We start from the raw sequence: 144,179 nt of genomic DNA on the forward strand, positions 1-144,179 counted from the left end.
TTACTCTGCAATATCCTGCAACGCTCTGCAACACCCGCCAATACCCTGCAACACCCGCCAATACCCTGCAACACCCGCCAACACTCTGCAACACCGGCCAATACCCTGCAACACTCTGCAACACTGGCCAATACCCTGCAACACTCTGCAACACCCGCCAATACCCTGCAACACTCTGCAATGCTCTGCAACACCTGCCAATACCCTGCAACACCCGCCAATACCCTGCAACACCCGCCAATACCCTGCAACACTCTGCAACACCGCCAATACTCTGCAATGCTCTGCAACACCCGCCAATACCCTGCAACACTCTGCAACACCCGCCAACACTCTGCAACACCTGCCAATACCCTGCAACACTCTGCAATGCTCTGCAACACCCACCAATACCCTGCAACACTCTGCAATGCTCTGCAACACCCGCCAATATCCTGCAATGCTCTGCAATGCAATACTCTGCAACGCCATACTCTGAGATACCCAGCCATACTAGGAGATACCCAGCCATAGTGGGTGATACCCTGCAATACCCAGCCATAGACATCCCCCCCCTCCCGCCGCCCTCCGGTGCTTCTACCGACTCGCCAATACGATCAAAGCCAGAATCTTTTTTTTTTTTTTTTTTTTTTCAGGCTTCCCAGCTTAGAGGTGAGATGTGGGGTCTTATTGACCCCATATCTCTCTGTAAAGAGGACCTGTCATGCCATATTCCTATTACAAGGGATGTTTACATTCCTTGTAATAGGAATAAAAGTGATCAAAAAAATTATTTTTGGGGAAAAAAAATGTCAAACTAAAATAAATAAAGTAAAATGAACAATAATTTTTTTTTTTTTTTTTAAAGCGCCCCTGTCCCCATGTGCCCGCATGCAGAAGCGAACGCATACGTAAGTCCTGCCCACATATGAAAACGGTGTTCAAACCACACATGTGAGGTATCGCTGCGAACGTTAGAGCGAGAGCAATAATTCTAGCCCTAGACCTCCTCTGTAACTCAAAACATATAACCAGTAAAAAAAAATTCAATCGTCGCCTATGGGGATTTTTAAGTAGCGACGTTTGGCGCCATTCCACGAGCGTGTGCAATTTTGAAGAGTGACATCTTAGTTATCTATTTACTCAGCATAACTTCATCTTTCACATTATGCAAAAATTGGGCTAACTTTACTGTGTTTTTTTTTTTTTTTAACCACAAAACTGTTTTTTTTCCAAAAAAAAGCATTCGAAAAATTGCTGTGCAAATACCGCGTGAGATAAAAAGTTGCAACGACCACCATTGTATTCTCCAGGGTGTTTGCTAAAAAAACATATATAATGTTTTGGGATTCTATGTAATTTTCTAGCAAATAAATGATGATTTTTACATGTAGGAGAGAAATGTCAGAATTGTCCTGGGTGCTCCAGAACGCCTGATGGCGCTCCCTGAATGTTGGGCCTCTGTATGTGGCCACACTGTGTAAAAGCCTCACACATGTGGTATCGCCGTACTCGGGAGTAATAGCAGAATGTGTTTTGGGGTGTAATTTGTGGTATGCATATGCTGTGTGTGAGAAATAAACTGATAATATGACAATTTTGTGAAGAAAAAAAAAGTAAAAAATAAATCTTGATTTTGCAAAGAATTTTGGGAAAAAAATGACAACTTCAAAAAACTCATCATGCCTCTTACTAAATACCTTGGAATGTCTTCTTTGCAAAAAGGGGTCATTTGGGGGGTATTTGTACTTTTCTGGCATGTTAGGGTCTCAAGAATTGAAATAGGCCGTCAGTACTTCAGGTGTGATCAATTTTCAGATATTGGCACCATAGCTTGTGGACTCTATAACTTTCACAAAGACCAAATAATATCCACCAATTTGTACTTATTTTTACCAAAGATATGTAGTAGTATAAATTTTCAGGAACTGGGATATAAGATGCTCTGAGATGGGTGAGATTCTGTTCGGCCTATAGTATTATCAGGGTTACCTCACTGGACAATGACCTACTGTGCATCCCTCCTTGGTTCTGGACATAGGCTACTGCCGATTTGTTGTCCATCTGTAGCAAGATGGATTTGCCTCTCAGAAAGGACGCCAGATCAGACATTGCCATCCAGGCTGCTCTTAACTCCAAAATGTTGGACACTATGCCCTCTGTGTCTAACTACCATTTCCCTCGATCAACTGATTTTCGAAGTGGGCACCCCAACCCACACAACTTAAATCTTATGTAAGAGTGATCCAAGAGATGGGGTCAAGATGACAATAATGTAACAGGTAGTGGGGTCTTGTCCACCACCATAGGCTGGATTTAATCGAACATGTAATCAGAATCTTCTGGGATAAGAATCCCCTCTTCCACTGAGAGAGAAACCCTTGCTGAAAAATGCGGAGGTGCCATCGGGCCCACTTCACCTTTGGAATGCATGAGGAAAATGATCCCAGGAGACTCGGACACTTTGTTGCTGGCATTGTTCTGCTTGCCATAGCTCTCCCTACTTTGACTATGATTAAAGCGATCTTCTCCAGAGGGAGTAAAACTGCTGTCTTTGGGGTATTGAACAATGCCCCAAGGTATATAATTTTTTGTGTTGGGAAAAACTGACTTTGAGTAGTTTATCAGCCAACCATTTTTTGTTAATGTGTTCACGACCTCTTGTAGGTGAGTTTTTGGAGCGTTTCTTTGTGTTGAGTCAAGATTAGTATAACGTCCAGATAGTGTAGGATGCATATCCCCTTCTCCCAAAGAGGAGCTAGAATTGCCACTAATACCTTCGTAAAGGTTCTGGGGGCTGTCAATATGCCGAAAGGCAGACATTGAATATGTAGATGGAGTTCCCCTACTTTGAATTGTAGAAAAGACTGGAAATCGTGGTGAATTGGAATATGTAGAGAAGCGTCTTTGGGTCTACAGAGACCATTCAATCCTCCGGTTGTACTGCTAGGATTATCATATTGAGAGATTTCATTTTGATAGGTTCTAGCTTTTTGATGTATCAACCTCTGAACATACCGGATGAGAATTTCCTGTTTTTTCTCTGGCCCTCAGGTCTTGGTGGGTAGAAACGAAGAAGGATGGTGCCTGAATCTCCAGAAGTGCCCATGGAGTATTGTGGAAGTGACCCACTGATCTGTGCAAGATTTCACCCAAACTTGAGTAGAAGCCCTGAGACGAGCCCCCACTGGACTGATTTGAGTGGCCAGGTAGTCAAAAAGTCTTTTGGTTTTCAGATGTAATAGATGTAGTCTTCTGCTTTCCCATCTTTAAGAAGGTAGCCTAGGAACCTCTCTAGCCTCTTCTATATTCTTTTCCTGGCCTATATGACCTGGTGTCCTTGCTCCTCTGTTGAAGGGAAGGGCGAGCTGCAGACCTTCTCCTGTTCCTATCCTGAGGTATCAAGCCAATCTTCCCCCATTACTCGGTCGATGGCCGTATCAAGCTTTTCGCCAAAGAGGGCTTTACTGTCGTAGGGTATGCAGCACCATGTTTGTTTGGTTAAAACCATGGTCAGCAGACCCCTCCTCCAAAGTGCTCTTCTGGCGGTCACGGAGTATAGCATGGCTCGTGCAGAATTTCTTAATGTATCGATGGCAGCTTCAACCATAAAATCTGAAGCCAAATTCATCCAGGGCTTTAAAAATCTCATCTGACTCAATACCCTGCTTCAAAGCTAATTCGATATTATCCGTCCAAGCCTTTGTCACTCTGGAAGTTGAAGTCAGGGCTACCGCTGGTTTACAAGCCCCTTCAGCTGCTTGATAAGCTTTTTTGAGGTCTGCGTCAATATTGTGATAGAGCACATCTTTTAAAGGAAGCTTATCTTCTAAGGGTAGTGTCGTATTTCTTGCCGACCTTATGATAGGGGCATCTACCGATGGTAAGGAATCAAATAGCTATGCATCTAGGTCAGTTAGGGTAAATAACATGTGAAAACGGTTATAGGCAACTGGCCTTTTTTCCACCTTCCGTCATTCCTCCATAACTACTTCCCTTATTTCTTCGATAAGCGGGAAGGTCTGTACTTTTTTCTTTAAATGAGGAAAGTATTTCCTGGACTTGGCAGGAGGTTCTGGAACTTCTTCCCATTGAATTGCATCTTTCACTGCGACTACAAAAGATTCAACTAACCCACAATCGAAAGAGGAACAGTGTTCTTCTGTCACCTCTTTGTCGTCATCTGAACTGAAATATGTTTGCTGAGCCGGGGGCTCCACGGAAAACTCACTTGAGGGAGTTTCTAAATCCTGGGATGAAGCTAACTACTGAATTTAGTCCTTTTATCAGTTTTTTCATAGTGCCTATGGATTCTTGTTTTTCTTTTTCCCTTATCCCCAGCTTGCCTTGCAGCTTAATTTCTTTGGAAGTGCTTCCCTTTCGTAGACCCAGCAAGTCTTGTCTCTGGGTCGGGTGAAACAATGTGGAGAGGGAGCTCTTCTAGCTGTATGTAGTGGGTCCTGTGGGTTGGTTGGGGGCAAAGTAACCACCTATGTGTATGCTGCCATGAAGGCACCAGGAAAAGTAATTTGTGACTGGGGAAAGGGGGGGGGGGGGTCAAAAATGTAAGAGAGTTGTGAGCTGTCTAAAGCCATGCAAAGGTTGTTTTTTTTTTTTTTTTTTTTTTTTTTTTTTTACATAATCCCATTGACAGAGACCCTGTGTTAATGGATGACTTAGTTTCTAATTATGACTTACACCATTGGTATTGCACCACATTCTTATAATCTAGACCAGGGGACTCCATTCTAAGCAAAGGGCCAGTTAACTGTCTTTCAGACTTTAGGGGGGCTGGACTATGGCCAGTGGGAGTAGAAAATGTCCCACCATCAGTGGGAATAGACAAGGTCTTAGGTTTTGTTGTCAGTGGGATTAAAAAAAAAAAAATACATGTCTTGCCCAGCAGGTGGAGAAATAATGCCCTATCATTGGTATTAGTGGGATGAGTAGGGCCCCAATGTAGATTTCAGAGGGAGGAATACTCCCTATCATGTCTGTAGAAGGAATGGTGACCCATTGTTGGTGTCAGTGGGAGGAATAGTGCCCCATCATTAATGTCAGTGGGCAGAATAGCGTTTCATATCTGTGAGAAGAACAGTGCCCCAAGGGCCAGATAAAGGCATGCAAATGGCCACATTCAGTCCACGGCCACAGTTTGAAGATCTACACAGAAGAAAAAAAGGGCACTGGGAAATTTCAGGTTCTACTAATTAATATACATGCACAACTCCATCTTTTCATAAAAATATATTTTTATTTTGGTAAGTACAGAAAAAGAAAACTGACCATTGATAAAAATGTAATTTCAAATGAATACTTGTTATAAAATTCTCACAGGACAAAATGTCCTCAAGTGCCCCACCACTCATAAAAGTCTATTTTCTTTTGAGGTAAGTGCCGATTCTACCAATGGATTAAGGGTACTGCTGCCACGTTTCTCAGATCAAATGATCTTTCTCTGTGAACTATGAAAAACATCTAGATATCTATCCTTATGAGGGTACCCATCATGATGGCGCAGTTACTAATGGCATCCCATTCTGTGGGAAGGGGGAGATACTGGATAACATGGAGCTGGGTCTCTCCCTTGCCACAAAAGGGATGCCATTAGGAACTTCTGGAGGGGATTGGATCTCAAGCTGGTGTTAATCTGGCATAAATGCCCACTACTTTTAAAAATATGAGTCTATATAGACTGTACAACACTTATGTAGTTACTGGCAGCTGGTTTAAGCCTCGTCTTCAGTTTAGATAATTTTGAAGCTAACTATTTGAAGCAGACTGTACAATATATGGTGGAAGACTGGAGCTTTGTTTCTTCTAGTCTTCCCTGTATAGTAAAGGTGCGATTCCGCTCTGCAAGAAGTGGTTTGAATTCACTCTTTGAATAAGCCTAGGATTGGGTAATAACACCTTTAGATATCTAGATGTTTTCCAAAGTGTCCTGACAAAGCAGATCCTTTGATATGAGAAACATGTTAAACAACACCCTTATCCCAATCAGCACTTACCTCAAAGAAGTGTTGGGGTGTTGGAGGTCATTTGTCCTGTGGGAATTTCCTAATCGGTAAGTATATTCTCATGCTGTACTTCTACACAGATTTTTTGGTGTCTAAAATACTTTAATTTCCATCTTCTGGATTGCATGGACGTTGGTAAGGGCTGTTTTAAGCTCCTTCTGGGGAGATTTTTTACTCTCTTCTGTCTCTTGTTACAGTGGTCACCAATAACAGGAATCTCCCCCAATGGGGCCATAGAGAGCCATAAAAGAATGCAAAATGTTATCACAGAAACAAAGAAAAATGCATTTCTTTTCAAAATTTTCGGTCTTTTCTCATTTATAGTGCAAAAAAATAAAAAACCCAGAGGTGATCAAATACCACCAAAAGAAAGCTCTATTTGTGGGGAAAAAAAAGACAAAACATTCATTTGGGTACAGTGTTACATGACTGAGTAATTGTCATTCAAAGTGTGAGAGCGCCGAAAGCTGAAAATTGGTCTGGGCAGGAGGGGAGTTTAAGTGCCCAGTAGGCAAGTGGTTAAGGGGGGTGTGTCTTATGCCTACATACATTTTCTAGTAGGTGCCCCTCATTCCCATCTCAAAATGTTGGGCGGTATGCTCCATGCATGCCCCATACACTCTCCTATACCCTATAGCACACTCCATACATGCAACATACACTCTCCTATACCCCATAGCACACACCATGCATGCAACATACACTCTCCTATACCCCATAGCACACTCCATGCATGCAACATACACTCTCCTATACCTCATAGCACCCTCCACATGTCCCCATACACTCTAGACATGGGCGGTTAGTTTTTTTTTACAAATTAATATTCAAATGAATTTTTGTTATTCAGAGATTCGGATATATTTGAATACCCAACTTACAATATAAACAAATTTAACCGAATCTCGTTAAATTCGTCTGAATTTTGGAGATTCAAATCTAATTTTACATCGAACTCCAGTCAAATTCTGTTCACATATTGCTGAAATCAAAGACTATGGGGTTAATTTACTAAAGGCAAATCCACTTTACACTACAAGTGCACTTGTAAGTGCAGTCGCTGTAGATCTGAGGGGAAGCTCTGCCGATTTTATCATCCAATCATGTGCAAGCTAAAATGCATTTTTTTTTATTTTCCTTGCATGTCCCCCTCAGATCTACAGCAACTGCACTTCCAAGTGCACTTGTAGTGTAAAGTGGATTTGCCTTAAGTAAATAACCGCCTGTGTGTGTTAGAGCACCATTTCAAAATAATGCTGTTTTAGTTAAAGTGGAGGGCCACCCTGAAAAAAAAAATATTAAAAATTACAAAAAAATCAAAAAAAATCTAAAAAAAAAAAAATTAAAAATTATTATTTTTTTTACTTACCAGAAGTGCCTGTTGCTAGGCACATAATCCTAATCTTCCTCCTCCGCGTAGATCTTCTGTCTTCTCTCCTCCGTGCGGCATCTTCTGGGTAATGGGTCGCGCTGTGTTCTGGGAACTGTGTGTTCCAGAACACAGCGCGTCCCATTCACAAAGCGCTGCGTGACTCGCGCATGCGCAGTAGGAAACGGGCAGTGAAGCCGTAAGGCTCCACTGCCTGTTTCCCTTACAAGGAATGGCGACGTCGGGACCCGAGAGCCGAGGGACGGGTCGGCCTCGGGCGGCCAACATCGCAGGTGCCCTGGACAGGTAAGTGGGCTGATTAAGTCAGCAGCTGCAGTGTTTGCAGCTGCTGACTTTTTTTTTTTTAAACCGGCCCTCCTCTTTAAGCCAAAGGTGATTTAAAGAGTCATTGTAATCATTTGATGAAGATTTTGCTTTTGTTTGTTCACTTTGCCAAATTCAAATCAGAAAAAAAAATAAAAAAATCAGAAGTTTTAAATTTTTCGACCGCTTTGGATCGAGAAAAAAAATCGAATCAACCGAAGTTAACTAAACTAAATAACTAGATTAACAAATTGAAACTATACAAACATTTCATCATGCACATGTCTAATACACTCTCCTATAACCCATAGCACACTCCATGCGTCTCCCATATAATCTCCCATACACACTCCACGCATGCCACATACACTCTCCTTAAACCCCATAGCACACTCCATGCACCTCCCATACACACTCCTATACACCACAGCACATTCCATAGGTCTCCAATATCCCATAGCACACTCCATGCCCCGTACACGCTCCATTAGTGCCCCATAACTCTGCTATACCCATTAGCACACTCCATGTATGCCCCATACACTCTCCTATACCCCATAGCACACTCCATGCATCCCTCATACACTGTCCTATAACACACTCCATGTGTCTCCCACGTACTTTTCTATACCAGATAGCACACTCAATGCATGCCCCATAAACTCTCCTATACCATATAGCACACTCCATGCATCCCTCATACATTCTCCTATACCCCATAGCACACTCCATGCGTCTCCCATACACTGTACTATAACCTATACCACACACCATATGTCTTACATGTATTTTCATGTACCCCATAGCATACTCCATGCATGCCCCATACACTCTCCTATACCCCATAGCACACTGCATGCATCCCTCATACACTTTCCAATACCACATCGTGCACTCCATGCATGCCCCATAAACTCTCCTGTATCCCATGTGCTACTTCCAATGCGCAGGTGCCTTACGTTGGCGATTCCAGTGCACAGGCATCCTGTGATACAACGAGCCCCTCAGAGTGATCTCGTTGCCACTGCCAGCCAGGACTCCTATGTGTGCACTAGATCTAGGCAACAGGTACATGTAGGTTTGGTGTTTGTAATGTATGTGGGTGGGTGAGATACGCTCTATGTTAGAGATGTCTTCTCAGTAGAATTTTGCTGACATTTAATACATTTAGCGTACAATTGCTATCGATCCTATCTGCTTCTGGCCATACTAATAACCTTCTATTACATTGTTTTTTTTTACTATGCAATGCAACAATAATATGTATTACTATGCTTATCATTATGCCCAACATACCTCACTAGATAAATAGAGCTTTACGCTTTAGTATGGAACCTTAACCACTTGATTTATCCACCCTTCATGACCAGGCCATTTTTTGCGATCCATTACTTTAACCGCTTCTGGACCGCCCACCGCATATATACTGTGATTGGACACAGCAGGAGCCAATCAGCGGGTCCGGTGGCCGCAGATTGTTCTGAGGATAGACCGAGCAGCGGTCTGCCCATGTAAACAAGGCAAACCTCTGATCTGTCAGGGAGCAAAAGAGAGATCTTGTGTTTCAGCTAAGCTGAAACGCAGATCTCTCTTTTGCTCCAGTGTTTCCATCCCCCATACAGTTAAAAAGCACCTCCTAGGACAGTGATAGTGAACATTGACACCCCAGATGTTTTGGAACTACATTTCCCATGATACTCTTGTACTCTGCACTGTAGTTGAGCATCATGGGATATGTAGTTCCAAAATATCTGGGGTGCCAAGGTTCACCATCACTGTCCTAGGAGCACACTTAGCCCCTTGATCGCCCCTGGTGTTAACCCCTTCCCTGTCATTTATACAGTGATCAGTGCATTTTTATTAGCATGGATCACTGTATTGGTGTCACTGGTCCCCAAAAAGTGTCACTTATTGTCCAATTTGTGCGCGGCAATGGTGCAGTCGTGCTAAAAATCGCAGATCATCGCCATTACTAGTAAAAAAATAAAAATAAACAAATGCCATAAATCTATCCCATAGTTTGTAGACGTGATAACTTTTGCGCAAACCAATCAATATACGCTTATTGGGATTTTTGTTTACCAAAAATATCTAGCAGAATACATATTGGCCTAAAGAAATTTGACTTTTTAATTTTTTTATTGGGAATGTTTTATAGCATAAAGAAAAAAATATTGTTTTTTTTCCACACAAAAAAAAAATGTTTATAGTGGAAAAAATAAAAACCGCAGAGGATCAAATGCTGCCAAAAGAAAGCTCTATTTGTAAGAAAAAAAAAAAAGAAGAACCTACATTTTATTTGGGTTCAGTGTCGCACAACCGCACAATTGTCACTGCACTGCGTTGCTTTAAATATCACAAAAAATGGCCTGGTCAGGAAGTGGGTAAAACCTTTCGGAGCTGAAGTGGTTAACTGACAATTGCGCGGTCATGCAACGCTACATAAATAAAATTTATGTATTTGTTTTCCCACAAATAGAGCTTTCTTTTAGTGGTATTTGATCACCACTGCGGTTTTTATTCTTTGCACACAAAAAAACCCAACAATTTTGAATAAAAAAATAAATAATTTTAAATTCTGCTATAAAACATACCCAATACATTTAAAAAAAAACAAATCTAATGTCTTCATAAACTTGGGCCAATATGTATTTTTGGTAAAAACAAAAATCCCAATAAGCGTATATTGGTTGGTTTGCACAAAGCGTCTACAAACTATAGGAAACTACAAACTATGGAATTTTTATTTATTTTTTGTACTAGTAATGGCAGCGATTAGCAACTTATAGCAGGACTGCGATCTTGCGGCGGACAATCAGTGTCACTGGTTGCCACAAAGTGTCAAATACAGTGACAGTGCTAAAAGTATGCACTGTCACTGTACTAATGACACTGGCTGGGAAGGCATTAAACAGCTAGGGCGATCAAAGGGATAAATGTGTGCCTAGCCAGTGTTTGTGTGTGCTGTGTTTGGTACTTTCACAAAGGGAACTGATGGATTTTATTCCTTGCCTTGCAGAGAAAGAAAATCCACCCTTTCCCCAATCAGTGCTCCGGGGACATTGTAGGGGAGTCGTGCATCCTCTGGAGTTCAGCGATCTTGAGCTGAACTCATCCAGGACTCCTCCCCAGCCGAATTGGCTGCCATCTGTCACGAATACTGTCTAACAGAAGGGGAAAAGACATCCTTGTTTTGTATTGATGGATACCAGGCCACCAGAAAGGAGAGGTGTTTGTTCCCTTGTCCAGATATATTGGCTTGTCCATGGAACCAGATCTGTCCCATTAAGACAGAATTTCCTTCTGCAGAGATCTCATACTGAACTGCGCTTACAGGACCTCCTTGAAAGTGGACACCATCAAACCCAAAGCCTGGATAAAGGACCGCAGGGAGGGTCACTTACAGGAAAAGCGCTGTGTGACCTTAGTCTGAATCTTCTGGAGTATATCCGGTGGGAGAAACATCGTAGCCTGCTCTGAATTGGCCCAGATGTCTGGTTGGGGCCATGGTGGACTTCTTGAGATTCAAGACCCATCCAAGTCCTGCTAGAAGTGCATGGTGATCTGGAAGCTGTCTATCAAGTGAGTCTCTGCTTGCAAGAGCAAGTCATACAAGTACTTGATCACGGCAAACCACTGATGTCTCAGTAAGGCAAAGATCAAGGCCAAAACTTTGGTAGGCACCCGAGGAGAGGAAGCCAGATCTTCTAACTAGGTGGATTGGATGTCAGTTGGGTGTAAACTGACAGGGGGAGGGGGGTCATATAGTTAGTACATCAGCTCCTATTGAGCTCTGCAGTTGTTGTTTTTTTCATTCAGCCCACTGTACTAGGCTTAGGCCAAGAAGTCACAGATTCTTGGGCCCAACCAATATGCCTGCACTGCAGCTGGGAAATCACATAAATGACTTGTCATATTAACATCATTAATAAACTGCGTGACAGTACCTCACCTATTGACATCATCCCCACAAAACTACTGAAAGAATGCTCCGACATCGTGGCTCCAACCATAACCCACCTCATAAACCGATCATTCCACGAAGGGATTGTTCCCAGCATCCTCAAACAAGGCATCGTCAAACCTCTACTCAAGAAACCAAACCTGGACCCTCAGGATCCAAACAACCGTAGGCCAATTACAAGCCTCAACACCATTTCTAAGATCATGGAGAAAGCTGTAGTACATCAGCTACAACTTCACCTGGATACTCACAAACTCCTGGACCCGCTGCAATCAGGCTTCCGCCCGGGTCATGGAACAGAAACAGCTCTCCTCAAGATTTGGGATGACGCCCTCGAAGCGGCAGATGACGGAGAGCCGTGTCTCCTCGTACTGCTAGACCTAAGTGCAGCGTTTGATACAGTAGATCACAATACTCTACTCGTCCGCCTCACAGAAGTAGCCGGAGTCCAAGACATAGATCTCCATTGGTTCGCGTCCTTCCTAGGAAATCGGTCACAGACAGTGAAACTAGGAAAATTCCTCTCCGAAACTCGGGCAGTCACCTGCGGAGTCCCTCAAGGCTCTCCGTTGTCACCCGTTCTCTTCAACATTTACATTCGCCCACTCCTTCAAATCATCAGATGCTCAGATCTCTGCTTCCACTCTTACGCTGACGACACGCAACTTTATTTCCGGATCAATGGGAAAAAAGATCACCAACAACAACTTGAAAACTGCCTCAAATCAATAGAGGACTGGATGACCACCAACTCCCTCCAGCTGAACCAATCAAAGACAGAGCTTCTTATCTTACACCCAAATCATAAGCCCGCAACCAAAACCTCCTGGTCTCCACCAACCGTCTTTGGGCAGACTATCTCCCCAAAGACCAAAGCGAAGAGTCTCGGGGTTATTTTAGACGCACAAATGTCAATGGATGCGCAAATAGGAGCAGTAGTCAGTCGATCTCACCATCTGCTGCGCATGCTTCGCAGACTCATCCCTTTTATCCCAAAGAATGACAAAGCAGTGGTAGTTGGAACAATCATTAATTCACGACTGGACTACGCAAACTCGCTTTACATAGGATTACCACAATATCAAATTGCGCGATTACAACTGATCCAAAACACGGCGGCAAGGCTGATAACAGGAAAAAAACCCTGGGAATCCATTTCTCCTTCACTGAGGAGCTTACATTGGCTAACCGTAAAAAATCGGATCACGTTCAAGACCCTTTGCCTCACCCACAAATGCGTGCATAGAGAAGCTCCGCAATACCTAATGGAGAAAATAAATCATTACACACCAAACCGCAGTCTTCGATCAGCCAACAAAAACCTCCTCCTCGTGCCCAAAGCCCGGTATAAATCCAAGGGGGATCGGAAATTCGCTGTCCAAGGGCCTCGGCTATGGAATGCTCTACCAATAAACATCCGCCTGGAAGAAAATCACCTGGCTTTTAGGAAAAAACTCAAGACCTTCCTCTTTTAGCAGATGATCAAAGCTCGCCACAGCGCCTAGAGGCGATTCAGTTCGCATTGTGCGCTATACAAGTATTTCATTCATTCATTCATTCATTCATAGTTGAATTAATTTCATCTTCTCCTTTAAATCTTATAATCAAAATCACATTCCACCTCTACACATTTTGTACATTGAGCACACTATGTCACTTATATGCAGCAACTTGTTCCTAGATAAGAACATTGTGAGTCCTGTGTGTACAATGTCAGGAATGATTGGTATGTGTGCACTTCCTCTGTTATCTTTACTGCAAATTATGTAAAGGTGAAATCCAGACAAACAGCTATAAGCACACAGCTGAAATACATACATACAGCTACCTGTAATGGAAGTGTCATTATTTCCCTCAATTATAGTGATGCTGACAGACAGAAAAGCCAGGCCGCTAATCTCACTTTTCTCTACTGCAGTTAACCACTTCAGCCCCAGAAGGATTTACCCACTTCCTGACCAGGCCATTTTCTGCGATACGGCACTGTGTCGCTTTAACGGACAATTGCGCAGTCGTGCGACACTGTACCCAAACAAAATTTACGACCTTTTTTCCCCACAAATAGAGCTTTCCGTTGGTGGAATTTGATCACCTCTGCAGTTTTTATTTTTTGCGCTATACACAATTTTTTTGCTTTTTTTTAAAAAAGCAATATTTTTTACTATAATAAATATCCCCCCCCCCCCAAAAAAAAAAACGAATTTCTTCCTCAGTTTAGGCCGATATGTATTCTCCTACATATTTTTGGTATAAAAAAAAAAAAAAATCGCAATAAGCGCATATTGAATGATTTGCGCAAAAGTTATAGCATCTACAAAATAGGGGATAGACTATTTCATTTCTTTTTTTTTTTACTAGTAATAGCGGTGATCTGCGATTTTTATTGGGACTGCGACATTACGGTGGACAGAACTGGAATCTGGAGATAAAGAGAAACTGTATGTTAAGCCATTTTATTCAGTAAAATAAGTTGCTGGTTAAATGATCTGACATGGTCTGATTTACTGCGAACAGAGTCACAGTGACAGTGCATTTTTTTTGCATTAGTGCCACTGGCCCCCAAAAAGTGTCAGTTAGTGTCCTGACTGCCCGCCGCAATATCGCAGTCCCACTATAAGTCGCCGATTGCCACGATTACTATCAAAATAAAATAAAAATAAAAAATACCCCATAGTTTGTAGACAAACCAATCTTTAGCGCAAACCAATCAACATACTTTTTTTTAAACAAAAATATGTAGCAGAATCCATACTGGCCTACATTTATGAAGAAATTCGATTTTTTTTTCTAATTTTTTTTATTGGATCTTTTAGTTTTTTTCAAAATTGTCAGTCTTTTTGTTTATAGCACAAAAAATAAAAACTGCAGAGGTGATCAAATACCACTAAAGGAAAGCTCTATTTGTGGGGTAAAAAGGATATACATTTTATTTGGGTACAGCGTCACATGACCGCGCAATTGTCAGTTAAAATAACGCAGTGCCGCACAGCAAAAAAATGGCCTGGTTACGAATGGGGGTAAATCTTCAAGAGGGCAAGTGGTTAATGTGCATCAATGCCTCTGGGGCTCCCACTCCTACTTTACTACTTACTGAACCAATGACCCATAAAACTTAAAGGGTAACTCCACTTTCGTGTGAAAAAATTACCAAATGAAAAAATAAATAATATAGCATATACAATTGTAACACAAGTCATATTATAATTGAATGTTATTAAAAATTACCTTTCCTTTTCAGTTTGCAGCTCTGTCATTTTCTGTAAAATTCAATGCAATATGGCTACCTGGAGGTGTTCTATACACAATTGGTGTACAGAACACCTCCCAGAAATATTATTTCCTGCTTGCATGATTGGCATACTGATTTTTACCAAAGTCTGCACTAAGACAGAAGACAGATTTTGCCCATCCCCTGCAACAAAAAAAATGCATTTTTGGTGAGAAACTGCCAAGGGAAATCCCATCTAAAAGGAATGCAGACCCTGCAACTTGTCTAGAACTTTGCAAGTGCAGCAGCTGATTGATAATTAGAAAGTCACTCCCATTCACATTCTTTTTGCACATCAACGCAAACAGCTATTTCCTCAAAGTAACAAAAGGTAAGAACCTAAACAAGGCTTGTTAAAATCCCTGCAATATACATAGATCACCCAGAGGGGAATTTTTTTTTTTCTCAACAATAGTGGATTTACTCTTTAAAAACCAAACAAAAGTTTGGAAATGGGCAATCCATATATGGAACGCAGTAGTATGACTACAAGTGTTACAGTGGTAGAGAGAACCAACCAATAACTGCACAGCTTTTGATAGAAATGTTCTCACCTGGTCCTCTTACTGCACATGTGCACCATGGCTTCATTCCATTGGGTGAGCTGTCCTCCACTAGAAGCCACTAGAAGTACATCTCACCTGTAAGAATGGATGTGGCCCAACACCTACTGCGACTTAATTGGTGGGTGTCATGATATTGCTGAGGTTGATCTGCTAAAGCCTGCTTACACTCCTCTTAATACTGTCCAGGGGATTGAATGACTAGAGCGCCTTTACTGCTGACGCCCACCCCTGTGTGAAAGTGCCCCAAGACTTCCTTTCACTGAAACTAAGGGGAAAAGCCACACCCCGGAAAAACAACCCCATGCCATAATCCCCCCTCCACCAAATGATTTGGATCAGTGCACAAAGCAAGGTCCATAAATACAAATTTGGGGTGGAGGAAATTGACTGGCCTGCATAGAGTCCTGACCTCAACCCAACAGAACAACTTTGGGATGAATTAGAGCGGAGACTGCGAATCAGGCCTTCTCGTTCAACATCGGGGCTTGACCTCAGAAATGCTCTGGAAGAATGGTCAAACATTCCCATAGACACATTCCTAAACCTTGTGGACAGCCTTCCCAGAAAAGCTGAAGCTGTTATATCTGCAAAGGGTGGACCAACTCAATATCAAACCCTAGGGACTAAGATGCCATTAAAGTTCATATGCGTATAAAGGCAGGCACCCCAATACTTTTGATAATATAGTATATATATATATATATATATATAGGGTTGGATACCGTCTGTGACCACTCCATGTGATATTGGAGCAATCCCCCCCATCCTTTTTGCCCACACCATTCCGCCAATGGATGGGGCCATTGCATTTAATGGGGACGTTTTCCCAGCAAAGGCAGTGTTGCACTGGGCTGCACAGGGAATATGACTGGAACAGAGAGGAAGGCATTTCATGTTATACTTGGGAAAAGAAGAGCAGGGAAGTTAGAATTAAGTAAATGACAAATGACCTTTAAACCTCAAATCAACAATGACAGCTTCCACATTTCTATTCTGAAAGGTTCCCTCTAAGGAAAGAAAGATGGACACAGTATTTGAGTATCCGGAAGATATTTTGGTGCATCCAGTACTGTGCGCTGTAACTGGGCTACATATAAAGCGCTGTGCACAAAACAACACCCTTCACACCCTCAACAGTTCCACAAAATCAACTCACATTCAGTTTTATTCAATTTTCTTTTATTTATTGTATGGAAAAAAAAAAAAAAACCTACAGCTGACTGACAGGCAGTCAAATAACAGTTAAAAAAAAACTGGACTCACACTTTAAACCATTTTATCTTTTCAAAAATTCCCCCGGGTCCTCAGCAGTGCAGTACAGTCAACACTAGAACAATACAAAGAAGATGTGGAAATGAACAATGGGTTTCACAAATTTGGAGGAGTCCAAGTGGTACAGAACAAAGTGTTTTATCATAGTGATATCTCCTTTCTATCTTACAGTGTTGTTTTAAAATAGCAGCTGTTTCATTCGATTAAAACCCAACCAAGGCAAAAGGCTGTGGCGCCCTCTAGTGCGCGGGAATGTAATACAGTCCGAGCTGCAAATTTAAAAAAAGAAAAAAAACTGTTGTTACTCTGCCACAAATAAAACACGTTGAGGCCGTTTGGGGAATCGCGCTGATGTTTTGAGTTTAAAAAAAAAAAAAAAAGAAAAAACATTTGCTGTTTAAGCCATCCAGTTTTTGAAAATAAAATGCTGTGGCTCATTGAGTCTTCTCTGTACATCAAAACAAGCATGAAGGATTTACAACTGAAGACTTTGTCCTTCCTGCAGGAATTACTTTTTACTCTTCACAGGCACCGATGTCCACTCATTTCCAGGGTGCTGTTAACGAAATGTTTAAAGCAGAAGGTTTGAGGCAGAGAAAACCATTGGTTTACAAGTCTGTCTCTTTCAGGCATCTGAACTTTGCACGGCTTCACCGAATCCTCTTCTGCTGCCGAGCTCTGTAGATGTCATGAACTGGAGGCACTACAGCACCCTTTTCTTCATCATCATCAGAATCTTCGTTGGGTCTTTTGAGTGATTTACTGATCAGGGTGTTCACTTCAACTGGTCCGTTGGTCTCCTGCAGCAGTTCCGCCTGGCCCCCAGTAATAACTCGAATGGCTTCTTCAACAGCTAGAAAGACAGAGTTCCTTGAATCATATCAGGATTACAGATCACTGCATAACCCATTAAAAGGAAATAAAGGGGCTGCATTTCAGGCTTCCTTCAGAAAATGCTAGACACCTGGCTGTCTCTAGCTTTGGCACTTTTAAAGACACTGTCCCAGAACAACAATGCAGAAAATTAGACTAATTTTAGAAGTCATCTACATGATTGTTTGTGGCCAGGGACTCAAAGTACTGATATTGATTAGAATGACAGCCAGGGAGAAGTCAGCCTCAATACTTCCCTACAAGAATGATAAGGAATTATTTATGACAGCTGAGCACTGGTTCTCATTCAAATTACTTGTCAGGAGAAGGAAGAAATAAACAGAAAGGCAAAAAATAATAGATTACATTGCAAACGGGGGGGGGGGGGAGGGGGCCTCTTTTTTTCAGCTCTATCTGTATGCAGTCTGGTGGGTGGCACCCCTACAACCCATCCCCCTTCCCTCCCCCGTTTATTTTCCTCTCTCACCATTCCCTAAGTTTTATGGTAATGGTTGCTCCAACCATTGCACGGGCCCAATGGGGTCTCCCAGGACATCATCACGCAAGATGTGATGGATGTATATTGACACCCTCTATTGGTAAGTGGATCTAGAATGCCAATCATCTCCTTTATCACGGCAATATGTAAATCCAGTAACGTATGGTGCCTTGCCAACTGCTCTTGTTGTAAGTTCATGATCAACTCCTTTGCGCCATCCCCCCGGTTTCAGATGCCAGGAGCAAGGTTTATAGTAGAGAGCTGGTGACTGACACGGAGCTGTGAGAACCGAGTGATCGGCAGGGTTTGCTCGCTCGGTTCTTCATGTTGGAGCCAGCGGGGGACAGCTGTAGCATCAGACCATCAGACCGATGCAACATCCAGATAGGCAAGTATGAATAGCTAAAAAAAAAAAAAAAAAGAGAATCCCATACTTCTATTTTAAGCACTGGTCTGTTTTACATATTTTCTTTGGCTTCTTTTCTATATTGTATTGTCTAAAAAAATTAAAAAAAATCAAGAATACTAAAACAAAATTTATCTTAAAACAAAAAAAAAAAAAGAGGCTGAGAAAGCCTTCAACATCTACCATTTACTCTATGAAAAATAAACGCACTACCTCGACTGATTGCAGTGACATCAGCGGAGAGTGGACTTCAGACCGCTCTCTACTGAAAACAGGTCACAGGAGTGCAAAATGAATTGCCCATAGGAGAAGCCCAGCCTAAACCTCTACTATAATAAACTCAATTAAACAGGGAACAGAAACATCCCCTCTAAATATATGTATAATAGGGATACAATCATATACCAACCAACCCAATGTTTATTCCTCGTGGTTTCCCAAATCCAGATTTGAAGTATGGCCCCTGACATCACCAAATGGCTGCACATAATGTTATGCTTCTGAAAGCTGTCAGATACTGCAATATCAGATCTGCAGACATGCTATACTAATTGTTAGAGAATGGGGACATGCGTCATGAATCAGTCATGCAGATTGCAGCATTACATTAGACTGATAGATATCACATTTGTGCTCCCTAAAGCCCTCTTTAAAGTTACTTTTGATATTTCTCTCAGAGCGATCCATTTTAAAAGTTCAGAGTAAAAAAAAAAAAAATTTCAGCTGCACTGTATTTGCTTTCCTGGGAATTCAGGTTTAAAAGAACAGGAGAGACATATATGTTAAATATGCAGTATTTGCTTCAGATCTTATTTTTTTTTACACTCCAAACTGATTTTACTTTAACAATCCAGCTAGGGGTGCCCTGATCAGACAGATCGGATGTGGGTATCAGATGTGCTGCTGTCAGTGCAGCTCGGGTCCTGCGTAAACCGGTGTAATTAAATACATTTTTTAATTAGTTTCAGCAGGCCAAGCCAATACTTACTCTCTGGAAGCTTAGACCGGCGAAAGATCTCCATAACTTCATCCACCTGTACAAAAGGACCCTATTGTGATAAAAATAAAAGTAGTTATTTTTTGTGCCTACATTTTCTTTCTTAGAATAATGAATAGTAGAATTGCCTAAGTTAGGATAGAAATAAAGGAGCTGTCACTGATAACTTCTCTTTATAAAAGCAACTACAGACCTGGTATCCCAATCCAGGCTTTGTTAGTCAGCCAGTGTCCTGGATAAAGTCCACTGAATTGGAGTAGTGGAGCCTGGATCAGGATAACAGCTCCCAAACCCTCCTCATAAAACAACTCATCAATGGTAGTAGCCATCATATTTCTGTCCTCACAGGCAACTTTTTAAAGTTATACTCTCTGCTCTGCGGTCTCCCCAAAGCACCGGAATCAGCACTGCTCTCTGCACCAGTACAGTGTGAAGAATGATGTGGTGATGGTGCTCTGGGGGTGGGGCCATGAAAGAAGACTGATGTCATGTTGTGGTATAGAAGAGGTACTGTTAGGACTTAAAAAAAAAAAAAAAAAAAATATATATATATATATATATATATATATATATATATATATATATATATATATATATATATATATCCTAGCCTTGGGCTTTAAAGTACGCTTGTCATAAGTAAATGACTGACTGGAGCTGCTGCTTTCCCTTTACAAAATGCTAAGTTTATAGTTCTGTCTGGCTTTAATAATTTTGAGGCACAGACCAAAGACCTGTAATGCTGTAAAAGGGGTCACTCTACATGTTATAGGTTAGTGACTCAGAAAACGGAACTGTTAGTATCAGCCTAACATCCAGGGAATGAGGAGAACAAATAAGAGAAATTCATTGTTCGGGTTTACCATCAGGGGTGCCCAACCAGTGGCCCACAGACCCACTGATGTGGCCCGCAACCTCCTGCTGTAGGATGACTGGTTGGCAAGCCAAGATCATGGGTTGCTGATCTGCCATCTCAAAGCATTGGTGTTGTGAATGTAGCCGGCGGTAGAGGAAGCAAGCGGCCGTGGAGCAGAGCCTCATAAACAGATGCTTCCTGTATAGCGTCGCCACCTGCCACAGACAGAGTGATACCAAATGCACTCTGCCTGGGACAGCAACAGCCGGCGATACCAGAATAGAAGACAGTTATTAAAAGGTACATTTATTACTAAACTCACAGCGTATATATGGGCAAATATGTTCTGCAGGGGTTACTGGGCTGCCTACAAACTGATCCACAGGTGCAGCGCACCTGCAGAATACCTGCACTGAGCCCTAGACTTATGTTATTACCTTCAGATTTGGGGCGCGCTTTCAGAAAGTGCACTACATATGCAAGATATAATATAATTCTACGGCACAGTGCTGCTAACTCACAGGAAATCCACAGGTGTACTGTACTGCACTGCACCCGCGATGTGGGTAAACAGCAGCGCATCAGTGTGAAAGCAGCCTTAGGCCCCTTTCACACAATCTGTCCAACCCAATCAGACCCTCCATTCACCTCTAAGGAGCAGCAGATGTAAAGGGACATGTGTCACACCTGCCTATCTCCAATCCGATCTGAAAAAAAAACAAAAACAGAAGGGGATCTGTCCCCTTTCCGTCTGGGTGGATCGGAGGGCCCATAGAGTAGAGTGGGCTGTGTCCATGGTTTACATGTTAGATGACAGTTAAGATACAGTATAGGTATAAATTGTAACAAGGTACAGTTAAAAAGATATTCCTTCAGACTTAAGGAAACAACAAATGCACTCCCAACATTGTTAGGTGCCTGGCCAAGGTGAATGACATTCAGTGAATGTAGGATTTCATTTACTCAGATAACAATATCTACTTGAGATAGATCTTACAAGACCAATATGAAACCCTCTGATGGTTTGCAAGATTTATTGGGCAGCTTGGGATTGAGGGATGTAGACTACCCCTTCTACAAACTTTTATGCACTTTCCCCTCCTTGCTCTCCAATACTTTGGTTTCACCTCACCTCTCCCTAACCGCCTGCCCCACTCTGCACCTAGCCCTTCCCATACCCCCTCCTACTCTTTAGCTTTCTAACAAACCTTTCTTTACACATTTAAAAAAAAAATAAAGCTCATGCTCTGAAAGTGAATAGGTCTTGATATGCATTAAAAATGTCTCTATACAACATGAAACTCAATGTAATCATGTTATAGCCGAGTGACTATCAAAGGATCTATATCAAAGTTTAAAGGATAAGTTCACTTTTTGTAACGTTACATGTTACACCCTACATATGGGTGTAACATGTAACTGCGCTCCAGCCCACGCTCTGTCCACCCAGCTGTTACATTTATTCACACAGCTTTGTGAATGAATAAACTACAAGTCCTGTCTTCCTGCAGCAGCAGATGGCTTAAAGCTCTAAATTAACTGTTAGGCCCCTTTCACACTAACGTCCCGTTCAGGCCCGCCTGTCAGTTTTTCAGGCGGACCTGAACGGGTGCTCCATAGACCTCTATGGAGCGTCGGATGTCAGCGGTGACATGTCCGCTGACATCCGACCCGCTCCGATCCGAAAAAGTGTGACGGAGGAAAAAGCTATTTTTCCATCCGCCTGCGGATCGGATCGGATGACGACGGGCACTGCGGTCCGTCGTCATCCGATCTCCCATAGGGGAGAGCGGCGCTGTGACAGGTCCGTCCCTGCACAGTGTGCGGAGACAGACCTGTCATCTCCCTGCTCAGCGGGGATCGGCGGAGTGATCCCCGCTGAGCAAACGGACATCCACGGGGCGGATCAGAACTGATCCGCCCCGTGTGAAAGGACCCTTAGGGTGCTGCTAATGAGCGCTTTCGTAGCTCAAAGATTCTTCCTGCAATTCGGTAACTGTCTGCCCATATGGGGAGGTACAGGCAGACAGCTGTACTGAGAGTCTTCAAGAGCCTAGCATTGTATCAATGTATCGTGGGTGCAATGCTTTGCAGGCTGTAGTTGAAAAAAAAGAATAAATGCAAATTTTTTACCTGCAAAATCATGTGCATTTATTTATTAAATTTTTTCCACATCAGGTGAAATTTTGTTATAGTCTGTTGGTTATACAGTCGATATCTATCTTGAAACCAGTGCCTTGTTTCTAAAGAACACACCCAAAGATGTGCTAGGAAAATGCATTTCAGCAACCTGATTTTCATACATCCACTTTCATTATTGGATGTGTTATGTAAATCACTTGTATCTTTTAACATTCATCAGAGATAATTAACGTTTGCTGTTATTATGTGATGTTCTTGAGGTATATACTTATATGCACTTATAGACACAATTTTTTATCACTATGACTGTGATGATGATGATTATGTTTTTTGCTAATTTTTGTAACCCCGATGAAGGGGAAGTGGTGTTGCCTCTAAAATGTGTGACTTTTTTTTTTAACCAACAATTAAAATTATCTTAGACTCTTTTACCCGGTTTTGGTCTGGTGCTCCTTTCTGCATTTCTATGGTTTATAAAGAATTTATAACAAAGTAAAGAAACAGTAAATAGAATGTGGTTCAGGCCCACAAGGGCATAACCCCACTGCATCTACATTAGGTCTGTATGAGGGATTTCAGAGTTTAAATTTCTCAGCAGTTTTACAAAATGCTTTTGATCCAAACTAAATGGACAGGGTTATGCCTTGTACACACGGTCGGACATTCCGACAACAAAATCCGTCAGATTTTTTCAGATGGATTTTGTCCTAAACTGGTGTTGCATACACACGGTCAGACTAAGTTGTCAGAAAATCTGATCGTTCAGAACTTGATTCCGTTCGTTCATTACGATGGGACTATGTTCAAGCTAGTAGCCAATAGCTTTGGTCTCATAATTTGATCTGAGCATGCGTGGCACTTTGTCCGATCGGAATTCTCTACAAAAGTCTGATCAGATTTTTTTGTTGGAAAATTTGAGATCTTGCGCTCAAATTTTTTCCGTCTGAATTTCCGTCAGAAAAAGTCCGATAGAGCCCACACATGATCGGATTTTCCGACAATATATTACTATTGGACCTTTTCCGTTGGAATTTCTGACCGTGTGTACAGGGCAAAATAAAAAAAATGCAATGAATGCGCTGTTCTAACAGTGCCCTGTACTGGGTTGCCATTACTGGTTAGAAAGATACCGAAAAATTTAGTTGAGCATTAAACTGTTTAGCATGTAATACAGGGAGATGTCAGTATGCTCTGAAAAAATAGTAGTAGTATCGATATCAAGCAATACAGGTCTGCGTCAATAATCCCCAACTGCCAAAATTGTCACGTTTTCATCATCTTTGGCAGATTATTATTAGACGGCATTGTGTTTGCAAAGTAAACTGAATGAAGGTGAAACATACAAGTATAACTACTTTCCCATAGTGCTGTATACAGTGAGGCTAGTGTTTGACAAGGGGTAACAGGTGTTTTCTACCAATCTAGCATTAGAATAGAGTAAGACTGTAAGATACCTGTAAGACTGTCACTTACATTTAAGGATAGTTGTGGAAAAGTGTATATGCTGCTGGAAATATATATACAGATCACCCTCTAACTGCCTAAAATCCAGGTGTTAACAGGATGACAGTAGTCTCAGGGGATGTGGCAAAAATACCTCTGAGAACCTTTCCCTTTTTCCTGTTAGAATCTATTAGATAGGAAGATCACAGCAGAGAACACTGCAGTATTATTTAGAAAGGAAAACAAAAGGAGAAGACATAGAAATGAGAGGAATATACCACTCATGTACCTGGTAACACAGGGGTGGAGGAAGCAGCTTCATTAATAGCACAGCAGCAGGAGGCACTGGAAACACTCCTCCAGGCACTGGGTGAAGTCCAGGAGCTACAGAACACATAATAGAGAGCGATCATGAGACTGGGCATTATAACACCTTCATTATCAGATGCTTCTACACATACATATTTGTACATCAAGATCACCATAACATCCTAGCAATTGTCTAAACCATAGTGTGTTGTGCAGCTGACCACCTTTGGGACAGTTAAGCTGGCCATAGATGGTGCAATTTACTTTCCTGTAACCACTGCGGTCAAAGTCATTGAGCCAATCGGGAAAGAGGGAGCGGGGCCAGGTCGTGGCTCCATGTCTGAATGGACACACAGAGGTGTGACTCGGCTCGGGCGAACAGGAGGAAGGGGCCAGGAGCACCGAAGAAGGACCTGAGAAGAGGAGGATCTAGGCTGCTCTGTGCAAAACCAACTGCACAGTACAGGTAATTATGACATTTTTGTTTTAAAAAAACAAACAAAAAACAAGACTTTACAATCACTTTAATAATCTACTTTAACTACCAAAAAAAGGTATAAGGGAAACACACTTTCCAAGTGACCTTCACTTAAACCTGTGAGCTGTCAACAAAGAGTTTAAAAATTGTGATATAACTCCCGGCATTGGGGTTCCTCATTCAAAATCTTTTTTTTTTTCTCATATCTGATAAATGTGCAAAGTGTTGACAACCCATTGTTTGAGAGAGTATTACATATTTGATATAGTTATGGATTTACTTCTCCTCTGAGTGGCACATATATCAATGATTTGTTTACATCCCTTGAACATCTGGGTGATAGACTGCAGTAATCTTTCCATTTCAATATTTTTATTCTGAAAAATTAGATTTTTGTAAGTTATGGAATCAAAAGTTTGTGTCCTAGGATTTCAGATGTAAGGGTGTGTTTTTTTTTTTTTTTACAGTGCCATTTTTTTACTCTGCACTAATCTATGTGACTTTGCATTGTACTCTTGTATCATAGAACTGTTATGTTTTCCAGTTGTGAGGCCTGTGAATAGCCTCACTACGATTATGTATGTTATTTATTATTGTGGGATACATTTTTGAGGAGCACTTAGTAATATAATAAAAGATACTATATACTATAATCCTCATTTCTTAAAGTAATATTAAAGGCAATTAAAAAAACAAAAATGTTATACTTACCTGCTCTGTGCAGTGGTTTTGCACAGAGCAACCCAATCCTCCTCTTCGTTGCAAGCTAATTGCAATGAGGGCACCCAAGCAGGTTATCTCCCGAGCCACTGCTCTGTGTGTCCATTCACACACAGATCCCTGGCTCGGCCCCATCCCCTCTCTCACCTCAATGGCTCAATCGCTGCCAATGGCTCCTGCTGCTGTCTCAGCCAATGAGGAGTTCCCAGAGAGCAGAGGATATTGTGCACATCGCTGGACGAAGATCAGGCTCAGGTAAGTATAAGGGGGGGCTGCTGCACACATAAGGTTTTTTTTTAACCTTCATGCGTAGAATGCATGAAGGTAAAAAAAACCTGAGCCTTTAGAACCACTTTAAAAGAGACCACTGGAGCGTCTAAAGATTTTGTGTAATTACACACAACTATTAAAATGTTGGTGATGACTTACGAGCTAGGTGTCTTGGTTGAAAAGGAATCATCTGGCTGGTGTCTGGTTTTGGGTATTCAGGTTTTCTGTCAATCTCATCCTTTAAAGATGGGGCTATGGAAGGAGTCACTACTGTTTCTGGGATCATAGATGCTAATTTGGCACGGGAGACATCCTAGAAAAATTGGTATATATAGTCATTACAAAAAAAATAAAAAATAAAAAAATAGCTCAAGGATAGAGGAGTATGGGGCAATGAAAGATGGCGGAAGGGGTACCGAAAAAAAAAATCACTTTAAGGAGAGATTGGAAGGAAAGAGAATAATGAAGCTCGAGCACCAGAAAAAGAGAGAAGAAAAGCTTGTAACTTGGAGACAGAGGAGGTGATAACAAATAAGGAAAGTCAGAAAAAGCAAGAAATAAGTCAAGTACAGAAATAAGAAAGTGTATGAGTGTAGAGCTAAAATGCTTGAGTTATTGGCATAGCCAAACTAATGCCATTAAAACGTAAATAACATAATTAACATGCATTAAATCTGTAAACCGTAGTTACTAATGAATAGGGACAAAAATTATATATCACACCAAATTTCACATGTGAATAGTGTCATGTGAATAACTAAATAATAAAACAAATTAAGTGCAAGGCTTGAATATACATGTCTGTGAATTTTTTTTATAGTCCACAGTGTATATTTAAGAAACTTGAAGATCCCAAAACCACCGCATTGGCATCAAACACCGAAGATGAAACTTGAAGGCACCAGTGTAGCAGCACCACCACCGAAGTAGATGTAGGCTTACCAAATAGTTTGAACCCAAAAGAACATACGTGTCACTATTCATTAGTAGCTACGGTTTACAGATTTAATGCATGTTAATTATGCTATTTACACTTTAATGGCATTAGTTTGGCTATGCCAATAACCCAAACACTTTAGCACTACACGTGTGCATTTTCTGAATATAACAGAATTATCTGTTGTGTTAGCTGCTATTATTTGTTTAGGCAGCGCAGAGTTACCTTTTTACACCACAGGTACAGAAATAAGAAAAGGTACAGGCATAAAAAGGTACAAAAGATTTAGGGATGGAATAAATAATCATGTATATAGCATTCATTTAGACATACCTTATATCCTAAGGCCTTGAGTTCGCTTGCAGAACACGGGTACAGATCCATGAACTTGTACCTGTCTACCAGTAGAGCGGTCTCCTTCCCCTCGTACTCCTCTTTGAATGCAGTATATCTCCTCTTCTCTACTTTCAGAATACTCGCTAGATCTCCAATATTACTCTCAAATGCCAAGAATCGAGCCCAGATCTCACTAAGGAAAGCAAAAAGTAAACTGATTCTTGCCAGAGCCAATACAACACAGTGAATATATATATATATATATGGCTTAAGCTTTTTTGGTCATACTTCTCTTCTGGGTCACATCTTTTGCTTTCCTGTGACCCAAAATCAGCTCACAATGGGTTAAAGTCTGCTTTCAGCTGACCTCACAGTGCTGCTCCAAGCTCTGAAAGGTTCCCAATAATTTTGTCGGGATTCACCCAGAAGCTTCCTGATGACGCAATCTAACCTTGCGAAACGCATAGAGGCTGCTGGGACTTTGTGACGTAAATGCCTTCTGCACGAAAGTGAGGCTTGGAGTGCACGCAGGACGGGAAATCATAGGGGAACACATGTCGGCTAACCGAAATCCCATTTACACGGCTGGCTAAGCTTGTGTACCTTAACATGTGTGCAACCAATTTTTTAGCTTTTTAAATAAAACAACTGGGAATTACTACACCATGATGGCTATTTATTTTCTATGAGGACTAGCCATGTACTATATCCAGTAGCATATTGCTTGAAGAGTATACAGACGATCTGTTGTAAGGAGTGGTTATCTTTTTAATGAACCAAAGGCGAGCATTCACCTATATCTGGTGAGTGGCCAATCTACAAGGTGGTGGCACACAAGGGTGAAGTTTTGTTGCATGATCATTAGAGAAATAAACAGGAGCTGGTGATCACTCACTGAGGCTATACATTTGGGACTATATACTTATGGGAATCTCCCTCTTTTTTTTTTTCTCTTTTTGTCATGATGAATTGTTATTATTATTAGGTCACGCACTTTAAAAATTAATTTAGCCTTCAGTTTATGAATTGTGTTTTTCACGAAGAGGGATTTATTATTAATGTTTATACCAAGTATTTGTAAATTTATTGGTGGTATTAAGCACAGTTTGTTTATAACATATATTTGCACTTTGATTTGAATCCACGTAAATATTGATTATATAATATTTGACACAACAAGCATGTTCTAAAAGATTTATTACAATCAGTGCGAACTGGTTGGTTGGATTTAGAAGAGGTGTTAAAGCACGGTATTTTATAGCAGTGGTGAAGAATATAACTAATCTCCTTGTAAGGTTGGCGCAGTCCATATATACCACATATAAAATTAGGCCACATGTGACCCAAATAACACCAGATTGACATTCCTCATCTAATTGAAAAAGTGGTGAAAAAGAAGTAAATGAATGGGTAAGCTAAATGATGGTGTACATTGTCAGACATTGGAGGACTAAATAGTGGCAGATCAGCCACTCAAAGAAGTATTTTATATTTTATGGGTTTGTCAAAACATACATTTTACGGCACACATCAATTTGCATTCAGCCAGTGTCCTGCAAATGCTTAAAAAATACTTCTAAAAACACAAGTAATCACATGTTCAAATAGTTGAGAATTATTAAAAAACAAAAAAATTGCAGATCAAATACAGTAACTTTGTCGTAGCAACAAATAAAAACTTTGCTTTTTCTGCCATTACAACAAATGTTTGAAACATGGCTGATCACTAATGCAGCATCACTATTTTTACATTACATTATTGCTTAAAAAAAATTATGATTGCCAAAGTATACGTGAACCCTTACCTTGAAAAACAACCCACATTGTGTGTGAAAAAAAAAAAATAAAAATATATATATATATATATATATAGAAAAAAAAGTGATCACGTCCTCTGCTCTCAGCTGCATAAGAGGTTTAGAAAGGTGGGGAGAGAGAAACAGCAGCATACTGATCTTCCAAGTGAATAGCTGTGCAGGGGGTGCATTTCAGCACAAGACCATTGGAGGACAGGCAGGCTGTTCTTCTAGCACAGCCACAAAACTGACCACGCTAAGATGGATGGACGCTCATGTCAAGTGTGGTCATTTAAAATAGGAAAGCAAGGGGACTGGCAGGAACACCATATATTTCATATAAAGGGAGAACAGGACAATTTTTAACACAAGTACATGGTACAACAGACACACATCAGGAATATGAAATGTTGGAGTAACAAAAACGTTAAGATTTCTATAGAAAAATATAATTTTACATACCCAGATTTCTCAGGTGGCAGACTCCCGGATGTTAAAACACGTTCAAATAATACCCTTGTGTTGTTGTCCTCTGAGAAAACAAAAATACATCATACATTCAGCCAAAGCTGTGCGTTGATGGTTTCTTTGTTGTACTCTAATGGTGACAGACTACGGGTGGCTACAGACAAGTGTATTCTCACCATAAACAAGGGACAGTTAGAGAACTGCCTGTCCCTGCTGTACAATGCTACTCATGTTAGGTGCAATGACTGTTGCCTGGTCACACCGAATCCCTGAATGTTTATTTCTGGGAGTGATAACAGGCATGTCCGACAGTCCAGCTTCCAGGGGTGTCAACCAAGTATGTGCATACATTGGTCCAAGCTAGATTTATAAAATATCCACACCTGGAATTCCTCAATATCTAATTAAACACAAAATAACAAATGCAATATTTAAAAGCTGAATAAAAGGTTTTAGCGTAGTAGACCACTTCTGATAAGTAAATAGTACATACTGTATAAACAGGTCTATACATTAGACCAAAAGGAAAAAAGCCTGAAGAGGCTGGAGGAAGGACAGAAGAATTTTATGGCAAATAAGGAAGGTCCCACTAAATGAGGGACAGTTGGGAGCTATGATATAACAATACCTAGAACACTTACCATTGAGGTGAGATAAGTAATCAATGTACGCTAGAACATATTCTGGTATGTCTCCATATTTCTTCAATCCTAACTCAAAGATCTTGAAGGCCACAGATGTGTCCTATAAAAGAAAGACATTTTCTGAACACGGACTAAAGGTGTAAGCCAGTTGTAACTTGGTAATAATTGCAAGTGTCAGCTTCCTTGCACAAATGCAGCATGTTGCATGAAGAAAAGCTTTTGCTTAAAGTGGGAGTAAACTCCCATCTCAGATTTTTACCTTTTACCGATAAGTAAGCCTATAATAAGGCTTACCTATATGTACTGTAAATATCTCCTAAATGTCCACCCGGGCCTTTCCTTCAGAGTCTGTGTCGTAAACGGCGGCTCCCACGCAAATGTGCGGGATCTGTGTCATCGTGGCTCTGGCCAGTCACAGAGCCAAAGTCCACGAACCCATAAGGAAGACCGGGTGAAAATGGAAGCACCTGCAGCGGTGACATCGTTTTCAGGTACCTTTAACATAATGGGCTAGTATGCAATGCATACTAGCAATATGACATTACCTTTCAGGTTAGGAGAAAAAAAAAAAAAAAAAAAAAAAAAAAAAAAACACCCAGCGGTTTACTACCCGCTTTAATATAGGTAATGTATCAATGGGAGGCTAAGTGTCAGAAAAAAAAAATCAATTGCAATACTGACCTACAACCAGCTATCCCGTTAGCTTTTCACAGCAAGGGAAAGTACAATCTGTTTTTCTCTTCTAAACTTAGTCTAAGCTCCATAGTCATAATGTGTTATGCACATTTATTTTGGTATCGCAGATTAATCTATATGATACCAAACCATGCAATTCGTTTTCTTCCCTTTCCCCCCATTATTATTCTAGTATAAGAAACGCTAGGTGAGGTCCTGGATCCATTATGAACATATATGAAGTAGACAGAGCATGAGAAGATTATAGTAAGAAAAAGACAACCTTTTAAAAAATCCACTTCAGGGGGCTCACAAAATTGGACCTGGTGCTTGGATTCCTTCAGCCCTCTACATTACATATATTTCCTCTAAACCCAAAAAACGCCAGTTTACAAAACTTTAAAACAAAAATAATACACCTGACTCAGTTGAAAATAACGATCACTTTTTCTTCATATGTATCCTTATCCTGGTGTGTGTTATATTTGCAAATTTACCTGTTACGTTTTATTTATTTCCCATGGAAATGGTAAGACAGCACTCTAAATCTTCTCACCTTACTACAGTAATACTCCATTAAGGCTGCTGTGACGTATACATGATGGCGGGTCCGAATATCTTCTCTTGCTTTTTTGAAGATCAATCGCCCAGCTTTGATGCCCTCGGCCCGCCTTGCGAACTTCATGTATTGAATATAAACCTGAGGAAACATCTCTGACAATCAGAATGCTGAACATATACTGACATTACATAGATTAAATGCTATTTAAAATACCTCTCCTTTTTGGCAACTTTCCTATAACCTATTCCTGTCACAAATGACAATGCAAAAAGAGTACTGCCATCTACTCTGACCAAGAACTGCAAATGTAGATTGTTTTTTGAGAAGACAGAAGGGGTGACTCATTACAAAGGAGTATAAAAATAAGATCATTGCATAAAAGAAAACATCTCTCTCCTATCACATCAGACCCAATGACATCATAGCTTAGAGGGGTGTAAAACTGGTGGCCCTCCAGCTGTTGCGGAACTACAAGTCCCATCATTCCTCCCCTGTCATGCTTGTAACCATCAGCCTTGCAAGGACTCATGGGACTTGTAGTTCCACAACATCTGGAGGGATGCCAGTTTGACACCTGTAAGCCTTTGTACACGCGGTCGGACATTCCGACGGAAAATGTCCGATCGGACCGTGTTGTTGGATAATCCTACTGTGTGTGGGCTCCATCGGACTGTTTCCATCGGAATATCCGACGGACAAAGTTTTAGAGCAGGGCTATAAAACTTTCCGACAACATGATCCGATCGGACTTTGTCCGATTGTGTGTAGAGAATTCCAATCGGACAAAATGCCAGGCATGCTCAGATCAAATTCCTAGACCAAAGCTATTGGCTACTAGCCTGAACGTAGTCCTGTCCTAACAAAATAACGTCATCACGTTCAGAACGATCGGATTTTCCAACAACTTTGTCCAACCGTGTGTATGCAACACCGGTTTCGGACAAAATCCGTCGGACTAAATCCTACGGATTTTGTTGTTGGAATGTCCGACCGTGTGTACAAGGGCTTAGATAAAAAGCTCAACTTCAGTGACTTGAGACTTATTTCTGTTTCTCAGTGTGAAATGAGACGTGGCTGCATACAGGAGCAAAAACACAGAGGTCATATTTTGGTACTAATGTGCAGAGGAACACCCTCAAATCATAAGTGCTTTCATAGAAATGGTTGATGTTTTTCTAATATAAAGATATGGTATGTTTTCCTTTTTTTGTTTGCATACAAAAATTAAGAGTTTTACTTTAGTATAATTAAACATGGAAAAACAGGATGAAAAAAAACTTACCAAGGTGGGATCAATGTCCTCTATTTCAAGAAGTCTTTTATATATACTGTGAGTCTTATCATATTTCATACGGCTCTGCAAAGTATACAAGGATGAATTACATAAAACATTTGGACTATTCAACAAGACAGACAATAATGCAAGGCCAGGATTAGAAGATATATACCCCAATCTCAATTCTAACAAATGCTATGCGATTTCAAGTAATGCACAGCTGCGTATTGATACATGATGACACAGAGTGAAAAAAATGAATTTTTTTTTTTTTTTTTTTACTATTATCTGTAGATTTCCTCCATCCCATCCCTCCAGTGCTTTGTCTGAATACTGGTATAAAGGCAGCTGCAAGCTTCCCTCAATGAAAAATATGCTATAAGACTTAGTTACTAGGGATGAGCTCAGGCGTGTTTGGATCGTAGTCCCAACCCAGCTGAGCAATCCCACCAGGAAGCCCTCACTGCACACTGCCAATCATAGGCAGTGAGGCATTTCCTGGCCCACAGCTGCACATACACCCGCTGCCTATGATCGGCAGTGTGCAGTGACGGTTTCCTGGTGGGATTATTATTGGTGGGACTATTAGTTTCTAAAGATACAAGTAGGAATTCTGCTTTAATTAAAAGATAAATAAACAAACAAACACACCTCTTCATAGTCAGCATAGGCAAAATACAGCAGCATATTCTTCTTAAGCAAGGTGCTAATTGCACGTTCATAAATACTGGCAGCTTCATCGCTGAACAGCTTGGCGTTGTTCATATCCTGGTATGAAAGTAAAAATCAATTTAATAAATCAAAACACTTCAAGATTATCTTACAGGCTAAGCTAAATGCAATATATAAAAAGACATACCCCTTTCTCGGCCAGCAGCTTACTGGACTGTTCCAGATATTGTGCAGCTTCATACCAAATATCTGGATGATGCCCCAACACCAGCAGGCACTGCTCATAGGCAAACATGACTGAAAAAAAACACATTGAACTTCAGCCAAAATGTTATAATGGTTCAAAAAGATTGCTAGGTAATAAAATGCACTAAATAATAATATTCGCTTTAAAGGTGTGTTAAAAATACATCCATACAGTTCAAATCTGGTTCTAGCTAATGTTTTTTTTATAGCGGGTGGTATAGCTTAAAATTCTGCCAAAAAGGAACAAAAACATAAGTAAAGAATACAACACGAGAAGCACAAAGCAGCAGTTTAGACAAAACACCAATGTTAAGCCCTCGTTCACACAAATGCGATTTGACAGACCAAATAGCATGACAAATCGCACCCTATTTTAGGCAATGGAAATGGTCAAATCATTGTAACTCAAGTTGCAGTGACTTTGGAAAAGGTTTCTGCTCTACTTTTCTTCGACTTCATTGCAACTTACATGGCCTTCTATGCAGTTTGACTGGTCAGCATGCATTCTCTGTTATGAACATTAGTACAATCATATAAAGGTTTTCTTTTTATATCGAGGGCCTATGAGAAGTTTGTTGAGCAGTTTACTGTATATAATAAAAGAAGTTTGTGATAATTTCTGAATGGATACAGAGTGATCCTTAAATCCACTTTAAATGCCATTTCTTTTATAGTACCTCTTTTTGTTATGAGGGTCTGGTCTTCTGTCCGAAGAGGGTTACTTTTTTCCCACTGTATGTATTTTTTCCACATCTCTACCTGTTGCGCTTCCTGAGGGGTGTTCTGTGGGGGCACGGAGGGAGCATTGCGATCCAAGCCTTTCATTACTGTCTCGTATTCCTTTTTATTAGAAGAAAGGAAAAATTATACCAATCAGTCTCCTATATCCTGAATGTTAAACACTATCCATAAAAATAATTTTAAACTGCATATAATGATCAGACATCATCTGATCTTTCATAAGCGAAGCATAAACTGACTGGTACTCTCTGCCCCTATAAAAGAAAAAAAAAAAAAAAAAAAAAAAGGTGCCTGAAAAGAAAAGACTTACCACTTAAAAGGAGTTGTAAAGGCAGAATTTTTTTTTTTATGCATTCTATGCATTGAGATAAAAAAAAAACCTTCTGTGTGTAGGAGCCTCCCCAGCACCCCCCCCCCCCCCACCCCCCATTACCTACCTGAGCGCCTTCTCTCTCCAGCAATGTTTACAATCCCCTCAGGCATCCTGATTGGCTGAGCAGCGGTGCCACTGACTCAGCTTGGGTGCACCCATAGCAAGCTGCTGGCTGAGGGGCACTCAAAAAAAAGGAGGGGCTAGGAGCAGCAAAGAGGGACCCGAGAAGAGGATGATCCTGGCTGCTCTGTGCAATACCAACTGCACATAGCAGGTAAGTATAACACGTTATATATATATATATATATATATATATATATATATATAAAAAGAGACTTAAAGACTTTACAATCACTTTAACACCCAATTGCCTGTGCCTCCAGTTAGCACTGCCTTGATGCGCTACACTGGCTGAAATATCTTAAACACCTAATACAGTTTTGGGTGTGTCGGATGCCTGGTACCCTCTGTGCTCCCTTTCTCCAGCCCCATCATCGCCACTGGGTGCCATAAAGACCTAGGGGCCTGAGGAAGCAACTGCAGCACAGATGGGGAATCAGGCATTCTACACTCCTGGAACTGTCAGATGCTAAAAAAAATTCAGACAACACAGATTGGTAGTGAGAAGGGTAATTAGTAATCTCTTCTTTTGCAGGCAAACCTTGGATTTTGGTTTTTAAAATAATGACAGAATTGCTATAAATAACACAAACCCAACTCATTACAAGACTCACTTGCAATGCAAAATGCACATCTAGAAGGTTTTAGAAGGAGGCAGATAACTCACACATAACATCAGACAGAGCAAAACTCCCTTTGTCAAAGAAACCTCTGTATCCCTGCCCCGTTTCCCCCATGGAATGTTACTATGCCAGTCAAACTGAGGAAGTGGTTTTGATGCAATACATATGTCAGCCAGGACTGATAGGACTGGACTCACCTTAGCCACTCTCCTGGCATTCATATAATCTCTACTCCGATCTTCTATCATTTTCTTTGCAAGATGAACATTAATACCCTGAAGACAGCATGCAGAGTGTTAGAATTACATCAGGTACACATATTAAACTGACAAATACTATCCTGAGATGTGGCTGCACAGCTTACCTCCTCATACTTGTTATAATCTCTCCAGAGTTGTTCGATGTTAATCATTGGATTGACACAACCTCGCTGGTAGACCCTGCGTACAGCTGTGATTCTTTGGTTTTCTGCATAAGATCCCACAGCTTCCCTGATTGACAAGAAACCAAACACCTCATATATTGAAAAATTTATATAAAGACTGAACCAACAAAGCACATAATGGTGCTATGCATGTGGGAGGCGGACAAAGAACAAGCAGGGTTCCATCAAAGCTTTAGAAAGCCAAGCAAATATCAGGAAAACTCGAAATAATCACATATTCAATGGTTCATAAACTTTTTTTTTATGGGAGGTTTCTTTTTTGCAAGGGAAGTAGTGTCAGTAATTTCAGGACACAGATTTTCTTTCACCTAACCTCCAACACTCACATGAAACCGTATAATTAATTTTATACTATGACAGAAATAGATTATTACATGATATGGGCAAAAGTTTGTGGACACCTATCACTACTATAATAGCTTTTTTTTTCACCAATACAAAACCATGGGAATTAATATGTACTGTAGTTGTCCCCACATCCCGGTTATAACAGCCTTCATTTTGCTGGGAAGGCATTTCACAAAATGTGGGAATGTGTCTGCGGGAAGTTGTGCCCATTAAACCCAAATAGCATTTGTAAGGTCAGGTTGTGATGTTACCTGGCTACCTCACCCTTGCCTAAAAAATCTTATACTATATGCTGTAGCATTTAACAGGACCCTTCACTGGAAACACACAAACTCATTTGGAGGGTGTCCTCATACCTTTGGCCATAAAGTGTGCTTTCTTTCCTGCTAAGAGAATGCTGGCATATGTGCTCCTGTTTAAAAGTTCAATGAAGAAAAAAGAGGTTTGGCCGCACATCACAGAAGGATAACTTTGATAGAACATATTTGTCACCATGCCATAAGAAAATTGCAGGACAAAATTACAGGTAACTCGTGCTTGCGTTGTGAACAAGCACGAGTTACCCATGTGAAATGCGTCAACAAATGCTCCTGTAATTTCCTATGGCATGGTGACAATAAATAATATCTTCTATCAAAGTTATCCCTCTGTGGTGCGAGGCCAAACCCCTTTTTTCTTCATTGACCACTGGCGGTGGTTCGCAGGGCGTTAGCACCTGCAAGGATTTGCTTATCCACAGTCTGAGCGGTGTTACATCTTTCTTGGACTTTGTTTAAAAGTTCACCTTTGTTAAAAAAAATGCACTTTTTTTTGTAAGTAAAAAAAATGCACATTTTTTTTTTTTTACTAGGAGCCTGCAAAGCATTGCACTGGCAGTCTACTGATTGCGGGTGCGATGCAAGGCTCTAGTGGACAAGTCTGTGTAAGCTGTTTGCTAATACCTTGTACGGGCAGGCAGTTACACTCTGACAGGAAGACTCAATGAACTACCTAGAGCGCTCAACAGTGCCCTGGTAGTTAATTGCAAACTACAGGCTGACAGCCGCAAAGGCTGTTGGTAGCTGTAGTTTTCACATGTATACAGAATGCTGTGAATGAATGATGCAGCCATGCATTGTCAGTGTGACAAGTAGGGGGGAGAAGATCCCCACTTGCTGTCAAAATGGGATCGGGGGGGGGGGGGGTACGGAGGCTGGTGCATCTGTTACATGTTACATCCTGAATGTGGGTGTAATATGTTAAAAAAGTTATCCTTTAATAATTCCACCCATATCCAGATCTCCAGTCTTCAGAGTTTCACTTTAAACAAGTATGGACATTGTTAGGTTAAACCTTTTTACAGTATCTTATTGCCAGAGCCAATAATGCTACCAACAATAACAATTACTGCATGAGCTTTAGCAATTAATGCTGTGTAGAAACTTCAAAAAGCTAAGCGTGTTAGCATAAAAACTTACACTCCTTTCAAGAAATTGATGTAATCAACCCAGATCTGAAAATGAAGAAAAAGCATTGTTAATGTGCCCACACTTAAGGTGAATATAGTAAATGACAGACATTTTATTATATGAAAAGTGATCTTACCTGATATGACATTATTTCCATGCCAATTTTATCTAGCGCAAAGTCATATGCTTGTGCCATTTTCTCCCTGAGAGGTAAAAGATTTATGGAAAACATGAAAGACAGGAAGAACACATCATGTCCTCGGACACAAAAACAAAACCTGCTTTTTTTTTTTTTTTTTTTTTTTACATGTGCCCGTTAAAGGTTATTGTACTATGCGTGTCATCATGACTTTTCCCACTGTCAAACAAGCCTGCTTCTGTCTACAGATTATTAAATGTCAATAGAGGGCTTCAATGTTCCAGGGGTAACAAAGAACATGGAGTGCAAAAAGCCCTACTAATCAGAGCTTTAAAGGATATGTGCACTTTTACAAATTAACATTATTTTCAACAAAACACTAAATAACATGGCATGTCTATTTTGTAGAAGAGGACAGTTTGGAACTGCTCTGCCTCCATGCATCCTGTTTGTTTACATGTATGGATGTGCCTGCTCTAACTGATGAAATCCAGCGAGCTGGACATTATTCACTAGCAGCAGCCTAACAATGCTTTCTGTGACTGGGTGAGCATGATGTTTTAGGACGTCAGCATGTAAAACTATGGAATGCACGAAGGACATGCAATTTTAACCAGCTTTTCTTTTTTCTCCCTGTGCATGGGGTGAATTTGACTCTTAAAACCATTACCATCACTTGAACATAATTGTTAGGACCAAATATAAACACGTATAGGTTACTCTAGTACATACACATCTATTTTACCCAAAGACTATGGACATGTAGTGAGTAGAGATGGGCTCGGGTGTGTTCGGATCGAACCTGCCAGGAAGCCAGAACTGCACACCACCAATCATAGGCTGCATGTGTATGTGCAGCTGCCGGTCCGGAAATGCCTTATTGCATATGATTGGCAATGTGCATTGACAGCCTACTGGAGGGTTCAATCCAAACATGCCCGAGCCCATCACTAGCAGTGAGATATAGAAAATGTAGTATGACCAGCTGTACAGCCCAATCTGCAGCAAATCAGTGGAGAGTAAGGCAGGCCATAGAAAATATGATTTGCGATCCTGTATCCGGTATGTTAGTTGTGCCCAAGTCTGTTGATGGATCAACCTGGTTACAATCACCCTGCCCACAGATCGCTTGAATCTAGGCCAGTCCCGGCTGAACTGGCCGAGATTCGAACCATCTATGGCCATTTTAAGAAATAGTTAGAAATTTGCACATGGTCATGTTCATACTACTGGTTGGCTTGGCCATATTGTAATAAACAGATGTTGTGTCTATTATTCACTGCACACCTTTCTAGGTTACAAATGCCTTGACTTTCAAACCATTAGAAGCAATTTCTATTCTAGAACTAGGGTCTCCAAACTTTATATACAAAAGGGGCAGTTTACTGTCCTTCAGACTTTAGAGGTGCCGCAATGTGCCCAGAGGGAGTAAACAATACCCAAACTTTGGTATTGGGGGAGAAATAGTTGGTGTCAGTGGGAGGAATAGCACCCCATTTTTGTCGTCAGTGGAAGGACTTATGCCTCATCGTTGGTGTCAATGGGAGGAATAATACCCCATTTGTTGAGGTCTTATGGCATGAGGAAAAATGCCTCAAGGGCCAGATAAATGCATGCAAAGAACTGCATCCAGACCCAGGGCCACAGTTTAGAGACCACTGTTCTAGAGAGATATTACAACCTGCTAGAAAATCTCTGTGCAAGTGGGCATGGTTGCTCCCTCTTTAAAGAAGAAAACCAAGCAAGATTTTCACCATGTATGGACTACTAACTTTGTGACTTTCTAGCCTGCCAGTGAAGAATTCAAGGACATGTAGATGTCCACTCACTGTTCTCTTTGACATTTGCCTGTGAATGAACAGCCTAAAAGCAGGCAGTCCCTACCCCTTATTTGCACATGAGCTGTGTAAGAAAAATGTTGGATATATGGTACCTACAAAAGAAGTCTATATATATTCCTTAGCGGTTATTTAGTGAGAATGAGGCAAAAGAAGAATAGGGTCATAGCAACTAGAAATGTTTTATTGTTTTATTTATTTCTTAATTAATACTCAGAACATGGAAGCGCAGCTGTAGTCGCTTTTTTTTTTTTACCTGAAGTAGACCATGCTAATGTAAATAATCTTATAGGCATGTGTTAATGTTTTAAACACCTTGCTAAGTTTAAATTATATATGTACTTTGGGAGATGTATTTTTATTACATATGCAAGGTTTGCTTCTTGCTTAGTATTGAAAAACAAGGTCACGATAATTAAAAACATTAGCCTATTTGCAATGTCCAATCACATGAAATACAGACAATGCTGCTGGTATAAAAAAAAATGTAATCTTTGCATAAGTGGTCCATAGACAAGTCAGTTTTTTTTTTTCTGATTATATAGTGGGCTGAACAAAAAAACTGAATGGATTCCCTCATCTATATAAGCGAGATGGGTGGGGGAAGCCTCGCCACTGTGTCATTATATTCTGACAGTGGGGTCACTTCTGCCAGCAAACTAGCTGCAGCTTGGGCTGATCAAAGCAAAACTTTTCAACAAACCCGCTTGAGAGCAGTTGGTCGTTATAACCAGAAACGCCCATAGATGGACCAAAATTCATCTGGTCCCCGGTGAACCAGCTGAATTTCAGTCCATCTATGGACAGCTTTAGTCATAACAGAACTATGGATCAACCTTATTTAATAGCAGCGGATGAGAGGTCCTTATTTTTTTTGCAGATGTGTTGCTGTATATTGATTAATGTAAAAAAGTTAATTTTAACACCAGTTCTGCTGCAAACGTGCAGTTGCTATTAGTCATGTCTCCACTTTTCTTTGCTTCAGTTTTCATGATTTGGCCCCCTTTGTGGACTTACTTGTAACTTGGAAGCTTCCCTTTGGTCTCCCGAACATAGGACACATAACATTTCCATAGATCTATGTGTAAGACCTTCATGAGGCATCTTTGAAATAACTGTAGGTAGAATTCAACAAAAGGTAATCTATACTAACATGATGGTCATTTGTGTTATTCAGTTTAAGTAACTGAGTAGCATATATGAAGTACTAATATTTATGAGAGTGCTGTGTTGGAAAGCTAGCAACACACATAAGATATTGGTCCTCAGTAACACAGTATTTGGAGGGAGTCATTCGTTTACCTAAGAGCAATGTGTGTGCATAATAAATTCATATCTATATATAAATATGTACATATACGCAGAATGGTATACACACACACACAATGGTATATATATGTATATATATATATATGCATAGTTCCACAAAAAATATATTTGAAATCAACCAGGCTACATACAGTACATTTTAAGCAGTAGAATTTAAAGCAGAATTCCAGCCAAAACTTTTTCTGGTCTGCAATGGAGCTTTTGCTGCTTTGTCCCCATGAAGCAAACTTTCTCTTTGTTTCCTGGGAGGTAGGTGTGAGGTGCTGGATCTTGTATTGTCGATGGTTGTTTTAAGTCAAGAATCAAACCAATTTAGTAGGGAGCCAATCCCCTTAGGAAGACCTCTAGGAGTGATAGCTAAGAGTTGGCTATAAGCTCAGAAAAAATGTAGCGTGTAGGAAAATAATCAGAAAGAGAACATAAAAAGCACAAGTTTGACATTATTTAGAATCGTGTACCATAAAAAGCAAACACATTTTGGGCTTTCAAAGTACTTCCTTCCTCCAAGGCTACAAATAACACATCAATTTCCATCAGTATTCAAATGTTAACTGTCAGCCAGTTAATATTTAAATACTGATGGCAATTACTTACTTATTATTGGTGATTGGTTATTATTGATTATTGTTTAGCGCTACCTTGTTTAAAAAGATTTTTTTAAATATATTGTTATTGATGGCGCTGATGAAGGGGGCCCACTGAACCTCAAAAATGCTTTGGCTTTTTACAATACAAGAGTCTACATAAAATCAAATGTGAACTTTGTATGTTCTGTTTCTAGGGCTTTTCTTCCTGCACACCAACAAAAACCTAACAGAGGTCCTTTAGGGTCAATTCCCATCAGAACACAGTAAATGGGTTGTAACACACTTCACATGACCAGAAAATAGGATCCTGCTGCATTTTTTTGCAGCTCACCGTAACACTCATTGTGAATTGTGATTCATTGCAGTGAAACAGTACTGTGTTCTGGACTTGTGTTCGGATACCATTCAAAACAAACAGCACCGCAATGAACACATGCATGATGTGCTACCGTACCATACCACAATGTGAAGGAGTAAACAAGCTCCTCCACGTAAACCATTTAAGAAAAAAAAAAGAAAAGTTTTGCTTGGACTTCAACTTTTACAATCCAATAAAGACACATATTTATGGAGCTGTGTTAGCGCTATATATATATATATATATATATATATATATGCTTTGTAATTAAATGTGTGTGTCTATTTAGCATCGTCTGCAAAAGATTGTGATGAGAACTGTGGATCAAACTCACCTTTTCAACCTTGTCATAATTTTTAGCTTTAATCTGTGTACAAATTAAAAAGGGAGAAAATAGTTAGTACAACATGGTTTTATGTGATCTGAGAGAATTATTTATTTAGCATTACACTAGTGAATGTCTACCTCATTTGACTGATGTGTTTATTGCATGTTTCCATAAGTATAACCATCAAAAAGGCTGCTGCTTCTTCTTAGTGCTATGCATTATAATGCATGGTACCTAAAGACACCCTATTGCCAGACCATTCCTTTTTTAACAAAAATCGTCCTATAAGATTATATGTGTATTTAGTCTATTTTGTGTATGATATCTACCTACAAAAGTGTAGGAATCCATAAGGATTAAGAAAAGGCTGCTGGGTGCTACCATCTTGGATATGATGTCAGCAGCCCCAGAGTTGTCAATTAGGATGCACTCTATAGAATTCCCTCTTGCTCCTCTCCAGCAGCTACATAAAAGGTTATGTAGAGTAGCTAGGCCAGCACAGACAGGAATTAGTCACTATGGGTATGATTTACTAAAACTGGAGAGTGCAAAATTTGGTGCAGCTATGCACAGAAACCAATCAGCTTCCAGTTTATATGGTCAAAGCTTAATTAAACAAGCTGAAGTTAGAAGTCGATTGGCTACTATGCTCAGCTGCACCAGATTTTACACTCTCCAGTTTTACTAAATCACACCCTATGAATTGGCTATGATGTGCAAGGAGGGAGGAGGTTGTAGCAGAGATGTGACTCTTAAGCTGAATACACAGTACACTCCTTTAGATTTACCAAAACCATATAATATAAAGGTCAAACCTAAACACTTTCAATCTGTATGCAATCAGGCAAGCCCTTGCAATACATAGCTGAGAGTAAATCTAAGGAAAATCTAACAAACAAAGGTTGTATAGTGTGTATCCAACTTTAGACAAAAAGCATGTTTAAGGGCAGATTGCAAATTTAAAAAAAATTATTTTCAGAATAGAAAAACACTGGAAGTCAGCATTTAAAATAAAAAAAACTTGATTTTTTGTGTGTTTATCAGCAATTTTTGCGCTGGTGACAGGGTCTCTATAAGGAAATCCATGCTTATCAAAAAGCCCATTCTCAACATCGTGCAGTGCGTTTTAAAAGTTTCCCATTCAAGTAAACCTTCATAATCACACAGCATCACTTGGAGATGCAACACTGCATAACTTTCCAATGCATCTGGTGTGAATGAGTCTTATATTCTTTAAGTGTTTTGTTTACTTAATATTAAATATTTGAGAGAAAAATATTGTGAATGGTATCCTGGAGCTTGCAACTGTACAAGCTCTACCGTTGCATGCCTATGACAAGAAAGGGGCATTCATCCTATTATAGCTTTCTATTAGTACATTTTATAATGTGCATTTTACTATTAGAATACTGTGAACTGCACTAGCACACAAAATATTTTACCACTTACAGATTTGAGAGGATCCCAGCACATAAAAGCACCCGTCTTTGACATAAAATACCCTAAGGCCCCTTTCACATGGGTGTGATCTGTTTTTTTCAGCAGTGGGTCTGTCTGTCGATCCCCAGCTGAGAGGTCTGTGTCCGCTCCGCTTATGCAGAGCGGACACAGCCTGTTCTGCTTTATGGGCAGTGAAATGTAAATGGACCAGCTGTCTGTTTACACCTGACTGCCCTCTGATCCAATTCCACCAGAAGGAACAGATTCAATTCAGTTTGCTTTTGCCAGATCAGACAGGAGGTAGGTGGGTGTACATGGACACATGTCTGTTTACATCTGCTGCTCCATAGAGGAGAATGGAGGGTCCAATTGGGTCTGCCTGAAAAACAGACAGGTGGACCAGATTGAAACGCTCATGTGAAAGGGGTCTAAGGCCCCTACAAATTTTTAACATCCTGTTGCAGTATGCTAGTTGATCACCTCCTTGTGTCGACCCAAAGAAAGAACAAACAGGAAAGCCATTTGTTTAATGTAAACAGTAGCATTCAGGTACATGCTATTGCTGGGGTAGGCAACCTTGGCATTCCATCTGTGGTGAAATTACAAATCCTATGAGGCATTGAAACACCTCAATCATGACTCCCAGAGGCAAAGGTATGATGGTATTTGTCGGGTCACCACAGCTGGGGTGACGAGGTTTCCTACCCCTGCTGTAATGGCTCTGACTACATCTAGACAATGTAGAGAGAAATTGTTTGGATATATAGGAGCCCAGTACAATAGGATAACAGAACAATATCCTCATTCAGATGGAACAGTGAAACCACCTTTGGTCTTGGGTGTAATACACTGATGTTATGAAAGTTTGAGAAAAGGCTTCTTTTTTTTACAGGAAAAGGACACTGATGTGATGGCTACTTTTCTGCTAGGAATCTCTATGGGAATATCCCTGATGGGTTCCATGGGTGGTTTTGAGGGAAAAAGAGAACCAAATTAAGGTCCCAGAAGAGCACAGGGTTCTTTCTGGAAGGGGGCCCAAAACTAGAAACACCTTGAATAAAAGGTTTTTACAAGATCCAATACCTGTACTTTTAGGGTAACAAATGCTAAATTCTGGTAAAGACCTGTTTGCAAGAAGGCCAGAATGTAAGGCACGGCGTAATATCTGGGACTGAATTGGCTCTGCTCAATAGCAGATTTGATCTGTTGGGAAGAGGCCAGGGGTCAACTGCTAGAATGCAGAGTATGTCTGTGTATCTGGGCCAATAACGATACAGATAGAATCACCATTTTCTTCTCTCACTCCATTATGTGGAGGCAGGGAAGACATAGACTGCCTGAACTGAGACCAGTAGCGGTTAATAAATCTTACTCTGAATGGTCTAAGGTTGTTAGTGGTGTACCCCAAGGTTCAGTGTAGGAACCCTTTCTTATAAAGGGTCTGAAAATAAAAGTACCATTTCATTGTTTGCAGATGATACCAAGCTATGCAGTGGAATAATGTCCTTTCAAGATGTCTCCAGCTTACAAGCCTACCTCAATGCATTGTTAAATTGGGCAACTATGTGGCAAATGAGGTTTAATGTTGAAAATTGTTAAGTTATGCACTTGGGGGCTAAAAATATACATGATACATAATAGGGAGGCCCAACTGAGGGAATCAATGGTGGAGAAGGATCTGGGTGTTAGATCATAAGCTTAATAATAGCATGCAATGCCAAGCTGTAGTGTCCAGCGTGCAAAATCTATTCTTGTATTGGGAGGGATCGAGTTCATTAGTAAGACCTCATCTGGAATACACAGTTCAACTTTGGGCACTAGTTCACAAAAAGAATATTTGGGAACTGGAGAAAGTTCATAGAAGGGCAACAAAACTGATAAGAGTTATGGAGGAGCTCCGGTATGAGGAAAGATTAGAGGAACTGAATTTATTCCCCCTGGAGAAGAGATTAAGGGGGTATTATGATAAACATGTATAAATACATAAGTGGTCCATATAGTGAACTTGGTGTAGTTATTCACCTTAAGATCATTACAGAGCACAAAGATTGCACTCTTTATGTCTGGAGGAAAAGAGATTTCATCTCCAAATACAGAAAGGCTTCTTCACAGTAGGAACTGTGAAAATGTGGAATAGACTCCCTCAAAAACTGGTTCTGGTTAGCTCAGTAGATTGTTTTAAAAAGGCCTGGATTTTTTCCTAAATACACATGATATAAAACGAATATTTATAGGTAAAGTTGATCCAGGGAATAGGCATTTGCTGTTTGGGGGAGGGGGATCATAAAATATTTCCCCCCCTCGCTGGAGCATATTTGATCATGCTTTATAGGAAGGGCTTTGTCTTCATCTGAATCAACTGTGGGTACAGGTCTGTGTATAGGAGCTTTTCCATTTGTGTTTTTCTCTTTTTTTTCTGTTAGTTGAACTGGATGGTCTTTTTTCAACCAGATTAACTATGTAACTATGATAAATAATGCACCCTAGGCCAGAGCTAGAGGATCCCTGGTTTTGGGTACAAACTGAGGTAGTTTGTTATTGTATCTGGAGGATAGGATGTTCACATCCGGAGTTCCCCATTTCCGGCATATCAGATTGAACACATCTGGATGAAGACACCTTTCCCCTTGGTCCAAGAGGTGGTGGCTGAGATATTCTGCCTGCCAGTTGTCCACTCCTGGGACGCGGACCTCCGAAATTGCTGGGCAGTGAATTTATGAACGAGAAAATATTATTTGTTTTCTTCAAGGACAACAGGCTCTTTGTGCCTCCTTTATGGTTAATATGTCACTGTTGTGGCAATGCCTAAATACAGCTGAATTGGGAGTTCCTGTAAAAAGGGAGGTCTAGTAATGGAGGGACAACTTGACTGGTCTGAGCTCCAAGATGTTAATGGGGAGTTTGATAGGGGTGTAACGAACGATTATTTTCATAATCGATTAGTTGGCCGATTAATAACCTTAAAAAAAAAAAGTGTGGTGTATAATTTAGTTACTATGTCAAGTTTAAAAAAAAGGTACTTTATTCTTAAATGTCTCTATGCAGTGGTAAATATAAATAACCAACTATATGGTTAGGGAGCAAAATATCTAACCCACTCTGAGAAGAACAGAGTGGATTAGAAGAAGAGATATACTGTATATACTATTAGAAGAGATATACTGTATATACTATTAGAGGAGATATACTGTATATATTATTAGAGGGTGAATCTGGTAAATATCAGACTCAGAGATCGATTCTTGCTTAAAAAAAAAAAAAAAAAAAATGTAATTTTAAGAACGTTCGTTCTATTTCCTAATCGTTAGTGGGGTCAAATTGACGATCATTTTCCATCATAGTGATGGGAATATTTGGAAATAGAAAACTGCTTGGTCAAAGAAATTTTCAGACAGTCTATGTGGTTTTTTCATTCAGAAATTACATTCATTTTAAAAACAGAATGTTAAAAACAAGTGAGAATTTCAAACAAACATTCTTTCATTCAGCGACTGTACAAAGATTTTTTCATCTGAATACTCTCATCTGAAAATTGATCCGTGGCGCCAGCATAAGGCTCGTTACACACCTACGCAGTTTGTGTTTGATCTGTTTCTGCTGTGCTTTTTGCAATGCGTTTTGATTTTTGCACATGTGATTTTGCTGAGATTTAGAATTTTTTTTGGCCAATTTGTTGTTGGGCAGAATAAAAAACACAAATTGCTGCAAAAACACATTACATGCTTCTCTGCAGCTTCTCTATTGAAGTATATTGAAACAAAAAGCACCGTTTTGAGTGAACGTGTCCCATAGGAAACCATGTAAATAAACTGTAGTGCTTTTCTGCAAAACACACATAGATGTGAACCAGGTCTAAAATGTTTAGTAATATAATGGGGTTAAAAAAACTAAAATTAGCTCTTTATAGTACAAAAAAATAAAATAAAAAAAAAAAGCAGATGATCACTACTGTAATGGGTTCATTTTTTTACTGTAGAACTGTGAAAGTCATATTTACAGTAGCGATTATTTTCTCTTTTTGCACTATAAAGGGCTCATTTTATATATTTTTTAACCCCATTATGTTACTGCCCGATTAATCGATTATGAAAATAGTAATTGATTAATTTCATAATCGATTAGTTGTTTCAGATCTAGAGTTTGAATTCCACTCATGATTCCTGAACTGTCAAAGATTGGGAGACTTCTCCGCCGGCCTGAGGGGAAGGGAGGAAAGATTTTCCCACTGTTAGAGCTGAAGTGGTGCTCTACCAGTACAAGGAAGTTCTTGTTTGGCTGGATAGGAGCATGTGTAAGTCCAGGGAAAGAGTCTCCCTTTTCCATGCTGACAGAGTGTTTAGGTGAGTTCTTGAGTGGAATTGGGTAAAAAGTACAGCTTCAAAAAGGAGGCAACCATTAGACCCAGAACTCATAGCAAATTATAATGTGGGATTTCTTTTATACCTGTTGTCGTGCATGGGCTTTTAGAGAAAGACCTTGCTTTTCTGAAAGAGAAACTCTTGCTTCAGATATATCCAGGATTAGACCCAAGTATTCTAGGATGGGATGAAGAAAATATTTTTTTTTTCAATTGATTACCCAGCCAACAGCATGGGAGCAGCTGAAGAGTGGCAAGGAATATGAATCCTTCAGGAGAAGAACATCTAGAAAGCCTGTCACTTAAATGCCCCAAGTTCTGAGGAGGACAAGCAAGGGTGCTAAGACTTTTGTAAACACCCTGGGAGTAGAGGACAGGCAAAGGGCAGCACGACACACTAGAAGTGGTTGTCTGCAATGAGAAAGTATAGAAATTGCTGATGAGCTAGGTTAATGGGACTGTACATTTGGATGTCCATGAATGTCATGTGTTCCTCTGGTCTCAGACAGGCAATTACTGACTGACGATTCCATATCAAATTTTGGAATTTATGGAGGTATTTTAAGCCCAAGATATGATGGGCTTTGGTACTGGGCCCAAGTTTGAGTAAAATCCCTTGAACCTATCCTGTAAAAGTACTGGAACAACTCCCTGGGACAAGAGGTGGTTCAGGTCATTCTGCATATCTGACTGAAGAAAGTGGTGAGGTAGTAGAGCTTTGAACTGTCTAGTACCCTTTTGAAACCACAGGTCTAGGACAGTGATGGCGAACCTTGGCACCCCAGATGTTTTGGAACTACATTTCCCATGATGCTCCACTACACTGCAGAGTGCATGAGCATCATGGGAAATGTAGTTTCAAAACATCTGGGGTGCCAAGGTTCGCCATCACTGGTCTAGGACATCTGTGGTCTAGAGCAGGGTTTCTTTACCTGGGTTCCGCTGTGATCTACCTGTCAATTTGCAGGAAGCTGATGGGTAGATTGCATAGGCCTCTAACGGAACATGAAGAGCTAAGCAGGGAAGCAGCTGTGATAGTGCTAGTTGTGGCACCCTTTTCCCAGCCAGCCCTGCCTCCCCTACTGTCCATCCTAGGTACTTGTATGTGATATCATCTGAGAAGGACAGGAGAGAAAAGGGGGCTGGCAGGGAACAACACGCCACAAGAGGACGGATTACAGCTACTTCCCCATGTTGCTCTGCATATGTAGGAAACCAATACTATTGCAGTGTGCCCTATGTAAAGTGCCCTTCTCTCCTGTACCTCAGCCTGCTGCTTATCCCAAATTAGACCCAAAATTGTGCATCTATGCAGGAAAAAAAAACAAGCACAAGTTTCTCATTAATATTTTCATGTTTTAATATTGATTCTATTATTTAATGCTATGTTTCAAAATAATTGTTGTTATATCAACAGCTCAATGATTGCATCATCGTTTCATGAGCTGTGAGCATTCTTTCAGGGGTTCTCCAAGAGCTCAATCTTTTTGCCAAAAGGTTCCTCCTACGTAAAAAGATTGAGAACCCCTGGTCCCGAGAGGGATGCAAACTAACAGATGAAAAAATGATTAAACCCCAGCGATTATGGTGAAAATGAAAAATGAGGAGCTGCAACCTCTATCAATAAATTCACCCTAAGGTAAATCTAGAAGAAATGTGAAAAAGATGGGATAGGTATGGCACTGCTCTTATTAAGAGGTGACCTACAACCTCTAAAAACTTGGAGGGGGTGTGTGTCACGGGTGCATTTAATGCAGATAACTGATGTCCATTCGCTATTAGGATTGAGGTCGGCCCCTTACTGTGAAGAGGGCTGAACTTAGCAATTGAAGTTTAAGTCTGGTTAGAATGTGCAGGTGTTCTGCGCTTAAAGGAGCTAAGGTTTTGATACTTTCTACTAAGGAAGTAAAACTTTCCCAGATGTGACCTTTTTGAATTTATCAAGTGCCATAGAAAAGTCTTCCCTGGAATGGCATATGTCTGAGGCACCTTTTACAGACAATCTTCTAAGCCATAAGATATCATGTGAATGGAAAGTAGAGCCATACTGGGCATTTACTTCATAATGGGGGAGATTTAGTAAAACAGGTGCATTAATAATCTGGTGCAGCTGTGCATGGTAACCAACTTCTAACCTCAGCTCCTTCAATTAAGCTTCGACAGAAAAAACAACAATCTGGGGGCTGTTTTATTTCTGTGCAGAGCTGAACCAGATTTTGCACTCAGCAGTTTTAGTAAATACACCCCCCCCCCCCCCCCAATGTGGCCCAGGACATCTAAAATAAAAAAAAAAAAAAGAAGAGAAGGTGGCAATTATTAAACAACAGCATGGTCCTAAAATACAGGGTCCTGTTGGTTGTTCATTGCCTAATGCCCCATACACACGATGAGATTATCGGACGAATGAACGTCCGTTTTTTATTGCATGCTAATCTCAGATCGAATCTGATGAGTTTACTAAAGTCACGAAAATTCCCGCACGACATAAAAAAAATTCGTACGTGATGTCATGTGTTGTAATGCATTTGTATTGCATTTTCGAACGATAGCTGTACTGATTACACGAAAATCGTACGATCTGGCATCGTACGAAAAAAATTTCCGTGCACGTCCGATAGAATAATATCGGATGTACTGTTCGAATCGGCTCTCGAAAGCTCTGTACTAACGATCCGATTATCGTACGATCGCATCGAAAGCGGTATTTTCCGTACGATTTTCGTATCGTGTGTACGGGGCATTAGACCAGTGAGTTTCTGTTTAACAGGCAGAAATAGCAGCAAGAGCTGTTTGTAGGTCTGGATATGCTTAAAGAGTGTCTCAAATTTTCTATCAGCATAATCTTTGAAAGAAGATGTTTAACCACTTCAATACAGGGCACTTTCACCCCCTTCCTTCCCAGCCCAATTTTCAGCTTTCATCGCTCTAGCGCTTTCAGTGACAATTGCGCGGTCATGCTACACTGTACCCAAATGAAATTGTTATCATTTTGTTCGCACAAATAGAGCTTTATTTTGGTGTTATTTATTCACGACTCCGTTATAAGCGCAAAAAAAGCGGAAATTTGGGAAAAAAAACAACATTTTCTTTTTTCTATTTGAAAAGAAATCCAATAAAATCAAATTTTGTCATAAATTTAAGCCAAAATGTATTCTGCTACATGTTTTTGGTAAAAAAAATTCCGTTAAGTGTATAATAATTGGTTTGTGTGATCACGGACATATGTACGCAAATGATCATGTACATATGTGTGCAGGTGATCACGTACATATGTGTGCAGATAATCATTGGGACATATGTGGGGGACATGTTTTTATTATTAGGGACATGTGTTTTTATTATTTGGGGACATGTGTGTTTTGGGGACATATGTGGGGACTGTGTTTGTACTGTGTGGTGTGTTGTGTGTTTACACTACACTGATGATCAGTGAGTAAAAAGCTGTAAAAAGCAGCCCATACTCACTGATCATCAGCCGGCTGCAGCGTTCTGCTCTCCTCTCCTCAGCGGTGACTTCCGTGTGAGGAGAGGAGAGCCGATTGCCTAGCAACCGGCTGTTTGTTTACATCACATGACGGCCGTGATTGGACACGGCCGTCATGTGATCAGGAGGGCCAATCACAGATCCCTCCTGCCGATCTGAGATGTGCCGTGTCCGGGTGACACGAGCACATCGGGATCGCGCCGCTGCGCGGGCGCGCGCGCGATCCCGCTACTCCTGAAGGACGTTCCTGAACGTCCTATCAGGAGTAGACGGCTCCCACCCGGCCGTATATATGCATTGGCCGGGTGGGAAGTGGTTAAGCAAAAGATGTCAGGATCAACTGCAGAAATAGCCCACTTCTTTGCAAATTCTTTTGCCACTGGAACAGAAGTTAGCAAAAAAATTGCGTTATTAACTGAACATTTTAACTCTTCATGCAGGGAAAGCTTTATACGTTTAGTCGGTCTCTTCATGCCCAAAAGAGCATGGCAAGACAGAGAAGAAGCAATCTGCTTAATGCCATGGCTTTCTAGACAAAAGCAATGAGTTTATCAGCCCCCTCTTCAATATAGTGACAAAGTGAGGGAGAGAAATATTCTGCAGCCTCAACATCCTCTTCATCCCCTTATGATTCTGTGTCCTCTAGGACCAGCATCTCAGACTCCAACTTAGATTGAGAAACAGGAGGAGGAGAAAAAAGGTGGGCCTTTCTGAGCCCTGGGCAAAGATGGCCGTATTAAGACCACAAATTGTCCAAGGAATTGTGAGATAGATGCAGAAAATTCTGCTTCTGGAAGGCACATTGTTACATGCCTGAAATAAAGCTGGATGCTGAGACCTGTGTTAAAACCATGTCCTGCTCTGATTTAAGGTCTACATTATCGTCACTCTGAGGTTGAGTATTATGTGGGCCTTCAGCAGAGTGAAGGCTTTTTGGCTTACATTTGGCTCCCATTCGCCTGCTACAAGTGATGGTATTACCCGGTGGGGTACTCACAATGTAGAGTGCAGGAGATAAGGTGGTAAGATTACCCAGAAGTAGACCATCCTGCAACAAATCCTTATGGAGAACTAGGAGGAGGAAGCACCTGAGTACCTCAGAAGGGCTTGATTCAAAAGTGGCATTAAAGTGTGCAACCAGTGGTATGATGTAACCTCTGGTCATCCACCATGGTGAATATGCTGTCTGTGTACTGTACAAATAAGATTTTTGGGGGTCAATTTTCAGTTTACATGTTTTTAAACCCATATAGCAGATTTGTTTTTTTACTATATGTACTTGATATTAGTTTTTACAAATAAGCATTAAATTCATGACAAGATCCTCCCAAAGCGCTACAGAATTAGTTAGAGAACAAAGAACAGCAGAAACATGTTGTTTCTGTGACAACCTGGGAAAGAGCCATCTGATAATGGAGGGACTTCTGGCTTATTCGCTTATGTGTGTGTACATTTTAGCTTAAGCTATGGAACTCTCTAAACAGCAAGCCTTTTACACCTGTGGTCAAGGAAAAAAGGAAAAACCAAAAACATGCAATGCTGGAAAAAGAGGAAAACAAAATATTACATTATGTAATACATCATTCCGGAACTCTGATTATGGTCTAAAAAAGGCTGCCATTCCATGACCCATACACATTATATTGTATCCAGAGCAATGACTAAGTGAATAACGTTAAGTCAGGGAATGGCTCCTTAGCAAAGCCTAATCACACACTTTGTTTTTAGACTCTTTGGACACAACAGTTTTGAGACAACTACGATTCATTTTAGAAGGGCTGCTCTATGAAGGGGACCAGCATAAAGTGACAGATACACTCAGCACACCTGATGTGGCACTTTTACAGTCTCCCAACCCACAGACATTATATATTAAAAAAAAAAAAAAACTTTCTAGCTGCAAAAAGCTAAATGTGACTCGAATCCTCTGGAGTCTCAGTACACCTCTGGTATTTCCAAGAACCCTTCCTTAAAGTGCATGTTACCCCAACATTTCATATTCCAGCTATGTATCTGTTGTAAAATGTACTTTATGAAAAAGTATGCAGTTTTCTTGGCATTTCTTCCTTTGTGTGACATACTTGGTGATCCTGCCAGTTCCCCTAGCTTTCCTAATTTAAACTGGTCATGCTAGGCATAGAAGCACACCCAACCCAGTATGGTCAGTGTTCTTGGAGTACAGGCTGGCTGTGCTCCAGGATGCAGACTTATGCCTTTACATGACCACCGGCCCTGCTCTTCACTGGGAAGCTCAGTGTATTATCATTGAACTGCCTCCTGCTGACAGGGGCCAGGGGATGGATTGACTGGTACAACCAGCCTGTCCATAGATAGATCAAATCTTGACCAGTCCCGACTAAACAGGCCACCAAGGGAGGCCCCCATGGTTCTCATGTCAGATGTAGAACTGATCCATGGTGGGCTTTTGGGGAGGGGGGGATTTCTTAGGTCAACCCCTTTCCAATTTCTTTGATAAAGTTGTGACTATTCTTTTAAAAGTAACATGTAAGATAACTTAATGATATATCATTACAAAGAAACAAATTGGCAGAATATTAGCACACAGAACTAGTATGTCTCACTCTAGTCTTCATAGTTGCCAGCTTTTTAAAACTATGTAGCACTAAGGCTGGGTTCACATATAAGCACACAGCGGATCACAGCAGGAGCCCAGTGAATCCTCGTTCACGATTTCAGCCCAAATTTGTGTCTGAATGTGGACCTGAAATGAACCAAAAGATGCAAAGCGGTCCTGTGCAAATCGCACCGGAGCCGCTGCGGAGATATGTGAACTGGTCACAATCTCCTGTTATTGCGAATTGGATGCGTAGAACCCGCATTCAATCCACACTGGTGTGAACCCAGTCTAAATGTGTATCTGTCTTAAATGACAGAAGAATGTCCCAGGGACTTGGAGAGATGCCTTTTTTTTACCATCAAAACCACTCATCAATGATCGGTAAGCAGATACAAGTTCTAAATGACTGTGTTCTTAAAGTGTAACTAAAAGGCAAAACCTTTTAGTTTTGGATAGAGTGAAGAGGGATTAGAACACCTCTCACACTTGTAAGGTTTTTTTTTTTTTGCCTTCTTCCCCCCATAAGGCAGATTCTCCCTCTCTATTGTCCAGTTTACAGTCATCAAATGTAGAAGAAAATCACAAACGTTTGGTTTATACCAGAGCAGTAATAGGAGAAATCTTCCAATGGGGACACTAGCTCTGGTGACACACTGAGATTCTTACTTTCTGTGTTGGCTACGGGAGGAGGGAAACGTCCGCTATGGGACACAGATGGCAAAGGGGGGGGGGGGGGGGGGGGGGAGGGGGAAAGACAGGAATTATAATCTCCCCACCCCCCACACCTTACTTCATCCAAAATGGGGGGGGGGGGTTGGTTTTTAGTTATACTTTAAGAACGAATGGTGTAAAGCTGGGTACACTCCGATAGAAAGTTGGCCAAATTTCGATTTGTTTGCAGCCCTCCCGGTTTGACAGAAGCCAATTAATCCAGTTTCTGTCAAATGGGACTGCTGAAAAGCAAGTTTGGCTTCCAGTTTCAACATCAGTTGTGGGGGATGCACAAATCTGTTTTATTTATTTTTTTAGTGGGCTGAACAGAAAGAAAAAAAAAAATAACTTGTGTAACTATCTAGCTTTACAATCCCCCTTTTTAACACCAGACAAACAAAACCTGGAGAGCAGCTGTAGAAACAATTGAACACTGCCATCAACATTCATCAAGAAGACACAGCACACATCTGCAGGGTACATACATAAACACTGCATTTTATTGTGCCACAATTATGTGCTGTGCTTGCTAAGCTGTATTAAACAAAGTATGAAATATCCCTCTCACAATAATGCTAAACTTCCCTCCATGACTGTGTTAGGCTGGGATCACACTGCAGATGGATGCATCTGACAGCAGGGGTCCGGTGCATTCCTGTTCTTCGTTTTGGGGATGAAACGGAGCCAAAAGCACACAGGACCTCTGTGCAATTCGCTCGGCAGCTGCTCCAGATGTGTGAACCAGCTCCATAGAGATATGGGCACAATCTCCTGTCATGCACTAGTGTGAACCCAGCCTAAAGGTCCTGAATTTAAGAAGTGATTGAAGTTCTTTTCCTGGACTGCAGAAGAACGTACAGGTATTCAGCAGAGCTACATATATGTTTTTATGGTTATTAAGCTATAATAAATTACAGATGTTAATGAGCAAAAAAGTGACAACACAAATGTAAGGGAAATGCCTAGCACAGTAAGGGCTCACATACACAGGCCCCTTTTTTTTTTAGCATACATTCCATGTAAACTGTGTGTACTTCCATTCCCCGTATACACAGCTGCCAGGATCAGCAGGCAATAACAAATAGCTGTATGGATAAACAAGTGCATGAGTGTGTACAACCCTGGACACAGGTAATGTGTGGATTTCTGCAAATAGTGGAGTAAACTCACACATAGCCACATGCAGCCAGTTATTACCATGGTCAGCTGTATAATACAAGGTGGGGAAATATGGCTGCAAATTACTTTTCATGCCAAAAAGCTGAATTGAATCTGGGATTCTTCTCCCTGGAGAGCCCTGTCTGTTTTTCTGTGAATTTTAAAGAGAAGTATGGGAATTATTTATTTTTTTTTTTTTAAATCAAACTTTCCTACTGTAGCCGGATGCAGCATTGGTCAGATGCTGTATCTGTCTCCCGCTGGTTCCAACACTGAGAACCAAATGATCAAACACCGTAGATTGCTTGGTTCTCAGAGAACCCCGAGCAGGGAGGCGGTGGATTTCAGTCACCGCCTCTCTGCTTTGAACCCCCGCCGAGCTCACTGGAGCACTGGGCTGCGGAGGGGACGGGAGCGGCTGGCTCAGCCTCTCAGCAGCTTACTTATAACATGCTTTAAGGGAACAGGATCCATTTTTATTTTTTGAGGGCAACACTTTAAATTGGAACTAAACCCTCCTATCCATTACAGCTAAGAAAGCTGCCATTAAGGCTTCCATTTGATCTGCAGCTCCCATAGTACTGCATATATGATCAGTTTGACACCAGCCATTTGGTGAGAACACAAGCTACTCTGAAAGTTATTTACAACATGCTTTACATATAAATGCTTTGGGAAGCCGTTAAATTGATAGGTTTATTTCGGCTTTAAAGCCTAACTTCAGTTTGATTTCACTTTATATATTTAGTTTGAACACAGCTGGTCCAAACAAACTATTTACTGCACTGTGACATGCGCTTGCTGTGAGCGCTGTATAAAAACTGTAGGTAGCAGTTACGTAAAGTATGCAGCACTCTATTCTAGCAGCAGGACAGAGACTTCCCGGCCCATTCCCAGAACTAAAAGTTGGGCTCAGCTCTACTCAGCCATTCAGAGGAAGCCTTGTATTTTTCAACAAATACAAGGCTTCCTTTAAATGGATGAGGTGGAGAGTTGTAAAGACGATGTCATGCTCTCCACCTAAGCCAATCAGAGGAAGCCTTCCATCCACTCACAAAAATACAAAGCTTCCTTCTAAATGGCTGAGCAAAGCTCAGCTCAATTTGATTTTGTTCTGAGAATGGAGCAGGAAAACTCAATTCTGCTGATAGAACATAGTGCGCTATACTGTATGTAGCTGATTTAACAAGATTGTAAAGTTTTAGGTGTTTTTTTTTATTTTTATTAAAATCATCCCCCCTGCCAAGTGCCCCCATAGAAAGCACCTTGTGATTGGGGCACCTGTGCATGCTCGATCCCAAGCAGGTCTGCATGCGTTTTTTTTTTCAGGGACATAGCCTGGCTTAGCCCAGCTCCCTCCTTGCTCCCGCTGCTTCCAGCCAAGCCCATGAGAGTGGAGAAAGGACAGAATTGCTGCTGCAGACGTGCACAGCGCTGGATCAAGATCGGGCTCAGGTGAGTATTTGGGAGAAACGGAGGCGGTACTATTACTTTTTTTTTTACCTTATAGCAGAAAATGCATTAAGGTAAAAACCTCTTAAACCTGGAGTTGGGCTTTAAGTCTATGGACACTATGCACAACTGGCTAAACCTGCAAGGAATAATCAGTTGGGTAGGGTTAGCAAAACTGTCCCAAAATGCTTTTATTTGCTCCTCTGGCACCAATATTCCACAGTCTCCTATTCTCCAACAAGGCTGGCTGCCAGAATATAATAGTTTGCAGTGGAAATTCCTCTACCCACGCTGTTAAGCGTAAATGGGGGGAAAATCAGATTTCTCTTGTTTAGCCTGTGGGGTCACATAAGAGATATCTTACAGTGTATGTCCAACTTAAAACTTAACTGTCTATCAGAACAGCAGTGTTTTGTGTTCTCTGGTGTCTGTTGTACAAGCAGTCAATGAACAGTCTGCAGTGTGCAGAGTTGTTCTCTGGGAAAATGCACATTGCCACTGCGCTAGGGTTTGAACGGGTTGCTAGTATTAATGTGCGTTCCTATGTAGAAAGCACGGGTCACCATAAATAGTATGGACAAGCTCAAGAATTCATACGACATCAAGATTTAGGCATAGCCATTTGCCTAAAGGTAATCGTGTGTGTAGCAGTCAGCTTGACTATATTCCTTTACAAACATAGAATGCACAAGCCCTGTACTAGTTGAAGTGTTCAAATAGTTTTACATATAAAAATTAACCTATGGCTAACATAACTAAGCTTTTACATTTCTAGAAGAAATTCTAGAAGTGTACGCAAAATAAAAAAACACAAATGTAATATTCTGCAGCTCACTATATCATTGATGTGGCAGCTGCATTAATTCTCATTATTCAGGCTTTTCTTTTGTTTCATCTGTGTAATCCTGCAAATAACATACTTCCTGTCCCTGGGTGGCAACCCTAACTCCTCAACCATACCCATGGACGGAGTCATTTGTCAAACCAGTCTGCTTTCTTTATTTTCATTACATGAAGGGTGGAGACATTAGTAGGAAATAAGAGGATTTTTTTTTTTTTTACTGTAAAATCTTTTTTGAAGTCCATTAAAAGGACAAAGGAATTTAGTAATTCCTGGACATTATACTACCACTTTCAGAAGGTTTGGACAACAAAAAAATAAAATAAAAGAACCTTCAAATAAGCTCCCCATATAACCCCCACTTCCAATTACCATAGCTCAGTTTTTTTTGAGCACATAGTACATAAAAGCCAATAGCTCAGAGGTGGGACCTGTGGGCCCAACGGTTTTCAAGAAAAAAAAAAAAAGTTTACAGTAAGTACAAATATATATATATATATATATATCATTGAGGGACACAGGAATGCTGTAACTATTTTACATTTGGGATGTCCAAGAGGTGAGCCATAGCCACACGGAGATACAATTGGATATAGAATCTTACTACAAGGAATTACTGCTTAGACTAAAACAAAATGAACAGCCAAACCAAATACTGGAACTCAACTTTGTGTTCCACACCAGGATAAGTAAGCAGCACTAATGGTGTTCCACACCTGTATTAGGTAAAAGCAGCACTATAAGAACGAATAAAGGTTCTCAACTACCAAGGCTAAGGACAACAAATCCATCAAAAAGGAAGATGGTAGAACAAACTTTCCTGAACAGGTGGGGGAAGAAAAAAAAAAGGGGATGCAAAAATGCATAAAGACATCAGGACCAAAAAGATAAGTCCTTCCACCTCTCATCAAAAAGTTATGTTGTCAAGGGTGTGGTAGCCACACTACAGCCCGCCTAACCATTTATGAAATGAATGATTCTAGTAATCTAGAAACGTAGCTGTGTAACACAAAAAATCCCTACATAGGAGCAGGAATTCATGTACTAGCACTAACAATGAATTTAAAAAAGTCTAGAAAGAAGGACCTTTCAACAATTAGACCCCAATAAGACACCTGGACTTACACTATAACAGCGAGGGGAACTCTGCAGCTGCAAAGTACAGGACACAAAATATGGATATTTCCTTGCAAGGAACACAAACATGCATGACCCTCATGGTTTAAAAATAAAATACTGGAGTGTAGAAAGCAAAGAGTTTAGGCACAAACCACACTCAATGCTATTCTAGGAAAGGCAAAAAGCCAGCCAGTCAGAGGGAGTTCACATTCTTTTTCTTAGAGGTGAAGAGCTTGCATCCTCCAGATGAAGACTGTATGAAGAAATTAATTCAAGTAGTAGGCAAGTCTATCCATAAGGATGAGGGAAAAGAATACATTTTAAACTTCACGAGATTCTGGCAGATAGCAGGATTAACCAATACAAAAAGGGACCGACTCTAACTTGGGAGAATTGAAAAGTACTGAGATATAATATGAGAAGGAATTCTCCAACAATCCCCTATTGAGGTAGATGGAAAAGACCTTCTATACTCAAGGACTGTAGAAGATACAAGTCTGGTCTTCGGACACTGCTCTTTTTCAGGCAAGATCCTCAGGGCATTCCAAAAACGGGAAAGACACAGTACAGCACTGCAAAGAATGCAATCAAACGTGATTTTTAAAAAAAAAAGTAAAAAAAAAAAAAAATTCCAAAGGATTCCACCATGGAGAGGATCATGGAATTGAATGGGATTTTTTTTCACAGATAGATTTTTAGCAGGATAGAAATCAGATGCCAGGGTGCAGGGAAACAGTTCTGGAAAAAAAAAAAGCAGTGGGTTGTAGTAATGCCAGAAGGGGCAACTAAATAAAAGATTCTTGATCCCAAAGGTTAACAGTAGAACAACAAGGGTAAGACTGAGCACTCAAACCAGTAAGTAAACCAGCAGGATGAATGAACCAGTCATGAGAATGGCTGTGCCGATGAGACTGAGAACAGGCCAGGTATACTGTCATAGCATAGTCCAAGAGGTGCCAATGTAATAGAAGAACAGGGTTCCTCCTCCCCATTTCAAGAGCACCTGACTTAAGGCAGGCACACATTCTGAGCACCAGAGGCATCAAGAATAAACAGTGTCATGGGCAAAAGCAGAGACACGCCTACCCTAAAAAAAAAAAGGGTAAGTAATTAAAATGTTCCTTTGCGTATCCTCCGCATGACTGGCACAAAGCTTAGATGCCCTACGCATCTGAACAGATGAGGAGACACGCTTCGATGCTTTCAAGAGAACACTGCAGCTGACTTTTCCAAAAGCCCTAGGAGTGATCTCATTTTAAGAGCATTGCAAGATCACTTAAATTGAGTCAAACTGAAACCTAGGTAGGAAATCCAACTGCTAAATCAGTGAAATACATAAGAGGCAAGAATATCAAGAGGTTTGGTGGTATGTCTGTGGTGAATTACAGGAGTGTTTAAAATAACTTTTTGATGAGATTTTTCTGCCTACGGTTAAGCAGAAAGTGCATTCACATTGTCAGAAGGAAGCAGAGCTTCCATTGTTGGGTGGAACTCCGTTTTAAGACTGCAATGAGGAAACCTAGCATCTAGGCAACAGGCATTTGTTCCTTCTGGGGATGCCGAGATACTACACCCAGAAACAATGGTAAGATGAGGGTCACCCATTGTAGAGGGACTGTCCTCTGTATATACACAATATTGCCAGACGTATTGGGACACCTGCCTTTAGACGAGCGTGAACTTTAATAGCATCCCAGTCTTAGTCTGTAGGGTTGAAAATGGAGTATGGCCCACCCTATGCAACTATAATAGGAAAGGCCGTCCACAAGGTTTAATAGTGTCTTTGGGAAGGTTTGATCATTCTTCCAGAAGAGCATTTGTGAGGTTAGGCACGGACGTTGGACGAGCAGGCTTGGCTCGCAGTCTTTTGTCTAATTTATCCCAAAGTTCTATTGGGTGGTCAGGACTCTGTGTAGGCCAGTCAAGTACCTCCACTCCAAACTCACTCATACACACTATATTGCCAAAAGTATTGAGCCACCCCTCCAAATAATTTTGTGGTGGTGTGGGGTTGTTTTTCAGGGGTTGGGCTTGGCCCCTTAGTTCCAGTGAAGAGAACTCTGAAGGTGTCAGCATACCAAGACATTTTGGACAATTAAAGTGAAGTGAAGAGTGCGAGCCAGCCCTTCTTGTCCAACATCGGTGCCTGATCTCACAAATGCGTTTCTGGAAAAATGGTTAAACAATCCCAGAAACACACTCGTGAACCTTGTCTTCCCAAAAGAGTTGAAGCAGTTATAGCCGAAAAGGGTGGGCCAACTCAATAATGAACTCTACGAACTAAGACTGAGATGTCATTAAAGTTCATGTGCATGTAAAGGCAGGCATTCCAACACTTCTGCCAATAAAGTGTATTTGAAAAGACAAGTTGAACCACAGTGGAAAACTAGGTCCAAAGTGAGTGCTCAGAAACTTGTGTGTGTACATGTCACTAAGCATCCACAATTGTGTCTACTCACAAACTTAAGCAGCTGACGTTGAAGTCATTAACAGGTGCAGATGATCAAGTCATCAAAAGAAGCCAGTAAAGTGGAACCGGATAATGATTCCATAAAATGCTTCCAAAGTGGGAACAGCAGCAAGAAGATGCTTATTTTAAACTGGATGGTGGGAGAAACTCAGAAATAGTTTCCTCAGCCTTGACCATCATCACAGAAAGATGGCAGTGGTGGAAATTTAAAAAATGGTGCCCAATCATTTGTGAGGCATCACCCAGTGCTTCAGCCTGCCCTACTGTACCCATTGTTCAGGTCTTCAGAGTGGGTCACACCAGAGGCTGTACCACAGCTCTGGTTCTGTACAGTGCTTTGTAGCTAGCCAACAGTACGCAAAGGACTGGAAAGTGGCACAATGCAGAGCCCAGGGCCTGAAGGTTTCATCCAAGGCTGACTTTTCCCCATTCAAAAGGGGTACAGGTAGACCTTTTTGAAGTCTTAAATGTCACCTTAAGTGGAAAAAAATATATAAAACAGCACAACTTGCATCTTTGCTCAGCAGAGCAAAGGGAGGCGTGACAAACAAATGAGAGTTTATACTTGGACCGACTTTTTTTTTTGTTAGCCAGTGTTCAAACCTCCTGAAGGTGACAGGATAACTTATAAATGTCTACTTCCCATTTCCCTAAATGGATGATAAAGAAAACATTGATTTCTGCTTCCAGAAAAGATCTACAGGTATTTTATTTATGCGCCAAAAATGTTCTCTGCCTGAAAAAAAAAAAAAGATGACTAATGCAGGCACTACATTTAAGGACTGATAAGCTGCAATAAATTTTTCTTGTTCTTGGGTTTATCTTTTTAGCGTGGTCATGCACACAAAAGTGCAAGAACAGTAATAGATCTTCTCTATACATGGTGACTCGGTCAACCACTGGTTACTAGTATGACAGATAATTTAAGGCATATGTAAATTGTTGCCAATAGCAGCAGAGATTTTCCTCAATCACCGATTGTTCTCTTTGCTACATAGAAACAGGCCCTTTACACACATGCATTGTGATGATTTATTGGACAGGTGGGGAAAAATACTGAAATGTAACTCAATATGGGTAAATCTCTCTAATCTAAGGATAATTGCACTTATGCATAAACTTTTTTTTTTTATAATTTTTTCGCATTTACAATGCTAAATAGATGAACTCTGTCACCTTTAGGCTGAAGGTTAAAGCGGGGGTTACACCCTAAAATGGAAATTCCGCTTTAAGTGACTGTGACCCCCTGACATGCCACGTTTGGCATGTCTTTTGGGGGGGGGGGCGGCGGGGCGTGGATACCCAGTTTTTATGGGCACCCAGCTCCCATTTCCTCCCCGGGCTCCGCAGCGCTGGAAGGAAGTTTAGGGAGAAGAGCAAGGCTTCGTGAGCCCGCATTGCTGGACCGTGGGACAGGTGATTGCCTGATTATTAAAAGTCAGCAGCTACACTTTTTGTAGCTGCTGACTTTTAAATGGGTGATACTATGCTTTAAAGGAGACGTTCAGGTAAAAAAAAAAAAAGTGCATTTATATATTTTTTGTTTCTGGAGCCTCTAAAAAGCAGGGATATGCAATTAACCGACCTCCAGCTATTGCAGAACTACAAGTCCCATGAGGTATAGCAAGTCTGACAGCCACAAGCATGAGACCCAGAGGCAGAAGCATGATGGGACTTGGGAGTTTTGCAACAGCTAGAGATCTGCTAATTGCATATCCCTGCTCTAAAGCACCGCACCAGCAAACAAACAGATGATCACTCATGACATGGAGGTCTCCTGCAGATCAGTTAGTGTAGCTGTGTGACTGTACATCCCATACAGACAAGCAGATACAATCTGATAGGAAGAGAGAATGAACTACCACAGAGCTCTAAAGCCCTGTGAAAGTTCACTGAAAACTACAACACGACAACTGAAAAGGCTGCCGCACCTTGTAGTTTTGCATTCACAGAGCACTGTTAACAAGTGACGCAGTCAGGTGTGCAAAGTCCTGCTCGGCCACTTTCTTTTTAAATTGTGACAGCTAGCAGGGCTGGTTTTAGATCTCCCCCCCCCCCCCCCCCCCAGCTGCAAGATAGAGGGGTTAAGGGGTCTGTCTATTTGTAACATGTTACACCCTGAATATGTGTGTGACATGTTACGAAAGGTGAACTTGTTCTTTAATTTTACCAATGAACATCCCAGCCCATCACAGCCAAGTATTGTATCAACTGCACCATTCAGGACTTTCAAAGAGACACTTTGTGGGCCCAAACCGAAGAGACAGCTGCTGGAGAGTAAACCGTACTGTCCCGACAACAGTAGGCGGCAGTGTGGTGTGCGATTCAGGGCATCACACCACTCCTTTTTATTGTCACTTAAAGTATAACTAAATGCAAAACTTTTTTTTAGTTTTGGATAAAGGGAAGAGGAATTAGAACTGTCAGGGTTTTTTTTGCCATCTGTGCCCCCCCCCCCCCCCCACCCCTTAGGAAGATTCACCCTCTCTAGTTGTCATGTTTACCATTATCATTGAAAGTAAAAGAAAATCCCAAATTTTGGGCTGTCCCCAGAAAAGTAAGAGGGGAAATCTTCCAAAGAGGACACTAGTTCTGGTTACCTGGGAGGCCCCAAGGAATTACCTTAATTTGCCAGGATTTTCTCTCACTTCCTTTTTAGCTATGGGACAGGAAGTGAAGGGAAACCTTTGCAATGGGACAGGAAGTGAAGGGAAACCTTTGCAATGGGACACAGATAGCAAAAAAAAAAAAAGAAAAAAAAAATTCTGACAGAGGTTATAACCTCCTCTTGCTCAATTCCAAATGAAAAAAAAAAAAAGTTTTGCCCTTAGTTCTATTTAATTTATCAAAAGCATGTACAAAATTTGTACAAAAGTATGCTTCATGCCTGTTGCTGTGAAGCAGCACAATGCAGTTACACGCAATTCTGTACAGCGCGTTGCTCTAAAATTCAGTATGTCTATAGGAGCACAGCTGCAAGCAGTATTGCAATGAGAATGGTATGTAGATATATGCCAACACACCCAGAATCAATTTCATCCAAACAGTTTTTATTAAAGAAAGATCACATCACAAAACCTTGTAGTGACCTACACGGTTATGTGATCTTTCTGTAATAAAAACTGTTTGGATGAAATTGATGATCCTTGGCTTGCTGGCGAATATCTACATATCGTACAGGTTCCCGTACCCAGCTGGCAGTCACTACAGCAACTAGTACCTTAAGAGGTCATTCCAGAAGCGAGCGCAACGGCAATATGGACTGTGCAGTGAGAATAGGACAACCAGAATGCTATGGTTTTCTGTGTCCTTGCAGTGCAGTAAAATGCCAGTCACCACACACAGTGTGAATTGGCTCTAAAAGTCCCAAATCTTGTAGTTGACAGTAGTCTTTACTACTATGATGTAGTGTACAAATAAGATAAAGGGACACTGTCTTCTGACTTATCATAGTTAACACCATATAAATCTGGAACCACTTTAATTCTTGTCCAGAGCTGTCACTGGCAGCCAGGATTGAGAACCAACAGCTGCCCAAAATGTCAGGATGGTGGACCTCAAAAGGGCAGATATATTTGTTAACCTATTCCCAGCATGGGTTTTTTAAATGGGGAACATTAGCACGAAGACTTCAGACAGGAAGAGCTGCTGAGTAGACATGAATGCCTGCATTACTAATTTATTATACAAATGCTAGTTAGGTGTCTAGATGCCATGCTTCCTCTCTAGGTTCAGTACTTCAAAAGTAGTATGACCAAAGCTTTTTTGGCTATACTTCTCTAATGGGTCATAGGAGTGCAAAACGGACAGCACTCCTGTGATCTATTTTCAGGTGACAAAACCAACCCACAGCTGGCTCAGCCTCCAAGGGAGCCACTGAAAGGGGCAGAGTAGAGAACCAGTGACTGACACTCACCAGCTCTCTGCAGGCTGAGGATCGAGAACTGAGCAATCAGCAGTGTTTGAGCACTCAGTTCTGGGTCTCTGCAGCGGCGAGAGATGGCTGCAGCTGTGATCGGCGCCGCAGCCATCTAGGCGAGTAGGATTTCTTTTTTTTTTTTTTGCAAAAAGAAAAAATGTACTTAAGTCAATAGTACAAATTTTGCAGATACGAATTTATGACTTTCATTCAAGCTATTTGTTTATTCTACTTTCTTGTTCTAAATAAAGAATTTATGACTTTTCTCTACACTTCCTGAACTAAATACGTCTCAGGTCTTGGACTCAAAAGACTGAAGCCAACAGAGCAGTCCGGAGTATTATATAAAACCTGGTGAACCTTTAAAATGGTGTCATTACGGTTAAATAAAAAGGGTTAGAACTGAGAATGGTAATGTTTGTGTTTCTGGAGAAAAAGATTATATCCAGTCAATAAAACATCAACAAACATCAAGAAAACAAGTACAGAAAAATGTTTTTAAATTAGTTTAATAAAACACAAACATAAACTAGTTAAACATAGAAACAAATCTATAGCAATAAACTATACAAATTATTATGATACTGAATACTATCTGGGTATCAGAGTACACAAAATACCAAAAAGGTGTTGAGAAGATATGTTAAAGTTTATAGAAGTTTTTTTTTTCCCTGCCCAGTTTTAGCAGAAAATAATGTTCTGTTATGTCTTTTAAAACTTTATAAACTCGAATATTGAGAACACTGAAACATGAATCTGTAATGTTAGCCAATTTTCAACATTCACTGCATAGCAAGTAATGTGATTGAAGATGTACAGAACATGCAAGTATATATATTTGTATACCTGGAAAGTAAAAAGGAAACTAAGTTTTCTTCTGCACCTCAAAAAAGGGAGGCGGATAATGGTAGCAGAACTGCCCTTCCACAGTAACTGTTTGATAGACAAAGCCTGATTGAAATAATAATAAAAAAAAAAAAAAAAGGAAAAAACCAAGCCCAACCCCCCTGAAATGGCTAAATGCTATTTATCCCTTGGGATTAAGGAAAAGGGTGCACCACTTACCTTACTCCTCACTCAGGAAAGCTCCCTCCAACTGTGTAACCAGTGCCCCAAAGCCTCTAAAAACACACGGGGCCGCAACTACACAATGATGCTAACAAGTACATTGCAGAGCCAACAGCCGCGCATTGTCTGCAAGGACGGTGAGGGACTGCTCACAATCTGGAGTGGAGGAGAGTCCTGTAGCTAGGAGAAAGACAACTATTACGTCTCTACAGTTACCAAGCTTAGATTATTTTATTTTTATTTTGCAAATTTCTGAAAATAGGTTTTAAAGTATCTAAAACCAATACTTTTAGTTCTGGATAGAGTGGCGAGGTGTTCGAACTCCTGTAAAGATTTTATTGCTGCCTGTACCCGTTAGGCTCGGTTTCCAACAGCGCGACTTGTCATGCATTTGGGACGGCAAAGTCGCATGACAAGTCGTACCCCTCTTCTCACGTCCCTCCCTTCTGTTTCGTGCTCCCACAGCAAGCCGCTTGCTATGGGGCACCTGAGTCGAGCTGTAGCTCAGCATGTCCATTTAGACATGGAGGCACAGCCCCACCCCCAGTTTGATTGACAGCAGGGAGATCCAATGGTGCCACTGCTGTGTCTCAGTCAATCAGGAGGAAGAGTCGTGGACAGCCGAGTCACTCGTGTACATTGTTGGATAGAGATGGGGCTCTGGTAAGTATTGGGGGGGGGGGGGCTGAGGGGCTGCTACACAGAAGATTTTTTTTATCCTAATGCATAGAAAGCATTAAGATAAAAAAAAAAAAAAAAAAAAAAACTTCTGCTTTTACAACCCCTTTAAGTTGTTACCAGGCCAACAGAGGAAAAACCTTCCAATGAGAACACTTGTTCTGGTAGAACCTTGGAGGGATTCTCTCACACTTCTTATGTCAGGTCTACATCAAAGGGATATGGTCCCCCATTAAGACGAATCTGGCAATAACTAATAATAAAAAATAAAAAAAAACACTCCATTCTAAAATGGGGGGACAGGGTATTAGCTTTTGGCTTTGCATATATTTGAATTATGACTCAAACATGTTGTACCTTAAATCCTAATTACATATTCTCTGCCCGCAACCCCCCCCCCCCCCCCCCCAAACCATTGGTATAGATACAGAACTGTATGTCCCCTTTAAATTGAAAGTAAACTTCCTTGTATGATTTTTAACCTATAGGCAAGTCTATAATAAGGCTTGCCGATAGGTACAGTAAATATCTCCTAAAAGGGCACTATTTAGGAGATATTTACTTTAGATGCAGCCAGTGACCTCATGGGCACGTGTGTCCTGAAGGAACGGCATTCTCGTGCCATTCCTTCAGAGCTGTGCCGTAAACAGTGACTGCCATGCGTATGCGCAGGAGTGACGTAGTCCCTGGCTTGACCATTCATATTGTGGAAGCCCACTATCCTGGAAGGAAGAGTGGGCGACGATGGAAGCACCTTCAGCGGTGACAGCGAGCCGCTAGTGGGCTGTTTTCAGGCAAGTCTGTCATAATGTGCTAGTATCCAATGCATACTAGCACATTATGACAAACTGCCCGATGCCTTTTTTTTTATGCGGTTTACTACTGCTTTAAGGCACCCAACACCATACTTCTTATTGCCCAACTGAATGAATAGTACAAGATGGGTCCACGTTTCATTCATATATTTAGACACAAAGGAGCCGTGCTTTTCGTCCGCTAGAGGGATGCTTGTAAGCCCTGCTAGCGGCCGAAAAAGGGTTCAAAGCCCTGGTGCAGCACTGCTTTGCCAGCACTGCCCATTGATTTCAATGGGCAGGGGCTCTTTAGGAGCGGTGTATACACACCTCAAAGATGCTGCTTGCAGGACTTTGAGCGTCCTGCCAGTGCACAGTTCGTGTAAAAGCCCTCTGGCTTTCACACTGAAGAATAGAGACCCTTTACAGGCACCTTTTTTAGCGCTATAGCGCCTGTAAAGCACCTCGGTGTGAAATAGGTCTTAGTCTAAATGGATTGTAAAGATACAGGCTTTTATGGACATATAGGCATTTACACACATTCTTAAAGTGTAAGTAAACCCCCCTATCGTTTCCAGCCAAGGAAGCTGCCATCTTTGCCTGTTTAATCTACAACTGCCATGATGCTGCACATGTGATCAGTTATGACACCAGCTATTGGATGATTTGACAGTTTGGTTGAGAGCACAACCAATGGGAGTGTTACATTTCTGGCACATGCTGCAAATGAAATGGGTAAATGGATGGGTTTAATTCAGCTTTAACAAGCAACAGCTTTCAATTGTGTCCACAATGAAATTTATCATCTTTACATTCACAAAATAAAATACCAAATCACAGCTGCCCCCCCCCCCCCCCCCCAACCTTTCTCTTACAACCTTCGAGCCTTCTAAAATAAAACAAACAACTATCAAACTGATTAAAACCCAACTTATGATCTTAAAGAAGCTCCTTTACATTGGCCGTGTGCCTGCCCACCTCACTAATGTCAACATGTACAAGGCAGGACCAGCAGTCCTGCACTGTACTGGAGGAAGTTGACAGCCCACTCCACATACCAGAACTGAATGGGAAGAGCGTGCCAGCTGAGCACATGTCATTATTTCCCTCTGCTAAACCCCTTAGACTAAATGATCACTAGAGACTAAAGGCTGGTACACACGGGCTAGATATATCAGTCTGTTCAACAGAAACCAACAGAAAATCAACCACTGTGTACAGCAGCCGATCTGGTTTCTAGTGCTGACAGTGTGTTTTGGCAGGGGACAGTGCCCCTGTCAGAACACAATAGCTCAGCAGGGAGATCACAGTACAAACATTGTGCAGATAGTACAGCAACCTAGTTTTCTTTTTCTCGTTCAGCTCGCCGGGTTGAATGAAAAAATAAATAATGTGCACCAGGCATTACTATGTGGAAAATGGGATGCTACCCAAGGAGGATTTTTATAGACTGACTTGTTTGATGAATCAAGCTGCATGATCACACATTTGAACATGTGCATTTATTAATGTGCACTAGGCTTAATTCACAAAGCTTTAACCACAAGGATATGGCTCCCTCATTTAACTACTATAAAAAGTTTATTGGACTTTCGAAAATATCTGCCACTTTCTTGAAAGAATACTTACCTTGGTGTGTTTGTTTTGTGAATTTAGCCCAGTACGTGCTAAAATAGCTATACTATAAATTTATTATAGCTCTTTCCGATCAAATATAATTTGGCCCACAGACGGTCTTGGTAAAAAGAGCTATAAAAAATGTAACCGCTTGCTGACCGGCTCCTGTGAATATGCGTTGGCAGAATGGCACAGCTGGGAAAACGTAACGTACCCACACGTTACTTTGAATTCCTCGCCACAAGCTCCCATGACACGATCGCGGGCATGGTCACGAGCTGAAGAACAGGGAAATGCCGATGTAAACACAGCATCTCCCCGCCCTGCCTAGCGTCAGGACACTGAGCGTCTGCTCTGTCATCGGGAGCAGCAATCTGTGTCGCGCCACTGCTAGCCCATCACCCTCAAAGTTAGAATCACTCCCCAGGACATAATTAACCCCTCCCACGCCATGTAGTGGTTAACCCCTTCACTGCCAGTGACATTTTTACAGTAATCAATGCAATTTTATAGCATTGATCGCTGTATTAATGCCAATGGTTCCAAAAATGTGTCAAATTTGTCCGATGTGTCCGCCATAATGTCGCAGTCACGATTAAAAATATACACATACATACACATACACACACACACACCATAAATCTATCCCCTATTTTGTAGACGCTATAACTTTTGGGCAAACCAATCAATACGCTTATTGCGACTTTTTTTTTTACCAAAAATATGTATAAGTGCTCTAGTCTTTGGCCAGCAAAATGGCCCAGGGCTTAAGTGGTTCTAAACCCAAAATTAAAAAAAGGTTACCGTATATTGAAGCTTAGCAATCTCTACAGGCACTGTGGTGCTACGACATCATGTGATTTTGCGCGCCCAAAAATGCACCACGTTTGCAGATGGGTGGGGATGCCATTAAGAAACTCTCTCTAGATCTTTACTGGCTACAGAGTTAATATTTGTCCTGACCTGTGTTATAGGATTATCAAATTAGCAATGAATGAGTGCAATACTTTTATTGTTTTAGCTTCTTTATATCAAAAAACCCAATGATATCTTCTCTGCTAAATATTCCATTGAAAGGTTTCACTATATATCTGTTGAATAAGTGAAAAAAAAAAAAAAGCGTTGATCCTGCCAGAACTCAAGTGTTGCCCTGTATATAGTCTGCAATGTTCGCTCACACATGGTTATCAGCCCTGTGCAAATTACCTGAACTACACAATCTAGCCCCCCCCCCCCCCCCCCCCAAAGATGTTGCACAGATGACAAATTGAGGAGGCAGCCTGTAATCCCAACACATCTTGTCCTTAAGTGATGAAGCCCTTCCTCCACGGATGCAGTAAACCGACATCACCCTAGGACAGGAAGCATGGTAATGGCAAGATCACTGTGCGAAAATAAAGGATAAAAACCTAACCAAATAAAATAAAAAAAAGCCACACCTTCAAGAACTAGGAAGATTCAATAGATTACATTTTGTTTGTGGGTTTAAAAACTTTTTTGCAGGATCTATTTTTGTCTTTAAAGCCCCTTTCACATGGGCACCTCTGAAGAGAAATCTGCTTGCTCAACTCCTAAGCAGGCAGATAAGTCTATTGTGTTCGCTCTGCAGAGGGAACGGACCGCCTGTCCATTTCCATCCGATCCGTGGACCACCATTAGTCTGTTTTTAGTGGACAGGATCAGGTGGGAAGGCGGCGGACCGCAGCTCCATAGAACAGACTGGAGGGTCCGATCAGGTTTGCATGAAAAACTGGCAGATTGCCCATGTGAAAGGGGTCTAAAATGTATCTTGTGCCTCCTAGGCTAGTCCCCCCCTTCCCTTGCCCCCCTGAATTCTGAACACTATTCAGTTGGTTGTATTGTGACTTGTTTCAATATACTGAAAACAGGAAACATGACTTCTACTTCAAAAAAATAAAATAAAAAAAAAAGTCAGGGAAGCCTGAAAATGTATCTTGCATAATCACAAACGAACATGTTACTCTACCACATTATAGCCAGTTTTGACACGTCAAAAATCCCCTTTAGCTTATTAGCCAAGCAGTAAAAAAGGGAATGTCTCACTCAATCTCACATAGCAAGCACCTTTTTGGAGTTGAAATGGAATACAAATATATGCAAGATTATCTAATTACATCAAAATGGACAGAAAAACCAATGAGTCTCTGTATAAAATGTTTGCTTGACGAATGTGACAAACATCTGTACAGTCAGAATGGGAAAATTTATAAAAAAAAAAAAAAAGGGCGCCATATTTTTTTTACTACGCTTAGTTTCCCATGTAGTGACCATAATGAGTTTTTTTTTCCTGTGCATTATGGCCACTAGATGGCACTAATGATATATAAAATAAAGATGTGAGTTTTTATTTTTTGCTCCATGTGGATGCTTGTCCCATTGGCAGTGAAGGTTTTATACATAGATCCCAAAGTGTGATTTTTATGATAAAGGAACACATACAGAATACGCACTCTTAAACATTTTACTATTTAACTGTACAATCTCCTTTAGAACTACCAACTATTTATTGCAAGGGAGGTCTGCATTTGATTTCAATTTAGTGGAAAATAGACTGAAGTGGGCTATAGTGCTGAGCAGCAATATTATTTAATTCACATATACTTGTAATAGTTAGTAGTTCCCCATTTAACCAGGTCAGGTATAGCCAGGGCTAGCTTTCTAAATGGTCACAGTTTTCCACACATATTGCTGTTTATAACAATTTGTTCTGCACAACCATCAAGTGTTCTACTGCAATTCTGCAGGGTCCTTGATGGTCCCTGCATATCCTGTGCATTTTGTTGGCAGGATAACGAGCTGTGTATACAATTTGTACATTCTGGATCTAAACATGAACCGAACAGCTACCAGGTTAGGGTGACACTTTGCCCTAACCTACTGTCAGTTCCAGTACCGATAAAGGGTGGGAACACAGTCTCTCTTGAGCTATTCAGTCTCCAGCCTCCACATGCCTGGTTTATGATGGCGGCACATGACAGCTGACCTCTAGGTGCTTGAAGTATATATCCAGCTTTGAGTGAATCTAGTAGTAGTTATATTTAGCTGGCCTTCTGCAGTTGCAATGTGACGGACTACTGCCATCATCACCTTTGATTCAGAAACCCACATCTAAACATCAGCCAATTAAGGAATTAAAAAGAAAAAAAATACAACCTGCCTTGCTGCAAACAAAAAGCCATGTAACAAGCCCCTAGGATGGTTGCTCTACGAGTGCCCCCCTCCCTCCACTTTATTTTTTGCTTTATACATACCTTTAATCTTGTGGTCTTCTGGCCAATCCAGTAGCCCTAAATCTTTGTATCCAGCAGCAGGCTGTGCTTCCTCCTGGACAAGTAATGCAAGCTCTACTGAGACTAGTAATGTGAGCCCTGGATGAGCAATGATGAAGCCCCAAGATGTGCATCTGACATCCTGTTATCTACAAAGTAGATCGAATGCTGCTAGTCATCATTCAACCCAGAGAAGGACCAGCAGTCAGCTTCCGAGGGCCTCAAAGGATGGTTCTAATGTGTTTTTTTTTTAATGGGTGGCAAAAAAAAAAAAAAAAAAAAATTGGAGAACTGGAGTCCTGCTTTTTGTAAAAGAAAAAAAAAAATAGGTTAAATACAAGAAGTGGCAAGATCCTCCAATCTGAAAAGCTCATCTTAGGTTTAGCTAAGATCATTGATTTAAATTATGAAAACAGCTTAGGGAATGGATTTCATAACAATTAAAGTAATGTGGCAAAAATACTTGGGTAAATTCAAAAAAGCTACAGCTAAAATGTTAAAGCAAAGAAGATTGATGCACATATCTTTTTTCAGCTCAGGACATGACATTTTATGCTTAGGATATGTAAGATATAAGGGCTTATGCACAATGCATCTCAAAGAAGCTGCTCCTAAAAAACTTTTGAGCTTTTTCGATTTGGAGCCCATTTTTTCTGCCTGAAAACTTTGCTCCATGTCAGCCAATGTGTCCATGCACACTATGGTTTTTTTTCATGAGTTTACAGACACGCTCTTGAAGGCAGAACCCCCCCCCCCCCCCCCAAACTTGTGTTTTTGAGAGGAGCTGTCCAGCAGAAAAGACCCTTGTAGTGTGCATGAGACCAAATTTATGTTAAAAAGTTACAGAAGTCATAATGTCCTAATGCTGAAAAAAAAAAAAATATTTTATTGCAAATTCCCAGGCTCAAAGTAAATAATTTTGAAAGAAACGCACTTTTTTTTTAAATTTGTTAAAAAGACCTACGATGAACATACTGTAAAAACCTCAAAAACAAGAGGAAACACAGCAGAGAACCAGTGAGCAATGTACACTTTGAGAACCAAAATATTCTCAGTTTCATGTTGAAAACTGATCCAAACCATTAGGTGGACACAACAGAGATATGACCCACTGAAAACATTTCACCTTCACTATTGTAACTTTCTGCACTGTTCCAAGTTTATTTAAAAGAAGAGTTTGCTTGTTTCACCAAACAAAAAACAATACAAAACTTATTTGTAAGTGCAATTCATATTTTATTAGTGGTAGAGGACAGGACACAGCATCTGTATGTTTCTAACCATGGGATGTCCCAAAGCAGTCCAACTGAGAAATAAGGAAAAGTCATCAGCGGAGGCCTTAACATAGGTAAAAAGTAAACGTACAAAAACGTAAGACCAGGTGGCAGAACCCACAAATCTGAAAGACAATTGCCTGATCCCAAGAGTCAGAAATCCATTGATGCATTAATATATCTATCCCTAGCCTTTATGATGCCATAGGCTCAACGTACTACTTTTCTAATCCAACTAGCAATGGTGGCATAAGCTGCAGGGAGCCCACTGTAGAAATCCTTAATAAGCACAAACAGGCACCTAAAAGAGAAAGAGAGACTCACAGTGTATATCACATCAATACAGTGAAGAGAATTTAAATTTAGAGGTTTTGGGAGTAGGACAATGTCCTGGCTAAGGTGGAAAGGAGACACCACCTTAGGCCAATATAGAAGCTTTAGGAATCGGGTCATCCTTCTTGTGTAACACTAGGAAGGCTCTTTACAGAATAAGCCTGCCAACTCAGAGACCTTGCTCACATACGTGAAAGAAGCAACAGCCACCTTAAGGTCAGATAAGGAACCATCTCTTCTAGGTTTGAAGAACCATAAAGTCAAGCTAAAGTGCTGCAGAAGAGATGTGTGTGCAAGGCAACCTGCACAAATGCCTTAAAGAAATGAGAGGCCAACAGTTGCTGAAACAGAATGGCCACGGCAAAGATTTTCCCCTCAAGGGTAGTCAACCCAAATGCTGATCTAAACCAAACTGGAGTAATGGCAAGATGCCTCCAACGAGAACTACCTACAATGAATATATGTGATCTCACAGCATGCAAAATAGGCATTCCAAATGCCATGATAGATTTTGCAAGAAGCCAACTTCCCAATCTTCAGGCTGGGTTCACAACCGATGGATGTGGCTGGCAGCAAGTTTCCCAGCAAGTTCCTGTCCTCCGTTTCAGGGACGAATCTGAGCCAAATTTTTGCCCAAAATTAGCCACGAAACAGAGCCAAAGACTCATAGGACTCACTCCTGTGCAAGCCGCAACGGAGATATGTGAACCGGCCCCATAGTGAGCCTGTCACAATATTCTGCTATGCAAAGAAACTTGCATCCAATTTGAATAGGTGCGAACCCAGCATAAAGAGAGTAGGGGTGACCAAATGAGATAGGCAGGCAACCGTCCCTTAGGATCTGGGATTCAACAGCCAAGTCATTTTAATCACCAGAAAGTCCTTTATCTCAATCCTGTGGAGCATATGACAGACACATCGGAGAGATGGAGATAAGATGAAACTGACCCCACAGACACCAGAAACTGGATCTGGCAATTTTGTAGCTATATTTGGATACACCCAGCTGAAAAAAAACCCAAAACAAACACGAACCACCTGTGGACAGATTTGGCTCACTTCATGGAGGGACTGGGAAGCATTTGCCATAAAATGACCCCCCCAATCTGTACTGTGCTGGCAAATCATATAATATGCAACCTAGATTTGAACATTGTCTACCCTAACAAATGGTTATAGGTTTAAGCTGGCCTCCTGCACGTTATTGAGCAGAAACTGTCAGCCCTTGGGACAGAGTCACTTTGAAATGGTTAAGGCTCGGCTCCCATATATGTGTATTGGGTGTGTTTTGAACCGCATCAGAGTCACATGACATGAAAAATATTGATTTCCATTGAAGGTGGTCAAACACTGATGCATCTCATAAAATTATTTCAAAAAGTTACAGTACTTCAATAAGTGAAACTCGTTACACAGATTCATTACACAGAGTGATCTATTTAAAGCATTGCAGTCTTAATTTTGATTAATATGGCTTACAGCTAGTGCAAACCCAAAATTCTGCATCTCAAAATTAGATTACATAAAACCAATTAAAAAAAGAAAAGTTGCCAAGTATGTAGATGTACAGTATAGTAGTCGTAGTGAAGATATTTGCCAGCACACGATGGAACAACATAGATAGCATCAAAACTAGTGATTTATTGCATTATCACAACACAAGGATAGTGCAGCGTTTCGGAGCCACGCAGGACCCCTTAGTCAGGCATGTGATGATCATCACATGTCTGACGAAGGGATCCTGCGTGGCTCTGAAACGTTGCACTATCCTTGTGTTGTGATCGTGCAATAAATCACTCGTTCGGACGCTATGTCATTCCATGGTGTGCTGGCAAATATCTTCACTGTGACTCGAACCAGTATCCAGCTGGTTGTTGCTACAGCACCCAAACTCAGCTCATCCAGGAATGTGTGCGATGGGAATATGAAGTATTGTATGTACAGTATACACTTAGTACCTGGTCCGTGCTCCTTTTGCATGTATTACTGTATCAATGTGGTGTAGCATGGCGGCGATCAGCCTGGGGCACTGCTGAGGTGTTATGGAAGCCCAGGTTTCTTTGATAGTAGCTTTCAGCTTATCTGCATTGTTGGGTTTGGTGTCTCATCTTTCCCTTGACAATATCTCCGATTCTCCATGGGGTTTAAGTCAGGTGAGTTTGCTAGCCAATCAAGCACATTAAACCAGGTATTGGTACTTTTGGCAGTATGGGCAGGTGCCAAGTCTTGCTGGAAAATTAAATCAGCATCTTCACAAAGCTGGTCAGCAGAGCATAAAGTGCTCTAGAATTTCCTGTTAGAGAGATGTGCTGACCTTGGACTTGATAAAACAAAGTGGATCAACAGCAGATGACCTGGCTTCTCAAATCATCACTGCCACAGGCCGATCAACTCCATGCCCACGCCGCATTGATGCAGCAATTCATGCAAAAGGAGCCTCGACTAAGTACTGAGTGAATACTATATTGGACATACTTCTCAGTAAGCCTACATTTCTGTAAAAAAAAAATTTTTGTCTTGTGTAATATTCTGATTTGTGAGATACTGAGTTTTGGGTTTTCACTAGCTGCAAGCCATACTCATCAAAATTAAAAGAAAGAAATGCTTGATATATATCACCCTGTGTGTAAAGAATCAATATAATATAGGAGTTTCATGTTTTCAATTGAATTCCTAAATTAACTTTTTGATATTCGAATTTTATGGCAGTGCCAATTTAAGAGTCGTCTGTGTTTTCTGAGAACTGTGGTACAGTTCAGGTGCGAATTCCAGACTCATTGAGTTCTATGGGAACACTTCTGAATCGCATGTGAGCAGTATTCAGTTCAGGGTTTCAGCACAGATTGCTCTACTACTACTACAATATATTTTCAAGCACTGAAATCACAGCTTTGGTCCTGCGCCTTGCAAATTCGCATCAGCACTGCATTAAAAACGCACCTGAACAAATGCATTTATTCGCAGTGAAAAAAATGGACACGTATGAACCCAGCCTTAGAAATGCTTGCAGTTTGCCTTAACGCAGCCTCCTAACAAAAAAATTAAAAAAATTGCGCACACACACATATATATTTTACTAGGTATGTTGTGTGAATGAGAACGCAAAACATAGTGGGGTACTCTCAAATATAACTGCAAAAGTGGAAATCCACAAACTATTAAAGAATATTATCTTGTCAACTGTCAGAAAAAAAAAAAAAAGTGTCCAATGCAAAGTGGAAGTAAAACTGTTCCAAGGGGCAACCATCCATTAATCTTGAGTTTAACGTTTCCATTAGTGGCAGACATCCTTGCTGCAGGCAGTACATAGTATGCTCAGTCTAGTATTGGCTACCAATGACCAGCTCTAAAAGGAAGAATATGGATTCAACCTGCAGAGGTCAAATGCTTCCTTCTTTGGAATATCAAGAGCAATGGCCTTCTCTGAAAGCAGAATGATGGCGCACAGTAGTAAAGCATAAAGAACCTGAAAAATTATAAGTCATTACCAGAATTACAGGAAGTTTGTCCCCTCTGATGTATAGCTATTGCCTGTAACGGCAATAGCCGTTGTTCAGTTGGTGCGTTTTGTACTTTTTTTGGTATATTTTGAATACCTTACTAAAAACTCTTACTGGGAAAAAAAACAAAAAAAAAAAAAAAAAAAAAACACAAAAAAAACAAAGAACGTATGCAGTAATATTTAGAATAAGCATAGAAAAATTATGCACAGAATAGCAAAAAATAAAATAACCACCAGCTTTTACTACAGATAGTGATTTCCTAAAAGCAAAAAGACTGAACAGGCAATACTAAATTGGTAATAAAGCACACAGCTTTTCACCTTCTAGGACGACTGAGGAGGGAGAGGCCACAATGAGAACACCAGCATCACAGTGCCAACAATGCTGACGGGGTTCTGGGGCACTGTACTAGGTGTATGTGGGCAGCCTACAGGAACAAAGATTCTTGAAATTTAAAGCATGTAGTAAAGAGCTTGGGTTTCAATGTAGTAAAAAAAAAAAAAAAAAACCTTAAGTTACCATAAAAAGGTGGATATTTTTTGCCATATAACCCGTTATAATGTCTCATGTTTAAAAATGGAAAAAAAATTTTAATAAAAAAACACTTGCTGCAAAGACAGTTACACTGTATGTGACTTGTTGCTATGACAACTATGTCGAGATTATAAAAAGGCTTCATTGCAAAATGATTTTTTAATCAAGAAAAAGTATATAGTGAGTATTACTCACTATAAAAATAAAATTCATTTTGGGAGGTGGCTTTCCTCTTGAACATATGACAAAGACCCCTTTCAAATGGAACAGAATCCGTCAGGCGGATCTGCTTGCTCAGCGGGGGACCTCTGCCGATTCCCTGCTAAACAGGCGAATGACAGGTCTGTGTCTGCTCTGCTATACACAGTGGACATAACCTGCTGTTCTCTATAGGACGGTTGGATGGAAATGGACTGCCTGTCCGTTTCCATCCAATGGACAGTTGGGGAACAGATCACCAGCTGTCTGATTTCAGTCGGCCAGATCGGGTGGCTGCAGGCGTCAGACATTGCTCCATAGAGAGCAATGGGTGGTTTGATCGGGTCCACCTAAAAACCAGACAGGCAGACCTGATCGGTCGGCTGGTGTGAAAGGGGCTTTCTCTAACAGAAAAACAAACTGGGGTGGACGAAATATTAATAGGAAGATACAACAGTGCTTGTAGAACACAATATTTGTATGGGAAAAAAATAAAATATTTGGGCAAATACAAAAACTCAAAATGTATATTTATACACAGCATAAGTACCAACAATGTTTTGAAAATTAGCCGTTACCCAATGCAAAGGATTTCGTTTGCAAGAGGTAGAGAAAGCAACCGGAGCCAATTGATTATTTATTGCTTTGCACAACATTGGCACATTAACACTAAAACAAGCTTTTACAAGGAAAGAACAGAGAAAGATGACATCAGAGTGCTGCTGCTCCATCACTGTTCAATACCAGACTAGGGCAGGACTCAGATCAGGTTGTAGTATAGTCAGAAGTTACAAGCTTGGCTGTGCCGTTTTGGAGGAGGTTCCAGGATTACAAAAAAAAAAAAAAAGTCTGAAAAGATGTGCAAATCCTTTCGCAGATAAATGGTTTACATAGGTATTAGCTGTACAGTTAGCCGTTTGCCTGGAGTTCAGTTTTTAACAGTCTGAGAAGATAGGGTTCTATTAAAGACAAGAAACTGTCAGTGTTGATATACAGAATGCTGTTAAAACCATTGTAAAACTACGTTTTAAAATGTACCATGACTGATAATGTAGATCTTTCATTACCACTCAAGTCTACTTTACACAATTTCCCATTTCTCCCTTGAAGCCTCTTAGGGCTTATTCAGACAGGCATTGACACCATATGGCGTGCTGAGCCCCACTTTTCTGCCTCCACCTTGGAGCTGCGCATAGGCATTCTATAGTTGAGATGCAGCAACTGCACAGACACAGCCAAAATTTTACATGAACGAACACACACACAGTCTACATTTAGATCAGTGCATCCGCTCCTGCACACATCAAGTTTTCACATGCAGCCCCTGCGTCTGCATCCACTCGTAAAGGCTACCTGCATGCAACTGCTGAAAACAGCAACTTAGCACACAGGACGAGTCCTTACTACAGCAAAGCTTTGGGGTTTTTTCTTTCAATATATAAATTTTGAATATTGTGGGGAAGTGTCAGTATTTCTAAATCCATCCATGACTTCACTGGGGAGGAAATGTGGTGAGCCTTCACATATTTCCTTAACCTGTGACAGCTGGTAAAGAAATGTGGGAGACAGGTATCATAGGGAAAGCAAAAAAAAAAAAAAAAAAAAAAAAAAAAAACACAACTGGATGTTCTAACTCTGCCCTATACTACTAAAAAGCTGTACTGTGTGCCCTTAGTTTCCCAGCACTAAACCATATGAAATAGTTTTGTCTATAGTTTGCCTTTATTAGTAGTACATTTTCGGTTAGCAAAATGTGAAACTACACCTATAATAAATAATAGATCTGTCTGTTGTGCAGAATCACACAAGTCAGCCATACAGGCAATTGTGGCTCTCAAACTATAGGATTGTTCACAGACTGGACAAGTCTGCACATTTGTGATCAGGTGAAGCATGAAATCTAGGACATAAAGAACAGCAATAGTGTATATGTGGCATCCTCACTCCAAGTAAGAGGGGTCCAAGCACTCATTCCCCTCAATCAAGGAAATCTTGAGAACTCATTCAAGTTTTTAAAAAGATATCCATTTACCTATGGCCACCCTTACATTAAAAAAAAGGTAGCCGTATCACCCCCACATCCTCTCTAATACTTACCTGAGCTCAAAAAGAATCCATTGCTGTGCCTATCTGTAACTGTTCTCTTTTCTCTCCCTCACAGGCTTGGCCGAGCCGTCATTCACTCATAGCTGTGAAAACCCCAGTTCTCATTGTATGAAGTATTCTACAGGTGGCACACATACAAGAAAAACTGACCTTGATGGAAACATCTGTAGGTATGTCTATTAGCCTATTTTCACACAGACATGTTGATTAAATGAGGTGGGGGGAAAATGGGGCATCACAGAGCATCTTAGTCTAATCAGTACTGATTGTATACAATCTGCAGACTACACACCTCTCCCCAAAAGAACAGATGTTCAAAGGGGTTTGCAAGAGAAGCGGTTTGTTGTACACAAAGACAAAGGAATCATCTCCTGCCTATAACTAGACAAAAGTTGGCTACATACCTAACATAGCAGAAACACAATCCACTCTCTCAACTTCATATGCAACCCAAGCATCCGCTCTTATGCTCAAAACTCTGCAAACATCTCCATTGAAATCTCCCAGCATTCACATTGCACCCACATTCAAATGTCATGTGAGCTTTTACCTACAATCTGACTATACGGCACAATAATCTGGAACTACAATATATAGAGTAATTGTTGGGGAACAATCATGCACCTTTGTACAATGTCAGTTTTAGGCCTTCTCCACACAGCTGTGAATTTTAGAAGATACAAGCTGAAGTGACAGATGGGTAGCATTTTGACATTCGGAATTCAAACACAATGGAGCAGATTAAAGCGTGGGGGGGGGGGGGGGGGAGAAGAGGAGATCCTGTTCCTTTAGAAGCATGAACAGTAGCACAGTGATTGTGCTGTGTAATTTGGCCCCCTGCATCACCTAAAATAATTGGCTGATCCTGTCCTCCCCCTGTAAACTGACCACGGTTTATCATGGTTGCCGAGTCCCGACACAGTGGTCAGTTTACGTGCCTCCATCATCCACAGCTCTCTTCTCTGATCTCCCCCCCCCCTCCCTGGCTGTCAGCTCGGTGTATGCACTGCCCTGAGCAGTGTGTGTGTATATAGATAGATATATATATATATATATATATATATATATATATCCATCACTGTCAGCCCCTCTGCTAGGATAACATGTAGTACACAGGTTTTTTTTTTAATTCTTCTAAATACCTTATTTCGCCTCACCGATCAGCAGCCACATGGCTGCTCGTCGCTCTCGTCCTCCAATGTATGCACTACAGAGGGAGATCTTGGCCCCTCCCTCTGTAGTACATACATCAGTGGAAGAGAGCGACAGGCGGTTCCTTGACTGACGATTAGCGAGGAGAAAATGTATTTAGAAGAATTTAAAAAAAAAAAAACAACACACACTGTATACTACATGTTATCCTAGCAGAGGGGCTGGCAGAGATTGTGAGCGCTGCCTTTACAATCCTTTTAATAAAAATTTGAGCTTAAAGCTGAATTCTAGGAATTCAGAAACTTCCAGGAACTTGGGTATACTATGTGTCAAGTCCAAATAGGTGAATGCCACCTCTGGAACTTCTCTTTAAAGGATAAGATAACCTTTCATAACATGTTGCATCCATATTGGGGATTTAACATGTTATGAATGCACCAGCCCCCACACCTTCCCATGCCCCCGCTGTGCCAGCCAGCGGGGGGATCTTCTCCACCTGCGAGCTGTCAAAATAAAAAAAAACTGGATGGGCGGAACCCCACACGGCCACATCACTCATTCGCAGGACTTTGAGAATGAAAAACTACAGGGTTCAGGAGCCTTTACAGCTGTCGGCTTGTAGTTTTCAATTTACTACTATGGCATGGTGGTAGTTCACTCACTCATTCTTCCTGTCAGCATGCATCGGCTTTCCCATAGGAGGTACAAGCAAGCCTATACACTGACCATGTGCAGGAGACCTGCATGGCATCAGCGATCTACTGATGGCTGGTGCAGCGCTTTACAGGCTCCTGCAACAGAAGATAATATAATATAATTAGAGATAGAGATATATATATATATATAACAAAATGTGCGTTTATTTTTTCTGAAAAGGGGAACTTGTCCTTTAATTTACATATGACGGTTTAACGGGGCTCCAGAAAGATCGCCATCACTTAACCCATAGTATGCCTGCACATTTATCAAAGTGGGAGAATTACTGGATCTTAGCTTTAAAAACTATATGAAATGTCTTTTAGACATCCTCCATATAAAAAAAAAAACAAAAAAACTAAAAAAAAAAAAACTGTTCACTTTAATAAGTGTACAAATAACCCATACAATAAATTAACTCCTTTAAAGGAGAGCTATGAATAGAGTGGCGTGACAATTCACAAACAAGGACATTTAAATCTGTACTGTCAGACCCCAGGTAAAACATCTGCAGATCGCTTCCCCTTTCACTTATCCCGATGCAGTAAACCCATCTTATGCAGCAGAAGCCAAACGTGGCATCCTTTCATATAAAGGCAGGAACAGTTCCCATTAGTTGACCATTCTATTATCTTTTGTTTGAATTTTTTTTTTTTATGTTTAGCGAGTGCCAATAAACTTTTTGCTTTAGTTTTGGATAGAGTGGAGAGGGATTAGAACACTTATTAGTTTTTATTGCGGTTTGTGTCCCCATTAAGGGGATTCAGCCTCTCCATTTGTCTCATTTACCATTATAATTGAAAGAAAAAAAATAAATTTGTGTTGTCCCCAAAAAAGCTAATAGGGGGGAAACCTTCCAATGTGGTTACTAGTTCCGGTGACCTGGGGTTCCCCGACAAATTCCATTAATTTGCAGGGAATTCCACTCACTTCCTGTTTGGCTATGGGACAGGAAAAGAAGATAAATCTCCCCAATGGGATACAAATGGCGAAAAAAAAAAATGACAGGAGTTATAACCCTCCCTTACTCTATCCAAAATAAAAACGTTTTTGCCTTTAGTTCTACTTTCATACCCATCTAATAAAATGTGCAAACCTCTTTATATTCAATACAGTTAAACATCAAGTACAACAGTCTGTATGTGTGTTTAGCTGTGCACCACAAACCTTTTAAATAGAAAATTTAAGTAACTGTGGAGGCGGTAAACTGCTGGAATGAAAGCTGCAGGAGGAAATGTTGGTTATTTCTCATGCAAACAAACAGCATAAAGAGAAATACATGGTATTATAGACCACCCACATGAAAACATTACATAATATTTTATTACAAAAACACAACTACTTTTCCAGGATACCATTCAAAATATTTTTGCAACCGTATTAGGTGGAAATTTGATTAGATCTAATAATAAATGACACAGGAGGCAATAAATTGACACGACAAATAAATAAAAGTCTAAAGCACTCCATACAATTAAAACGCTTTAATGTTGTTGCAGTATCACTATGCAACAATCATCAGTGTAGTAACACTTAGGCAAAGTCAGCAACTAATACTTTAAACCTGATTTACAAGGAAAGAAGAGTTATTGAACTTAAACTTAATGTGTTCTACGTGTGTTGTCCCTTCTTAATACCATATATTCAATGCAATGTAGTGTTTGCAAACCCACATAAAATATAAAAAAAATAAAATATTAACCTCAGCTTCAATGTAAAGTTTCCAGAATCTGCCAGAACTTGGGAACTGGGCCACTAGGCGCTCATAAGTCTTCCGGGCTTTGTCTATAGGCTGATTCTAGAATTTGAATAAACAGCATGTACAGAATTACAGACGTATACAGACCAAAATAAATGTTATGCCATTATTGGGACTGAGAGAGAACGTAATGTAATCCTATGTCACTAAACCTGTGCCTCTCGAATGAGAATGCTCCAAGCGTCGAGGTCATATGGGTTATCTTCCAATTTCTTCTCTGCCTTCTTAACCTTTTCCGGAACGTATTCTGCAGCCTTTACAAAAAATACAAAATAAAAAAAGAAGAAAAAAAAAAAAAAAAGAAGTTAAAACTTGGTTTAATTGGCTCTAAAAATGTTGTGCCTATTTGATATGCAAGTAAACAAGTGAATAACGCAAACTACAGTCAAGGATCAGAATGCAATTTATGCCGAAAATCGCTTAAATTATCTGCAAATGCTTCAATAATGGCTGCAATTCAAATTCAACCAATGAGATTATTGTACTGGATATGCCTAAAATGCCCAGGAAAAAAAAAAAAAAAGACAAATATAAGCAAGGAAAAGTCAGTTTAAAAGAAGTTCACCTTTGTACAAAAAATTATAAATGCACATCTTTTTGCAATTAAAATAAAAAATGTGCACTACAATTTCAGTATAGGGAGCCTGCAGAGCATTGCACCAGCGATCGGCAGATTTCTGATGCCATGCAGGTCCCCTGCACACTGTCAGTGTATCTTCTTATCCGTAGAGGTAAGCCGATACTCCCCGACAGGGAGACTCAATCAACTACACAGTGCTATGGTAGCTCATTGAGAACTACAAGCCGCTAAGGATATCAGAGGTTGTATGTAGTTCATTCATACACAGAGCCATGTGTATGAATGATCTGGCCGGAGCCCTGCACAGCTGTGCTGCTTTCAAAAAGTGACAGCTAGTACAGGGAAAGTGCTGCAAAGACCAAAAGAAGAAAAAAAAAAAAAAAAAAAAAAAAAAAAAAAAAAAAAAAAAAAAAATGCACATGAACATGCTGTGCATACCTATGCGATCCAGGTACAGTGATTTCAGTGGGCTGAAATCACACCAGACCACACAAAAAGTAGTGCATGCACAGCAATTGGACCCCTGCGTTTGTGACCTGCATGTGGTGTGAGCACTGCACTGACACCCGCTGCAGTTCGCAAGTGCAGTGAGTTTTGAACACTTTGTGGGAAATGCACACAAAACAAGGGTCTCCCAAACTGCATTCTGGTGTGAATCGGCACTAAGCAGTACTGGGATAGCTTCCTAAAAACATCATGGCACCCTATGTACAACACCCCGCAGGGCCCTCCATCAGCCATGATCCACTTGCAGCGCACAAAAGAATCAAGGAAGGCGTATTAAATACATACACACATACAGATTAAAACACCATTTTAAGGCTGTTAAAATTATATTGATATATTAGTGATTACGTTTAGATCCACTTTAACCCCTTCAGAACTGGAAAATTTAGCTGCCCAATGACCAGGCCATTTCTTGTGATATGGTACAGCGCCGCTTTAACTGATAAATGTGTAATCGTGCAACATGGTACCCCAAAAAAAAAAAAAAAATTTACGTTCTTTTTTTTCCCCACACAAATAAAGCAGGCATTTTTATTATTTTTTTTACTAGTAATGGCAGTGATCAGTGTTTTTTCTTATTTTTTTTCTTTTTTTAATTGCGACATTATGATGGACAGATCGGAGACTTGACACTAATTTGGGATCATTGGCATTTATACAGCGATCAGTGCTATAAAAATTCACTGGTGATTACTGTGTAAATGTCACTGGCAGGGAAGGGGTTAACACTAGTGGGCGATCAAGGGGTTAACAGTGTTCCCTAGGCAGTGATTCTAACTGGGGAAGGGGGGCGACTGATTGGGTGAGGCAACCAATGGTTGTTCATACTTAGTATGAACAACAGATCAGTCTCCTCTCCCCTGACAGCACGGAGAAATGTCTGTTTACATTGAGAGCTCTCAAGCGATTGCGGGTGGCCATACAGCTATGTTGGTTCACCCAGGGAAGCCATCCTGCCGCAGTACAAATGCCGCGGCTGGTCGGAAATGGGTTAAAATGGTTGTAAATTTTTTCACAACAAATATGTCTATACTTATTTGCTCTGCACAACGTTTTTTGCACAGAGCAGCGCCGATCCCCTTCCTCTGGGGTCCTCAGCTGGTGCTCTAGACCCTTCCTCTTCATCGAGTGTCCCCAAAGAAAGAAGTTTTCCCTGGGGTCACCCATGTGGGCACACTCCCGAATCCTGCTGCTGCATCCATTGACAAAGACAAAAGAACTCGGCCCCACATCAGAGCTTTTGATTGACAGCAGTGGGAGTAAATGGCTCCTGTGACTATAAAACTGTCCAATAGGAGAGCGGTAGCGGCTGGAGCCGCTGCCCTGGGGCACATCGCTGGATCAGATTTGGCTCAGGTAAATCAAGTAAGAAAAAGGGGGAGCTGCATCACAGAAGGTTTTTCATCTTAATGCATAGAAGGTGAAAAGCCTTAAAGGAGTTGTAAAGTCAGAAGGCTTTTTTAACCCAGGGCTCGACAAACCCGGGCGCCAGGTCGCATTTGCGACTAGAATTAGCGACCTGGCACAGCACAGCTGGGGGTATCCTGTCTCCGTTGACCCCCCCCCCCCCCCGGCATGATCGCTTTAGGCTGTGCCGCCGTCGGCCGGTAATTGAGGCCTTCTGTGGTCCTATGGTTCCTTCTGGAATATGGCGCCCTCTTGTGGTGGCCGTTGGTATGACAACCTGCAATGCTAATGGAGCTTCCCCTGCCTATCTCCTTCCCTTTACTTAGAACCCCTAAACAAATTATATACACACACACATACACATACAATTATAAAAATAAAATGGTGGTCGTTGCAATACTGCCCGTCACACCGTATTTGCACAGCGGACTTTTTGGGGGAAAAATAATTTAATAAAAAAATAAAACAGTAAAGTTAGCCCAATTTTTTTTTTATATTGTGAAAGATAACGTTACGCAGAGTAGATTTATACCCAACATGTCACTCTTCAAAATTGCGCCCGCTCATGGAATGGCGACAAACTTTTACCCTTTAAAATCTCCACAGGCGATGTTTAAAAAAATTCTACAGGTTGCACGTTTTGAGTTACAGAGGAGGTCTAGGGCAAGAATTATTGCTTTTGCTCTACCGAATCTATCACTGCGATCCCTCACGTGTGGTTTGAACACCGCTTTCATATGCGGGCTCTTCTGCATGCAAGCTTGGCGGGACACGACACGTTTAAATTTTTTATTTTTATTTTCTTATTTTAACGTCTATTTTTTTTTTCACTTTTTATTTTATTTATTTATTTTTTTTTTTTTAAGAACAGTGTCACTTTTTATTCATATTACAAGGAATGTAAAAATCCCTTGTAATAGAAAAAAGCATTACAGGTCCTCTTAAATATGAGATCTGGGGTCAGAGACCTCACATCTCATATTTACACTAAAATGCAATAAAAAAAAAAAAAATTTAATTTGAAAAAAAAAAAAAAAAAAATGTCCCTCTAAGAGCTATGGGCAATGACTTGGAGACAGGTAGGTAGGTGGGGGGGCTATCTTCTCCTCACTCGTCTCCATGTCAGGCCAGGGACAGGTCCGGATCGCCGTCACGGACCTGGCTCCTAGCTTTTTTAGCTGGCTCCTAGATTCCAAGCAAATTTATCAAGCCCTGTTTTAACCTATTAAGATAAAAAGCCTTCTGTGTGCAGCAGCCAACCCAGCACACCCCAAATACTTACCTGAGCCCCTTCTCTCTCCTGCGATACCCACAAATGTCTAAGCCGCCTGGGACACACCTCCAGATTGGCCAGACACACAGCAGCAGGCACCATTGGCTCTTGTGGCAATCAAGAAGAGGATGCAGGCTGCTCTTTGCAAAACACCTATGTGTGCATGTAACTGGCCACCTCTCGATCTAACAGCTACAGCGGGAGAGGAAGGGCTGCCAGAACAGTTGCTTCAAGTGATAGAAAGAGACAAATTACAAAGCACAAGCACCATGCAACATGCTTTAAGGGAACCGGATTTTATGTTTTTATTTTTTTTAGGGTAACAAACGCTTTACAACCACTTTAACATCTAGTTTTATAATGCAGGCTAGTACATAGCTGAGAATGGTGTAGGTCAGGGATATGCAATTAGCGGACCTCCAGCTGTTGCAGAACTACAAGTCCCATGAGGCATAGCAAGACTAACAGCCACAAGCATGACACCCAGAGCCATCAAAACTACAAGGCATGATGGGACTTGTAGTTTTGCAACAGCTGGAGGTCCGCTAATTGCATATCCCTGGTGTAGGTACTGAACATCAATATTAAAATAATAATAGCCACTCAGCTGAGAAAAATTGTTAAGTGACATAATTCGACTTCCGATGATCAATTTCAGTAATAAAATAAAATCACAGACGTTTGGGTTTTGTTTGTTTATCTTGTGAAGCGACTACTTGGGCCTAGTTAGCAGTGCATCGATTAACAAATTTGATTGCCCCGTTTGTGCCAAGAAAAACTGATTTTTTTTTTTTTTTTTTTTTTTTTTTTTTACAATACAGCTCCCATAACAACCTAGATGTGAGCAGTACAGAGCTACTTTATCACAAACTGGGAAATGCCCATTGAAAACAAAATCACTTAAAGAGGAGCTGCACCTAAAAAAAAAAAAAATATTAAAAGCCAGCAGCTACTAATATTGCAGCTGCTGACTTAATAATATCACACTTACCTGTCCCAGGTTCCAGCGATGTCGGCGGCAGATGACGAGCGATCGCTCGTCTCGCTGCAGCCACCGCCGCCATCCTCTGTCAGGGAATCGGGAAGTGAAGCATGAGGGCTTCACTGCCCGGTTCCCTACTGCGCATGCGCGAGTTGCGCTGCGCTTCTCTTATGGTCCCCCGCTGTGTCTCTGGGAAATGTGTGTTTCCCAGAACACAACGGGGGGGGGGGGGGGGGGGGGAGCGATGCGGCGGTCTGGCCGGAAGTGGGTGCAGTTACCTGGATTATCCAGGTAACTGCACCCCCCTCCCCCCCGAAAGGTGCCGATTGTGGCACCGGAGGGGGGGGAGGGATAATACTAGCGGAACTTCGCCTTTAGGGTGAAGAACCGCTTTAAGTGAAAGGGGCGATCCCCGCTGAGCAAGCAGATATCCCCGGGACGGATCAGCACTGATCCGCCCCGTGTCAAAGGACCCTAATAGAGAGCGGAACTATTCCAGCTGAGATAGTCTACCTATGCTGAGTGGGGGTGTGTGCCTTTTCCTCCAATCAGCTGTCTTGGCTGTATGCCTAGACTTCACTGCAGAGTTAAGGAAGAGAAAATCTAGAAACATCATCTGAACTTTCTAAAGAATATATAAAGCTGAAGAAAGCAGATATGCAAGTAAAAGGCACACAAACTGGAGTGCATAGCAGGCACCGTTATCCCATAACAGGTACAGATTCAGCTCCTAGACAAATAATTTAGTTGATATAGAAGTAAAAGTGAGTTTCCTTAACCACTTCAGACCCTGAAGAATTTAACCCCTTCCTGATCAGAGCACTTTTGCTATTAACTGACAATTGCGCGGTCATGCGACGTTGCACCTAAAAAACAATTTTTTCCCCCACAAATAGAGCTTTCTTTTTGTGACATTTGACTGCCTATGCAGTTTTTATTTTTTTATTTTATTTTTTTTGCGCAAAAAACACACAATATGTTGTACTTTTTGCTATAAAAAAAAATCCTAATTTTTTCCGTCAGTTTAGGCAGATATGTATTCTTTTACATTTTTTACCAAAAATAATTAAGAAAATTTGCCATAAGAGTATATTGATTGGTTTGCGCAAAAGTTATAGCTTCTACAAAATAGGGGGTAGATTTATAGCATTTTTATTTTTTTTATGCTTTTTACTAGTATTGGCAGTGATCTGCAATTTATATCGTGACTACATTATGGGGGACACATCGGACAATTTTGACACATTTTTGAGACCATTGGTATTAATACATCAATGCTGTAAAAATGCACTGATTACTGTAAAAATGAAACTGGCAGGGACGTGGTTAACACTAGGGGTTAACTGTGTTCCCTGGAAGGTGATTCTAACTGAAGGGGGAGGGGACTGACCACAGGACGTAATGGATTGTGGTTCCTAGCTAATAGGAACACACAATCTGTCACTCCTGTCAGAACAGAACAGGGAAGTGTGTGTTTACACCAGGGATATGTAATTAGCGGACCTCCAGCTATTTCAGAACTACAATTCCCATGAGGCATAGTAAGACTCAGAGCCACAAGCATGACACCCAGAGGCATGATGGGACTTGTAGTTTTGCAAAAGCTGGAGGTCCGCTAATTGCATATCCCCGGTTTACACGCTCGTCCCTGTTCTGCGTCTCCTGCTCATGATCGCTCATGGCCGGTGGTCATAGCAACCGTCGGCCACGATTATCGGCACCCCCGCTGTGCCTGCTATCCCCATTAGCAGACTTATAGCTATGACAGCTGGTGCAGGGGGTGCCAACCTGCGGCAGTATAACTGTGGTGACTGGTCGGGAAGCCGTTAAAGCAGTTGTATAACCTCAGGGGAAAAAAAAAAACCCTGTAGGCAAAGGCATAAGCACTGCATACTAGTTCATTATGAAATACTTACCTTAGAACAAGATCCCCATATCACAGGCTGTTCCATGCCGAGGGAGCTGACATTTTGCCCTCAGCGTGTCTTCCTGGCTCGCGGCTCCGGTGCTGTGAATGGCCTGAGCCACAATGACGTCACTCCCGCACATGCGGGTGGGAGTCTTTTACCTGGCAACATCTGGCACCATCTGGCAGACCTTCAGCTGGGCATTCACAGCGCATGTCAGCAGCTGCATGCAAAGTGATCACCTAAACTGTACAGGTTTAGGAGATTCATTTTACCAACAGGTAAGCCTTATTATAGGCTTACTGGTAAGTAAACATTAAAAAAGTGGGTATAAAATCACTTTAAACAATGTATGTTAACACAGATTGCTGTACACTTAACATGCTTTATATAGCCCACACTAAAAAGGTGGGATACGGACAAAGCCTCCCAGCTTATAACATGTCCAAATCTAGTGATAAATTAAAGCTTCTAATACCTTTGGATAAGCCCTGAAGTGCACAATAGTAACAAATCAGAAGGCCAACACCCATAGGTATTAATGAGCCATCATTAAACACGGGTTTGCCCATGCAATCCTTGCATGGAGGTTACACCAAGGAGCCTGTCAACTGAATGTTTCAGGGTCCATAATTTATGTTTCTAGTTCAGCCTAGGGGTGAGCTATTGCCCAAATCCCAGTACAAAAAGTCCTGACTAAACCACAGCAGACCCCACTAGCTGTGGTTTAATTGCTGAAAGAAAAGAGTAATTGATTGTAAACAAACCCCAGGGGCCCTGCACAAATGTGACTTAAGGCTGGGTTCACACTGGAGCGGCTACGAGAACTGGATGCGATTCGCACCGCACTGCAGTGCAAATCACATCCGAATCTCTGTGCGATGCAAGTTCAGCCATACAGATAGTATGGCTGAATTCGCATCGCACCCGCCGCAAACTCGCACAGGACCCTTTTTTTGGTCCGCAGCAGAAACGGATTGCATGGGTGTTCACACCATGCGATCCGATTCCTGTCCGAGTTTGCAGATCGCACTGCGATGTGCGAACTGATCTGGGGGTGTCATTAAGGTTTCACTGACACTCCCAGCAGTCCGCATAGGGCAGTGTGAACTGCCGGCGGGAGGCATGCGATGCGGGAACCCGCCGCGGATTCGTGGCGTTCCCGCATCGCTTTAGTGTGAACCCAGCCTAAAGAGGGATTTCACGGTAAAAAATTAAAAGCCAGCAGCTAGAAATACTGCAGCTGCTGACTTAATAAATGGACACTCCCCTGTCTCAGGATCCAGAGATGTCGGCAGCCGAGACCGATCGATCGGCTGCTGCCGCCACCATTCTAGGTGAAGGAATCAGGAAGTCAAGCGTTGCGGCTTCACTTCCTGGTTCCCTACTGCGCATGCGCAAGTTGCGCAGCACAATAGGAATGGTCCGACCCGCATGTGTCCCAGCAGACAGCACGCCACGACAGGAAGAGGCATAGACTCCAGTGGGAGCCTATGCCCGGAAGTGGGTGCAAATGCCTGCACCCCCCTCCCCCCTGAAAGGTGCCAACTGTGACACCGGGGGGGGGGGGGGGGGTTCCGATAAGCAGAAGTTCCACTTTAAGGTGGAACCCCACTTTAAGCGTAGGAAGGAGTTAATGGGTTGCAGCTTCTGCTGATCGCTGAGATTGCCAGCCCCAGCTCTGCATATTGCAGATGTAAGGGCTTCTGCCTCCAAATGACCATACTAATAATGGTAGACAGAACACAAAGCACATTCACCCTGTGTTTTTAAGAGGTATGCAAACACCCACAGCAATCAGTACCCAAAAGAGGACATCCTCCTAAGGTTAACCACCTTGTGGACATCTACCAAAATGAAAAACAGGTCATGGTAGAACCAAAGTACATGGTGTAGCTTTGCAAAGCAGATGAAGTCTGCTATAATACTCCTGGGAAGTTCGAAGACCCCCTACTGCTTCCCTGATCGCACTCCCTCCCTGGTGTCTGTGGATGATGGCACAAGGAAATCCTCACAAAACCACCCTATAGCTGTCCATGCAGAGGGGCCTGCGGCATAGCAGGCTGAATACTGTCCTGGCTTACCAGGATAGTTAACCTGCCTCTGCAGACAAGCGCCCCTCCCCCCAGGGACTCTGGATGCCTCTGTTCCAGCCATGCAGCCATGGTACTTCCATAATAAGCAAACATCAGGGTGCTTGACCAAATGTGAGTAAGAGAGCCTCAGCGTTCGAGGATAGCTGCTTCTGCTACAGCAGAAAAGGAGCCTTCATGAAAAGCAAGAAAAGTGTCATTTCTTTTTCCAATGCTCTTCAGTAATCCCTTAATCTGGACTCCATTTCAAAAAGGGTTGCGGCACTGAAGCTGGTATCCAGGCAGTAGATAACCTGTACTTGCAGGCTGTGCATCTGTCACTTAGGTGGTTCCCTTTTGCTCCCATCCTCTGTCCTAGACTGAGGAGGACACAATGTGGAATGAACCTTTTACAAAGAAAGACAAGGTGCAGACAATCACCCCCTATGACCAGCACCCATCCACCTAGGGAGACCTGAATGAAGCCCCACCCCTAGTGGGGGGGGGGGGGTGGAGCATACATACACACAGCCAGACTCCAAAGACCAGCCCTGCCGGTCTGTGAATAGTACAGAGAAACCGCTCAAAATCCCTGGTGGCCCCTTCACCAGTTGAGCAAGAAAAGAGGAACCTCCACATCCATTAGCCTCTTTCTTACCTTAGGGCCAGAGTCTGCAGGTGTCCCAGACCTGCTTCCCTGCTTACAGTCTTTTCCCTGGTGACTTACCAGCGCAGGACAAAATGGCTTCCACCATCATTTCTGTAGCACTGAAAGGTCAAGCAGCGAGGATCCTGGTCTGATGCTGTGGATCGGACGCCTTACCTGGAACAGTGCACAGAGCTTGTAGCCCTGACCACAAGGTCAGTGTTTGCTACCAACAAGATGGCTGCTAAGCCACTTTGCTCTGCTTTCAAGGTAGGAGTGCAGACCACTATGCTTTTGAGCCGAGCACCATAATCTGCACTGTCCTCCGGAAGACTCTTCAGAGTCAAAATCCCACAATGCCCTTTCCAGGGCAGCCTGAGAGAGCCTGAGCTACCCGCCTTCCCGGGTTCACTGTCCCTATCCTGGGATGCTGTACAGGAGGCCCTGCCACCTAGCATGAAAGCCAGAGAAAACCAACAAGTTTCTTCAGAATTCCTGTCTGGGGGGGAGGAAACTCAAATACTGGAGGGACTACTGCCTGTGGTCTGTCTTATGATGTGGATCATGTGTTTCCTGTGCTAGGTGGGGAGGAGCCCATCTCTCTGTAAGCTGTCCTGGAAGATGACTGGGGGAAATAAAATTAAATCCACATTTTTTCACCTGCAAAAAGATGTGCATTATTATTATTATAATTTTTTTTGTTTTAGGTGTGACCCTAGCCTTTAATGGTGTGAATGCTGAAAACAAGCTGCTAAAAGAAATATTTGCATATGGATTGCAGTGCATTAGTATCAGAGGACTGGTTAGGTCAAATTACTGATAGTCCCAAGAGTGAGAACAGCTGTACAGAGGAGTATGAGAAGCTAAATATTGGAGGACCTCAGTCATTGGCTTCTGAGTACAGATGCCAGAAATACCAAAACTGACAGCAGGATTCCAGCATCAAGGGGCCAATGGATGTAAAAAAAAAAAAAAAAATCCAAATTCATCGAGATGCAGAGAAAAAAGTTTACCCAACTACCACTGCTACTCCACATAGAGTGTGCTGGGGAACGAGGATCTTTAAAAATTTAATTACCTTAAATTATTGTTGCTATGGGATGTAGACTACTTGTTTTTAGCACAGTAATAAACACTTGTCACCTTATAAGTAAGGCTCGGTTCACACAGGGGGGCGACATGACTTGCCGCGCCACGACCTCAGCGGCGACTTGCAAATGACTTCTGTATAGAAGTCAATGCAAGTCGCCCGAGGTCGCCCAAAAGTAGTACAGGAACCTTTTTTCTAAGTCGGAGCGACTCGAGTCGCTCCTCTTAGAACGGTTCCGTAGTACAGAACGGGGGCGACTTCTCAGGTCGCGGCACGGCAAGTCGTGTCGCCTCGTGTCGCCCCCTGTGTGAACCGAGCCTAAATCTGCATCATATTAAAGTGGTTGTAAACCCTTACAACAGACAGCGGTGCGCAGGCGCACTGAGCGCGGCATCTTCAACAATGAAGATGCCGCACAGGTCGGCTCCCGTGCGCATGCGCCGGAGTGACGTCATCGCGGCTTCGCTGAACGACAGCGGTGGAGCTGCGAGACACCCCCCGAGAAGATGGATGCGCCGGACTACAGGGGACAGCGGTGACTTCGCTGGCTCCTGTATCAGGTAAGTGACACATAATGGACTACTATGCGATGCATAGTAGTCCATTATGCTTTATCTTTGCAGGGAATGAAAGAGGAAGTAAACTCATCAGGGTTTACTTCCTCTAAGTGTTCCAAAGTCTTGCCATAGTCTATTGTACTGAAAAATTAAAGTCCAACTCTAGGAAATAGTCAATATCTACCCCACCCATCTCTCCTGTAAGGGTTACATGCTTGTTTGAGGGAGCTGCAGAGGCTAAATCCAATCAACTTACCACTGCGCTGTTCAGTCCCAGAGCCCTCTTCCTCCAGGTGGTCCCTTGGTATCACCACATACAATGCAGGGCCATTTACCCTGCATTATATGTGAAAGAGGCAGGAATATGACCACGCTGGGGGATCCTTTAAGGAAAAGGCCTCAGGGGACCAGTCACACCGCTGAAAGGGGGAGTATAAGAAAACTATTACCTTTTATTACTGCACCTCAAGACTGAATGAGCAGTTAAAGCAACATTGCACCCAAAAGCGGAACTTCCACTTTAGGCACATTTGGCTTGTAAATTTTTTGACAGGCACCCAGCTCCCATCTCGGCTTGGGCCACCTAAGCGGCCCCTACCTGTCCCAGAAGATTGACTGGTCAATTAGGATGCGCAGCGCGTCTCACGCATGTGCCCGGCTGTGAAGGCGCAAGCAGTCACAGCCGGGTGCCCACACTAGTGATGCTTGGGTGGGGGGGGGGGGGGGGGAGGAGGATCGAGGTGCCGTATTGCTGGACAAGTGTGTGTTTAGTAAAAGTCAGCAGCTACATTTTTGTAGCTGCTGACTTAGACACAGAAATGGCTGGAACTTTGTTTTAACCCTTGCAATGCAGGTGTGCTAAATACAAGGGTAGATTTTATCCAATTCCTTGTCTTTAAAATGCAGCAAAATCTTAAATATTGCATCAAGGGGGCTGTATTAAAAATGTTTACCATAGAACCTTTTAAACCAAGGAGATTAAAACATGAAGTAGTGGCCTTATAGAAAATTGCAGACCCTAAGAAACATAGGAAGAAGCAAATTACCCACATTACAAAAACAGGAAAGTAGTTAACTATCATTAACTTTATTGTATTTCATCAACAAGCCATTTTCTAGTTCTTCTCCTGGGAGGATAATAAACACTACATTCTTCCCCAGTGGTTCCTTCATAGGAGGAGCTGTGATCGTTTCGGAAAGTGTGAGAAAATTCATAACAGCACAAGGGCTAAAAAGACAACTGAAATCTGTGTTTCCCAACACATTCATGGGTGTTTGTTATGGGGTGTAATCACATTTCTAAAAGCAGACAACAGTTTGGCACCCAACATGAAATTTGATTTCCCCCCCCCCCATGCATTGGTCAAGTACATCATAGATACATTTACATAATATGGATACATTGCAACAAAACATCACCACCATATATTAGAAGCAATTCGCATTTCTTTACCACATTCACAAAACACAAACCTTTTTAAATTAAAATAATCTGGGATTCATGAAAAAATGTTAGTGACCGCAATCTGTTATAAGATCATACCACTGAAATAAACAAACAAACTCACCTTTCAGAAATAAACAATTGTTCAATAACAGTATTAGTTCTGGCATAAGATTGTGTGTAATAAAAACACCAATTAGAACTAGCACTATTATATTGTTTAGGGCATCTGCTTTCAGAATAATATATATAAAAAATGTTTTGGGAGTTTTATGCAATCTTCAGTCAGACCTAAAATGATTTTTTTTTTGAACATTTTCAAAAAGGGAAAAAAAGTGACTACCAGCGAAAACCATTCACCTTCGGGAACATGTTACATGTTCTACCCTTAAGTTTTGTTAAAACACAAAAACAAACGCTGTCTCCTAGATTCAAAGCATGTGTGTCAAGCTCTGTGCTAATAAACATTTCAAATAAAAGTGGTTTTCATTACAGCTTAAGACCAGCCTCTCAGCTTTTTTTAACATGGGGGAACCCTTGGAATAAGACTCCAGGATCAGCAGGGAACCACTACTAATAAAGCTGGGCACACACTAGAAGTTATGTTTCATGCAACCCAGTGGGCTAAACAAAAGTAAAAAACCTGAGAGATCACCTAAGCTGTACAAGCGATGTTAGTGTGGCCAATTCCCCCTGCACCCATCCCCTCCCCCCCACCGGTGCCTTTGTGTTCTGACAGGGGGATGCCCCACTGGCAGCTATTGTCTGATCAGATGTTGGTTTCCCCATTATGGTCGTTCCACAGAAGCAGCTATACACAGGGGCTGAAAGTCCGACGCTTCCTGCTATCCCACTGATTTTGGCCATGTGTACAAGGCTTTACTATTATATGTACAACTCAGTGTATAAGCTTGATGGTCACTGGGAAGAATGTTCCTTATATTTGTAGTCACTGGAAACAGACACCCCTTACAGACAGGAAAAAAGGTCCTGCAAACCTCTGGAGCAACCCAAGGATTCCATGAAAGCCTGGTCGAGGAAGGCGATTTTAGGCTGGGGTCACATTTGTGCAAATTAGATGCTCATTTCCTCACACCCAATTTGCTTGACATGCAAGTGTGACAGGATCTCATTAGAGTTGGTTCACACAGGTCTGGAGCGGGCATGGAACGGATTGGGAAAGGATCCTGTGCGCGTTTGGGTCCGGTTCAGGTGCAAATTCAGGCAAAAATTCAGACCTTAATCGCGAGGGACCCCAGGCACAAACCCGCAGCCAAACATGTGAACCCGACCTTAGACCCAGTGATGTTACTGGGTTCCTGTGATTCTATGCAATGCAGGCAGATCATGGCTGAATGTGGGGGACCAGCACGGTTCCTTCTTGGAAGAAAAAAAAATAAAAAAAATAAAAAAATCACAGCCTCTGTTCTCTTTAACCCAGGTTCACAAGGCAGCGATTTGGCACATCAAACACACCTTGCAAACAAAATTACAATTTTGAGCAAAGAACCCCAACTAAAGTGAAATTGAAGCATTTTAGTATTCCTTATATTAGAAGCACTCACAGGATTTAGATACTCTTGTGTTTCCAACAGTAGACTTGCCCTCACTACCTGTCCTAGTCAGAGGTGATCATCAAAATGTACGAACATGGCATAGTTAGTACAGTGATCTCCTCACAAGCGCCTCAGGTTTTGTTCATTGTGTACCAGGCTAAATTCAGATCTTACACAACCATAAAGGAAAACTTGTTACAATATAACAAAGTAACCAGCAATAAAAATATCAAACAGTAAAGTTCACTTATAATTTATACAGTGCCTTGAAAGTATTCATACCCCTTCCACATTTTGTCATGCTACAACCAAAAACGTAAATGTATTTTATTGGGATATCATGTGATAGACCAGGGAAGGCGACCTCCGGCACAGGTGCCACAAAGCGGCACACAAAGGACTTTTTTTGTCAACACTTGACTCCCTCGGCTCTTGTGATGGGGAAGAGATTGGGTGCAGTTCTGCTAGGTGGGCAGTGCCTGTTCCCAGGAAGAGGAAAACTGATTGGCCACTGCTAAAGCCAACCACATTCCAGCTAGCCCCACCCACCAACTGGAGGAAGATGACTTGCTTGGGTGCCACTACCAATCTCAGAAGAGATTTTACTGCGATTGAGAAAACCACCACCACCACCCAGCATCACTTACACCTGACCCCTGAATTTGTCACTTCTTCCTGAACCTGTACTCTGTGTCCCTCTAAGCCACAGCCAGAGTTCAGCATAATGAAAAATCACACCCAACTTTTGATGCGGTGCTCAGCGCTGCACGTTCTAAGCTGCTGGGGTCCAACTTTTGATCTTGCACACAGGCCCACTGCTTTCAGAAAATGTCCCCGACATGAGCTCATCATTGTGCATCCATTGCAGATGCTTGTATGTATGTGTCATCACATAGAAGTACCTGGGCTGGATGTGAGAGGCAGATCAGCGGGGATGAGTGTGCCAGAACAAGTAGATTTGTCTCATCTCTACATCCTTGCACCACATATAGCACATATAGAGGAGAAAGTACAGCTGTGGTGCAGATGAGCAGGAGGGTACAGCGGTGCAGGATATAAGGGGGGTTCTGTGGTGGGACAGAAGAGCAGGGAGGTACAGCGATATGGGAAGATGAGCAGGGGGTTACAGTGGTGGGAGGTTACAGCGGTGCAGTATATGAGAAGGGGGTTACAGTGGTGGGAGGTTACAGCGGTGCAGTATATGAGAAGGGGGTTACAGTGGTGGGAGGTTACAGCGGTGCAGTATATGAGAAGGGGGTTACAGTGGTGGGACAGGAGAACAGGGAGTACAGTGATGGGGTAGATGTGTAGGGGGTACAGTGATCGGAGGTGTGAGAGTGTAGGAATTGGGACTGATCTGAGGCATGAGAGTGCAGGATGTTCATTTGTCACCATTACTCAAGTAGTTTACTGCATTTACTTTATAAAAAAAAAATCCTTTTCATTATTGAGAGTGTGAAGATGACATTTGTTATAAAATCATCACGCTCAATTTCTTTGAAAACATTTTTCAGCACACTGTGCTCAAAAGGTTGCCTAACCCTGTGATAGGCCAACAAAGTGGCACATAATTGTGAAATGGAAGGAAAATTAAATGGTTTTACAAAATGTTTTACAAATATATGAAAAGTGTGGTGTGCATTTGCATTCAGCAGAACCCCCCCCCCCAATACTTTGTAGAACCCCCTTTCACTGCAATTACAGCTGCAAGTCTTTTTGGGGGATGTCTCTACCAGCTTTGCACATCTAGAAAGTGACATTACATTTTTGCCCATTCTTCTTTGCAAAATAGCTAAAGCTCTGTCAGATTGGAGAGTATCTGAACAGCAATTTTCAAGTCTTGCCACAGATTCTCTATTGGATTTAGGTCTGGACTTTGAATTGGCCACTGTAACATGTGAATATGCTTTGATCTAAACCATTCCATTGTAGCTCTGGCTGTATGTTTAGGGTCATTCTGCTGGAAGGTGAACCTCCACCCCAGTCTCAAGCCTTTTGCAGACTAACAGGTTCTCTTCTAAGATTGCCCTGTATTTGGCTCCATCCATCTTCCCATCAACTCTGACCAGCTTCCCGGTCCCTGCTAAATAAAAGCATCCCCACAGCATGATGCTGCCACCACCATGTTTCACGGTGGGGGAATGTGTGTTAAGGGTGATGTGCAGTGTTAGTTTTCCACCACACATAGCATTTCGCTTTTAGGCCAAAAAGTAAAATTTTGTTCTCATCTGACCAGAGCACCTTCTTCCACAGGTTTGCTGTGTCCCCCACATGGCTGCTTGCAAACTGCAAACAGAACTTCTTATGGCTTTCTTTCAATAATGGCTTTCTTCGTGCGACTCTTCCATAAAGGCCAGATTTGTGGAGTGCACAACTAATAGTTGTCCTGTGAACAGATTCTCCCACCTGAGCTGTGGATCTCTGCAGCTCCTCCAGAGTTACCATGGGCCTCTTGGCTGTTTCTCTGATTAATGTTCTCATTGCCCGACTTGTCAGTTTAGGCGGACGGCCATGTCTTGGTAGGTTTGCAGTTGTGTCATAATCTTTCCATTTTCAGATGATGGATTGAACAGTGCTCCGTGAGATGTTCAAAGCTTTTTTTTTTTTTTTTTATAACCTCACCCTGCTTTAAACTTCTCCACAACTTTATCCCTGACCTGTCTGGTGTGTTCTTTGGCCTTCATGATGCCGTTTGTTCACTAAGATTCTCTATCAAAACTCTGAGGGCTTCACAGAACAGTTGTATTTATACAAAGATTAAACTACACATAGGTGGACTATTTACTAATTAGGCAACTTCTGAAGGCAATTGGTTCCACTAGATTTTAGTTCGGGTTATCAGAGTAAAAGGGGGCTGAATACAAATGTACCCCACACTTTTCACATATATGTATATATAAAAAAAAAATAAAAAAAAAGAATTTATCATTTTTCTTCCACTTCACAATTATGTGCCACTTTGTGTTGGCCATCACATAAAATCCCAATAAAATACATTTGCGTTTTTGGTTGTAACATGACCAAATTCTAAGGGGTATGACTGACTACCTTTTCTAGGCATAGTGTGTGTAAATATATAAGAAATGACACTTTGCTACAATGTAAAGTAGTGAGTGTACAGTTTATATAACAGTGTAAAGTTGCTGTTCCCTCAAAATAACACCGCCATTAAAGTCTAAATGCTGGCAACAAAAGTGAGTACACCCTAAGTCCCCAAGTGAAAAAGTCCAAATTGGGCCCAAAGTTTCAATATTTTGCGTGGCCACCATTATTTTTCAGCACTGCACGGAGTTTACCAGAGCTTCACAGGTTGCCACTGGAGTCCTCTTCCACTCCTCCATGACGGATGTTAGAGACTTTGCGCTCCTCCACCTGATTGAGGATACCCACAGATGCTTATTAGGGTTTAAGTCTGGAGAAATGCTTGGCCAGTCCATCACCTTTACCCTCAGATTTTTTTTTTTTTTTTTTTTTAGTAAGGCAGTGGTCATCTTGGAGGTGCATTTGGGGTCGGAATACTGCCCTGCGGCCCAGTCTCTGAAGGGAGGGGATCATGCTCTGCTTCAGAATGTCACAGTACCCCAGTGCTGGCAGCACTCATGCAGCCCCAGACCATGACACTCCCACCACCATGCTTGACTGTAGGCAAGTCACACTTGTCACCACACACACACACTTGACACGATCTGAACCAATTAAGTTTTATCAGGACACGGTTCCAGTAATCCATGTCCTTAGTCTGCTTGTTTTCCGTAAACTGTCTGTGGGCTTACTTGTGCATCATTTTAAGAAGAGGTTTTCTTCTGGGACAACAGCCATGCAGACCGTTTTGATGCAGTGTGCGGCATATGGTCTGAGTACTGACAAGCTAACCCCCCCCCCCCCCCCCCACAACCTGGATGGACATTTTATGGTTACACAACCTATCACATTGCTATAATCTTGGAATTAATTAAAATTAATGGCAACCGAACATGCATTTTGCCATCACGGTGATTCTTCCCAAGATCCCAAACGTAAATGGAGCTTTAAATAGGAAATGTGTTATGGGCAGGGTGATAAAGTGAAAATAAAGCCAGAAAAAAATAAAACGAATGAAGTAACTGCATCCAAGAACTGGGAAGCTTCAAAATGTAATCTTGTTGTTTTTGGGGTTTAAGGCTGTTCAATTCCAAGGGGGGAAAAAAAATACTACATACTAATTGCTACTGTTTATATTCATGGAGACCGAAACTTACACCATATATACTTCATGAAAAGAAAATGGTGTGTAATTATATATATATATATATATATATATATATATATATATATATACACACACATATACACACACATACACAGTTATTTTGCATAAATCGCCTAACATATATATTACTTTTTTGATCAAATAAGCATTATTTTGATTCACAGAACAAAAAAAAAAAATAAATTGTGTGTATACGTCACCAAAAATGTCAGTTCGCCTTAAAGGGATTGTAAAGTAATTTTTTTTTCTTTTTTTAAAATAACAAACATGTTATATTTACCTCCACTGTGCAGCTCATTTGGCACAGAGTGGCCCCGAATCTGCTCTTCTGGGGTCCCTCGGCGGCTGTCTCGGCTTCCTCCCACAGGTACTTCTCACATTCATGAGAGCTCCCTCGCATGGTGAGAAGCACCTGCAGGAGCACTTCCGTGATACAGCAAGCGGCTATAGCCACCTGCTGTATCACACGGCCCCGGCCCCCGACGCGCTGCATCATTGGATGTGATTGACAGCAGTACGAGCCAATAGCTGCGCTGCTTTCAATCCATCCACTCCAGCCAATCAGCAGCCAGGCTGAGCGGCAAAGAGGACAGCAGGGGCGAGCAAGGGATTTGCGAGGGGTCAGATAAGTAAAAAGGGGGGACTGGGGGCGCCAGCAGTGCGAGATGTTTTTTCGCCTTAATGCATAGAATGCATTAAGGTGAAAAAACATTTAATGTCATCAAATAACACCCTCCCATGCTGCACTCAAGTGTCTTCAATCCTCCATCACATGCATTAGTGCTCGGAAAATCCCACCACCTCTCACAATGTGCGCTCACCTCAGCAAGTGTCTCTACTGCGGATAAATAGGTCACATGCGCCTTCCCCTTTAACTTCAACACAGGGCACTTTCACACAATTTTAATGACAATTGCACCGTCATGCTACACTGTAATTTTTTTTATAATTTTCATCACACAAATAGAGCTTTCTTTTGGTGGTATTTAATCACTTCTGGGTTTTTTTTTAATCGCACTGGTGGGCAGTGATGGGTATTAAAGGGGGAGCACTGACTGCCACTAATGGGTACTGATTGCTGGCACTTGTGGGCACTCACTGCTGGCACTTTGGGTTCTTTATTATAATCAGGGCACTGATTATATGCCTAGATTTCCTGTGAGGAGATGCCGCTGATGGGCTCTCCTCACACTCAGTTTTTATTGCTAGAAAATTACTTAGAATCCCCAAACTTTAGATATTTTTAAAAAGCAGAGGTCCTAAAGAATAATGTGCGGGGTTTAGCAGTTTTTAGGTCACGTGGCATTTGCGCAGCGGTTTTTCAACTTTTTTTAATGAAAAAAAATACACTTCTTTGAATCTTTATTTTGTAAAACATAAAAGGAAGATGTTACACCAAGTAAATAGATATCAAACATGTTGCGCTTTGATAATGCGCAGCGACAAACTACGTCAATTTTATTATCTATAGGTGATGCTACAGGTTACCACTTTAGATTTACAGAGGAGGTCTGGGGCTAGAATTACTGCCCGTGATCTGCCATTCGCAGCGATACCTCACGTGTGGGACGGTTGCTGTTTGCACACTTGGGGGACTGTGCACACATTTGCCTTTGCATGCAAGCATGGGAGGACAGAGGCACTTCATTTTTAGTTTTTTTTAATTAAAGTGGATGTAAAGCCACTCTCATTGTTTCTAAACTACTGCAATATTGGTTATCTAGAAGGATATAAATGTCTCCTGCATGTATACTTATCTGTCAAATGTCTCCCCTCTGTCTGCTATGAGACCCGAAAAACTGCAGATTCTGTGGGTGGGTCTGTTTTCCAGGGCTCAGTGGGTGGAGTCGTGAGGTCAGTACAAACCCCACCACCTCTACACTCCCCTTGTCAACATGCATTTTCTCCTGTGTATTTCTTACACTGAACTTCTGCTATGATCAACATCCAGTCAAAACCCAGAAAAGTCCCCACATGACTTCAGCATGCCAAATCATGCTGAGGTGTGGAACAGCCAATCCTTGCAGAGCTGCTGAAGAAAGGAGTGGGGGTGGGAATTAAATGCATGTCTTAGGCTAGTGCAAAATCACAGGAAGGGGGAAGAACGGGCAAAGATTCCATATTGTGCGTTTTATTTCACTGAAAATATATGAGGATTGCTCAGAGCTGGATTAACTCTTTGTGGCAAGACTGGGCACAGCTGATCTGAAATCCCATACTCTATATTGTGCCAGAAAATAAAAAATAATAATTTGGGTTTACATCCATTACTTAAAAAAAAAAAAAAAAAAAATGTTTTTATTTTTACACGGTTGCTTTATTTTTCAATAGTAATGTAAACATCCTTTTGATAGCAATAGGCATGCGACGTGTCCACTTTATGGAGAGATAATGGGGCTATTAAAATCCTTTGTAAATAAAAGCAGTCAAAACACCGTAGAACATTTCTGAATGCTTTCCACTTTTTTTCCCCCCTTTCTAAGAACAGTGCTGATTGTTTCCGAGTAAACCGGAAGTGATGTTACATTATTGCTTCCAGGTTACTATTATGAGCGGCTGATCCTGGCTTTGTTTGACTGTCTGGCCAGTTGGCATATGCATGGGCTGGTTTCCTGGGTCTCCCAGTGAGACAGGAGAGCCTGAGGAAGCTGTGGAAGGTGGTTGGGGGGGGGGGGGGGGGGGGCGGGGATGGGCGTCCTCTCCCACTGCTTGTGATAGCAATCAAGTGGCTGGTCAACTGCTCCGACTGCTATTACAAGCAGAGAGCTGACGGGCAGCTCTATTTAAAAAAAAAAAAAAAAAAAGGTACAACCAATGAAAGTCCAACAAAGTACGGGTAATGTGTCGCTGAACAGGAAGTGGTTAAAGGGCAAGGTGCACCTGACCTATTTTTATGCAATAGATCAGGGATATGCAATTAGCGGACCTCCAGCTGTTGAAAAACTACAAATCCCATCATGCTTCTGGGTGTCATGCTTGTGGCTCTCAGTCTTTCTATGCCTCATGGGAATTGTAGTTCTGCAACAGCTGGAGGTCCGCTAATTGCATATCCCTGCAATAGATCCACTTGCTGAGGTGAGCGCACACTGTGAGAGGTGGGGGGATTCTCTGAGCACTAATTCATGCGATGGAGGATTGAAGACACTAGAGTAGGGCTGAAACAACTTATTACTATTTTCATAAATCGATTAATTAACATAATGGGGTTTAAAAAAAAATAGCCCTTTACAGTACAAAGAGCAAATGATCTCTACTGTAAATATTACTTTCACTGTTGCACAGAAAAAAAAAAAAAAACAACCCCTTACAGTACAGGGGTTCCCCGACTTACGAACCACTCCTACTTACCAACAGGGCGCTGCGTAGACCATCTGCCGTTCTGCGCATGCGCGGCCAGACGGAGCTTTGGAAAATGTCGGAAATGTCCGTCATTTGCCATGCGGCCGATTTACGAACATTTCTGGATTACAAACAGGAGGAAAATCCCCAACGGGTTCGTAACCCAGGGACCCCCTGTAGTGATTATTTGTTCTTTTGTACTATGAAGGGCTAATTTATTTTTTTTTATTTTTAACTCCATTATGTTACTAAAATGTCTTAGGCCTGGTTCCCACCCACGTGTTTTTTGCAGAAATGCACTACAGTTCATTTAACGTTCACATCTTTGCTTTTTTCAGCTTCTGCATATTTGGAAAGGATCAAGGACCTATTTCAAGGCAAAACCGTGCTTTTTGTTTTGGTTCAATATACTTCAAATGGAGAAGCTGCAGAAAAGTATGTAGTGCTTTTTTTAATCTGCCCAACATCATATCGGCCCAAAAAATAGGCATAAACAAAAAAAAAAAAAACGCAAAATTGCAGCAAAATCACGTGAGAAAAAAAAAAAAAATGCACAGCAAAAAGCACTGCATAAATTGATAAAAAGCAAACTGCATAGGTGTGTACCCAGCATTATGTTGGCCACACAGATCAATTTTCAGATGAGAAAATTCACGTGAAAAATCACTGTACATTCGGTGGATGAAAATATTTAAAAATTTCACTTGCTTTTAACATTCTTTTTTTTTAATGAATCTAACTTCTGAATGAAAACCACATACACTGTCTGAAAATTCATTTGCCTAAGAAGTTTTCTATTTCCAAATTTTCCTGTCACTTTGGTTGAAAACAAACGTTGATTTGACCCACTAACGATAAGAAAATCATACTAAGTTCTTAAAATTATTATTTTTTTTTTTTGAAGGAAGACATTGTTTTTGTATGGCCAGCATATAATCTATTAGGGCCGGTTCACACAGCGAGGCGCGGCGAGGCGTCTCCGACTTGCGGGGATCTCAGCGGCGACTTGCAGAGGACTTCTGTATAGAAGTCAATGCAAGTCGCCCAGAAGTAGTACAGGAACCTTTTTTCTGAGTCGGAGCGACTCGAGTCGCTCCTCTCAGAACGGTTCCATAGTACTGAATGGGGGCGACTTGCGGGAGCGAGGCGAGGCGAGCCGTGTCGCCTCGCATCGCTGTGTGAACCGGCCCTTACAGTTCTGTTTGAAAATCTGCAAAACAGTCTAACTTTGTTTTCCCTTAACTAACTGATCCGAGTCTGATATTTACCAGCTTCAACCTCTAATAGTATATACAGTATATCTCTTCTGTCTGTTCTCAGAGTGGATTAAAGATTTTACTCCCTAACCATATCATTGGTTATTTATATTTACCCGTGTATAGAGATATTTAGGAACAAATTGTTTTTTTTTTTTTTTAAACTTTACATATTAACTAAAATTATACACCACACTTTTAAGACCTCATTTCACACTGCGGGCTTTTACAGGCGCTACAGCACTAAAAACAGCATCTGAAAATAGCGGCTTCACTCACTGCAGTGTGAAAGCCCCCGGGGGTTACACACTGGAGCGGTGCGCTGGCTGGGGGGGGGGGGGCGTCACAAAAAGTCCTGCCAGTAGCTTCTTCGGAGCGGTGAACTCGCCGTTCCTCCACATTGAAATCAATGGGGCAGCGCTGCGATAACGCCAGCAAAACGGAGCTAAAAACGTAAAAAGAAAAAATAGCGCTGCTTTATTGCCGAAGCCCTAGGTGGCTCAGTGTGTAAGGGGTCTTAAGGTTATTAACTGATCGAAAACAATAAAAGGCCAACTAATCGTGAAAATAATAATACAGATCATGAAAAAAAAATCGTTAGTTGCAGCCCTATACTTGAGTACAGCTTGGGGCGGGTTATTTAATGAGAGGTGAATGGATATTTGTTGATGTACACACAATTTTTATTTTGGCAAATAAGCACTTATGATTTGCAAGAGAAATATGTATAATAATATATATATATATATATATATATATATATATATATATATATACACACACACACACACACACAATTTATGCAAAATAGGCTTGTTTCACACTCATGAGATTCAGACACAGCATGCGATTCTCAACGCATTCTTGTGCGCATCCCATGCGATGGTGGTTCAATTTCAAACATTTTCTGAAACGCATCGGATAGGTGATCACACCCATGGAATCCGATTCTAGCAATCGCACTGCGTTTAGATTCAGAGTGTCGTTACGACAACATTGACACCCGTTGCATGGACGCCGTGCGACTACAATGCAGGAAACACACAGGAAATCGCTGCATTTCACACATATGTGAACCCAGACTGGAGGTTCTCATTCACCATTCCTGAGATATGATCACCCCCTCCCCTCCCCCCACCACACAGGAGGGAGATGTACCCCGTGCAGGCCTGAGAGGGGGAGGGGACCCCCAATATATCCACCACACACCACATCCACCGTGCCAGGCCTCCCTCACACCGTGCCCGGCCTCCCTCCATGCAGCACACGCCGCCCGCCTCTGTCCCATTCCCGGCCCTTTTCCCGCCTCTCCCTTCACTCCTCACCTGCTCAGCTGTGCTCTCCCCGGAGGCCATCATCCCCGCACCTTCCTCTCGGCACACCGCGCTATCAGCTCCCTTCTCTCCTCCAACCTCGCACTCTCCTACACATAACACGAGAAAATGGCCGACGGAACCAACAAAACGGCTCCGTATCGATTGTACTCTACCAATCGTGATTAGAGACATCCTGTGGCAATGAGCGGTATTGCAGTTGAGGAGGACTCAATGAGAGACACTGCCATCTTGTGGACAGTTTGAAGAATACGCCTTAAAACTACCTTATTGCTGTTTAAACTGGTGTTGCCACCAAAAAAAATATAGCTTAAAATTCATAAAAAAAAATAAATAATTGGAAATTTTTTTTTTTTTACTCACCTCTAAATGCCTGTTGCTAGGGGGTCCCTCGTAGTCTGCCTTTTTCAATGCCTGGGTTGGTGGCATCACTTCCCCTCGAGCGCACAGTCAACTGGGACCTGTCACACGTCCCAGATGACTGTGTAGCATATCACGGTGCCCGGCGCCGCCCACGCATGCGCAGTGGGTGCCCGGCTGTGAAGCCACAGCCGGGTGCCCGCAGTAAGAATGCCGACACCGCGAGCGGAGCGGGGAACGAGGGGGAGGGGCTTCATTGCCCCTCATCACTGGACCCTAGGACAGGTAAGTGTCCAATTATTAAAAGTCAGCAGCTGCAGTATTTGTAGCTGCTGACTTTTACATTTTTTTAGGGGGAATCCCACTTTAACCACTTGCCTACAGGGCACTTAAAGTGGTTGTAAACCCTTACAAACCACTTTGACACACAGGTAAGCCTAGATTAAGGCTTACCTGTAGGTCCAAGACAGCGGTCATGCTATAGACAGCGGCGTGTAGGCACACTGAGCATGCCGCTGCTAACAGTGATATGCCATTAGTGGCGGCTCCCGTGCGCATGCGTGGGAGTGACGTAATCGCTGCTCCAGCGCTGTGAGTGGCCGGAGCAGTGATACCCAGAAGAAGATAGACGCTCCATGGAAGAGGGGCTTTCGATGACATCGCTGGCTCCTGTGTCAGGTAAATGACACATATTGGACTACTATGTGATGCATAGTAGCCCATTATGCTTTACCTTTACAGGGAGACAAAGACTAAGTAAACCCACAAGGGTTTACTTCCTCTTCAAAGTAGAGGGCCACCCAAAAAAATGCATTAATAAAATTAAGAAAAAAAAATGTACGGGGTGGCCGATATTGCGGGATTGTTGGACAGGTAAGTGTATTAAAAAAATGTATTGGCCGGAACGCCCCTTTAAACCCCCTTCCTGCCCAGGCCAATTTTCAGCTTTCAGCTCTGTCTCTCTTTGAATGATCAATGATTTGATTTGAATAATTGCATGACCGCATAATTGTGCGGTCATGCAACGCTGTACCCAAATGACATTTTTATTCTTTTTTTCACACAAATAAAGCTTTCTTTTGATGGTATTTAATCACTACTGGGATTTTTATTTTTTGATAAACAAATATAAATAAATAAACAAAAACAAAAAAAGTTTTGATGGTTTGTTATAACATTTGCAAATAGGTAATAGGTAATAGGCGGCGCTGATGAGGTGGCACTGTTAGGGTGCTTTCACACTGACCCGCTTTACAGGCACTATAACACTAAAAATAGCGCCAGCAAAGCACCTGTAAAGAGCCTCTCCTCTCACTCCATTGGAGTGGTGCGCTGGCAGGACGCTAGAAAAAGTCCTGCAAGCAGTATCTTTGAGGTGCTTTAGGAGTGGTGTATACACCGCTCTTAAAGCACCCCTGCCCATTAATCTCAATGGGCAGCACGACTGAAGCGCCGGCAAAGTGCCACTTCAGTGGCACTTTTAAACCTTTTTCGGCTGCTAGCAGGGTTAAAAGCACCTCTAAAATGCCCCAGTGTGAAAGTGCCCTTAGGTGGCATTGATGGGCGGCACTGAAGGGCACTAATAGGTCGCACTGATAGGTAGCACTGCTGGTCACTCTGATAGGCAGCATTGATAGGTAGCATTGGTGGGCATTGATAGGTGGCACTGGTGAGCATTGATAGGTGGCACTGGTGGGCACCACTGTTGTGCACTGGTAGGTGGCACTGGTGGGCACAGATGAGGCGGTGGTGGCTCTCTGTGTGAGGGACCGAAGCCCCTCTGACAGTGATTACTGGCTCTATTTACATCACGTGGTTAGGGGTAAGGGGTAACAGTTTGTTATAACATTTTGCAAACAGGTAATTTTTCTTCTTTATTGATATGTGTACACACGGTCGGACTTTCTGGCAGAAAAAGTCAGACAGAATCATTTCATCGGATATTCCAATCGTGTGTGGGCTTCAGGGGACTTTTTTTTTTTCCCCAAAAATTCTCACGGACCTAGAAATAGAACATGTTTTAAATCTTTCCGACGGAATCAATTTCTATCGGGAAAACCACTCATCTGAATGCTGTTCCGACAGACCAAAAATGACGCAAGGGCAGCTATTGGCTACTGGCTATTGAACTTGCTTTTTCTAGTCCCGTTGTGCGCATTTTACGTCACCGCGTTCTAAACGATCTGACTTTAGCATGAACAGTATGGCCACATATTTGTGTACCAGAATGTAAACATAGCTGCACTGAGAGCACATGCCCTGTGAGCGGCCCGGACAATTACTGGTGACACTACTTACAATCGGGAGCTTTCTGATCATGAGACCACTGTGACAGCTAATCACATGATCATAAACCCTGCCCGCCTCCTGGCATCTGAAACCCCCTTAAAAGGCCAGCACCAAGGGGTTAAACAATTAAAAAAATATATATTTTTTTTGCATGAGTGTTAACTTCAGGGCCGGGACAAGGGGTGGGCAGAAGGAACGGCTGCCCTGGGCACTGTGGTATCATGTGAGGTGAAGGGGGCAACGTAAGGAGACTGGGGGGAGGGGATTTTTGTTGTAAGGGGAAACTTGGAGGGTGGCAGAGGGTAAGTATTGTTCTAGGAGGGGAAATTAGTGGGGGTATGCTAAGAGTGTTAATTTAGGGGGCTTTGTGTGGGGAATTGGAATGAGAGAAGAAAAGTGAGGATGGGGGGGTTTCCAGTGGGGGGAGAATGAAGATGTGTACCGAGAGGGGAAATTTGGAATTTCTAGGGGTAGAGAATTTGTGCTAGGAGAGGTGATTTTTTTGTTGGGGGGGGTGTGCTGGGGGGATTTGGGGGATGGGGGTCAAAGATTTGTGCTGGGAGGAGAGAAAATTATGCTTAGGGGGAGTGAAATGGATTAGGGCTCAGTTTTTTTGTTGAGGAGGATCTTTGCTGCTACATAATACTCATACATCTGGGGGGGGGGGGGGGGGGCAGTTTGGCATGTTCGCCCTGGGCTCTAGAAGACCTTGTCCCAGCACTGGTTAACCTGTATCCCTCCCCAATCTTACCAACTATGTAACTATGACTTTAAGGTTTATTATGTGCCAGTAACTCAAACACCTGGTCAAGTTCTTGCCATCACACTATGCAATGCAGCGTGGCCAATTGTGTGGCTCTCTATTGAGCAGCAAGATGTCAGGGAGTGTGTCAGTGGCCAAGAAAAGTGAATTGAGTGCAGAAACTCCAAAGTGCCTTCATTATCTTGATGCTGGTCCTGTGCAGTGGTGGAGCCCACAAGTACACTTTGAAGTGATTGTAAATTACAAACATGTTATACTTGCCTGCTCTGTACAGTGGTTTTGCACAGAGCAGCCTGGATCCAACTCTTCTCAGATCCTGCTTTGCTGCTCCTGGCGACTCCCGCCTGTTGAGTGCCCCCACAGTCAGCAGCTTGTGATGGGGGCACCTGAGCCATGCTGCCGATTCATTTGTCCAATCAGACACAGAGCTGTGGCCCTTCCCCATCCCCTCTATTTCCTGATTGGCTGACTGATTGACAACCGCAGGAGACAATGGCTGCTGTGTCTCCAGCCAATCTCAAGGAGAGTCCCAGATGGCTAAGACACTTGTGGACAACGCTGGAGAGAGAGCGGGACCTCAGGTAAGTATTAGGGGGGCTAAGGGAGGCTGCTACACACAGAAAGTTTTTTATCTTAATGCATAAAATGCATTAAGATTTAAAAAAAATGTTTGCTATTGCAACTCCTTTAAGGGGTATGTTCTATGGAGATAAAAACAAAATAGCTGCATCAATCTTTGGATAAACTTCAATAAATCCCAATAAAAAAAAAGTATCACTTGAACATATCTAGATCATTTCCTGTCCCTAAGATACCACCGGATTTTTTCTTTTTGGCTCAGGTTTATTTGTATCTAAGCCTCTTACTCAAGGCACTGTAATTAAAGCCTTTATGGAGGGTACAAGAACTATGTCTATCAACTTTACTTTGCCCCTTTAAATCCATCTCGCTGTCTGTAGACTTTGCCCAAGCCTATCATTCACCACCATCATAATACTCATTAGAGTCCCCGAGAGGGGCCCCAGAACTTTCACACTTTTAGCAAAGCCCTGATTATATCATAATTCTAGGCAGAAATCAAATCCAATACTATGCTAGACTTGATAAATCCCTGATCCTGTATTGTACTTTAGGCTCTGGAATTTCATTACTTATAGGACTGAAAAAGTTTATCTTATTTTTAATAGTAACAAATTTAAAGCAGGACTCCAGCAAAAAAACAAAAAAAACAAAGATAAAAAACTAATAGCACAAGAAATAAAATAACAAAACCAGTGTTTACAGCAATATTCAGCTTGAATCAAGAGTGTTGAGGTTTGTGCAGTACTATTGTTGCCACTAGATTTCCTCATGCAATTCTCTTCCTATGAGCCCAGTTCATCCTGGGCCTGCCCCAGTCTGTTGCCAGACTGTGAAAAGAGAAGCAGCAAAATCATTACTTTATCTCTCTTCCCTCTTGCTTTCTCCTCTCATCAGCATGCTTCCCATCAGCAGCTCCTTGTGATTAGGGTGACCACATTTCCAAACTGCCATTCAGGGACAACCCCCCCCCCCCCGCACCCGCCCAAAAAAGATGGTTTTTGATACCTTTTTTGCCAATTTTTGGGGGAAAAAAAAGCAAACAGTGGTAACCAGTTTAGACAGGTATGCAATGTACACCTGCTTAGTGACAACGGTGTACTTTGTACATCACTTACTCTGGCAAGTTCACTGCATCAAAGTTATGTTTAAGATTGCTATAAACATATCTGCCTGTGCATTGTTCAGTATTTGCCCTGCACACTATCACAGGTCATACTTTTAAATATGTTAGACATATCTTAAGAAATAGAAAAAACTAAAAAAACAAACAGAACAAGTTGCAATAAATTAACAGATTATTTTTATTGTTTTCTCAACCAGCAAGAACTTTTAGAAATTAGGTATAAACTAGTAACCAACCATATATAATAAACCACCAAAAATCCACTTTTTTCTTAACTAACAGAGATATATTACTATAAATATATTTTTGAAAATATAAAACTTACAAAACAGTCAATTGCAAATATAATGTTGCTGAAATATTAATGCTGTGTCTAATTCAGCTCACATGGTAATATGACCATAATCAAATCCTTCAGACCACACGACACCACCTGAGTATCTTTTGTTTTCAACACTGATGTCTAAAAGTGTATTTCTTGTCACTTCTTGCACATTGCAAGAGTTTTTTATTTTGTTTCACGAAACTATAAAAAGATTGACAGCCCATGTCAAAATTGATTTTCACCTGAAGTTCAGATTTTATTAGATCAATGCTGCATCTATTTCTTGTGTCAGACCAGCACATTCCCATCATGCTGAAGACCCTTTCAACTGCTGCATTTGAGCATGGGATGCTAACAACAAATGATACCACTTTCAAGAGGTTTGGCAGTTTGTCAGGTCCAGCCTTCGTGAATATTGTTGACCATTTAACATCGGTGTTGAGATCATCATCTGCTTCAGTACTGGTAGAAACCGTTTGCAAGTGTGGACAAACGCAAGCAAATTCTTCGTAAAGGTCATCTATTAAAAAAGAGTCTAAATTCAGAGCTTCAACTGATGCCACCAGGTTATCAAATGTAAGCTTCTCCTTCAAATTTAGACATTGAATTTTTGACAAATAGTTTTTGTCTGAAAAATTAAACCACTGTTCTAAATACTGAACAGCTTTTTGATAAAATTTTTGGAATTCTGATTCAATTTTTTTGGCTTGCAGGTGAGGTAATTTTTTCAAAGCTTTCCCAACTAGATATCCAAAAAAATGGTCTGTCTGTCTTTGTATTAGTTTGCCTTTGACTGATGTCATGATCTCATATACATCAACTGCAATTAAGTCATTTCGCTCCAGTTTTAATATGGCTGTCTGAAAAATAGGCAAGCAGTTGTGTAAAAACTGGAGATATAACTCAGGAACTGATGGCGGGTCCTGTTCTGTGGTCTCACTATCTTCATCCACAATAAATTTCCATATTACTTTAGGTGTTTCGTCCTCACCAATACTCTGGAAGTAAGCTTTTACAGCTGGCCAATTTTTTAAAACTCTCTCGATTGCTGGATAAAGAGACAGCCATCTTGTTGGTACATGGCGAAGAAGTTCTGACCACTCAAGGTCAACAAAGTCAAACATTTCTTTTAGTGTGGCAACTCTCTTGGCTGATATTGAAAAATAATTATATAATTTCAAAATTAGACTTTCCACGTCACAATTTAAGACATCTGAAGCCTTTTTAGCTGTATTGTGCAGTATGTGAGCTGGGCAGCCAGCTGGCAATATCCGATGATTTACAGCATGAAGCTTCTGGTACACACCATTATGCTTACCAAAGTTCACACTTGCATTGTCAGCGGAATAAGCAGACATCATATCCACAGATAGGCCATTTGTTGTAATCACATTTAAAATTTGCTCTGAAATTGCAGCAGCACTTTCCTCACCTTCATAAAAATCCAATAAGCTTGTTACCACTCCTTTGGAGGGCTTAAAGTAACGCAGAACTAAGGCGAAAAGTTTGGTGTGTCCATGGTTAGATGCATCCGATCCAACACTAAAATACGCATAGCTGTTTTTCAAATCTTTGACTACCATTTCCACACTGTAAGGAGCCAGCACGTTTGTTACAATGGCTTCAGCTTTGGTACGGCCACATGACATCTTAGTGGCTTTAGCAGAATCCTGAAATATAACAGGAAGTAGTTTCATGGTGCAGTCCAAAGATCTATATGAATGACTGTGGCACACGGAATGGTAAACCATTGATATTTCAGCTGCAATAATTTCATCTTGCATTGCTATATCCTTAGAGGGAATCATGAATTTGGAAAGCATCCCACTTTGTTTTGTAGCCCGATCAGCATTTTTGTGACTTTCACTAGATATGTGGATTTTGATATCACCTTCACCACCATGACCAATTCCAAACTCGCGCCTACATAGAGTACAATATGCTCTATGATAGTTACCAGTCACTGCTGTAATGCATGTATAAGTTGTTTTCCATGAGTCTCGAAAACGGCACAATCGCTTTATTTTCTTTGATTTAGAGGTAGATGGCCCCTGTTCATCCCCACTGCTATCCATCTTAGTACCAGTTGCACGATGTGTAAATGATCCTATAGGGATGATCCAAACACATTAACTGTAGTATGAAATGGGAAAGCCAACTTGTAATACAAAGTATTTACCAACACGCCACAGAACTCCACAGCAATAAAATTCAGAGAGTCTACAAGCTAGTGTTTCATTGAAAAATTATCACACCTGATGTACTGATGGCCTCTCTCATTTCTTGAGACACTAATGGCCCATATAGAAAATCGGGCCAACATTTTTGTCCAAGGAAAAATCATACAATTTTCTAAAAGTGTGTACACAACGTTTGACAGCCAATTCCGAACACAAATTTCCAAAGGGAAAAACGCCGACATTTTTCTTGTATGGGAACAGAATGGACAATTTCGTATGATTTTCGTACGAGAAATAGCAGATACCAAAGTCTGCGCATGCTCAGAAACAAATACCAAAAAAGCCTTTGTCGCACGTGAATTTTTGTGCATTATTTCTATCCTCGGTTCCAACTTGATGTGAAACATTGAGGAAAACCGGCCGATTGTTTGTTTGTCCTATTTTCTCATAGTGTATACAGGGCTTAACAAACCAGGACTGTACAAATACCCCCCAAATTACCACTTTTTGCAAAGTAGACATTCCAAGGTATTTAGTAAGAGGCATGGTGAGTTTTCTCAAGTTGTCATATTTTACCACAATTCTTTGCAAAATCAAGATTTTTCGTTTTCACTAAATTGTCATATTCACAGGTTATTTCTCTAACACAGCATATGCATACTTGCAACTACACCCCAAAATACATTTTGCTTGTAATAAGTGAGTTTTCAGGGATCTCCTAAAGGTGGACAGCGTAGGGGCCGATCGGATATACCGGGGCAGGGCATTCCAGAGGATGGGAGAGGCTCTGGAGAAGTCCTGAAGGCGAGCATGAGAGGAGGTAACAAGGGAGCTAGAGAGCAGGAGGTCCTGGGAGGAGCGGAGGGGATGATTTTTGCGATATCTGCAGATGAAGTTGGTGATGCAGATGGGGGCAATGTTGTGGATGGCCTTGTATGCTGCGGTTAGCATTTAGAATTTTATACGGTGGGGCAGGGGAAGCCAGTGAAGAGACTGGCAGAGAGGGGCCGCAGTCACGGATCAGTTAGTGAGTGTATTAGTCTAGCAGCAGCATTCATAATAGACGGAAGGAGGGATAGCCTGCGTAAGGGTCGGCCATTAAGGAGAGAGCTACAGTAGTCAAGGTGGGAAATAATCAAGCACATATTTTAAATGGATATGAAAATATTTATTTAGTTTTTGCACTTATAATTGAATGATTAAGGACACTTGATATTTCATCTATAAATCTGATTTGCTGATTTTTCATATACATTATTTATTTGAGGTGTATGGAATAGGGGTTGGAGAATCCACTCTGTATACTCCTATTATATATTTTTGGAGGTCTTACTGGGGGATTAATCTTACCCATTTAGCGCCACAAGGGGATAGTGATTTAACACGGTGTAAGTGTGAGGATTTATTCACCTTCTAAATATTTGGGAAATAATCAAGGACTGAAGAAGTTGCTTTGTGGTGTCATTAGTCAGGAAGGTCAAATTCTGGAGATGTTGCAGAGGTGAAGGCGGCAGGATTTAGCCAGTGATTGGATGTGGGGCAGTGTTGCCAACCTACCAGGTTGAAATTTACTGACACAACACCCAAAATTTACTGGCACAGCCAAGTTTTACTGGCATTTCCGAAAGTTGCAAAATTACATTTTTAAGTGCAAATTAGAGTATTTAGGCTACAAATATATAAAATATGCAATTAGCAATATGATTTAAGGTAGATAATAAGGCAAACAACATATTTCTTATTTTATTTTTGATATAGTAAGTAAATAGCTCAAGGGCAGGAAATTAGAATGGGCAGCACACATAAAATGGGCTCTCATAGTGACACTGACAGCAGTGTGCAGCAACACAGATGAGGATGTGACCTCGCTGACACAATACGTCCCCTCCTGAGTCACAGTGACAGTCTCTCACCAAGCCAAGTGGTCCCTTCAGTCCACTCCAGTCAAAACAGCACCGACGGTCCCAGCCTATCTGGCTTCCATACCGCAGACCCACACACAAGGCTTTGGCTGCTCTGCTTGGCTCCATTGCACCGCCTGAGCTGCCCGATCACACTGTAGAAGGCACTCAGATGGTCTCAACCGGCTCTGGACCAAGCCGAGCGTCACAGCCATATTTTTTACTGGCAACCTTTTACTTTTACTGGCATTTTTTTTACATTTACTTGCAGGAGAAAATTGTCTGTTTTTTATTGGCTGCCACTAAATACTGATGGTTGGCAACACTGATGTGGGGGCTGAAGGAGAGGTCAGAGTCAAGGATGACACCCAGCACCCTGGCATGTGTGGAGGGACTAATGGTTGTGCTGTTGATAAAATCATGGGGGGGGGGGACCGGGAAAGAGGAAATGTAACAAGCTCCATTTTAGTAAGACTGAGTTTGAGGAAGTGGTGTGACTGTGACATCCATACCAATATGTCATTCAGTAAGTTTAAGATCCATGAGGAGATCGAGGAGGTTAGTTGAAGAGGGGAGAGAGATCTGTGTGTCATCGGCATATAGGTGGTATTGGAAGCCATATGAGGTTATCAACTGACACAGGGAAGAGGTATAAAGAGAGAATAGGAGAGGCCCAAGGACGGAGCCTTGGGGTACCCCAACAGAAAGAGGAACAGAGGAGGAGTTGTAAGTGACACTGAAAGTGGAGGAAGAATGGAGGGGGCAGCCGAACGGAGGGGGACAGCAGCAGAACGGAGGGGGACATGGAGGAACACTGGAGGGGAGGCAGTAGCAGAACAGAGGGGGACAGGGAGGAAAACTGGAGGGAGACAGCAGAAGAACGGAGGGGGCCACGGAGGAAAACTGGAGGGGGACAGCAGAAGAATGGAGGGGGACACAGAGGAAAACTGGAGGGGGACAGCAGCAGAACGGAGAGATAGTGGGGGACAGCAGCATAATGGAGGGGGAGTATGCTCACTGTAACAAAGTGTATCACTAACCTGGAAGTTTGTCAATGTCTGGCGGGAGGCAAACTCATGGACCTCGGTGCTGCTGGCAATGCACTGCAACGGCTGCGGGAGTAGTCGGCGGCGGCCCCAGGACTGGCACTGACTGGGCACAGGCTGGATCTTTACCAGCAGTAAGTCTGGCTCTGTCTGGTGGGGATTAAAAATACTTTTTATTTATGTTAGAAAGATGTTTTCTGTAAGAGTTTTTAAATAAGGAAAAAATAAAGTATGGGGGCACAGAAGAACAGAGGGGGACAAGGAAGAACGGAGGGGGACACCAGCAAAACATAGGGGGACACGGAGGAAGAACAGAGGGGGACATGGAGGAAGAACAGAGGGGGACACGGAGAAAGAATGGAGGGGGACAGCAGCAGAACAGAGGGGAACAGCAGCAGAACAGAGGGGGACATGGAGGAAGTACAGAGGGGGACACGGAGGAAGAATGGAGGGGGACACGGAGGGGGACAGCAGCAGAACAGAGGGGAACAGCAGCAGAACAGAGGGGGACACGGAGGAAGAATAGAGGGGGACACGGAGGAAGAATAGAGGGGGACACAGAGGAAGAATAAAGGGGGACACAGAGGAAGAATAGAGGGGGACACAGAGGAAGAATAGAGGGGGACACAGAGGAAGAACAGAGGGGGACATGGAGGAAGAACAGAGGGGAACATGGAGAAAGAACAGAGGGGGACATGGAGAAAGAAAAGAGGGGGGTCAGCAGCAGAACAGAGGGGGACACGGAGGAAAAACAGAGGGGGACATGGAGGAAGATCGGAGGGGGACACGGAGGAAGAACGGAGGGGGACAGCAGCAGAACAGAGGGGAACAGCAGCAGAACATAGGGGGACACGTAGGCAGAATGGAGGGGGACACGGAGGAAGAACGGAGGGGGACAGGAAGGAAGAATGGAGGGGAACAGCAGCAGAACAGAGGGGGATACGGAGGAAGAACAGAGGGGGACACGGAGGAAGAATGGAGGGGGACACGGAGGAAGAATGGAGGGGAACAGCAGCAGAACAGAGGGGGACACAGAGGAAGAACGGAGGGGGACAGCAGCAGAACAGAGGGGGACACAGAGGAAGAACAGAGGGGGACACAGAAGAAGAATGGAGGGGAACAGCAGCAGAACAGAGGGGGACACGGAGGAAAAACAGAGGGGGACATGGAGGAAGATCGGGGGGGGGAGACGGAGGAAGAACGGTGGGGGACAGCAGCAGAACGGAGGGGGACACTGAGAAAGAATGGTGGGGGACATGGAGGAAGAACGGAGGGGGACACTGAGAAACAACGGAGGGGGACACTGAGAAACAACAGAGGGGGACACTGAGAAACAACGGAGGGGGACACTGAGAAACAACGGAGGGGGACACTGAGAAAAAACGGAGGGGGACACGGAGGAAGAACGGAGGGGGACACGGAGGAAGAACGGAGGGGGACACGGAGGAAGAACAGAGGGGGACACGGAGGAAAAATGGAGGAAGAACAGAGGGGGACACGGAGGAAAAACGGAGGGGGACACAGAGGAAGAACGGAGGGGGACACAGAGGAAGAACGGAGGGGGACACAGAGGAAGAACGGAGGGGGACACAGAGGAAGAACGGAGGGGGACACAGAGGAAGAACGGAGGGGGTCGCAGAGGAAGAACGGAGGGGCGCACGGAGGAAGAAGGGAGGGGGACAGCAACAGAAAAGAGGGGGACACAGAGGAAGACTGGAGGGGGACAGCAGCAGAAAGAATGGAGGGGGACAGTCAGCAGCAGAATGGAGGGGGAGGGGGACAGCAGCAGAATTGTACACTAACCTGGACTCCTGGAAGTTTGTCAGTGTCTGTATTTTAACTGCAGGACCTCGTGGGCGGGAGGAGCCTGGGCTCTGGAGGAGGAATCTCAGGAGGAATCTCAGGCCGCGTACACACGGGCGGACTGTTCGCCCAACTTTGTTTGTCAAACAGTTTCGGCAAACAGTCCGCTCAAAATTAGCATGGACGGACATGGCCACACACGGCACTTTTTGAGCGGACTGTTTCAGCGAACTGTTTGACAAACAGTTCGCTCAACTTTTGAAATGAACGGACTCGCCCACGTAAGGCGGAGGCAAATCCGCCCATTTCGAGCGCGTGTGAAGGTAGGCGGGGCCCGCGAAGGAGACGTCGCGGGCTCCGCCGCCTGGAATGGACTTAAAGGGGAACCCCAACGCCGAAAAAAATCGGCGTGGGGTCCCCCCAAAAGTCCACAACAGACCCTTGTCCGAGCACGCTACCCGGCCGGCCAGGAAAGGGGGGCGAGCGAGCGCGCCCCCCCTCCTGAGCCGTACCAGGCCGCGTGCCCTCAACATGGGGGGGTGCCTTGGGGAAGGGGGGGCCGCGCGGCCCCCCCACCCCACAGCACCTTGTCCCCATGTTGATGAGGACAAGGGCCTCTTCCTGACAACCCTGGCCGTTGGTTGTCGGGGTCTGCGGGCGGGGGGCTTATCGGAATCCGGGAGCCCCCTTTAAGAAGGGGGCCCCCGGATACCGGCCCCCCACCCTATGTGAATGAGTATGGGGTACAATGTACCCCTACCCATTCACCTGTGAAATAAAGTACAAAAAAAAACACAACACAGAGAAAAAATATTTTATTGCACAGCTCCGGGGGTCTTCCGTCTTCGGGGGTCTTCTCGCCGGACTCCTCCGCTATCTTCGTGTAGCTCTTTTACTAGCGGAGGAGCCCGGCTTTCTTCCTCCCCGCCGCCGGCCTCTTCTCCCGACTTCGGGGGTCTTGTCCCCCTCTTCGGTTCTTCTGCCGCCGCTGCCTTCCGTTCTTCTGTCGCCGCCTTCGGTTCTTCTGCCGGGCCACCGCGCCTTCTTGTAGCTCTTTTACAGGCGGTGGCCCGGTCTTCTGTCGCCGCTGTCGCCGTCGCCGCCTTCCGTTCTTGTTCTTCTTCTTGTTCTTCTTCTTCTTCTTCCCCAGGAGATGTTGACACGTCGCTCTCTCCGGCCGGAATGCCAGAGCCGCGCTGTGCGGTCACTTATATAGTGACAATGGGGCGGTGTCACATGGTATATGTCACATGGGTTGGTCACATGGTGACCCCGCCCCCTTACGATGTCATAGTCCCCATGTGACATCAACCCATGTGACCAACCCATGTGACATATACCATGTGACACCGCCCCATTGTCACTATATAAGTGACCGCACAGCGCGGCTCTGGCATTCCGGCCGGATAGAGCCACGTGTCAACATCTCCTGGGGAAGAAGAAGAAGAAGAACAAGAAGAAGAACAAGAACGGAAGGCGGCGACGGCGACAGCGGCGACAGAATACCGGGCCACCGCCTGTAAAAGAGCTACAAGAAGGCGCGGTGGCCCGGCAGAAGAACCGAAGGCGGCGACAGAAGAACGGAAGGCAGCGGCGACAGAAGACCGGGCCACCGCCTGTAAAAGAGCTATAAGAAGGCGCGGTGGCCCGGCAGAAGAACCGAAGAGGGGGACAAGACCCCCGAAGTCGGGAGAAGAGGCCGGTGGCGGGGAGGAAGAAAGCCGGGCTCCTCCGCTAGTAAAAGAGCTACACGAAGATAGCGGAGGAGTCCGGCGAGAAGACCCCCGAAGACGGAAGACCCCCGGAGCTGTGCAATAAAATATTTTTTCTCTGTGTTGTGTTTTTTTTTGTACTTTATTTCACAGGTGAATGGGTAGGGGTACATTGTACCCCATACTCATTCACATAGGGTGGGGGGCCGGTATCCGGGGGCCCCCTTCTTAAAGGGGGCTCCCGGATTCCGATAAGCCCCCCGCCCGCAGACCCCGACAACCAACGGCCAGGGTTGTCGGGAAGAGGCCCTTGTCCTCATCAACATGGGGACAAGGTGCTTTGGGGTGGGGGGGCCGCGCGGCCCCCCCTTCCCCAAGGCACCCCCCCATGTTGAGGGCACGAGGCCTGGTACGGCTCAGGAGGGGGGGCGCGCTCGCTCGCCCCCCTTTCCTGGCCGGCCGGGTAGCGTGCTCGGACAAGGGTCTGTTGTGGACTTTGGGGGAACCCCCACGCCGATTTTTTTCGGCGTTGGGGTTCCCCTTTAAGCCCATTCCAGGCGGCGGAGCCCGCGACGTCTCCGTCGCGGGCCCCGCCTACCTTCACACGCGCTCGAAATGAGCAGACTTTCCTCCGAGCGGGAACAGTTTGCTCATTTCGAAAGTAGCCTACACACGGGCGGACTGTTCGCTCAAACACAGTTTCAGCGGACAGTTTTTCGGAATTTCCGAAAGACTTTGTCCGTCAAACTGTCCGCTGAAACTGTCCGCTGAAAGCCCACACACGAGCGGACTGTCCGCCCAAACACTGTTCAGCGGACAAGGTTGGGCGAACAGTCCGCCCGTGTGTACGCGGCCTCAGTGAGAGCACAGGCAGTGAGAGGACACGAGACTGAAGCTACTGACTGGCCTGGAGTCTGGAGACCAATTTAAGTGAGGCGCCCTGTGTCGTCAGTGGCGTCACTCTGGCTGGGGTACGTTACTGTGCGGGGCCTGCGGGGGGGGGGGGGTGCATTGCCCACACTCACTGCCAGTGCCACCAGCTCCTTCTCAGCCCGCCCCTCAGGCTGACGTCACTGGTTGCTAGACGCGGGACGGCCCCTAGCCTAGCAACCAGACTGCCAGCATATGAGTCATCCTCCTGTGCGCTGTGTAGTGTGACACTGACACTAGTCTGTGACTGTGTGTGGCGGCGCCGCGGCGGCAGACAGGGAGAGGGCGACTCGCGGAGCAGACTGTGTTTTGTTTCATTCCGGGACACTGTATTGTGAAATCAGGGAAAATCCCGGGCAATCCGGGACACGTGGGCACCCTAGGGACACGTGGGCACCCTACTTGTGATGCCTTTTCCCCTCTCAAACTTGCTGTATAGGGACTGCAAAAGGCTGACACCTGTTTAGACTTAGACATAATTTAGAAAGGTGTCCCCAGAACTATCGTCTCCTTTTGAACATTTCCCCTCTATTCCTGTTCTGGAAACAAATGTACAATTTTGTCTTTCACATAATTTTCTGTTACGATTCCATTAGACAACAGAACAGATAAAGAGATTGAATGTCCAAAGTGGAAAAGGGATTTTAATAAAGTTTTGGCTGCATTAATGATGTATTGATTACAAAGCTGCAAGGTTATAAAAACAGGGAAACCTGCGATGCAGCAATTGGGCACTAGCGCTCACACCGTCAGTCAGTGGCAGAGCAAGAGGGGTGCTTGGGTATGGTGGTTCCCAGGGAAATCTTTAAGGCAGGGCAAAAGGGGCAGCTTCCCTGGGCCCTGTCATTGTTGTGGGGCCCAAAACAGCTGCCTCATACTTGCCAACTATCCAGGTTTAAATTCCCTTGTCCCTTGAAGTTTTATTCCTGTGCTGTGTCCTAATATCTGTGTGAAGTGCTGGTACTAATGCTGCCCAGCTCTGCCCTATTGTTGTGTGCAAGTGAGGCCGCGTACACACGGGCGGATTGTCTGGCCAACTAAGTTCGTCAGACAATCCGACAGACAGTCCGTTCAAAATTTGCATGAACGGACTTGACCACACACGATGAGCAGACAGTCCGCTGAAAGCGTGCGCGATGACGTCTACAGCACGTACGACGGGACTAGATAAACGACGTCCTATACACTGCAATGCAACCTTCGGCCGTGTAAATCCTTTCTGAGCATGCGCCATACTTAGTCCGTCCAACTTGCCTACACACGAGCGGACTGTCCGCTGAAACCAAGTTTGGATGGACGAAACCAAGTTTGAACGGACAAAATTTCGGAAATTCCGTAAGACTTTGTTCGCCAGACAGTCCGCTGAAAAAGTCCGCTGAAGCCCACACACGAGCAGATTGTCCGCTGAAACACTGTTCAGCGGACTAAGTTGGACAGATAATCCGCCCGTGTGTACGCGGCCTGACTCACCTGCAGACCCTGTGTTTACATATAAATAACCAGCATTCATATGTAAATAGCGGCGACAATACTAAGTAAATAGCTGCGGCTGGCGGCATTGATATGTAAATAAAGGTGGCATTCCTATGTATATCATGCTCCCCTCCTCACATATGGGGGGGCAAGTCTGGATGTCACATATGGGGGAGTGGCAAGTCTGGATGTCACCTGGGAGGGTAATTATGGATGTCACCTGGGAGGGCAAGTCTGGAGGTCACCTGGAGGGGCAAGTCTGGATGTCACCTGGGATGGGGCATGTCTGAATGTCATCCAGGGCAAGTCTGTCACAGGGGGGCATTCTGGATGTCTCACCGGGGGGCAAGTCTTGATATCACAGCAGGGGGGCAAGTCTGGATGTCACCCAGGGCAAGTCTGTCACAGAGGGGCAGTCTGGATGTCACACGGGGCAAGTCTGGATGTCACCGGGGGAAGGGCAAGTCTGGATGTCACCGGGGGGAAGGGCAAGTCTGGATGTCACCGGGGGAAGGGCAAGTCTGGATGTCACCTTGGGGGGGCAAGTCTGTATGTCACACCGGGCAAGTCTGTATGTCACATATGGGGGAGCAAGTCTGGATGTCACATATGGGGGGGCAAGTCTGGATGTCACATATGGGGGGGGGAAGTTTGGATGTCACCTTGGGGGGGCAAGTCTGGATGTCACATATGGGGGGGCAAGTCTGGATGTCACATATGGGGCGGGGGAGTTTGGATGTCACCTTGGGGGGGGCAAGTCTGGATGTCTTTTGGGGGGGGCAAGTCTGGATGTCACCCAGGGCAAGTCTGTCACGGGGAGGGCAAGTCTGGATGTCTTTTGGGGGGGCAAGTCTGGATGTCACCCAGGGCAAGTCTGTCACGGGGGGCGGTCTGGATGTCAGGGGGCAAGTCTGGATGTCACCTGGGGGGACATCCAGACTGCCCCGTGTGACATCCAGACTGGCCCCCCTGGTGGATGTCACCTGGGGGGGGGCAAGTCTGGATGTCACATATGGGGGGAAAGTCTAGATGTCTTTTGGGGAAGGCAAGTCTGGATGTCACCCAAGGCAAGTCTGTCACGGGGTGGCAGTCAGGATGTCACACGGGGCAAGTCTGTCACCGGGGGAGGGCAAGTCTGGATGTCACCTGGGAGGGGGCAAGTCTGGATGCCAGATGGGAGTGAAATCTTAATGTCACATATGGGGGGGCAAGTCTGGATGTCGCCCAGGGCAAGTCTGTCATGGGGGGCAAGTCTGGATGTCGCCCAGGGCAAGTCTGTCATGGGTGGGCCAAAGTCTGGATGTCACAGGGGGGCAAGTCTGGATGTCACAGCAGGGGGGGGGCAAGTCTGAATGTCACCCAGGGCAAGTCTATCACTGGGGGGGCAGTCTGGATGTCACAGGGGGCAATCTAGATGTCACATATGGGGGGGCAAGTCTGGATGTCACATATGGGGGAGTGGCAAGTCTGGATGTCACGGGGAGGAAGTCTGGATGTCACCTGGAGGGGCAAGTCTGGATGTCACCTGGGAGGGGGCATGTCTGAATGTCATCCAGGGCAAGTCTGTCACAGGGCGGCATTCTGGATGCCTCACCGGGGGGAAAGTCTTGATGTCACAGCAGGGGGGCAAGTCTGGATGTCACCCAGGGCAAGTCTGTCACAGAGGGGCAGTCTGGATGTCACACGGGGCAAGTCTGGATGTCACCGGGGGAAAGGGCAAGTCTGGATGTCACCGGGGGAAGGGCAAGTCTGGATGTTACCGGGGGAAGGGCAAGTCTGGATGTCACCGGGGGGAGGGCAAGTCTGGATGTCACCGAGGGGAGGGCAAGTCTGGATGTCACGGGGGAGGGCAAGTCTGGATGTCACCGGGGGGGCAGTCTGGATGTCACCAGGGGGCCAGTCTGGATGTCACACGGGGCAAGTCTGTCACATGGGGGTGCAGTCTGGATGTCACATGGGGGGCAAGTCTGGATGTCACACAGGGCAAGTCTGTCACCTGTTGGGGGCCAGTCTGGATGTCACCTGGTGGGGGCCAGTCTGGATGTCACGGGGGGCCAGTCTGGATGTCACACGGGGCAAGGATGTCACCTGGTGGGGGCAAGTCTGTATGTCACATATGGGGGGGTGGCAAGTCTGGATGTTACAGAGGGGGGCGGCAAGTCTGGATGTCACAGAGGGGGGGCAAGTCTGGATGTAACAAGGGGGGGCAAGTCTGGATGTCTCACGGGGCAAGTCTGTCACGGGGGGGAAAGTCTGGATGTTACAAGGGGGGGCAGGTCTGGATGTCTCACGGGGTAAGTCTGTCACGGGGGGGCAAGTCTGTATGTCACACCGGGCAAGTCTGTGTGTCACATATGGGGGGGAAGTCTGGATGTCACATATGGGGGGGCAAGTCTGGATGTCACATATGGGGGGGTAAAGTTTGGATGTCACATATGGGGGGGGGCAAAGTCTGGATGTCACATATGGGGGGGGGGGCAAGTCTGGATGTCACATATGGGGGGGCAAGTCTGGATGTCACATATGGGGGGGCAAGTCTGGATGTCACATATGGGGGGGCAAGTCTGGATGTCACATATGGGGGGCAGCAAGTCTGGATGTCACATATGGGGGGGCAAGTCTGGATGTCACATATGGGGGTGGGCAAGTCTGGATGTCACATATGGGGGGGCAAGTCTGGATGTCACATATGGGGGGGCAAGTCTGGATGTCACATATGGGGGGGCAAGTCTGGATGTCACATATGGGGGGGCAAGTCTGGATGTCACATATGGGGGGGGGCAAGTCTGGATGTCACATATGGGGGGCGGCAAGTCTGGATGTCACATATGGGGGGCGGCAAGTCTGGATGTCACAGAGGGGGGGGCGGAAAGTCTTGATGTCTTTTGGGGGAGGCAAGTCTAGATGTCACCCAGGGCAAGTCTGTCACGGGGGGCAGTCAGGATGTCACATGGGGCAAGTATGGATGTCACCGGGGGCAAGTCTGGATGTCACCAGAGGGGGGGCAAGTCTGGATGTCACCCAGGGCAAGTCTGTCACGGGGGGCAGTCTGGATGTCACACGGGCAAGTCTGTCACCGGGGGAGGGCAAGTCTGGATGTCACATATGGGGGGGCAAGTCTTGATGTCACCTTGGGGAGGCAAGTCTGGATGTCACCCAGGGCAAGTCTGTCACGGGGGGGGGGGGGGGTGCAAGTCTGGATGTCTTTTGGGGGGGCAAGTCTGGATGTCACCCAGGGCAAGTCTGTCATGGGGGGCAGTCAGGATGTCACATGGGGCAAGTCTGGATGTCACCTGGGGGGGCAAGTCTGGATGTCACCTGGGGGACATCCAGACTGCCCCGTGTGACATCCAGACTGGCCCCCCTGGTGGATGTCACATATGAGGGGGCAAGTCTGGATGTCACATATGAGGGGGCAAGTCTGGATGTCACCTTGGGGGGGCAAGTCTGTATGTCACATATGGGGGGGCAAGTCTAGATGTCACATATGGGGGAGCGCAAGTCTGGATGTCACATATGGGGGGGCAAGTCTGGATGTCACATATGGGGGGGAAGTCTGGATGTCACCTTGGGGGGGCAAGTCTGCATGTCTTTTGGGGGGGCAAGTCTGGATGTCACCCAGGGCAAGTCTGTCACGGGGGGCGGTCAGGATGTCACATGGGGCAAGTCTGGATGTCAGGGGGCAAGTCTGGATGTCACCTGGGGGGCAAGTCTAGATGTCACCTGGGGGGACATCCAGACTGCCCTGTGTGACATCCAGACTGGCCCCCCCTGGTGGATGTCACCTGGGGGGGCAAGTCTGGATGTCACATATGGGGGAAAATCTGGAAGTCACCTGGGGGGGGCAAGTCTGGATGTCTTTTGGGGAGGCAAGTCTGGATGTCACCCAAGGCAAGTCTGTCACGGGGGGCAGTCAGGATGTCACATGGGGCAAGTCTAGATGTCACCGGGGGCAAGTCTGGATGTCACCGGAGGGGCGGCAAGTCTGGATGTCACCCAGGGCAAGTATGTCACGGGGGCAGTCTGGATGTCACACAGGGCAAGTCTGGATGTCACCTGGGAGGGGGCAAGTCTGGATGTCACATGGGGTGAAATCTTAATGTCACATATGGGGGGGCAAGTCTGGATGTCGCCTAGGGCAAGTCTGTCATGGGGGGGCAAGTCTGGATGTCGCCCAGGGCAAGTCTGTCACAGGGGGGGCAGGTCTGGATGTCGCCCAGGGCAAGTCTGTCAGGGGGGGCGCAAGTCTGGATGTCACCGGGGGGTCGCAAGTCTGGATGTCACCGGGGGGCGCAAGTCTGGATGTCACAGCAGGGGGGGCAAGTCTGAATGTCACCCTGGGCAAGTCTATCACTGGGGGGGGCAGTCTGGATGTCACAGGGGCAATCCAGATGTCACATATGGGGGGGCAAGTCTGGATGTCACATATGGGGGAGTGGCAAGTCTGGATGTCACATATGGAGGAGTGGCAAGTCTGGATGTTACCTGGAGGGGCAAGTCTGGATGTCACCTGGAGGGGCAAGTCTGGATGTCACCTGGAGGGGCAAGTCTGGATGTCACCTGGAGGGGCATGTCTTGATGTCACCTGGGATGGGGCATGTCTGAATGTCATCCAGGGCAAGTCTGTCACAGGGGGGCATTCTGGATGTCTCACCGGGGGGCAAGTCTTGATGTCACAGCAGGGGGGCAAGTCTGGATGTCACATATGGGGGGGCAAGTCTGGATGTCACATATGGGGGGGCAAGTCTGGATGTCACATATGGGGGGGGGCAAGTCTGGATGTCACATATAGGGGGGCAAGTCTGGATGTCACATATGGGGGGGAAAGTCTGGATGTCACATATGGGGGGCAAGTCTGGATGTCACATATGGGGGGCAGCAAGTCTGGATGTCACATATGGGGGGGCAAGTCTGGATGTCACATATGGGGGGGCAAGTCTGGATGTCACATATGGGTGTGGGCAAGTCTGGATGTCACATATGGGGGGGCAAGTCTGGATGTCACATATGGGGGGGCAAGTATGGATGTCACATATGGGGGGGCAAGTATGGATGTCACATATGGGGGGGCAAGTCTGGATGTCACATATGGGGGGCGGCAAGTCTGGATGTCAGATATGGGGGCGGCAAGTCTGGATGTCACAGAGGGGGGGGGGGGGAAAGTCTTGATGTCTTTTGGGGGAGGCAAGTCTAGATGTCACCCAGGGCAAGTCTGTCACGGGGGGCAGTCAGGATGTCACATGGGGCAAGTATGGATGTCACCGGGGGGCAAGTCTGGATGTCACCAGAGGGGGGGCAAGTCTGGATGTCACCCAGGGCAAGTCTGTCACGGGGGGCAGTCTGGATGTCACACGGGCAAGTCTGTCACCGGGGGAGGGCAAGTATGGATGTCACATATGGGGGGCAAGTCTTGATGTCACCTTGGGGAGGCAAGTCTGGATGTCACCCAGGGCAAGTCTGTCACGGGGGGGGGGGGGTGCAAGTCTGGATGTCTTTTGGGGGGGCAAGTCTGGATGTCACCAGGATGTCACATGGGGCAAGTCTGGATGTTACCTGGGGGGGGCAAGTCTGGATGTCACCTGGGGGGACATCCAGACTGCCCCGTGTGACATCCAGACTGGCCCCCCTGGTGGATGTCACATATGAGGGGGCAAGTCTGGATGTCACATATGAGGGGGCAAGTCTGGATGTCACCTTGGGGGGGCAAGTCTGTATGTCACATATGGGGGGGGGCAAGTCTAGATGTCACATATGGGGGAGCGCAAGTCTGGATGTCACATATGGGGGGGCAAGTCTGGATGTCACATATGGGGGGGAAGTCTGGATGTCACCTTGGGGGGGGCAAGTCAGCATGTCTTTTGGGGGGGCAAGTCTGGATGTCACCCAGGGCAAGTCTGTCACGGGGGGCGGTCAGGATGTCACATGGGGCAAGTCTGGATGTCAGGGGGCAAGTCTGGATGTCACCTGGGGGGGCAAGTCTGGATGTCACCTGGGGGGACATCCAGACTGCCCTGTGTGACATCCAGACTGGCCCCCCCTGGTGGATGTCACCTGGGGGGGCAAGTCTGGATGTCACATATGGGGGAAAGTCTGGAAGTCACCTGGGGGGGGCAAGTCTGGATGTCTTTTGGGGGAGGCAAGTCTGGATGTCACCCAAGGCAAGTCTGTCACGGGGGGCAGTCAGGATGTCACATGGGGCAAGTCTAGATGTCACCGGGGGGCAAGTCTGGATGTCACCGGAGGGGCGGCAAGTCTGGATGTCACCCAGGGCAAGTATGTCACGGGGGGCAGTCTGGATGTCACACAGGGCAAGTCTGGATGTCACCTGGGAGGGGGCAAGTCTGGATGTCACATGGGGTGAAATCTTAATGTCCCATATGGGGGGGCAAGTCTGGATGTCGCCTAGGGCAAGTCTGTCACGGGGGGGCAAGTCTGGATGTCGCCCAGGGCAAGTCTGTCACAGGGGGGGGCAAGTCTGGATGTCACCCAGGGCAAGTCTGTCAGGGGGGGCGCAAGTCTGGATGTCACCGGGGGGTCGCAAGTCTGGATGTCACCGGGGGGCGCAAGTCTGGATGTCACAGCAGGGGGCGCAAGTCTGAATGTCACCCTGGGCAAGTCTATCACTGGGGGGGGCAGTCTGGATGTCACAGGGGGCAATCCAGATGTCACATATGGGGGGGCAAGTCTGGATGTCACATATGGGGGAGTGGCAAGTCTGGATGTCACATATGGGGGAGTGGCAAGTCTGGATGTTACCTGGAGGGGCAAGTCTGGATGTCACCTGGAGGGGCAAGTCTGGATGTCACCTGGAGGGGAAAGTCTGGATGTCACCTGGAGGGGCAAGTCTGGAGGTCACCTGGAGGGGCAAGTCTGGATGTCACCTGGGATGGGGCATGTCTGAATGTCATCCAGGGCAAGTCTGTCACAGGGGGGCATTCTGGATGTCTCACCGGGGGGCAAGTCTTGATGTCACAGCAGGGGGGCAAGTCTGGATGTCACCCAGGGCAAGTCTGTCACAGAGGGGCAGTCTGGATGTCACACGGGGGGAAGGGCAAGTCTGGATGTCACCGGGGGGAAGGGCAAGTCTGGATGTCACCGGGGGGAAGGGCAAGTCTGGATGTCACCGGGGGAAAGGGCAAGTCTGGATGTCACCGGGGGAAGGGCAAGTCTGGATGTCACCGGGGGAGAGGGCAAGTCTGGATGTCACCGGGGGGAGGGCAAGTCTGGATGTCACCGGGGGGAGGGCAAGTCTGGATGTCACCAGGGGGGGGGCAAGTCTGGATGTCACCGGGGGGAGGGCAAGTCTGGATGTCACTGGGGGGGCAGTCTGGATGTCACTGGGGGGGCATTCTGGATGTCACCGGGGGGTCAGTCTGGATGTCACATAGGGGGGCAGTCTGGATGTCACACAGGGCAAGTCTGTCACGGGGGGGCAAGTCTGGATGTCACCTGGTGGGGGCCAGTCTGGATGTCACTGGGGGCCAGTCTGGATGTCACACGGGGCAAGGATGTCACCTGGTGGGGGCAAGTCTGTATGTTACATATGGGGGGCGGCAAGTCTGGATGTTACAGAGGGGGGGGCAAGTCTGGATGTCACAGAGGGGGGGCAAGTCTGGATGTAACAAGGGGGGGCAAGTCTGGATGTCTCACGGAGCAAGTCTGTCACGGGGGGGCAAGTCTGGATGTCACAGAGGGGGGGCAAGTCTGGATGTTACAAGGGGGGGCAGGTCTGGATGTCTCACGGGGTAAGTTTATCTCGGGGGGCAAGTCTGTATGTCACACAGGGCAAGTCTGTATGTCACATATGGGGGGCAAGTCTGGATGTCACATATGGGGGCGCAAATCTGGATGTCACATATGGGGGGGCAAGTCTGGATGCCACATATGGGGGGGTAAGTCTGGATGTCACATATGGGGGGGCAAGTCTGGATGTCACATATGGAGGGGCAAGTCTGGATGTCACATATGGGGAGGCAAGTCTGGATGTCACATATGGGGGGGGGGCAAGTCTGGATGTCACATTTGGGGGGGGCAAGTCTGGATGTCTCATATGGGGGGGCAAGTCTGGATGTCACATATGGGGGCGGCAAGTCTGGATGTCACATATGGGAGGGGGGCAAGTCTGGATGTCAACATATGGGGGCGGCAAGTCTGGATGTCACATATGGGGGGGCAAGTCTGGATGTCACATATGGGGGGGCAAGTCTGGATGTCACAGGGGGGGCGGCAAGTCTGGATGTCACAGAGGAGGGGGGGGCAAGTCTGGATGTTACATGGGGGCAAGTCTGGATGTCTCACGGGACAAGTCTGTCACGGGGGGCAGTCTGGATGTCACAAGGGGAGGCAGTCTGGATGTCACACGGGGCAAGTCTGGATGTCACATGGACAAGTCTGTCACAGGGGGGGCAGTCTGGATGTTACAAGGGGGGCAGTCTGGATGTCACATATGGGGGGGGCAAGTCTGGATGTCACATATGGGGGGGGGCAAGTCTGGATGTCACATATGGGGGGGGGCAAGTCTGGATGTCACATATGGGGGGGGCAAGTCTGGATGTAACATATGGGGGGGCAAGTCTGGATGTCACATATGGGGGGGCAAGTCTGGATGTCACATATGGGGGGCAAGTCTGGATGTCACATATGGGGGGGCAGGCAAGTCTGGATGTCACATATGGGGGGGGGCAAGTCTGGATGTCACATATGGGGGGGCATGTCTGGATGTCACATATGGGGGGCAAGTCTGGATGTCACATATGGGGGGTAGGCAAGTCTGGATGTCACATATGGGGGGCAGGCAAGTCTGGATGTCACATATGGGGGGCAGGCAAGTCTGGATGTCACATATGGGGGGGCAAGTCTGGATGTTACAAGGGGGGGCAGGTCTGGATGTCTCACGGGGTAAGTTTATCTCGGGGGGCAAGTCTGTATGTCACACAGGGCAAGTCTGTATGTCACATATGGGGGGCAAGTCTGGATGTCACATATGGGGGCGCAAATCTGGATGTCACATATGGGGGGGCAAGTCTGGATGCCACATATGGGGGGGTAAGTCTGGATGTCACATATGGGGGGGCAAGTCTGGATGTCACATATGGAGGGGCAAGTCTGGATGTCACATATGGGGAGGCAAGTCTGGATGTCACATATGGGGGGGCAAGTCTGGATGTCACATTTGGGGGGGCAAGTCTGGATGTCTCATATGGGGGGGGCAAGTCTGGATGTCACATATGGGGGCGGCAAGTCTGGATGTCACATATGGGAGGGGGGGCAAGTCTGGATGTCACATATGGGGGCGGCAAGTCTGGATGTCACATATGGGGGGGGCAAGTCTGGATGTCACATATGGGGGGGCAAGTCTGGATGTCACATATGGGGGGGCAGGCAAGTCTGGATGTCACATATGGGGGGGCAAGTCTGGATGTCACATATGGGGGGGCAGGCAAGTCTGGATGTCACATATGGGGGGGGCATGTCTGGATGTCACATATGGGGGGCAAGTCTGGATGTCACATATGGGGGGTAGGCAAGTCTGGATGTCACATATGGGGGGCAGGCAAGTCTGGATGTCACATATGGGGGGCAGGCAAGTCTGGATGTCACATATGGGGGGGGCGCAGGCAAGTCTGGATGTCACATATGGGGGGGGGCAGGCAAGTCTGGATGTCACATATGGGGGGGCAGGCAAGTCGGGATGTCAGGGGGCAAGTCTGGATGTCACCTGGGGGGGCAAGTCTGGATGTCACCTGGGGGGGGGCAAGTCTGGATGTCACCTGGGGGGACATCCAGACTGCCCCGTGTGACATCCAGACTGGCCCCCCTGGTGGATGTCACCTGGGGGGCAGGTCTGGATGTCACATATGAGGGGTCAAGTCTGGATGTCACCGTGGGGGGGCAAGTCTGGATGTCACCCTGGGCAAGTCTGTCACGGGGGGCAGTCAGGATGTCACATGGGGCAAGTCTGGATGTCAGGGGGCAAGTCTGGATTTCACCTGGGGGGGCATCCAGACTGCCCCGTGTGACATCCAGACTGGCCCCCCCTGGTGGATGCCGCCCAGGGCAAGTCTGTCACGGGGGGGCAAGTCTGGATGTCGCCCAGGGCAAGTCTGTCACGGGGGGGCGCAAGTCTGGATGTCACCGGGGAGGGCAAGTCTGGATGTCACAGGGGGCAAGTCTGGATGTCACAGCAGGGGGGGCAAGTCTGAATGTCACCCAGGGCAAGTCTATCACGGGGGAGGCAGTCTGGATGTCACACGGGGCAATCTGGATGTCACATATGGGGGGGTGGCAAGTCTGGATGTCATGGGGAGGAAGTCTGGATGTCACCTGGGGGGGCAAGTCTGGATGTCACCTGGGAGGGGGCATGTCTGTAACAGGGGGGCATTCTGGATGTCTCAATGGGGGGCAAGTCTTGATGTCACAGCAGGGGGGCAAGTCTGGATGTCACCGGGGGAAGGGCAAGTCTGGATGTCACCGGGGGGAAGGGCAAGTCTGGATGTCACCGAAGGGAAGGGCAAGTCTGGATGTCACCGAAGGGAAGGGCAAGTCTGGATGTCACCGGGGGAAGGGCAAGTCTGGATTTCACCGAGGGGGAGGGCAAGTCTGGATGTCACCGGGGGGAGGGCAAGTCTGGATGTCACTAGGGTCACCAGTCTGGATGTCACACGGGGCAAGTTTGTCACATGGGGGCAGTCTGGATTACACATGGGGGGGGCAAGTCTGGATATCACACGGGGCAAGGATGTCACCTGGTGGGGGCAAGTCTGTATGTCACATATGGGGGGGAAGTCTGTATGTCACTTTTGGGGGGGCAGTCTGGATGTCACAAGGGGGGGGCAAGTCTGTCACGGGGGGCAAGTCTGTATGTCACATATGGGGGGGCAAGTCTGTATGTCACATTTGGGGGGGCAAGTCTGTATGTCACATATGGGGGGGGCAAGTCTGTATGTCACATATGGGGGGGCAATTCTGTATGTCACATATGGGGGGGGGGCAAGTCTGTATGTCACATATGGGGGGGCAAATCTGTATGTCACATATGGGGGCAAGTCTTTATGTCACATATGGGGGCGGGGGCAAGTCTGTATGTCACATATGGGGGGGCAAGTCTGTATGTCACATATGGGGGGGGCAAGTCTGTATGTCACATATGGTGGGGCAAGTCTGTATGTCACATATGGTGGGGGCAAGTCTGTATGTCACATATGGGGGGGGGCAAGTCTGTATGTCACATGTGGGGGGGGCAAGTCTGTATGTCACATATGGGGGGCAAGTCTGTATGTCACATATGGGGGGGGCAAGTCTGTATGTCACATATGGGGGGGCAAGTCTGTATGTCACATATGGGGGGGCAAGTCTGTATGTCACATATGGGGGCAAGTCTGTCACATATGGGGGGGCAAGTCTGTCACATATGGGGGGCAAGTCTGTATGTCACATATGGGGGGGGCAAGTCTGTATGTCACATATGGGGGGGCAAGTCTGTATGTCACATCATGGGGGGGGGCAAGTCTGTATGTCACATATGGGGGGAAGTCTGTATGTCACATATGGGGGGGGGCAAGTCTGTATGTCACATATGGGGGGGCAAGTCTGTATGTCACATATGGGGGGCAAGTCTGTATGTCACATATGGGGGGGAAAGTCTGTATGTCACCTGGGGGGGCCAAGTCTGGATGTCACCCAGGGCATGTCTGTCACAGGGGGGGCAGTGTGGATGTCTCACGGGGGGCAAGTCTGGATGTCACATATGGGGGGGCAAGTCTGGATGTCACATATGGGGGGGTGGCAAGTCTGGATGTCACATATGGGGGGTGGGGGGGTGGCAAGTCTGGATGTCACATATGGGGGGGTGGCAAGTCTGGATGTCACATATGGGGGGTGGCAAGTCTGGATGTCACCCGGGGGTGGCAAGTCTGGGCCAAGTCTGGATGTCACCCGGGGGTGGCAAGTCTGGATGTCACCCAGGGCATGTCTGTCACCTGGGGGGTGGCAAGTCTGTATGTCACCTGGGGGGGTGGCAAGTCTGTATGTCACCTGGGGGGGTGGCAAGTCTGTATGTCACCCAGGGCATGTCTGTCACGGGGGGCAGTCTGGACGTCTCACGGGGGGTGGCAAGTCTGGACGTCTCACGGGGGGGTGGCAAGTCTGGACGTCTCACAGGGGGGGTGGCAAGTCTGGACGTCTCACGAGGGGGGGGTTGCAGGTTTGGACGTCTCACGGGGGGGTGGCAAGTCTGGACGTCTCACGGGGGGGGGTGGCAAGTTTGGACGTCTCACGGGGGGGTGGCAAGTCTGGACGTCTCACGGGGGTGGCAAGTCTGGACGTCTCACGGGGGGGGGGGTGGCAAGTCTGGACGTCTCACGGGGGGGTGGCAAGTCTGGACGTCTCACGGGGGGGGGTGGCAAGTCTGGACGTCTCACGGGGGGGTGGCAAGTCTGGACGTCTCATGGGGGGGTGGCAAGTCTGGACGTCGCATATGGGGGGTGGCAAGTCTGGATGTCACATATGGGGGCGTTGGCAAGTCTGGATGTCACATATGGGGGCGGTGGCAAGTCTGGATGTCACATATGGGGGCGGTGGCAAGTCTGGATGTCACATATGGGGGGGGTGGCAAGTCTGGATGTCACCCAGGGGGTGGCAAGTCTGGATGTCACCCAGGGGGGTGGCAAGTCTGGATGTCACCCTGGGCATGTATGTCACGGGGGGGGTGGCAAGTCTGGATGTCACGGGGGGTGGCAAGTCTGGATGTCACGGGGGGGTGGCAAGTCTGGCTGCACTACCGCGGACACAGGCTGGGACGCCGGCTGCACTACCGCGGACACTGGCTGGCTGCATCTGACGGGCATTGGTGAGGCTGTATTGATCTCCTGTACCATGTCCCCAGTCTCTGACCATCTCCTGTATAAAAATATTTTTTAAAACAGTCACTTTTCGGTATCAGTGTTATTCAGTTTTCGGGATCAAAGAAGATTTATTTTCGGTATCAGTTTCGGCACCGAAAAACCCATTCGGTGCATCCTTACCTATTTTCATGGCCTGCATTACTGGAGGGGATACCTATTTTAAATGCTTTCATTACAACAAGAGGGATGCCTATTTTCATGGCCTGTGATCTTATAAGAGGGGATACAGAATTTCACGACCTGCATTAGTACTATTGTGGGAGGAAACAAACTTAACCCCCCAACTGTCATAGAGGGGAAAAAGGAAAGCGGGTAGCAGTTATTATTGTCATTAGTTGGGGGTGACGTGTATTAGTGACAGGGGCTCAGTCTGGTGTTTCAGTTGGACGGGGGTCAGTCTGAGGTGTCAATAGTTTGTTATGGGGGGTGTCAGTCTAGGAGGCGGTGATCTATCTGTCTGTGTAGCCAGCGGTCGGGGTAATTCCTAGTTTTTAGTGGTTTGGAGTAGGTAGGTTTCCTCACTCCTCAGTGTACTTATTATATTTCAATTAAACTATTTTTTACAAACTTTGTGACGGGGTTCACACTATTAAGAATTGGATGAGGGTTTCCACCGCATCCGATGCGCATAGCAGGAGATTGTGGCCGACTCTCTATGGAGCACAGTGGTGTAGTGGTTAGCACTCTCACCTAGCAGTAAGAAGGGTCGCTGGTTCAAATCCCAACCATGACACTACCTGCCTGGAGTTTGCATGTTCTCCCTGTGCCTGCGTGGGTTTCTTCCGGGTACTCCGGTTTCCTCCCACACTCCAAAGACATGCAGGTAGGTTAATTGGCTTCTGTCCAAAATTGACCCTAGTATAAGAATGGGGACCTTGGATTGTGGGCTTCTTGAGGGTAGGGACCGATGTGAGTGTGCAATGTACAGGGATAGGGACAATTGTAGACACTCACTCAGGTTGAACTGGATGGACTGGTGTCTTTATTCAACCTTGCTAACTATGAAACTATGAAACTATCTCTGCAGTCTCCAGTGTGAATTGCACAGGAGTCCTGCGCATCTTTTGATTCGTTTCAGGTCTGAATTCAGCCAAAATTGGACCTGAAACATTGAATGGAGACGCACCGGACTCCTGCTGTGAGCAGCTGCATTCCCCATGTGAGCCCAGCCAGTTCTAAATGGAAATTTAAATCCCTGGCCCATCCATTTTTTAGTTAACCAACGTTAGAGGTATGTTACCATGTATTCCTAAATTTGTCAGTTTCTGACTCTTCAATGTTTTTCTTTTTCAGCTTCCCCCATCTCTTTTGGCTGTCACCATGCAGATCTGCAATTTTCTCATCCGCCTGTGATTGGCCGTGTACTTTTGGAGTGGAAACATATATACCAGTTCTTTATGCAGCTCACCTTTACATTTTTCCAATCTTGTATCGTCCGTCAGCATAAATGGTTTCTACAATCAAGCTGACCTGGTCCACCCTTCCTTTCCTAATCCTAGCTATTCTTTGTTAGGGATATTGGGGCCCACTTTTTTTTTTTTTTTGGTAAACGTGGTTAAATACTTAAATGGACTATTGTATAGTTTGAGTCTTGCTGTGTGAGCTTGTGTCGGGTATTTATTTGCTTTTGTTTTCATGCCACATTTTTTGAATAAAATTCACTGTTTTTAAAAGTTTCAAAATAATATGCTTTTAACATCCAATAAAATGGTCAGTGCCTTTTGTTGCTCATACTCTTGTCTTGTTGCTTATTTCCTTAACTTTTTGTCTTTCAGTTTGTTGTTTGTTTTTGACCTCCCAGAAGGTTTTACCCCCTTTATGACCATAATATTGTTTGCTATCCAGCACTGTGGTACTTTCACACTGGGGGCGTCGGCGGTAAAGGGCCACTTTACCATTGTTTTTGCGGCGCTATTTGGCCACTAGCTGGGCGCTTTTAACCTCCGCCAGCAGCCGAAAAAGCACTTTGTCGGCGGTTCGGAGACGGTGCCTCAAAGATGCGGGTAGCAGGACTTTTTTTTTTTTTTTTTTACCGTTCTGCCAGCGCACCGATCCATGAGTTAGATTAGAAGGGATGGAGGCCCAGAGACATGTCCAGGGTACACTGAGGATACATGGGATAGATTAGATGGGATGGATGTCCAGGGAAAACAGAGGAGACCTTCATCGCTACTAATCTATCCCATGTATCCTCTGTGTACTCTGGACATGTCTCTGGGCCTCCATCCCTTCTAATCTTACAGGGGGAACTCTGCGAACCCTGATGTACAGGGCAATGCTGCAGACCCTGATGTAAGTGGGAGAAGGGGGTCCCTGTCCTCCAGAGGGGTGAAAGGGGGTCCCTGTCCTCCAGAGGGGTGAAAGGGGGTCCCTGTCCTCCAGAGGGGTGAAAGGGGGCCCCTGTCCTCAGAGGGGTGAAAGGGGGCCCCTGTCCTCAGAGGGGTGAAAGGGGGCCCCTGTCCTCGGGGAAGATGGAGTAGGATATGGGATGGTCTCACCATGACATGCAGGTCCCTCATTTATGGCCGTCTGGGCTCCCTCCAGCAGCACGGATGGGTGATCAGCATATCCCCAGGGAGCACAGCTACGGCTTGACAATCTGGCAGCAATTGATGGGTACAGTGGCTGCGTTTGATGGCACAGTGGTGGCAATTTATGGGCACAGTGGTTGCGTTTGGGCGCAGTGAAGCTGCGTTTTCTGGGCGCAGTGAAGCAGCGTTTTCTGGGCGCAGTGAAGCAGCATTTTCTGGGCGCAGTGAGGCGGCATTTGCTGGGCACAGTGAGGCATTTTCTGGGTGCAGTGAGTTTGATGGGCACAGTTATGTTGCATTTTCTGGGCGCAGTGAGGTGTTTGGGCACAGTGAGGCGTCATTTTTTGGGCCCAATGATCCGTTTTCTGGGCGCAGTTCGGCTGTGTTTTCTGCTGGGCACAGTGGCAGCGTATTTATTGGCAGAACAATGTACTATGCATGGGGGCCTGTCCCCCTCTCCAAGCTCCTCTCTATCTCCCCCTCCCTCCAACTCTCCGCCTCCACCCGCCCCCTCGCGTCCATAACTTTTCTGGACCCTTGGGATGCATAAGATTCGTGCAATTCGCAGAGTGAGAGCATATTTCTCGACCAGCTCCCGCGCATGCGCGATCAAGGGCTATGAAATCGCGCATGCGCAGGAAAGCCCCGCCGTCAGCTTGTGTAGCACGATTAGCTCCCGCACATGTGCTGTTAATAGCAGTGAAGTGGCGCATGCGCAGTAAAGCCCCACCGTCAGCTGTTTCAGTGACGGAGCTGCACCAGAAGTGACGGGGTTTGCTTTCTGCATGAGTCGCAGAAAATTTTACTACACCGGCCCCTACCCTCATTCTTGCCTAGGCCAGATTAACATGTTTTATTGCTCCAGCCTTTTGGGGTGTCTGCATAAGGCTGGATTCACATCTAAGCATTTTTTGTGCATTTTGCAGATTTGCACTACAGTCCATTTAACATGGTTTCCTATGGAACATGTTCTGTACAGCAAATCTGAAGAATGCAAAAATCACTAAAACTACATAATGTGAATCCAGCCTTAGATATCCTGGGAGGCATCGGCATTCATAGAGGAGCAAGAGGCAGCTGCAAGAACCACGAAGAAACAGCCGGCTGTCTGATGTCATAGGGGAAGAGGGTGGCATGGTACTCAGCGTACAGACAATGCTGGATGGGTATGTTATAGAGGAACTTCTATCTTTAAAAAAAAAAAAAAAAATGGCAACTACAAATACAGTAGCGGCTGACCCCCTCCGAAAAAAAGAACCCTGTAAGACAAAGGCATAATGAGCTAGTATGCATTGCATACTAGCTCATTATGAAATTACTTACCTTAGATCAAAGCTGTTGCAGCGGTCCTCTTGCACCTCTGTGACCGGCGACATGTCTCCAGTAGGGATGAGCTCCAGCGTGTTGTCGTATTCCACGCGCTGAGCCCGCCAGGAAGTCGGTGCTGTGCTAATCACAGGCAGTGAGACATTTCCCAATCTCAGCAGCCGTGCATCAGGAAATGTTTCACTGCCTGTGATTAGCGCAGCGCTGCACCGACTTCCTGGCAGGCTCTGCACGTGGAGTGTGCGAACACGCCGGAGCTCATCCTTAGTCTCCAGGAGTTATTTCAGGGTTCACGGACTCAGGCGCTGTGATTAGCCGGAGCCGTGATGATGTCACTTCCACACGGGCACGGCTGCTGAAGAAACGACACAAGCGCCGATGACGTTGGTGGCGTATGTGGTAAATATCTCCTAAACCTTTCAGGTTTAGGAGATATTTAAAGTACCTACGGGTAAGACTTATTATAAGCTCACCTGTACAAGTGGTGTAACTGGGTGGTTTGCAGCCACTTTAATATACATGCACTTACCAGGCCAGGTGTCTGTGTGCTGTTTTCACCTGGGTCGGTACTCCACCAGTTTTTGGGCCCCCGGCACCACCATCTTGGCTGTACAAAACCGGTTATGACTTTCTTGCCGTTTCACAGCAACCTCTCTACTGCGCATGCGCTGGACAAGCTGCACTTTAAAGCGGGAGTCCGCTGGGACTCCGCGTTTTTTTTTTTTTTTTTAAAAGCCAGCAGCTACAAATACTGCAGCTGCTGACTTTTAAAATAGTGACACTTACCTGTCCAGCGCGCCCACGATGTCGGCACCCGAAGCCGATCTCTAGATCGTCTGTCGGGTGCTGCCGCCGCCATCTTGGGTTTGGGAATCAGGAAATGGAGCCTTTCGGCTTCATTTCCCGGTTCCCTACTGCGCATGCGCGAGCCGCGCTGCGCAATAAGGACAGTCCCCGCTGCCTCTGGGATCTGTGTGTTTCCCAGCAGGCAGCGGGGCACTTGCGGAAAGGGGCGGGCACTTGCGGAAAGGGGCGTAATCTACGCCCCTTTCCGCAGAGAGCTATCCCGGAAGTGGTGCAGAATACCTGTACTGTACAGGTATCTGCACCCCCCTGAAAGGTGCCAATTGTGGCGCCGGAGGGGGGGAGGGTTCCGATGAGCGGAAGGTCCACTTTAGGGTGGACCTCCGCTTTAAGACTGGTCCTGCAGCCTCCTGGGACATGTGACATGTTGATGGTTGGGGGGATCTCAACTTCTGCATTTCTCATCTAGGAGGATTGTGTGAGTAGGAACCTGTCAGAAAATGGTACCCACTCCAAGAAAAAAAAGAAAATATTGATAATAGAGGAGGAGGATGAGTGGAATTTTCACTTTTAGGTGAAGCTCTTCTTTAATTGAGGACAATCAGCATGACAATAGGAGGATATTCAGATGAATGAGCTAGAGGTCGTTGACGCATTGCAATGCTATTAATGTTAGCACCTCAGTGCCCATGCTTCAATGAACAATAGAGGATTGCAGCAATCATTTTGTGACACATCTGATTTTGGGACATTTTAGTGTGTCGGAAGCACAATGATTTCGGTGGGCTGCCTTAATGCAATGTACATTAACCGCTTAAGGACCAGCCGCTGCAGTTATAGTGCAGCTGGTTGACTCCCCTGGGTGAGTCGTCGTAGCTGTATGTCGGCCAATTTAAGAGCACTAGGGTGCGCCTGTGGCGCGATGACGGAGCCGATGCTTGTGCCTGGCAGTCGCTCATGAGAGAGACAGAACGGAGGTCTGTCATTGTAAACAGACAGATCTTCATTCTGTCAGAGGTGAGGAAACTGATCTGTTCCTACTGCTTAGGAACAATGGTCGGTCCCCTCCCCCAGGCAGGCCCAATCCCTCCACAGTTATAAACGCTCCCTAGGACACACAACCCCTTGATTGCCCCCTAGTGTTATCCCCTTCCCTACCAATGACATTTATACATTAAAGCGGAGTTCCACCCAAAAGTGGAACTTATGCTCATTTGTCTCATCTCCCTCTCCGGTGTCACAATTGGCACCTTTCGGGGGGAGGGGGGCAAGATACCTGTCTTTAACAGGTATCCTGTTCCCACTTCCAGGAATCAGCCGTGGGCCTCCCTCCTCCTCTCCCTGTCGCCAGGCCA

At 44.1% G+C, this 144,179-nt stretch overlaps 1 protein-coding gene across 1 annotated transcript; it reads right to left on the reverse strand.

The window, feature by feature from the left end:
• Window positions 1-16,749: 16,749 nt before the first annotated feature.
• On the reverse strand, window positions 16,750-108,882 carry CSTF3 (cleavage stimulation factor subunit 3). Its single transcript, XM_077460904.1, has 21 exons — window positions 108,766-108,882; window positions 84,728-84,829; window positions 84,519-84,614; window positions 42,051-42,083; window positions 40,460-40,557; window positions 37,602-37,668; window positions 37,475-37,509; window positions 35,589-35,715; window positions 35,422-35,499; window positions 34,045-34,207; window positions 33,309-33,418; window positions 33,101-33,217; window positions 32,456-32,530; window positions 31,168-31,311; window positions 29,934-30,036; window positions 29,287-29,356; window positions 27,026-27,221; window positions 25,915-26,068; window positions 24,268-24,362; window positions 19,529-19,589; window positions 16,750-17,615 (listed from the first exon to the last, which is right to left on the reverse strand). Exons 1-21 carry the CDS (start codon window positions 108,796-108,798, stop codon window positions 17,413-17,415), a joined length of 2,160 nt encoding a protein of 719 aa, XP_077317030.1. The 5' UTR covers window positions 108,799-108,882; the 3' UTR covers window positions 16,750-17,412.
• Between the last annotated feature and the right edge of the window lie 35,297 nt (window positions 108,883-144,179).

This window comes from Lithobates pipiens, unplaced genomic scaffold (assembly GCF_037356315.1).
Source record: "Lithobates pipiens isolate NorthernLeopardFrog02 unplaced genomic scaffold, aLitPip1_a1.2 Scaffold_10, whole genome shotgun sequence".
NCBI lineage: Eukaryota > Metazoa > Chordata > Amphibia > Anura > Ranidae > Lithobates > Lithobates pipiens.

Bases quoted from the DNA above. Each gene is read 5' to 3' on its own strand.
- CSTF3 (XM_077460904.1), bottom strand. From the start codon at position 108,798: ATGATGGCCTCCGGGGAGAGCACAGCTGAGCAG. The intron at 42,084-84,518 runs GTTAATATTTTA...ATTTGTACACAG, and splicing joins AACTTTACATTGAAGCTGAG to ATTAAAGCTAAAAATTATGA. The intron at 35,716-37,474 runs GTAAGTTTTTAT...CTTGTCAATCAG, and splicing joins ATCAATTTCTTGAAAGGAGT to GGAAGCTGTGGGATCTTATG.